We start from the raw sequence: 144,179 nt of genomic DNA, 5'->3' as shown, positions 1-144,179 counted from the left end.
CTCTCACAAGGAGGATCCTCGACACCCCTTTCAAGTGAAGACAAAACAAAAGCTTAGTTTACAACTATATACTGGAAGGGAGGACCCAATTGAACAACTTAACCTCTTTGAGTCCACCATGGCATATCGAATGCACACCGACGAAGATCGATGTCTTCTCTTCCCCTCCACCATTTCTGGTGGAGCTCTAAACTAGTATTGCCGTCTTCCACCTGAGACAGTAGACTCATTTGAGGAACTAAGGAAACTGTTTGTTTCTCAACATATCTTCCAGACCGATCGCTTGCATTCTACAGATGACTTGTACATTATTTGCCAGAAGTCGAACGAGTTACTACGAGGGTATGCCGGTCACTTCAGCCATGAATATTCTCGCTGAGCTGAGGCAGATGAGAAGACCACCTTCAAGGCCTTCACAGCAAGCCTACGTGATTGTTTCTTCAAGTACATGATCAATGCCAACATTTGGAAGACTTACTCCAAGGTGATAGCACAGGCTTACAACCATGCCTCCGCCGAAGCAATGACATACCAAGGGAACCCCCATATGGTTAACCCCTATCAACAAGTGGGAAGTGGAAGTCAAGTTCTACCAAGTGAGGAGATCTTGGCCATTCAGACACCCATTACATCATCTCTTGCCTCATTTAGCTACTCGCTAAGTCACCAAACGTATCTGTCTCTTGGTAAGAGGAAGGATTTTTACTCTCAGCAAGCCCATTACAACAAGAGGGATAAAAGTTCATATCAAAACAACCAGGGGTGAACGTACCGTTGACTATTATGACTATGGGGCCAAGCCTCACTCTTTCAAAGTGGAAGACTAGGTACTGAAGGAAATGCTATTATAAGAAGGCATACACATTACAAATGTTTTGACTCTCAACCGCTTGAGATATTTTATCACACAAGCTATTCGGCAAATATTTAAAGAAGAGGGAATTCAAACAACTTTTTCTGAGTCTTTTGCGTTCCTAGCACTGGAACACTTGGTCTACGTTGACCTACCCTTATACTCTAACTCAGAGCTTCAACACGCATACTTTGACACAAAGTATGTGATACTAAGTGTTACAACTAACATGGTTTACATATCAAAAGCATGGATCCCTTCATGCATAGCAAAACATTCATAAGCATCACTCATATCAATCAACATAAACATCATACATTCTAACACATTCATACATAAACATTATACATTCCAACACATTCATACATAAACATCATACATTCCAATACATCCATACATAAGCCAACTGTGCTTCGAAATGGTTCAACATACTTTGTGTCTTCAACACTTGCTATAATGTGCCTCGACACCTTGCCCTTATTCTCACCAACCAGGTGATGAAATGTGAAGAAAGAACTCATCTTCATGCCACTAACTAGGTGATGAAATGTACAACCCGTACTCTCCTTCATGCCACTAACCAGGTGATGAAATGTACAACCCGTACTCTAATATCATTTGGCAACTTGCCACTCATGCTACAAACCAGGTGATAAAATGTACAACCCATACTCTCATTCATGCCACCAACCAGGTGATGAAATGTACAACCCGTACTCTATTATCATTTGGCAGCTTGCCACTCATGCCACCAACCAGGTGAAGAAGGAACTCATCTTCGTACCACCAACCAAGTGATGAATGCAACTCACCATTCATTCCACCTAAAAGAAGACGAGTGGTACAACTTGTACATGTGAACTCCTAGCATTCACAAATAATCGAAAACCCTCAAGCTTGACAACTCAACTAGGGGAGCACTTATGCCCAACAAGACTTATAGTCACCAACAAAGTCTTATTGCAAGCCAACAACAACTTCAGTGCATGGCATACGAAGATCAAGCTATTCAGCCCTCTTGCATCTGCTTCAGATATTTCCCTTCTGTAACAATGCAAACATTACAATTCTCAAAAGCTTCACACACTCTTGATCAAGACAGTGTGAAGAAAACCAATTTATGGTGCCAACAAGAGCTTCATCAATGGAGAGCAACCACAATTCTCAAAAGCTTCACACACTCTTGATCAAGACAGTGTGAAGCAAAACCAATTTATGGTGCCAACAAAAGCTTCATCAAAGAAGTTCAACCATAATTCTCAAAAGCTTCACACACTCTTGATCAAGACAGTGTGAAGCAAAACCAATTTATGGTGCCAACAAAAGCTTCATCAATGGAGAGTAACTACAATTCTCAAACCTTCGAAGCAAATTCCAAACTGTTCGAAGCAAATTCAATTTATATGGTTCATCCAAACCTTCGACTACTACAAGGTGTGACTTGCATCACAATCTCTTGCTCAACAGTGTGGAAGCAAAATTTGTATATGTTGTCTCTCCCACATTTTCAAATTTCTAGTTTCCCAAAAAAAAAAAAGGAAATTCAACAAAGCATCATCAATGGAGGACAACTACAAATTCTCAAAAGCTTCACACTATCTTGATCAAGATAGTGTGAAGCAAAATCAATTCATGGTACCCAACAAAGCTTCACAAACAAAAGCTTCACACTATCTTGATCAAGATAGTGTGAAGCAAAATCAATTCATGGTACCCAACAAAAGCTTCAACTCAAAAGCTTCACCAACAAAAGCTTCATCAATGGAGGACAACTACAAATTCTCAAAAGCTTCACACTATCTTGATCAAGATAGTGTGAAGCAAAATCAATTCATGGTACCCAACAAAAGCTTTAACTCCAAAGCATCACCTACAAAGCTTCAACTCCAAAGCTTCACCCACAATAGCTTCACTACAAAAGCTTCACCCATAAAAGCTTCACCCATAAAAGCTTCACCAACAAAAGCTTCACCCATAAAAGCTTCACCCACAAAAGCTTCACCCACCACAAAAGCTTCCCCCACCACAAAAGCTTCACCCATAAAAGCTTCACCAACAAAAGCTTCACCCACAAAAGCTTCACCCACAAAAGCTTCCCCCACCACAAAAGCTTCACCCACAAAAGCTTCACCCATAAAAGTTTCATCAATAAAAGCTTCACCCACCACAAAAGCTTCACCCACAAAAGCTTCACCTACAAAGCTTCAACACAAAAGCCTCACACTATCTTGATCAAGATAGTGTGAAGCAAATTCAATTCATGGTACCCAACAAAGCTTCAACCTCAAAGCTTCACCTACAAAGCTTCAACACCAAAGCTTCACCTACAAAGCTTTAAAATATATTTTCTGAAATTCGAAAATTCAAAAATTCGAAAATTTGGAAATTCAAAAATTCAAAAAAAAATCGAAAAAAAAATTGCCTAGGCCTCATCTTCTTTGGGCCTAATAACTTTCATAACAAATATATATGAAGAAGGATTTTTGGGCTACCACTTAGAAAGGAAATGCGTCATTCGTCAACTCCCTCGACCGGAGACTTGGGGGACTCCTACCATATGCTACTGCACCTTGATACTTGGAAGTCTCACGACCACTCAGTGACTTGGATTTTTCAAGTCTCCAAATGAGAAGTTTTCCTCACTCGGGAAATTAAGGGAGCACTACCTCAACCTACATGCTTCACTCACAAAGCTTCAACATACAAGCTTCAACAAAAGGAAAAATTCAAAGAACTTAGTGAAGAATGCCTTGGTGTATTTAACACAATACGTTGAAATGAAGTAAAGCTTGTTTATTGATATCTCCGATAAGTTACAAATATGTACATATACATGAATCAAAATAAACAAACAAGAGGGAGCTTTCACAAAGGTTGCTTAGGAGAAGTCTCAGCAGTCAGCAGAGCCCCAGGAAGAAGAGGCACCAAAGGGTGATTATTCGGAGCCTCAGTACTAGGCAGAACCCCAGAAGGAGAAGGCACCGAAGGTTGATCATTTGGAGCTTCATTACGCGGTACAACCCCAGAAGACGAAGGCAAAAAATGCCTTTGGAACAAACCCACAAAAATCTGATGATCAAGTAAAATATGACCATCAGATTCCTGCAGCTGGTCGAGCTTCCTCTTCATGTTTGTAGCATAGTCATGTGCGAGCATGTGCAACTGTTTATTTTTATGCTTAAGCCTTCTGATCTCCTGTTTGAGACTTATCACTTCAGCCGCTAATGATTCAACTTGGCGGGTTCGAGCAAATAGGCGTTGGGCCATATTAGACACAGAACCTACACTCTGAACACTGAGAGCCAGAAAATCTTTAACACCCGACTCATCACACCGTTTGGAAGGTTCCTGGCCACCACAGCAGCAGTCATATCATTCTTCATCACAGAGTCCCAACTGTAGGAGGACTAGTAGGGGATAAGAAGGATGGGCACCATACGTTGTCTTGAGAAGGCATGGCTGCCTCTTCACCAAAGTTCAAGTCAAAACGACAGTCAGATAGGCCATACATTCTCAGAAATGATGAAAGAGAAATGAGGTGCAATAATCTCTAAAGTAAGGGGAAAATTCCTACAAGCAATAACTCTCTGAATGTACTTCTTGCACACAATTGGTGCCCTTATAAAAGAAAGGGCAACATGGTCGTTGGTTCAAAAATCAAAGAGGAACCACTCTTCGAATTTCGAAGAGGCACCACTTTCCACACGCAATATCAGCTCCTCGGGTACCACATATAACTTTGCCAAAGATCTCTGACAAAGGTTAGACACATAAATTTTGAAGGTCTAGCTACCCTACTATTACCCATAAGGGTAAAGGAACAACACCAATGCTTGATAACTAAAAAGTCCCAATATGTGTCAACCTCCGCACTCCGTGGCAAGGCAGACTGGTAAAAATCCCCAACCTTTACTCTCATTCGAGAAAACACTCCAACAAGATTGCTTGCTCAAAAATCGAAGAGGCACCACTGTCTGAATCTCGAGAGCCAGACTCCCAATAGGATTACGTGCTCAAAAATCGAAGAGGCACCGCCCTCCGAATCTCTAGAGCCAGACTCCCAACATAATTACTTTCTCAAAAATCGAAGAGACACTGCTCTCCGAATCTCAAGAGTCAGACTCCCAACAAGATTACTTTCTCAAAAATCGAAGAAACATTGCTCTCCGAATCTGAAGAGTCAGACTCCCAACATGATTGCTTTCTCAAAAATCGAAGAGGCACCGCTCTCCGAATCTCGAGAGCCAGACTCCTGATGTGAAAATTAACTTAACACTCAAATTTAACCCTGTTTTGACAACTGTAGTATAAGTAGGGATTGTTCTGGACCGGGGATTAGGAGGGCTTGCTAATAACCTCTAAACTGACTCAAAAACATAAAACTAAACTTAAAAAAAACTTAACAAAACTCACAAGACTCAAAGCAAACTTAAAATGCTCAAAACAGCTTAGAACAACTAAATAAACTTAAACTAGACACTAGGAATGACTTTGGACGAAAATTGACTTTTACTTGAATCAAAACATTTAAAAACACAAATTAAAACAGATTCTAACTAATTAGACACACTAAAGTATGAAAAACTAGACAGATTGTAAAACAAATTTGAGAAATAAGATGATGGATGAGATAACTAGAGGCTTTTCCTCCACACATGACATGTATGCAAATTACTCGATTTCCAGTTACTACTAAATTGAATTATGAACGACAATACTCCAAATTAACCGTGACATCACTAGTTAACTCTCAGATTTTCCTTGTTTTATTGGATTGGATGACATCATTCGACAACCCAAAACATTCTTCTAAAGTTCCCTACATGACATCATAATAGAGATACAATCAAAGATCATTACGTTTAATGAAAATCATAACCATTGACAAAGCACTTGCAACTATGACATCATGTCACTCATGCTAGGAATTGAACTTAACGCGATCGTTTATAAACGACCTTCACTACATGTGAATATAAGTTTGTAACGATTATGTGAAACTTCCTTATATTCTAGCAACGGATTTATGCATGCCAATTAAGCGTCGACCCTTAATTAACAAATACAAATAAGTTATCAATCAAATAGTTAAGCCAATTGCATTCACGATTCAAGAGTTCATAACTGGAATTTATCAAATTATATTGCACACATAATCATGGCTTTGAAATCACCCTTAGCCAAGAGGGGTTTAGCCACACATATTTACAACAAAACGAAAGGAAATGAATTTAAACATTAGAAACAAAAGAAAGAAAACACATAAACGCTCAAACGATCCAAGTTGGACAGCAAGCACATCTAAGCACTTCCCTTCCCTTCCTTTGCTACGGCACAACGTGTTGGTGAGTGTTTGAAGGCTTGTTTGTATGGAGGAATAGATGTGAAGATGAATGGATGTGTTTGGATGAAGGTTGTGTTAAAATGGGAGTGAATGATCTGACAAAGTATGAACTCAATTTATGTTACACACACTTCCTTTTATAGATAAAGTGCATGGCAATGGAGGGGAACATGGAGTGGTGTAGCAATTGAGTGCAATGATTCAATGTAATGATGCATGAATCTGAAATGATGGAAGGAACAAGGAATGGTGTAGCAATTGAGTGCAATGATTCAATGTAATGATGCATGAAATCTGAAATGATGGAGGGAACAAGGAATGGTGTAGCAATTGAGTGCAATGAGTGGTGTTTGAAATGATTCAAAGGTGAAAGTGAAGTGATGATGCAAAGCATGGGGGTAAAATGGAGTGGTGTTGCAGCTAGGGAACATGAATGATTGTGCACATGGTAGAGAAAGGAAAGTGAGGTGGAATGATGCAACAAATAAGTCAATTGAGGGAACATGGATGATGATGCACGGCATAGGAATCCAAAGGGAGTGCAATGGTGGTGCACGGCAATGATGGAAAGGTGAATGGTGGAGTGACATCCCTTTGTGGCTGAGCTCTTTGTCCTTTTTACATTAATTCTTCTTTCTCTTTAACACATTCCTAGCCTCTTTAGTCTTCAATTTCGTCCATCCACCTTGCTCCATGCATGTGCTATTCATTCCAAGCCCAAAACTGCTCCAAAATGCACCAAAATGCATCTTATTACTTCATAAAGCCTGTGGACCTACAAACACACGGAAATAGCTTAAAATACATAATTAACTAAGAAATAACAACATAAATGCATGAGAACAAGCTAACTCAGTCGCATAAATATGCTCCTATCAAATTCCCCCACACTTAGCTTTTGCTAGTCCTCGAGCAAAATAAAACAAACGAAACAAACAAAACACAACCTAGACCTTCCAACATTTGCCTCAGGGATTTTTAATGAAACATGACATGTTAAAAATCATCATTCCCACAGATTTTGGTCATCTTTACACTTGAGCACATACTTAATCACAGTCACCACTTACTAGTTCACAATTAACCAATTAAAACGATGTTTTGAATGTAGTAACATGCCTTAGAGAATTTGCTTAATTCCTTACAAGATACTCTCTATTTTCACACACATTTTCTGACTACACACCCTACACTAGTATATGTGAGAAGATTGATGTAAACACGAAAGACTAGGACTCACATATGTTATAACAAAGAAAGCAATTTTCTGGAGTTATTAAGCATGTTTAGATATGATCTCATGAATGGAATGCTACTACTTAGATGCGAGAACCAGTAACACCATATGCTCATACCAATTTTGAACTCCACAAATTGAAACACACAACACTCAAGATTGAAGTCAAGGGTTGTAACAGGGCTTGGGGGTAATGGCTAACAAAGAAAGGATAGGGATAACAAACGTTCTTAAAGCGATAGCAAGCAAAGCAATGAAATAGACACTTGGAAATCACTTTAGAATGCATAATCAACTTTTAAATGCAAATGGGAAGATTCATGCAACACTTTAGCAAACAACACTTTAGAGCTCTTTTTCATACTTTTTTTTTTCAATTCTTTTTTTTTCAATTCTTTTTTTTTTCTTTTCTACCCGTGCCTTATTAAGGACTTTGGCGTACACACACACACACACAAGAATCACTTCCCCCACACTTGCTTTCTGCAATATATTGATAAAAAAAGGAGTTCATTTTAAGTCATGCTTTACTATGCTTCAAGAACAAGGGTATGGATGGTCCTAAAACTAGGCTAGGTAAGGATAGTGTGGATTAACAAAGAACATAGGCTTAACAAGACTCAACGGGGTTAAACTTAAACACATAATGAAATAGGGGCACGACAATTTGGCTTTGGTGGTCACCACACAACTTCATCTTGAATATGTGTTATGCAAATCAATAGCATGCTTTGAATGAAATAGGCATGAGTTCTAGCATTTGGAACTAAATGGTGAAACACCTTCTAAGTAGCAACCAAGCAAAGAATAATGAGATCATGCAAGGACTTTAGAAAACAATGATGCACAGATTATTAACTCTCCAAATAAACGTTTAGGCTCAAGTCCCACAAGGTTGTAGCATTCATTTGAGTTCCTTCCTTCAAGCATGTTACAAAAACTTATTTTTCCTTTATGATTGCATGTGAATTCATAAATTATAACCACAACCAAGCATACACCAAAGAGTAAATCAAATTTTCATCCATGTTTATAACTCTCTTTAACAGTCAAGTAATTAAAAACCAAATCCTCATCATTGTGTTGGAAGGTACCCTAAGACACAAATAAACACACAAAAACAACTCTTTTTGGTTTTTTTTTTTCAAAACAATTTTTCAAATTTTTATGAGATTTTCGGATTTTTATTTTAAAACACACTAAAACACTCCAAAACAGCTTAAAAACACTTAGCAAGGAACAACACTGGAAGTAATTGGTGATAAACTCCTACGAATTTCATGCAAAACAATGGTTACCCCCCCCCCCCCACACTTAAATCAAACATTGTCATCAATGTTTCAAGCATAAACTCACACAAAAACAAGCAAACAAACAAACAACGAATAAACATGACAAGTATAGCAAAGTAAAAACCAGACAGAGTAGAGTTTAAGAACGCAAATCTAGTTTTGGAGATAGATGATCTTGTTGACTTTCCACAGCTTTGATCTCGAACTGGTTTGGAATTCTGAGTAAGGAATATTAGAGTTCCTTGGTTGTGCAGTCTGCATTCTTCTCTGCTTGTTTTTTCTGCATCGCAGGCAGGCACGAGGTAGAGGTGAAGGTCTGTTTCTTTCTTCAATCTTTCTAAGTGCCAACCATTTGCTTTCTTTCTCCTTGTCCCTAGTTGAGGATGAATTCGCACATTGTCTCCACATGTTCGAGGTATCATTTTCACTTCCCTTATCTATTCCCCAGGCAGATGTGGTAGCTTGAAGAAGCATAAGATGTTGAAAATGAGTACTCGGGAGCAAGGCTAGGTAAGCAATCAGGAAGGGGTTCCAGGCAGTCGGTTCCAGATCGGAAGATTGATACCAAGTGCTGGCTGATTGCTCTCTTTCTCCTTGTCTCGCAAGTGAAAAACAACGACAAGGAGAAGGACAAGGAGAAAGCATGATATGAGATACTCTTGCTTTCAACCTTCATGATATGAAATACTTTTACTTTTGATGGGTTGTTTGCAAAGGTATCCCAGGGAATAAGGAACACTGAGTGACTCGTGAGGCTTTGTTGGGAAGGCATTCTCGGAGATGAAGAAAGATTATGTATGTCTGCCTTGCAATGGAGGGTGAAGGTCGACATTTATATGAATTAATAACCGGTACTATTCTTTCACTCTTGTTGGCAACCGTTGGATGATTGAATAGTAATCTTCACGTGCTTTCTACGTCACCAGAAATCTTCGACAGATTGTCCGTAGTTTTCGCAAGGCTGAGTGTGCATGTGACAGATGCTGACACGTCTGGAAAAGTAAATGCCTTTTCGATATCTGAAATCGGCTCTTCGACAAATTGCCCGTGATTTCGGCAAGCTGAGTGTGCATGTGACAGATACTAACACGTCTAGAAAAGCAAATGCCTCTCCGATATCTGAAATTAGTGCTTCGACAAATTGCCCGTGATTTCCGCAAGTTGAGTGTGCATGTGACAGATGCTGACACGTCTGGAAAAGCAAATGCCTCTCCGATTTCTAAGCTTGCCTCTTCGATTTCTGAGCTCCGTCGAGTGCAGAGGTTGCATGTGACAAGTGCGGACAAATCTGGAATAGAGGATGGCCCGTGGTTTCTGAGCAAGCCCAGCTTTTGAGAAAGCTAGCGCCTCTTCGATTTTTGAATTGGCCTCTTCGATTTCTAAGCTCGCCTCTTCGATCTCTGAAATCCCATTGAGTGCTAATTTTTATAGAGGATAAGCACTTCATTTCTAAGCACACTTGAATTTCTGCCAGTAGAAACTCCCTTCATTGCACTTCTAAAATCTCGATTTGTCCGACCTCTTCTTTCTTGAACACCTTTGAAAATGTCTGGCCCCTCCGACTGTCGTTTTGACTTGAACCTTGGTGAAGAGGCATCCATGCCTTCTCCAGACAATATATGGCGCCCATCCTTCATATCCCATACTGGTCCTCTTACCGTTAGGGATTCAGTGATGAAGAATGATATAACCGTTGCGGTGGTGGCCCATAACCTTGTCACTCCCAAAGATAACAGACTACTTTCCAAACGGTCTGATGAGTTGGCTGTTAAGGATTCTCTGGCTCTCAGTGTGCAGTGTGCAGGTTCTGTGTCTAAATGGCCCAACATCTATTTGCTCGAACCCGTCAAGTTGAATCATTGGCAGCTGAAGTGATGAGTCTCAAATAGGAGATTAAAGGGCTCAAGCATGAGAATAAACAGTTACACAAGCTTGCACATAACTATGCTACAAACATGAAGAGGAAGATTGACCAGATGCAGGAATCTGATGATCAGATTTTACTTGATCATCAGAGGTTTGTGGGTTTGTTCCAACAGCATTTGCCTTCGTCTTCTGGGGCTGTACCGCGTAGTGAAGCTCTAAATGATTAACCTCCGATACCTCCTCCTTCTGTGGCTCCGCCGACTGCTGATGCTCCTCCGACTACTGAGACTTCTCCTAAGCAGCCTTTGTGAAGGCTCCCTCTTGTATTTTTCTGCCTCCTGTTCATTTTCAAAGAATTTTAATGTAAAATACCTTGCATATATGTCAATGTTTCAAAAATAAACCCACACCAAAAATAATTAAACAAGCGACAAATAAAAATAACAATCATGGCAAAATAAAATTGCAGAAAATAGAAGGTTTTTAGGAACGCAAAACATGGGTTGCCTCCCAAGAAGCCCTTACTTTAACGTTTTGCAGCCGGACGAAACTTCCTTCTAAGCTTGGATAGGGCCCACGGCACTGAGTGGGATTTCTTCCACAATCTGCCCCACATCACTCTCATAGTATAGCTTCAGGCGATGCCCGTTCACTTTGAATTCATCACCGTTCCTTAAGCTTTTAACTTGGACTGCACCATGGGGAAAAACATTAGTGACAACAAATGGCCCAATCCACTTAGACTGTAACTTACCAGGGAACAATCGTAGACGGGAATTGAATAGTAGCACTTTCTGTCCAATTGAGAATGTTTTTCCCCGAATCATTTTGTCATGAAACGCCTTTGTTTTCTCCTTGTAAATTCGTGCATTCTTATAGGCTTCGTTCCGTATCTCCTCAAGTTCATTCAGTTAGAGCTTCCTATTCATTCCAGCAGCATCTAAGTCCAAATTGAATGTTTTCACAGCCCAGTGCGCTTTGTGCTCCAGTTTCACAAGTAGGTGACACGGCTTGCCGTAGATTAGTCGAAATGGAGACATCCCTAGAGGTGTTTTGTAGGCAGTGCGATATGCCCACAGTGTATCATCTAAACGCAAGCTCCAATCCTTCCGGTTTGGCCCAACGGTCTTCTCCAAGATTTGCTTGATTTCTCTATTCGAGACTTCGGCTTGGCCACTTGTTTGAGGGTTGTATGGCGTGGAAACCCGATGCTTCACATTGTACTTTTTAAACAGCGCCTCAATGGTGCGATTGCAAAAGTGGGAGCCTCCATCGCTTATGAACACCCTCGGCATGCCAAATCTGGAAAAGATGTTAGCCTTGATAAAATCTGCCACCACTCTAGAATCGTTAGTATGAGTAGCTTTGGCTTCCACCCATTTCGACACATAATCAACGGCTAGCAAAATATAAATAAAATCATATGAGGGCAGAAAGGGTCCTATGAAATCCATACCCCATACATCAAATATCTCCACATTAAAGATGGGGGTTTGTGGCATTTGGTCTTTGGCACCGATTATACCTGTTCTTTAGCATCTATCACAAGTTATACAAAATGTTCTAGCATCCTTAAACAATGTAGGCCAATAGAAACCACTCTCTAAAACCTTAAGGGCTGTCCTTTGGGTGCCAAAATGACCCCCACATGCATAACTATGGCAAATGCAAGAATTGAATTCAACTCGGAATGTGCACACATCTACGAATAATCTGGTCAGGACAATACTTCCACAAATATGGATCATCCCACACATAAAATCGTGCATCATTTCTGAGTTTATCACGCTTGTATTTATCTAGAGTGCTAGGAACTTGTTTTGTGACCAAATCAGCATACCAGGGCTCACTTACCTCTAGGGACAGCAATTACTCGTCAGGGAAGGTCTCTAGAATAGGTAAGGAGTCCTCCTCGTGCACCAAATGGCTGAGGTGGTCAGCCACCACGTTTTCACTCCCCTTTTTGTCTCTTATTTCAATGTTGAACTCTTGAAGTAGGAGCATCCAATGAATCAGCCTTGGTTTGGCCTCTTTCTTGGTGAGAAGATACTTCAATGCTGCATGGTCAGAATATACAATCACTTTAGTGCCAAGTAAGTATGAACGAAATTTATCTAAAGCAAATACAATTGCAAGAAGTTCTTTCTCAGTGGTAGAATAATTCAATTAAGCATCGTTTAGGGTCTGGGAAGCGTAGTGGATGACGTGGGGCTGTTTGTTCCTCCTTTGGCCTAAAACAGCACCAATGGCATAATCGGATGCATCACACATTAGCTCAAATGGAAGGCTCCAATCTGGTGGCATGATAATGGGGGCTGAAGTCAACATGTCCTTGAGCATTTTGAAAGCGGTCTCACACTCCTTGTTGAACTCGAAGGCTAGTTCCTTTTGGAGTAAACGGCAAAGGGGTTGGGCAATTTTTGAGAAATTCTTTATGAATCTCCTATAAAATCCTGCATGGCCAAGAAAAGAAAGAACCTCCCTCACCGAAGTGGGAGAGGGTAAGTGACGTACAAGATCTATTTTAGATTTATCAACCTCAATCCCTTTTTCTGATATGATATGCCCCAAAACTATACCTTGTTTTACCATAAAATGGCACTTTTCCCAATTCAAGACAAGATTAGTTTCGATGCATCGTTGTAAGATCAGAGTAAGATTATTCAAGCATGCATCAAATGAGTCACCAAAAACACTAAAGTCATCCATAAACACTTCAATGATCTTTTCCACAAATTTTGAGAAAATACTTACCATACACCTTTGGAATGTGGCTGTTGCGTTGCATAGGCCAAATGGCATGCATCGATAAGCAAAGGTACCAAATGGACATGTGAAGGTAGTCTTTTCTTGATCATCGAGAGCTATCACAATCTAATTATAACCTGAATAGCCATCAAGAAAATAATAAAATGAATGACCGGCTAACCTTTCCAGCATTTGATCAATAAAGGGCAGCGGGAAGTGATCTTTTCTTGTCGTAGCGTTCAGCTTCCGATAGTCAATACAAACTCTCCATCCGATTTGGATTTGGGTGGGCACAAGCTCATTATCTTCATTTTTTACCATAGTGACTCCGGACTTCTTAGCAACAACTTGGACTGGCGAGACTCAATAGCTATCAGAAATTGGGTAAATCACTCCACAATCTAGTAGCTTGATGATTTCCTTCTTCACAACGTCCATCATGGGTGGATTGAGCCGACGTTGTGCTTCTCTAGATGGTTTGGCTCCTTCTTCCAAGAGTATTCGATGCATGCAAGTGGTAGGGCTAATTCCCTTGATATCGGCCAATGTCCACCCAATGGCAGTTCTATATTCCCGAAGCACCCTCACCAACTTGTCCTCCTCTTGTGCAGTGAGTGAAGAAGAGATGATGACGGACAGCGTCTCTTGTTCTCCCAAAAACACATATTTCAAATGGCTCGGCAATGGTTTACGCTCTTAGGAGGGGGGCTGGATTACAAAAGGAATCAACTTGTTAGTCGAATTGGGAATTGAAATTAGGTTAGGAGACTTACCAATATGCCTTGGATTTAACTCTAGGGTAGCAACCATCTTCACCAATTCTTCTTGAATAGGCACGGCAAGATGTTCCTTGTTGTTGCCGTGTGCATGCCTAAGTGCTAACCGTTCATTTTTTAGTCCAATGCTTTGCGTGAGAGTCTTTTGAAGTGCATCCTTACTCAAATCATCAAGGAATTCCTGCGCCCAAGAGTCAATCACATCAATAGAGAAACAAGAGTGACCATCATGAGGATATCTCATAGCATCAGAAATATTGAAATCAATAACTTCCCCATCAAATTCCATGGTCAATGTTCCCTTGAATACATCTATCTTTGTACGGGCAGTCTTCATGAATGGTCGACCAAGTAAGATTGGTAATTTAGGGGAATGGTACGAGTCTTCCATTTTAAGCACGTAGAAGTCCGTCGGAAAGACTAGGTGATTCACCTGCACTAAAACATCCTCCAAAACACCTTTTGGATACGCATTAGATCTATCGGCCAGTTGAATGATCACTCCATCATTTTTTTAATTCTCCCAAGTTCATAGATGCATATATTGAATAAGGCATGACATTTATTGACGCACCTAGATCTAACATGGCAGATTCAAAACGAGTATTTCCTATAACACAAGGAATTGTAAAACTGCCTGGATCTTTGCACTTAGGAGGTAATTTTCATTGCAACACAGCTGAGACATTCTCACATACCCTTACCACCTCTTTGTTCTAAACCTCTTCCTTGTAGTGCACAGCTCCTTCAGGAACTTAGCATACTTGGGGACTTGTTTAATTGCATCTAGAAGTGGAATGTTAACTTGCACCTTTCTGAATGTGTCAAGGATGTCTTTGTCACTCTCATCCTTCTTTGATTGCATAAACCTGCGAGGAAAGGGTGCATTGGTTGGAATGGAATTAGAAGTCATAGAATTTGAACCCAACTTACCTTTGGTGGTCGACTTAGGGTGTGTAGGTGGCTGCGGCAAAGATTGCTCAATCCTTGCTGAGGGCAGGCCTTGTTCCTTCTCCTCAGATTGCATCTTTTTGTCCTCCTTTTGATTGGATTTAGATGGGCTGGGATCAGATCCAGCTTCTTTTCCATTTCGCAAGGTGATGGCTTTGGCAGATTCGAAGCCTCCCTTTGGATTCACATCCATCGAACTAGGTAACTTACCTGGTTCTCTACTAAATTGCCCCATGAACTCTGCCATTTGTCCCATTTGTCTCTTCAATTCAGTCACCTCTCGAGCTTGATTTTACACTTCCTTAGCGTAATTGTGCATATCTTTGGCTTGATTTTCCTGACCCTTCGCCAACGTAGTTTGTAACTAAATAACTTGAGCATTATCAAAGGACAAACCTGAGTTATTTTAGGCAGGTTGTGTTTGAGGTTGTGCGGGTACATACGGCCTTTGATAGAATCTCAGAGGTTGCTGTCTGAATGCACTTTGTTGTTGGGTTTGTTGGGGCTCCCTCCATTTGAAATTTGGATGATCTCTCTAACCTGAATTGTATGTATTCGAGAACGGATTATTCCTTAGTTGGTTTTGACTCCCAAAACCCACGGCGTTGGCAGATTCCCACCCTCCGTTCTCGATCAATTGAGGGCACTTATCCGTGAGATGTTCATTAATTGAGCACACACCACAAGCGGCTACACTTTGTTCTTTTGGTTTTTCAACCACCTGTGAAAGAAGAGTAGTTAGATTAGCCATTTGATTTTGAAGTTCGGAAATAGCACTTACCTCATTAACTTGTTGCTGCCGTGGGTTGTCTCTTTGACCAACACCTTCATATTGTTGGGCATTCAATGCTCGATTAGCAATTAAGGTCTTGGCAGCCATGGGTGTTTTGTCCACCAAAGCTTCTCCCGCTGAGGCGTCTAACATTTGGCATTCAATTGGTAGAAGCCCTTCGTAGAAATATTGAAGAAGAAGCTCCTCCTTCATCTGGTGTTGTGGACATGAAGCAACAAGGGTTTTAAAATGCTCATAGTAAGTGGGAAAGGATTCACCTTGGTTTTGCTGAATGCCACTAATCATTTTGCGTAGTAGAATGACTCGAGAAGTTGGGAAAAACTTCTCCAAAAATGCCCGTTTCATACTCTCCCATGATGTGACAGTTCCGGGGGCTAGCTCGTACAACCAATCTTTAGCCTTTTCCAATAGAGAAAAGGGAAAAGCCTTCATTTTCAGAATGCTCCCATCAACATTCACAGGGGTCATACTCGAACAAACAACCTCGAACTCCTTCAAATGTTTATTAGGATCTTCCATGGACAACCCATGGAACTTAGGAATATGATGCAATAAACTGGACTTTAATTCGAACTCGTCGGTCTTGTTTTGGGCCGCCCTTGGATATTGAATGCATAAAGGCAGAGCATTGTCCAATCCCGAAGCGGAAAGCTCCTTGATTGTTCGATTGTCTACTGCCATATCTTGGACTTCTTCAAAAGTCCTTGTCGTGGCCTCCTCTTGCTCTTCTACTTTGTCTTCTTCAAGATCTAGTGCAGGTTGAGATGGTTGGGGATCTTGTTGATTCCTTGCTCGTCTCAAAGTTCGTTCAAAACCGTCGTCAAAGTCAAAGATGTGCTTATGAACAGGTTGAGAACTTCGAGTCATAAACCACCTAAAACAAGAAAACAAGTAAAATCAGCAACTAGGAACAAAAACACATGAAAATAAACAAAACGAAATAACAAGGGATTAGCAAAGTTGCAAATCCCCGGCAACAGCGCCAAAAACTTGATGCAAAAATTAACTTAACACACAAATTTAACCCTCTTTTAACAACTGTATTATAAGTATAAGTAGGGATCGTTCTAAACCGGGGATTAGGAGGGCTTGCTAATAACCTCTAAACTGACTCAAAAACATAAAACTAAACTTAAAAAAACTTAACAAGACTCACAAGACTCAAAGCAAACTTAAAATACTCAAAACAGCTTAGAACAACTAAATAAACTTAAACTAGACACTAGGAATGACTTTGGACGAAAATTGACTTTTACTTGAATCAAAACATTTAAAAACACAAATTAAAACAGATTCTAACTAATTAGACACACTAAAGTAAAGGGGGATTGAGTTTTGGACGAAGTTGAAACAAACAAACAAGTATGAAAAACTAGACAGATTGTAAAACAAATTTGAGAAATAAGATGATGGATGGGATAGCTAGAGGCTTTTTCTCCACACATGACATGTATGCAAATTACTCGATTTCCAATTACTACTTCATTGAATTATGAACGACAATGCTCCAAATTAACCGTGACATCACTAGTTAACTCTCAGATTTTCCTTGTTTTATTGGATTGGATGACATCATTCGACAACCCAAAACATTCTTCTAAAGTTCCCTACATGACATCATAATAGAGATACAATCAAAGATCATTACGTTTAATGAAAATCATAAGCATTGACAAAGCACTTGCAACTATGACATCATGTCACTCATGCTAGGAATTGAACTTAACGCGATCGTTTATAAGCGACCTTCACTACATGTGAATATAAGTTTGTAACGATTATGTGAAACTTCCTTATATTCTAGCAACGGATTTATGCATGCCAATTAAGTGTCGACCCTTAATTAACAAATACAAATAAGTTATCAATCAAATAGTTAAGCCAATTGCATTCACGATTCAAGAGTTCATAACTGGAATTTATCAAATTATATTGCACACATAATCATGGCTTTGAAATCACCCCTAGCCAAGAGGGGTTTAGCCACTCATATTTACAACAAAACGAAAGGAAATGAATTTAAACATTAGAAACAAAAGAAAGAAAACACCTAAACGCTCCAACGATCCAAGTTGGACAGCAAGCACGTCCAAGCACTTTCCTTCCCTTCCTTTGCTACGACACAAGGTGTTGGTGAGTGTTTGAACGTTTGTTTGTATGGAGGAATGGATGTGAAGATGAATGGATGTGTTTGGATGAAGGTTGTGTTGAAATGGGAGTGAATGATCTAACAAAGTATGAACTCAATTTATGTTACACACACTTCCTTTTATAGATGAAATGCATGGCAATGGTGGGGAACATGGAGTGATGTAGCAATTGAGTGCAATGATTCAATCTAATGATGCATGAATCTGAAATGATAGAGGGAACAAGGAATGGTGTAGCAATTGAGTGCAATGATTCAATGTAATGATGCATGAAATCTGAAATTATGGAGGGAACAAAGAATGGTGTAGCAATTGAGTGCAATGATTCAATGTAATGATGCATGAAATCTGAAATGATGGAGGGAACAAGGAATGGTGTAGCAATTGAGTGCAATGAGTGGTGTTTGAAATGATTCAAAGGTGAAAGTGAAGTGATGATGCAAAGCATGGGGGTAAAATGGAGTGGTGTTGCAGCTAGGGAATATGAATGATTGTGCACATGGTAGAGAAAGGAAAGGGAGGTGGAATGATGCAACAAATGAGTCAATGGAGGGAACATGGATGATGATGCACGGCATAGGAATCCAAAGGGAGTGCAATGGTGGTGCACGGCAATGATGGAAAGGTGAATGGTTGAGTGACACCCCTTTGTGGCTGAGCTCTTTGTCCTTTTTACATTAATTCTTCTTTCTCTTTAACACATTCCTAGACTCTTTAGTCTTCAATTTTGTCCATCCACCTTGCTCCATGCATGTGCTATTCATTCCAAGCCCAAAACTGCTCCAAAATGCACCAAAATGCATCATATTGCTTCATAAGGCCTATGGACCTACAAACACACGAAAATAGCTTAAAATACATAATTAACTAAGAAATAACAACATAAATGCATGAGAACAAGCTAACTCAGTCGCATAAATATGCTCCTATCAACTCCCAACCGGATTACGTGCTCAAAAATCGACGAGGCACCGCCCTCTGAATCTCGAAAGCCAGACTCCCAACAAGATTACTTTCTCAAAAATCGAAGAGACACTGCTCTCCGAATCTCAAGAGTCAGACTCCCAACAAGATTGCTTTCTCAAAAATCGAAGAGGCACCATTCTCTGAATCTTAAAAGCCAGATCCCCGACAAGATTGCATGTTCGAAAACCGAAGAGGCACTGCTCTTCGAACTTCGAGAGCCAGATTTCCTTGGATAAAGCTTGTCTGCAATCTTTCACATGCAACATCATCTTTTCAGATACCACATACCACTTTTTCAAAGTGCTCTGACAAAGTTAAAACATGTGAAGCTTGCAACTCCTACTACATTGCTATGACCAAGAAGGGTAAAGGAATAGCACTACTATTTGTTGTTAGGGAGACTCATATATATGTCGACCTCCATCCTCCACAGCCAGGTAGACCTGCAAATAAAAAAAATGCTCAACTTTTCTTCACATCCGAGAGGGCACTCTCAGCAGAGTCTCTCGAAATACTCAGCTTGTTTTCCTTCCTATAATACCTCTGCAAACAAGCCACACCAGAGCAAGAGTATCTCATATCATCAGGGTCAAAAGCAAGAGTATCCCATATCATGTTTTTTCCCTGTTTTTTCCTTTAGCCTTGTTCTTACCTGTAAGACAAGGAGAAATAGAGCAATCAGTCAGCACTTAGAATCAAGCTTCCAGTCAGGAACTAACTGCCTGGAACCCCTTGCCTAATTACTTACCTGGCATTGCTCTCAAGTACTCATCTTCAACATCTTATGCTTCCAGAGAAGATACCACATCTGCCTGAGGAACAGATAAGGCAAGTGAGAAGGATACAAGGAAGCATGTGGAGACAAGCGTAACAGAACATGTGGTGATACATCCACTACTTTGTCAACAGCAAAAGTATCCCATATCATCAGGGTCGAACGTACTCTAGATTTGATGGACTTGTTTTGACCCTCAAATTCTTGAGTCGGCTTTATACTCTGGAGGAAACCAGAAAACCCTCCAGCATAGTTCAAGAATAAGCCTGTAGAAAGTTACTTGTTCAAAAGCAAAAGTATCTCATATCATCTCTTCTCCATTTGCTTCTCCTTATCCTTGTTGCTGTTTACGACACAAGGAGAAGGAGAACAATCAACCGGAAGCCGAAGTCGAACCTCCGATCCAGGTTGCTTGCTTGGAAGTCTGATTGCTTACCTTGTCTGTTACCGCCTTCGGCAAATCTCCTAGCTCAGCAACTTGGGGGATTCCTACTATAGGGTTTGTATCGCACTTGACCAAGCCCGAAACTACAAGTAAGCTTCAAGTAAAATTGATACATTACCTTGTGCATCTTAAAGATACCACTCCTAGATGGAGGAAAAGTACTTCCAGAGAAGATGCCACATCTACATATGAGACACATAAGGCAAGTGAAAATGATACCACACTTCGGTACTTAGAAGTTTCGTGATTACTCAATGGCTTAGATCTTGCAAGTCCCCAACCGATAAGCTTCCCTCACTCGGGAACTTAGGGGAGCACTGTTTGTACCATACTTGACCAATCCCGAAACTACTAAGCACCGATCAACGTTATACCGTCAAGGACCCATAAGAGTTTCCCTCCAACCAAGAGGCCAATAACAGCGCGACACGTGTCGACATCAGAAGCCAATCATAGCGTGACACGTGTCAACATCAGAAACCAATCATAACACGACACATGTCAATGTCAGAATGAAACTAGAAACTCTCTTCTATAAATAGAGATCATTCTCTCACAATATTTCCTAATGTCATTTGTACTAAATCATTCACTAGTACTCATTAAAGGAGAGCTTGAACCTATGTACTTGTGTAAACCCTTCACAATTAATGAGAACTCCTCTACTCCGTGGACGTAGCCAATCTGGGTGAACCACGTACATCTTGTGTTTGCTTCCCTGTCTCTATCCATTTACATACTTATCCACACTAGCGACTGGAGCAATCTAGCGAAGGTCACAAACTTAACACTTTCTGTTGTACCAAAGTCCTCACTGATTTTGTGCATCAACAACATATATAAAATAAATGGGTAAACGGTTACCCGTTTATAACCGAGGTTAATACCCATAACCACCTATTTAAATTTCATGGGTAAACGGTTATATCCATAACCGTTTATTTATCTAAACGGTTACCCATAACCGTAACCATACAGTTTAAATGGGCGGGTAACCACAGGTATGTTGCCCATCCCTAGGTAAACCCTTCCAAAAGACATGGATTATTAGTCTGGTTCTCTTTCGTCTATCTCAAACTTCGTTCTCCACTACACCTCCTTACGTCATCGTCCCTCTCGCCGTCATCGTCTCCTATAGCTGTCATCGTTCTTCTTGTCGATGTCGATCTGCCCATCACATTCTCTCGTCGTCGCTACTCTCCTCGTCGTTGCTTTCCTCATTGCGCCAAGCACCATACAAAGAGAGTTTCATTCTCATACATAATAGTCGAATTCGAATTGGGTTTTTCTGATTTGGTCTGGGTTTATTTTGGAACAAATGGCGGTTGACGTTGATCCATTCCTTTCGGCAACAGTTGGCATAATAGACGCCCATTTTCCCAAGAGCAAAGGGAAAGGGAAAACCGAGTTTATCCCAATACAATGTTGGAAATGTACCCTAAAGCCAATCATATGATGATACTTTACGGACATTTCACATGTTAAACTAATCTAGTTTACATATAAAGGGCATAGATTATTGTTTGAGCTGTCTCATATAAATGTTATATGCTTAAACGATAAAGTCCAAGGAATATGTGATTGGGAGAATGTAATCTAATGAAGTTAGATTCATGAGACCATTCTTTCATAGACACATCCTAAATGTTCCTGATCATAGGATTGCCAATTAGGCATTGACAGTCCGTCAAGATCGGTACGTGCTATGTCTTCTCTCAGGGAGAGTGACTAGTCTCGAGTCATTGGTGTGTGTGACATCAAGACAAGTACGTAGGTGCTCAGTAGAGAATGAGTTCACTGAACGTGATCAACGATGAGTTCTCATACTCATGTCACATGAGAACTCATGGTTGGGATAATGCAAAGTAGTCCTTTGACCTGAGGCATCACAGTTGTCTTGTGGTTAAGTCCTTGATCTTTGATTATGTCAAAGTCACCCCATCGGGGTGTCCATGGCATCATTGGGGTTAAGCCACTTAGCCATGGAGGCAAGTGAATGCGCAACAAGGGATCTCTAACCTTCAAACTGTTTGAGGGAGAATACTTTATGATATGATTTAGAATCTCTGGCCAGAGTATGAATGAGATTTAGAAAAGTCGTTCTAAATCACATTCAAGGTAATCATATAAGCACACGAATCACATTGGATAGTAGACATGAATAAATAAACTATCAAACCAAACAATGTGGTCAAGAGTATTGTATTAGAGAAAGACCGTATTGCATTTGTAATCCCAAACTGAATAGGTTTTCTCTACCTCTTCTGATTAGCTTGGGTAACCATGATATGCTGCAAGGTGTCACTCATGGTTTGTGGAAGCCCTAAACGTGTGTAATCACTAAAGGGAGAATTGAAAGTAAGTTTCAATTCACAATCGATATAAAATGGTTTTAATCGCCCACTGCCTCGCTAAAAGGAACCTAATGGATCGCACACCGTGTAAGGTGGAGATTGAAGAAACAATGGAGATGAGTAAGAATGATTAAATGGTTTAATCATTTATTTATGGCAAGGATTAATTAATATGTTAATTAATCAAACGAATAAGTTCGTTAAAGACCTCGGGATAGTTTTGGACATTAAGGCCCAATAGGCTTCGAACGTCAAGCCCATTGACTTAAGTTGTATGACAACTTAATGAATAATGATTCACAAAGGCCTAATTAGCCCAAAAATACCCTAGGGCCGGCCATGATGCTAAGGGTAGTGAACTTGGACTTATTTACAAGTTTGCCACTCAAATGAATAAAGGTATAAATATGACTTTATAGCCTAAAATTCATTAGGGTTTGTTTTGGAGAAAATTGGAGAGAACATGTCTCTCCATTTCTCTCTAAAGAGGCCGGCCACCTTGGGGGTGCATCTTGCAATCCCACTACTCCAAGGTCACTCATTTCTTCTCCAATCTCTCCTTGGTGAAGAGACTTAGAGGTTCCCTATTTTGGGAACTTGGAGAAACCTATTCATCTATCCAAATCCATAGATTTAAGATGCAAGGAATGAAGGCCCTCTCTTTGGGTGATTAGCCTTTGCTTATGCAAAGAGGAATCTACAAAGGTACAATTTCAACTCACTTTGTTTTGAGTTGAGTTTTGGTTCACCAATCTACTAGGCTTTGAATTTCTTGGTTAATGTTTTGTTTTTAAGTGCATGTTAGCATGATTCCGCCTTTAATTGTTAATTGCATGCTATATGATGTTGCTTAAATGAACATGTTTTAACAAAATATTCCTTCATACAACACGTCCTAAAGCAAAACTCTCGGCTACGACTCAAAATTGATCTATTTTCCAATGAACCACCCACCAAGTTTTCAGGACCAGTCGTAGTCAAATCTATGTCAGACTCCAGTGCAGAAGAAACTGATCGGCCGATGGTTTTGTGCAATAATTGTAAGGCACGCATCGTATTAACCGAACCAAATGAGAGTCCAACACCACGGTAACCATCCAAGGCCGCGGCAACATCTCCAAAAGAACTTGGCGGAGGCCAGCGCTACAAAGTGTTCGATAAGCTCGGCCCTTAGGAACGGACAGACGACCCTACCTCGACCAGACGGCGTTTTGATTTCGACGTGTTGTTTTATAACGAGGATTATTACTTGCGTAATTCCAGTAGTTCAAGTTCATCGATGAATCAAAAAACTTTCAAGCCGCCTGAGCCACGTGACCAACATTGGTACAGTTACAACTCTCCCACTGGTATGTATACTGCACTATCTAAATCTCAAACACGTCAACGCCAGCGAATAGATTGCATGGCTCAATGACAGGCAACCCAGACTGTTTCGGCCACCAAATGGCAACCGAAAGAAGTGATAAGAAGCGGAGATAATCGACAAACACCAACAATCATGGCTAAATTACAAGGGCGAAAAGGAATCGATCGCGACTTCAAAACCACCATTGAAGAGTCCAAGAAGCGCATTAAACTCTTCCTTCGGCCTGGGGAGATGAAAGTTCGTTTCAAGCAGTTTGGGGAAGACGCCGAAATCAAACTTCCCCTGTTACCCACGCAAGAGCCTTTAGTAAGAGTTCAATGGAATCTACACCCTCAATTCCTCGACGAATCCTTGGAATACATGAGAGAGTTTCATAAGAAATATTTTTCCAACAATTTGTATAGCCTACCAAATGCGTGTCAAGAAACTCTCGACCTGGCACTAACTTGTCCTGATGCTGAACAAATTATCCAAAAAATCACCGATCCAGCAATGAAGGCTAGGTTCCAGTACATACGAGAAGCTAGGGTATTTAGCTTCGAGGTCGATCCATACACGGACATTGATATGACCGAGCTCCCTTTTTCTCTTGAAGACCTTCAATACTTACGACACCACTTTGAAGTCTTCTCGATCATATCTCTCTTCGATCTTACGGTCGATGAAAAAGATCGGGTACCATGCTTGGACGCCTACCCAGACACCAGGGACACCCAGATCGCCTATGAAGAAGGAGCCCGTAAAGCACTACAAGGGCAAAGTCAGACACCAAAAACGAACGGGTTCGAAGACGATAATCAAAAAGAAGCAAGGTCGGGTTACATGTCACAAGAGAAAGTACCTGTTGAGGCACACGATGATCAAGCCAAGGATGCTCTAACGCACGATGCTACAGTCCTCGATAACTCGGAAGACAACGATCAGGATCCGATAGGCCCTTCAGTCCTTGAGAACATGAAAATCAGCATGGTTCATGTTCTACTTGCTGAATTCCAGTCAACTGCACACCAACCAAATTTCTTAGATGATGATATGGTCGCCGAGAAAGCAACACAAGTCGATTTCGTCGCCACCGTCGAAGATGGGCAAGCAAATAACGACAACAAGCTTAAAGCAAGCCATATTGTTTCCCCACTCATCCTCGGTTAACATTCAACATTTAAAGCTGTTGTATGTCACAGCTCACATTGAAGGTTATCCAATCTCTCAAATTTTCGTCGATTGTGGGGCGACAGTCAATATCATGCCCATATCCGTCATGAAAGCATTACGACGATCCAACGACGAACTCATCCCATCAAGAATAACCATGAGCAACTTCTTCAATGACAAATCCCAAACCAAATGAGTGCTCCCCTTAGAGGTAAACATTTCATGTCACAATCACATGACCACATTTTTCATCATCAACTCCAAGACCAAGTACAATACATTGCTCGGTCGGGATTGGATTCATCAAACAAATTGCATTCCCTCTTCTTTATATCAAGTTCTCATCTTTTGGGGCTTGAAAATCAGTTGTGGTTCATCCGGCCAACAGTCAACCGTTCGAAGCCAATATGATTTAGGCACGGTATTATGATGACCATGTAGTTATATTACCCTACAGGGGTTGAACGAGGAAGGGCGACCTACTCAAATTTCAGTCCAGAAAGCGATCAAGGTAAGCGCCGAGATTGTCCATCAGGATTCGACGAGACTCGGGTTAGCCGACATGATCGCCAACATTGATGCTTAAAGACAGACAGGACAGATGCCGAGCCATGATTTCATCTACCATGGAACGAATACTGGCCCACTAGTACGCTATTTCCAAACACCCAAATTCGGGCGTCAACTTAGTCGAATTTTTGGCCGAATAAGACAACGGCCCTATACTATCACTAGACAAAGTTCAGGTTGCACTGGCCGAGCTCTAGGATAGTTAACCTCAAGTTAAAGATTCATTAGAGGAAATAAATGTTGGAACGGCCGAAGAGCCACAGCCTTTGTTCATTAGTGCTTTGTTACCCCAACATGTAAAAATTGAGCTTTGTAATTTTCTTAGAAAATTTAAGGATTGTTTTGCTTAGAGTTACCATGAGATACCTGGCCTAGATCGCACACTAGTTGAACATGAATTGCGCATCAAACCCGGGTGTAAACCATTTTGCTAACCACCTCGACAATTCTTGACCTAAGTACAACTCGGCATAAAAGACGAACTCGTTCGACTTTTAAAAGCTGGGTCTATTCGGACAACTCGATACATCAAATAGCTAGCGAACATCGTCCCTGTTTTAAAGAAAAATGGCGCTCTACGCATCTGTATTGATTTTCGAAATTTGAACTTGGCAACGCCTGAAGACGAGTATCCAATGCCAATTTCAGATTTGTTAATCAACGCAGCGGCAAACCACGAGATCTTATCTTTTATGGATGGACATGCCGGTTATAACCAAATTTTCATCGTCGAAGCTAATGTCCATAAAATTGCTTTTCGTTACCCCGGGGCATTCGGTACGTACGAATGGGTCGTCATGCTATTCGGCCTCAAGAACGTCGGTGCCACATACCAATGAGCCATGAACTCTATTTTCCATGATTTGATTGGTACAATCATCGAAGTCTACATCAACGACGTTGTAATCAAATTAGAACGTCGGATGACCTCCGTCGGGCTTTCCTACGTATGCACTGGCATAATCTTAAAATGAATCCCGCCAAATGTGCTTTTGGCTTATCAGCCGGTAATTTTTTAGGATTCATCGTACATCATCGTGGTATTGAGGTAGACGACAACAAGGCTCGCGTAATAATCAACGCTCCATCCCAAGGACTAAGAAACAACTACAATCGCTGCTCGGCAAGATTAACTTTCTCCGTCAATTTATTGCTAATTCGGCTGGGAAAATGAAAGCCTTCTCCACGCTTTTGAAACTTAAGGATTCTGACATCTTCGAATGGCGTGCAGAACACCAAGAGGCATTTACACAAATCAAGGTCTCCCTAACAACTCCACCCGTCCTTGTCCCACCACGACGTGGCAGACCTCTTAAGCTATATTTCTCGGCGGTCGAAGAATCCATCGGATGCCTTCTTGCACAAAATAATGACGCTAGGCGAGAATAGTGATAGGAGCATATTTATGCGACTTAGTTGGCTTGTTCTTGTGCATTTATGTCGTGTTTCCTTAGTTATTTTAATGTTTAAAGTCATTTTCGTGTGTTTTCAGACTCTAAGTACAAAGTATGCAAGAATATGCATTTTGGAGGCCTTTGGAGCATGTTTCGGGCTTGGAATGGATAGCAAATGCATGGGCCAAGTGGATGGACGAATTTGAGAACTAAAGAGGCCAAGAATATGAAGAATTATGGTCCAAAAGATGAAGAAAACAGCCCAAAAATCTGTCACCCCAACTTGCATTCCTTGCCATGCAAACCACATAGAATTCCCTTTGGATTCCATGCCATGCTTGATCACTCTTGTCCCCTACATAATTTCTAATTTCATGCTTCAATTCATTTAATTATTACACTCAATTGCTTGATACCTCTTGTTCCCTTCACTCATTAGATTTTAGACAACATTTACATCCATTACATGCACCAATTGATGCTTCATCATTCACATTTGGAATCCCATGCCTTGTGTACCACATGTTGCTGCACCTTTGACCCATTTATTGACACATTTTCACCTCCCTTTCCATCTCTATGCAATGTACACAATCATTCATGCTCCCTAGCTTCAAGACCACTCCATTTTACCCTTCACACTTTGCATCATCACTTCATTTTCACCCTTGGACCATTGCACACCACACACACAAATTACCATGCATTTCATCCTTAACCTAACCTGATTTTCTAAGGTTTTTGGGGGCCTATAAATACATGTTTACACCCCTTGGCCAAAGAACAATCCCCCATATTCATCATTTTATCACAGAAATTCGTCCATACACACCCTAGGAAGCAAAACACCCCAAAAACACCATTCTAGTGCCTAGAAAACATAATCGCCACTCCACCTTCTTCCACCCTCTTTGCCTAGTTCTCCACCACCTTCCAACCATCAAACACTCTTCCACACTCACCCTAAACCCCTCCATATCATTCCCCATCCATTCTACACCATAAATCCACCCAAAAATCTGTCCACAAGCTTCATGCCGCAACAAGGAGGAAGGGAGATCCATTGATGCACTTGCTTTCCAAGTTGGAGCATTTTAGGTGTTTTCTTACCTTTGATTTTAATGTCTAATTTTATGTATCTTTGTATTGCAAGAATGAGGAACTAAACCCCCTTAGTTGGGGGGTGATTCGAAACCATGTACATGCTTGCAATATGATTTGATTACATTCAGTTGTTATTTCATAAGTTGCGGATTCAATTCGTTCATCTACTTGATTGATAACTTATTTGTGTATGTTGATTGAGAGTGCACGCTTAGTTTTCATGCATGAATATGATGCTAGATTATGAGGGAGTTTCACCTAATAGTTACAATCTTATAATTACAAGTAGTGAAGGTCGCTTGAAAACGATCGCGTTGAATGAATTCTTGGCACTAGTTTCATGCTCATCATAGTAACGAATGCCTCGTCAACACTTATAGTTCTCATTGTGCTTCATGATTCTTGATTGTATCTTTATTGTGCTCATCACGTAAGGAACCTTTGAGGAATGCTTTGAATTGTTGTATGCGCTTTTCCATCCAATTCATTAACTTAAGGAGAACTTGAAGGTTAATTTAAGCGTATCTAATTAACTTGGGGTGTTGAGTTTCATAATTTATTGAAAGAACAACTGAAAATCATTTTGTTTGCAAGTGTGTCATGTGTGGAGAAGAACCTCCTAACTAGCCTTTTATCCATCCTTTTCATCCAAAAACGTTTTACAATCTGTTTTGTTTTAAAGTTTCTGTTTTGTTTTCAATTTTCGTCCAAAACAAATCCCCCTTTATTTTGAAGTCTTAGATTAGTTAGAAAGTGTTTTGATTTGTGTTTCTAAGTGTTTTGATTCAAGTTTTCATCCAACTTCGTCCAAGTTCTTGTTAGGTTCTCAAAACTACCCAGAAAGTGGTTTTTAGGCAGTTTTGAGTCATTAGGTTGCTGTTTTGAGTTTTATGTTTGTTTAAGTATTTTAAAGTATAGTTTTGCATTCTTTGAGTCTAGTTTAGTGTTTTAAATTTTGTTTTTATGTTTTTAAGTCAGTTTTCAAGTGTTTAGCAATCCCTCCTAATCCCCGGCCTAGAACGATCCCTACTTACATACTTTACTACATTTGATAAAAAGAGGGTTTAATTTTGTGTGTTAACTTATTTTACGCATCAAATAGGCCATTTTTTACCGTAACTGAAATCTCAACCCGCTAGAGATTAATTACTTCGTTGTCGATAAGCTTTGTCTTGCCCTATTTTTTGCTGCATCAAAACTCAGACATTACATGCTCCCATCAATCACTCAGGTCATCGCCTAGACTGATGTCATTCGTTACATTCGCACTCGGCCAAAACAACAAATGGACAATGGCCCTCTCTGAGTTCAGCTTGCAATATGTGCCCCAGAAAGCTGTCAAAGGCCAAGCGTTGGCCGATTTCTTGGCCCAACACCTTTCCCCGTATGAGTTCGGGGGCAATGGCGTTGAAATCAGCATGGTAGAAACATGTGATAATTACTGGATGATGTACTTTGACGGTTCTTGTACTTTAGTCTCGGCTAGCGTTGGGATTGTTATTCAATCCCCCACTCATAACCGCTGGTACTTTTTTCTTAAGCTCGACTTAGATTGTACGAATAATCAGGCTAGATACGAAGCCCTTGTCATCGGCCTCGATGTACTACACGATTTGCAGACGTCTCGGGTCCTTGTTCTTTGTGACTCCGAACTTGTAATTAATCAACTTAATGGGACTTTTCGTTGCATGAGTTGTACTCTGGCACCCTACCACATGGTTGCCAGCTATTTGGCCGAGTCTTTTGGCGACGTGATAAGCTCATGTTTATATATATTTTACATCAAATTCACTTGTCTTTTCTTAGTTAGTTCCTTATATTTTTGAGCTATTTACTTTGTTTTTGTGTTTTGTGGGATTTGTCAAGCAAATAAAAGAAAAATAGCACAAGTGGGATTTTAAGTAACGAATTCGTAAAAAATGCCTGTGCAGATCAGCTGACTTTGGAAGCAAGTTGCGAACAGCTCAGAATGAATTAGAGAATGAGCCTTATATGCTTGGAAAGCTACGGATGTCTATTTTCTGAAGCATTTCACGGATTGTTAATATCATTTGTCTAGAAAAGGTTATGGCCATTTTAACACTGAAAGGTTCACAAGAGACTGAGCAGTTTGTAACTGCAATGAAAGCAATAAACCCAATAAATCTAGCAGCCAAAACTGATGCAGCCAAGAACAAGTCAGCTGACACTTATTCAAATATGAAAGGGAATGAAATTGAAGATGAGGATTAAGAGGGAGTAATTGGCATAAAGGCTACCTAAAGAGTTAAAATTGTTTTACAATTTCCTCTCACTTATTGTCATCACTAAATGGCTATTAGTGGGAGAGTTAAGGAGAAGAAAATGATGCAGCAAGAATTGGTTTAAAAGCAGCGTTGGGGAAGGAAGGAAAAGAGGAGGAGGCCTCGGTCGATTTCTTTTGTTTTAACTTAAGGATTGTGTGCAACTAAATTTTTAGTAGTTAGGGGCTGTTTTGAAGCCCCGAATATGATTGCAAGTTTGTTATGACATTTCGTTTGAATTACTTTTATGAATGGATGAAAGTTAGTTCACTACTTGTCTCATTGATGAATTCTTTATTTGTTTTCTATGGATACATACGTAGTAAGCATATCTAGGATTCTAATGCTATGAATATGTGTGTGCCTGCCCTTGTCGAATGAGGACCTACATATGTTCTAGAGTAGTACTTGTTAATTGCGATTAACATGTGAACCAATTTCTAGGATAAGTAAGACAACGCCAGTACTTACGATGCCTTATGATGACTCAAACTCTTTTTGTTCTTAATGATTTCTACTTGTTAAATCTATGAAAACGCCATTCTAGATTGCATGCTAGGGACTAAGTTAAGTTGAAAACGCCATTCTCTTAACATACTACATAAGAAAGAGTAATAGGTTGAGTTCTAACATTGAGCCAACTTGAGCATCTTCATCCGGAAATAAAAGGAATTTGAATGAAACATAACATGTTTGCATGATTATTTGGTGGTGGATAGCAATTCCCCTAAATCGTTTTTCTTAATTTGTGAACTACCTAAAATCTATTTTTGTCCTGTTTTTGTTCGATTTAATTTAAATAGCAAATCAACTCCAAAAATTCTAAAAATTTGTGTAAGTGTAGTTCTGTGGGTCTAGTATCTTCATATAAAATTTTGTAGACTTTAGATTAGTGTAAGTTGATCTAATAATTATTTTTTGATGGCTGGTCAGTAGGGACAGCAACCAGTTTTTGTGACATTTTAAGTAGTTAGATAAAACAATCTTCTGTAGGAAAGACCCTTATTTTCATATGCTACAATTGGCAAATCTTAGTGTTAATAAGAAAAATCAATAGGATATTTGTGTGCTACTTTGTGGTGTGCAGTTAATCCTATCACGACGTTACTTTCAAACACATTTCATGAGTTCATAACACCGATGCCGATGAATTAGCTCAAATAGCCTCCAGAGCACAATTCCTGGGGGGCAAATTAGGCCGAGAAATACCTGTGTCATGACAAGCGCACTCGGCCTTGATTAATCAGCAAGTTCTCCAATGCAATCGTGTGATCCGTACACGGGTCATGTCCTTACCTTCGTTTTTAGAACGAAAAGACACTATTGAGGTTTGTGTTGTCAAGGCATTACCAGACAATTGGAGAATGGCGATATATTGATAACCCCAGCGAAAAACACGACTGGCGGACAAAGGTCCATGCCACAAACTACATATTATACAAAAATGAATAATACCGAAAATGTGAGGACGGTTTATTACTGTTATGCCTTGGACCGCAAGAGGCTACCCAAGCAATCGTAGAAGTTTATAAAGGAATTTGCGGGGCTCATCAGTCTGGCCTAAAGATGCGATGGTTGCTTCGCCGACACAGCTATTTCTAGCCAAGTATACTGAAGGATTGTATTGAGTTCGCATGAAGATGTGTATAATGCCAAATTCATGGTCCTATACAAAGGGTCCTAGTCGAATCACTACATTCGGTCACTAAACCATGGTCGTTCAGAGGATGGGCCATGAATGTAATTGACAAAATTACACCATCTTCCGGGTCCACAAAGCATGCATGGATACTTGTTGCGACAGACTACTTCACCAAATGGGTCGAAGTGAAGTCATATGCCGAGTTAACGTCTAAAGAAGTTTGTAATTTCGTAGATGAAAACATCGTGACTAGATTCGGTGTACCATAAATAATCATAACAGACAATGGTACGATCTTCACATCCGACAGGTTTAAGGGGTATACGGCGAATTTGAAAATTTAACTTGAGCAGTCTACGCCATATTACCCGCAGGCAAATGGGCAGGCCAAAGCAAGTAATAAAGTTTTGATTGGTATTCTTGAAAGAATGGTGAGAGAGAGGCCTAGTATATGGCATCTAAAGCTAAACAAAGCATTATGGGCCTATCGAACTTCTTTTCGATCAGCCACTAGAACGACTCCATACGCGTTGACTTATGGACACGATGCAATGTTGCCGGTCGAGCTAAGTATAAACTCATTGCGAGTAATCGAATAAAGTAGTTTGTTCAGTGTCGAGTACAGTCGGGCCATGAGACAAGAGTTAGAGGATTTAGAAGAAGCTCGGCTTGATGCTTATAACTTATTAGTGGCACAAAAGAAGATCGTCGAGTGAGCTTATAATCAACAAGTCAAACAAAAAACGTTCAGCGAATGGGAGTTGGCTTGGCCAATCGTACTACCCGTAGGAATTAAAGACCCCAAGTTCGGCAAGTGGTATCCAAATTGGGAAGGGCCATTCGTTATTCATAAAGTTCTCGGCAAGGGGGCATACCATCTTAGGGATCGAACTGGTGTAATTCACAAATTGCCAATCAATGGGAAGTTTTTAAAGAAATATTATCTAGTCATGTTTATACCATACTTAAGACCTCCGTATTTAGACCTCGTATAAATACTCGGAGGACTCAAATGTAATTATGTAATAAAGGAAAGGGAAATATGTAAAAAATAGAGGAGCCCTTATTCTATAAAAAGGCCTCCTCACCCTCACAAACCCTAAGGCTCACAAGCCTCCTCACATCCTTTAAGCTCTAAGCTCTCTCAAATCTCTCACTCTCATATTCAAAGCTCTCTCTCCCTCAAAAATACAATATCAGTGTGGACGTAGCCCAAACCTTGGGGTGAACCACGATACATCTTGTGTTATTTACTTTCTTGCAGATTCACGGTCGAATTTACGTTGTTCCGAGACCTCCGGTTTCGTGCATCAACATTTGGCGCCGTCTGTGAGAATCGATACGAAAAGTTGTGTCGGTTCTCTTTCATTTTTCACCTCCACCGTGAATCTGCAAAATCTGCAAAAATCCAACAACCCAAAGCTTTCCCAAAAAAACCCGAGGAACCAGTCCCATCTCTCTCTCCTCTATATCTCTATACAACACAAGAAAAGTGGAGCAACAGCAGCACCTACAAGCATTCACAAACAAAAATCCTATAGCCAGAGCTAGAGCTAGGACTACACTCCACTGTGGTTTTAGGGTTTGCACAGAGCTATCAATCCCTCCGAAACGACTGCTAGTCCTGGGTAAGTCGATTTGACACTCACCACCGCCCAATTTCAAAAAAAAAAGCATTTTGAGCACAAATTTCGAAAATGAAACCCGAACAGACCATGTCGCAGCTCGACCGATCTTACCATTCTTCCGGCAACCGGCGCAGCACGCGTTCGCAAGCAGCACCGAACTGGAATCCGACTGATGAGCTCATCCTCGTGAACGAGGTCGCCGCCATAGAGGGCAACTGCCTGAAAGCACTGTCGTCGTTTCAGAAATGGAAGATCATAGCTCATAATTGTTCTGCTCTAGGCGTGTCGCGGACTTTGAACCAGTATCGCGAGCTTCCGATTCAAGCAGTGGGAGGTGAAGTCCCGAGCTTCCGATTCATACTAGGTTTTAGGAACTGAAAAAAGGAAGCGGAATGGGCTGTCGGGGAATTTTGACCAGGAGTTGTTTAGAGGGATTGATCAGCTTATGAGAGTGAGGGGGAACCAATCGGATACAAACCCAGATAGCGATCCGGAGGATGAGGCAGAGGCCGAGCCGGAGAAGGAGCCTGATGTTGATTCAAAGCAAATGCATGACGAGAAAAATAGGAAGATCATGAAAGACAGAAAAAAGAATCTCCTTCTCCTTTCTCACTCTCTCATCCACCAAAATGCGTGAGATTTTCCACATCCAGGGAGACCAGTGCCGGACCCCTTCCGGCGCCGGAAATAACTAAGCTAAGGGTCATTATACTGAAAGCGCCGAGGTGATCAACTCGGTCCTTGACGTCACCAAGTGGAAGCCAGATCTCTGGCAATGCAGAGATAGAGACAGAGAGAGGTGCAGTGGAAAGAGATCAAGAAAAGCAAAAGATGAGATCACTGTCTGCTGCCAATAATGAAAGTAGAGATACAGATAAGCTGTCCTACAACAATACCATTATTATTCCACTTTGGCATTGTCTGCCATCTGCCAAAAGAGAAAAGAGAAAGAACAGGAATGGAAAAAACAAAAGTAGAAAAGAAAAGAGAAAGCAAAAGCAAGGAATAAACACCCCACCAGAATGATGTGATTTACTTTTCTTATATGATGTGATTTATTTTTCTTATCTTTTGGAGACATCTGTATAAACCCCATCAGATGGTAATAAAAAAACGACAAAACCCAAAATAAATGGGCTAGAATGTTGTGTGGAGGGCGAAGGCCCATAAGCCCAAAATAGCACCAACCAGGTGACCAAAAGTACGCCCAGTACTACAAAAAATTATTCGGCAACCTACCACTATTATCACCAACCAGGTGATCAAAAGTACGTCCAGTACTCTAAATTTACTCAGCACCCTACTGCTATTACCACCAACCAGGTGATCAAAAGTACGTCCAGTACTCCACAATTATACATGAAGATCACTCATGTCAAATCATACATAAACATTCATGACCATCATTCATGTCAACATTCATGAGTATCACTCATGTCAACAATCATGAGCATCACTCATGTTAACATCCATGAACATCACTCATGTCAATCAACATAAACATTCATGAGCATCACTCATGTCAATTAGCTTCAAAAGCTTCATTTACAGAGCTCTAGCTTCAAAAGCTTCATTTACAGAGCTCTAGTTTCAAAAGCTTCATTTACAGAGCTCTAGCTTCAAAAGCTTCATTTACAAAAGCTTCAGCTTCGAAAGCTTCATTTACAGAACTCTAGTTTCAAAAGCTTCATTTACAAAAGCTCCAGCTTCGAAAGCTTCATTTACAGAGCTCTAGCCTCAAAAGCTTCATTTACAAAAGCTTCAGCTTCAAAAGCTTCATTTACAGAGCTCCAACTTCGAGAGCTTCAGCTCCAAAAGCTTCATTTACAGAGCTCTAGCTTCAAAGCTTCAACTTGCAAACATTCACCTACAAAGCTTCAATGCAGGGTATACAAATATCGTCTCCGAACAACCGCCACTTCGACCCATACATGGATTCAATTTGAAGTCTCCAACCAACAGACCCTATTGACTGAAGACTTGGGGGACTACATTATGTACCATATATTGGGCCTCAACTGGGCCTCATGAAAAATACTTGGGGGACTTAGCCCATTATTTATGTACTAAGGAACGAGCCCTTATTCTATAAAAGGGACTCTCTCACTTTCATTAAAGAGCACCCAGTATTCATGTACTAAGGAGTGAACCCTTATTTTATAAAAGAGACTCCCTCACCTTCATTAGAGACCATCACCGCCAGCTGAGCAACCGCCTCGCCACGAGCATCACTCCTAATTCATGTACTCAGAAGCGAGCCCTTATTTTATAAAAATGACTCCCTCACCATCATTAGAGAGCATCGCCACCTACTGAGCAACCGCCTCGTCGCGACCATCACTCCTAACCCATCACTTATGTATTGAGGAGCGAACCCTTATTTTATAAAAGGGACTCCCTCACCTTCATTAGATAGCATCGCCGCCTACTGAGCAACCGTCTCGCCGCGAGCATCAACTCTATCCCATCATTTATGTATTGAGGAGTGAGCCCTTATCCTATAAAAATGACTCCCTCACCTTCAAACGCCACAAGATGAGCCAACCAAGGCAACATAAGCCAAGCAAAGCAGCCTCGCAACATGTGCTAATTCTGGTTGAGCATCATTTCAGATTGGGCACCGCCTCATATCGAGTATCAGTTCTAGATGACATCTAGTTACTTTGGCCCACACATGGACTAAATTTCAAGTCTCCGGCCAAAAGACTCTCCTGACTAAAGACTTGGGGGACTACTGTTTATACCATACTTAGGGCCTCCGTATTTAGACCTCGTATAAATACTCGGGGGACTCAAATGTAATTATGTAATAAATGAAGGGGCAAATATGTAAAAAATGGAGGAGCCCTTATTCTATAAAAGGGCCTCATCACCCTCACAAACCCTAAGGCTCACAAGCCTCCTCACAACCCTTAAGCTCTAAGCTCACTCAAAGCTCTCACTCTCATATTAAGAGCTTTCTCTCCCTCAGAAATACAATATCAGTGTGGACGTAGCCCAAACCTTGGGGTGAACCATGATACATCTTGTGTTATTTACTTTCTTGCAGATTCACGGTCGGATTTACGTTGTTCCAAGACCTTCGATTTTGTGCATCAACAAGTCACATGGGAAATGCGGGAATAAAAGTTCATTTCATTAAGTTTGCAAAAGGGTGTACAAATAAAGTTGGTCGATCAGTTTACAACTAAATAATTCTAAGGTGATGAAAGAATAAGAGATTTAAGAATGGCCTTCAACTCCAACCACCTCACCTCGCCCATAGTGACCTCAGCTTATCGATTCCTCTTATCCATCTTCAGCTGTTTGACCCGCTTCACGCTAGCTGCGTATTCGGTTAAGCAAGATTTGCCACTCAACTCAAAATCCTTTGCAAGCTCGGAAGCAACTGCCGACCTTCGATTTTAGAGTTCGGCAATTTGACAGTCAAGGTCAGCCAATGTTTCTTTTTTTGCCTTCAAAACTTTAACCTTTGGACGAAGAGCTTCTCGAACAGCCGTTGTAGCTTTCAAGTTGTATTCAGCCCGAAGAGCTTTCTCGAAAATATCAAAATTTTCTCAAGTTTGTTCTAGGGAAGAAGACACTCGAGTGATAGCTTCAACGCTCAATTGACCATCAGCTACGAGATCGTTCAGACATGCACCTACTGAGTCGAGGCCCTGACGTTCGAGAACTTGCGAAGCTGAGAGAGACAAAAGCTCATGCAGCTTAACAAGAGCATTCGATTCGGCCGTTGATATGAAGGACCCAGTTGTAGCTACTGAAGTGCCAGCCACATGAAAAGAATTTAGGCAAAGGGAAAAAGTAAAAGAATATAGTAGAGAGAATTTGTTTTTAGACCTGCCGAGATGAGACTTTGGCCATGTCTCCTGGTTCATTGCTCGAACCTAGAGAGCTTAATGGCCGAGCCCAATGTTTTAGATTACTTCTCATTTCACGTGGTCGATGAAGGTTATCTACGTTCGACGGCTACTGAGGTGGCCAGGAAATATAAATAACGTTTTTCGGCGCATAAAATTTTCGGTGAAATGAATAATTGGGCACCTGACATGTAATATTTTTCTCGGTTTAGACTCGTTATAAGTTAACAAGAGAAAGTAATCGAGTCTTACAAAAGCTGAAGTCGCTTTTTGAAGGGGAATGTCGAGGTCTTGATCTGCGGGTGAATTGGTGTTTCTGCCATCACTTCAAGCTCAACATGAGGCATTTTTTCACGATTGGCTGCAGGAGAATCGACCTGGTCAGTCGCCTCAACCACAGGGGGAGGCTCAATGGAATGAGGTTTGGTTAGTCGAGGGCGACTCGCCAGCGGAATCTCGTCGTTCTCATCATCCTGAAATAAAAAGCTGTTAATACTTTTGAATTTAATGAGAGAAGGGAGTTACCAAGAACATAATCATACCTCTTCCAAGATGATCGCTGATTGTTTTTTATTTTTAAGGAGACTTTTCCCTACCAAAGGGGTTACCTCTTCCAAGACGAATGCAACGGTCGGCCCCGGAGCTGCAAGCTTTTCGACCAGCGATGCATCAACCCGTTCGACCACGACCTCAAGAACATCAAGGAAGAGTTAAATTTGGGGTGCTGGGCTAGTCGGAGTTAGCTGCTTCTCCGTCGAGGCTTGGACAACTGGAGCAGGAGGAGAGACGCTAAGAGTTGTCGCTCCCGTGGTCTGGCTGGAGATAACTTGAATTTCTCGTTCCCCTTTCTTCGCCAATTTCTTGACGTGTTTTGTGGGACAAAGAGCTTCACATGTCGTCTCAGTTTCCTGGTGAAGCTCAACGGGGTTTGCGCAATAGTTTTAGTTTTCTTGGAGGAAGGGGGTAACTTTTTCCTGGCCACAACCGTGATTATCATATCTGCTTGCTTCAGTACTCGATCGCCTGAGAAAGCGAAGTCAAGTTAGCAAAATCGAGTAAATGTTTGAAGAATAAAGGTAGAGATAGCCATATACCTTAGGTTGTCTCTTTGGATTGAGTGGCAGGGGTTTTTTTAGGTTGGTCGCCAAAAATTTTGTTGACCACTTCTTCGACCGAAGCGCCAAAAAAGTCATGAGTGTATCTTTCCCACCAGTCGCCGAAGGTGTCAGTGCCAAGAGATTCAGGAACAGTTGGTCGGAGATGAAATTTTTTACACCGTTCCTAAAACTCTTTCTCAGTATCTCTGCACTCCCTCTCTAATAAGCCATAGAGGTGTCCTCGGTTTAGGAGGGAGCGGGAAGTAAGTAGAGGCACCGGGCAACCTTGAAGGTAGCCGAGCTATCAGACAGCGAAGTAGAGGCGGTAAACCTCCCAACTCTCTCGGCGAGTGTCGCAGCCAATGGGAAAGTCGGGTGTTATCACGAACGACCCCCAGCTTTAACAAAGACCAGCATCCTCACTTTCACTCCATGTTGATGTTGGAAGCCTGATGGAAAAATGGGTACTCTTGACGACAACATATCAAAAATTCATCATTTGAGAGGACATCTAGGCTGAAGAAGTATTTGAAGACTTCTTCAACCCGGTGATGAAGCGCTGGTCGAGAGGCCAATTGAAGGTCAAGCGCTACAGTAGACTAGAAGTTGTGGATCTTTGGTCAAAGTGTGGAAAATAGACCTGCAGCCAGAGTTAGAATACCAGATAAGTCTGTTCTAAAACAGGTTGATCTTATTGATGGTCGTTTCAGCCAGACAGGGCATAAGGTTGGCGATGATAGCTAAACTAAGTGTTATGGAGTGACCACTAGCCAGGGCTTCAGCCACCGGCATATTTTTGACCAAGCACTTATTTGACTTAGTACAACAGATAAACTTGTTGTATCAGTAAAATAGGAAGGTTTCGTGCTCCCCCTTCCGCAGACTCTCCCCCTCTCGGCCAGCAAAATGAAGGATGAAGGTGTTGTAGTTGAAGAAGTTTTTATGCAACTTTTGAACTTCTTCTTTTGAAGGCTCTTCACCTTCTTGGCCTAGCGTCTCGATGGCCTGTTTGTCGAATAGTGCTTTAAGGTTAAGATTCAATGGGCACCCAAAAAGGGCGGCATCTACCAGGATGCCAGAGGGATAAGTCCCAATGACAGCTGAGATGTCAAGGATAGTGGGGGTCATAGGGCTGAAGGGAAGGATCATGGTGTTGGTGGTCGAGCACCAGAAGCTCAGAGCTGCCATAAGGAGTTTTTTATCCATGGTAATCTCCATGGTCAAAACTTTAATGGCGTCGTGGATGCCAAAAGCCTTCCATTCTATTTTTCCATCCGTTAAACCCATGCCGCCCAGGTCACGTTGGTCGAAGCCCAGGCTCCTTGGGGCTTCGTCCGGCACCACTTCAACCAATCAAACCTTTACAGCAAGGGTGTCATGCAGTGGTTTTTGAAGAGGTTGGTGATGGACGATGGCATTGCATCATTGAAAAGTGGTCCCAGGATTTGATGAGTGGCGCTTAAATCACTTTCGAAGTGCAGAGTCTTGACGACGCTCCGGTCAATGAAGTCCTTGCACTTGTTGCATTCGTCAGAAAGCTTAGAGATGAAGAAGGCCATTGATGAAGACTCGAGTGAAGGAAAAATTTTGTCCTAGCTAAGAACATGTGAGAATATTTGAACACATATGCAAACTATTAACACATTAAAGTAGGCATGCATTCAAAAACAATTCTAAAACCCATGACTTTCAAAGCCTAGTTAATGGTGAACCAAAAGACTCTTTAACAACATTAAAGAGAAGGAAGGATTTAGAGATTTATTACCCTTGAAGGTCATCCTTGTTTACACAAGAGATTCACCCAAGTGGAGGGCCTTCAAGTCACCTCCTTGCTCCTTGGATCTTGCTTGTGATTTCCTTCCCCTTTTGTGCTCCTTTGGTCCTTGAGGATGTGAGGAAAGGATCTCCAAAAACACCAAAGGTTTGGTGTCTCTAAGTCTCCACACCAAGGATGAAGTGTAAAGATGAAATGGATGACATAGAGAAGAAACGATTGCTAGCTAAATCTTCCCTATGTGGCCGGCCTCTTTGTAGAGAGAAAGAGAGAAAAAATTTCACCTCTTTGCCTCAAAGAAAACCCTTAAATGAAAATAAAGCTATAAAGTTGAATTTATACTTCATCACATGTGAGTGGCAAACTTGTAATTAATCCAAGTTTGCATCCACTCACCCTATGGCCGGCCATGTTGATTTTATTGGGCTAATTGCCCATTTTGTTTTTGTTGTCATACAACTTAAACATAATGGGCCTTGTGGACCAAAACGCTTTTGGGCCCCAAAGCCTAAAACCAACTTAAAAGCCCAATACGAACATTTCGTATAATTAATTAACTTTGACCATTCTTCAATTAAACCATTTAATTGCATATCCATTTCATTTAATTTCTTCACTTTCATCCTTACTCGGTGTACGATCCATTAGGTTCCATTTAGCGAGGTAGTGAGCGATTGTTACTCTTAACGATCGATTGTGAATTGAAACCACATTTCAATTCTCCCCTTAAAATTAGTGTTTGCTAATCATTAGGGCTTCCACAAACCATGAGTGACACCTAGCAGCATGTCATGGTTACCCAAGCTAAGTAGAATTGGTTGGAGAACCTATCCAGTTACAACTACAATGCAATACAGTCCTTCTCTAATACAATACTCTTAATCACATTGTTTAAGTGATAGTTTGTTTCATGTCTACTATCCAATGTGATACTTCTCCATATGATTCTATTGAATAAGATTTGGAACAAACTTCCTAAGTCATATTCATATGTTTTGGCCAAAGACTCTCGAATCATATCTTAGAGTATTCTCCTTCCACCATGGAAGGTTAGAGATCCCTTGTTGTGCATTCATATGCCTACATGACTAGATAGCTTGACCCCAACAATGTCATGGACACTCCAATGGAATGCCTTTGACATGATCAAAGGTCAAGGACCTAACCATTAGACATCTATAATGTCTCAAGTCAAAGGACTACTTTGCATATTGCAACTATCGAGTTCTTACATGACATGTATGTTCGAACTCTCTTTTGATCATTGTTCAGTGTACTCGATTACTCTTTCGAGCACCTATGTGTTTGTCTTAGTGTCCAACACCAAATGACTTGAGACTAGTCATACTCACGCTTGAGTCGACATAACACATACTAACCTTAGCGGATTGTCAATGCCCAATTGGCAATCCTATGGCTAGGAACGTTTTAGGAATGAACATAAGAGAAAGGTCTCGTTAATCTAACTTACTTAAATCACTTGTCTCTTAGATCCAATACATTCTTTGGATTCCCTTATTGCTTAAACACATGATACAATAAATAGTGATTAACAATAAGCTTTGCCCTTCATTAAACATATAAAAGTTTAATACAATAAGTATTCCAAAAGCTATTACATCAAATGATTGGCTTTGTGGGCATACTTCCAACATCGAGGATTTCTGGGTTAAGAGCTTGGGGGTTTCTAGGATTTTGAAAGCAAAATGGCAAGAAGGTTTCAAGGGTTTTGGAAAGTGTAAAGTATAAATGGAAAGGATTCAGGTATTTATAGGTATTTTGAAAAGAAGGTTAAATGTTTGATTTTCAAAATTGGGGATAGAATCGAGCGGGAAAGTTGCTAATCATTGTGGATATTCAGAGAATCTAGGCGAAAGGATCGAGGTTTTCGCGGTTTGAGGATGCACGATTGCGTGTTATGGCGGGTTTAATGTAAAAGAGATGTTTCAGCTGTCCATGTTTTCGAGGGTCATGATTAAGGGCTACTAGGTTAACCAAAAGACCGACACGTGGCAAGACGGTTGGGAGAATCGAGATCGTGAGATCATGTCTCATAAATATGCATGGTGGTATTTCTTGAGATGGTTCAATGTTTGTTTTAGGTCAGTTTCGCTTCTTCAAGGTCGAAGCTCAAACAAAGGAATGTAGGTCGACGACCTCAGAAGCGAGGGGGTAATGTTTGGGCCCAAAATACTGGTTTGGGCCGAGTTTAGAATTGTTCTCGGCCCGGAAGCATTACTCAGGGGCCGATCGTGTCCTATCAGGATGGGGTAGTTGAATCCTGATACAATAAGGGGTGGTTTGGGAGTGAGGTGCTTAAAAAAAAACACCCATGAAAAAAAGTTGTGAAGGTTTTAGGTGTTTGGTAAATTGAAAAAAAAAAGGCTTATTTTGGAAGTTGTTGTGAGAATAAGCTGAAATCAAAGGAAAAAGCTGAAGCTGCTATTTGCAGCTTTGGAAAACTGGCTTTTTTTCAAAACACACGGAGCTACAGTGCTCTTTTAATGAAAAGACCCACTATCAGACTGCTTTTTTTTCCAAAAACACTTTTACAAAAAAGTTTACCAAACGCTCTGCTAATTTATTTCACAGCCACTTATTCTCACAGCAGCTTTTTTTCAAAGTACAGCAATACCAAACTAGCCCTAAAGAGTCTCAACAGGATGAGGATGCTGAAATTTGGGAATGAATGCGGCCTAATAAAGGGTTGAGTTCAAAGTCTTAATAGGAGTAGGACTGGTCGAGATAAGATTGGACTGGGGTAAGGAGTCTTAATCCAAGTATAGTTTTGATTCGATCAGAAGCAGGTTTGCAACTATAAATAGAGCAAGGAGTGTATCATTCAAAGCCTTTCCAATTCAACACACAAACTGCCATGCGCAAATTCTCGCTCTACGCGAAACCTCTCAACAACCTTGAGATTTTTATTTTCTTTTTCGCCGACATATCTTCACTTTGGATAAAGAGCATTGTGAAGGCAACTGGCGAACATCTTCAGTTTGTATAAACAGCACTGTCGCCGTAGAATCAGCCGATCGTGAAGCACCTTCAGTTTGGATAAACAGCACTGCGTCAAGGTCGACTGGTTATCTATCCAAGTCTCGGTCGATAAAGACTTTCGGGTCTTTATTGGCAGCATCTCATTAGCCTTTTCAGCGAGATGAGGTGTTACAGTTTACTAGGGCTTGGCACATTGAACGCCTAGTTGTTTTATGATTAGATACTCACAAGTTGGATTTAGAGTTCGGCATTCTGACGGTCAAACCACATTTACAATTAAAACGTTCATCTGCTTTGAATACTTGTGTCCATATAGTCTGGCGTCGATTCGGCGTGCTTATACTCTTACAAATATAATCACCATGACCAAATCCGACGCCAACGAATTGTGAACTTTGTAGAACTAGCAGCCTTGTCTTCAAGCTTTAGAACCCAAAAGTCAAGACGTGTTCCTTCCTCGGCCGCAGTCGCAAGATCGAAAAGTCAAATGCGCGCTCAACACAATATCAACACATTTTACTCCTCGGTCGAGCTCAGCCAAACAGTTAGCACGCCCCGCATCAACCGAAAGACATAGTTAGCTCATTAGTTATTCGGCCTACGCGCTACATAGGCTTGGTAGTTTTTAGGGTCAACACATGTAAACTCTTACATAAATGAAAACTTCTCTACCTTCATGAATGTAGCCCAACTTAAGGTGAACTGCTTATGCCTTGTGTTTGTTTTCTTATCCCTTATTTCTTTGCCAACTATCTTCACTAGGTGACCGAAGCAATCTTACAAAGATCACTCCTTAACACTTTACGTTGATTCGAAGTTAACTTTTACCTAGAAAAACTTGTGTAGGGCTTTGCTTGCCATTGGATTTTGCTGAGTGGCACTACAATCCAATCAAAACTCGCCACGTGGCAAGTCTTAAATATTATCTTTTATTATTTTTCTTTAATATTTAAAACTCCCATAATTATATTTCCTATTAATTGATATACACCATAAGATTAATTTAAGATTTCATTTTTACTCTGATCTCCTCTGTCTCCCCTTTTTCTTCCTAAATTCTCTCTCTGCCGGCTTTTTCCCCACTCTATGCCTTTCCTTCCTTCATAAGAATAATGGGAAAAAAAAAACTATCTTCTCCATCTATAATGAAATAAAAATATGATATATATATATATATATATATATATTCTAACACTGACTTGATGTTTAACAAAATTTGTCTGTTCCTTTTTTTCATTTTTTTTCCTCTTCTCATTCTCTCTTATTTTTCTTCCCCAGTTTTCTCTGCCGTGTGCATTCTTTCCCCCCCCCCCCCTCTTTATTTCCTTTCTTCATAAGAATATGGGGCAAAAACAAAGTCATCTTCTCCAACAACTCGTCATGTTTTATATAACTCTGAATTGTAATTTGCGTATTTATGTTTCTCCTATAAAGGATTAGAATATTTTGTAGCAAACTCTAAAAACAATCTTGTAGACTCACTCCATACTATCGAGTTGATCTTTTCACAATTTATTGGTTATCCTTCACTTTATTTTGGTTGAAGTACAACTATTTTGGTTGATTATCCATCTTTAACATGATGGTAGAAGTGGGAGAGAGAAGAAATTGAAGACTCCTACGGCAAAACATAAACATACCAGAGGGAAAATTTGGGAAGAAAAAGAGGGGAGGGGGAGAAGAAAAAATAGACATCAAATTAATCTCATGTTGTATATTAATTAGTAGGAAAAATAATTATGAGAATTTTAAATATAAAATAATGATAAAAGGCAATATTTAAGACTTGCCAAGTGGCAAGTTTTGATTCGAATGTAGTGCCACTCAGCAAAATCTAATAGCAAGTAAAGCCCCACACAAGTTTTTCTCCAACTTAAGGTGAACTGCTTATGCCTTGTGTTTGTTTCCTTATCCCTTATTTCTCTGCCGACTATCTTCACTAGGTGATCGAAGCAACCTTGCAAAGATCACTACTTAACACTTTACGTTGATTCAAAGTTAACTTTTACCTAAAAAAATATTTCATTTAAAGGAAGATGACAAAGTAAAAATAAAAGGTTAGTGGTGATAGAAAATATTAAAGTACAATTTTGCCTCGTCTATTTGAGTGATAAATACGAGACAATTAAATGAGCAACATACCACGTTAGCTATAATGGTACCATTTTGTCATTTGAGTAAACTGTCGGTTTACCCCCTGAACTTTCACCTCACTTTCGATTTCCCCCCTGAACTTTTCCATTGGAAAATTAAGGACTCAAACTAATTTTTTTAGCCAATTTGCCCCCTACCGTTAGTTTTTCATATATTCCATCCATATTTCCGTTAAGTGAGACCATGTGCACAACATGTGAGGGTAGTTAAGTTATTTCACTCTTAAAAATGATTAAAAAACTGAAAATAATAAAAAAAGCAAAATTTTCCCTCTATTTTTTCCCGCTAATTCCTATCCTCGATTTTATTTTTCCCTCTCATTCCTATGCATGAGAAATGACATATGGTGTTATTGTCTACCATTTTTATTTTCTCTAACAAATTAATAATTTGACAAATGCTAATGGTGCTATTGTCTCCAAAGCAGTGCATTAATATAAGAAACCCTAGTCTTTTTTATGGACATGTTTCTTATATTAATGCACTGCTTTGGAGACAATAACACTATGAGCATTTGTCAAATTATTAATTTGTTAGAGAAAATAAAAATGGTAGTACATGCTTCAAAAAAAAGATTAACTTAGCTACTTATGAAGACAATAACACCATATGTTATTTCTCATGCATAGGAATGAGAGGGAAAATTAAAATTGAGGATAGGAATTAGCGGGAAAAAATAGAGGGAAAATTATTATTATTATTTATTTTCAGTTTTTAATCATTTTTAAATTGAAATGACTTAACTATCCTCACATGTTATGCACATGGTCTCACTTAACGGAAATATGGATGTAATATATGAAAAACTAACGGTAGGGGGCAAATTGGCTAAAAAAATTAGTTTGAGTCCTTAATTTTCCAATAGAAAAGTTCAGGGGGGAAATCGAAAGTGAGGTGAAAGTTCAGGGGGTAAACCGACAGTTTACCCTTTGTCATTTTGTATACGCATACAATTTAAGATGCTTTTAGTAGTTTGGAACCAATCATTGATAAAAATTATTTTAAAAGTACTTTATAACAAATAAAAACGGTTTTGGTCAAAATGTTTTGGAACCAATCATTTATCTTTTAGTTGAGTGGTAATCAAGTCTTTTTGCATCACTTTTTTCTTGAATAATGAAATACAATAAATTCAATTTAATTCATAAAATTTAAAATCAATTCAATCATCCTCAATTTATGTGTTGATTTATTTATTTATTTTTCTTTTGACAATATGTGTTGATTTATTCATTTCAGTAAATTTCTCATTTCCTTCGTTCCGCTCCCCCCCCCCCTCTCTCTCTCTCTCTCTCGCTCTCTCTCAACTCAACCTTCATTTTGTTCATGCTCCACTTCCGAACAAAACCCTAAGAATTCAACACATACACACACACAGCGACGCGGTGAACAACTCAGTTGTCAATGGCATGCGAATCGTTGACTTGAATCGGAGAGAGAGGATCTGAGTCGTCGGCGATATAATTTAGATTGTGTATTGACTCGGTCTGATGGGTGCTGCGGGCTCCAAACTCGAGAAGGCTCTCGGCGACCAGTTTCCGGAAGGCGAGCGATATTTCGGACTCGAGAATTTCGGCAATACTTGCTATTGTAACAGCGTTTTGCAGGTTTCTCTTCCGCATCCTTCAAATTCAATCGTTTTATTAGTAAAATTTAAAATTAGGGTTTTGATTTTATAGAAGTTGTGTAATATTTGTTGTAGAACGAGAATTACGTGAAGCATACGCAAATTTTGAGCTGTGGTTGTTTCGAAATTGAGTAATGGCGCAAGTTAAGTAAATCGGATTGGATATTGTAGTTCAGCTTGGAGAGTTGCCCAATTAGGTGTCGTTTTGTGGCTGTTTATGTTCGTTTAGCTTTGACTTGTTAGCTAGTTTAGCAAGTGCTTGGTTTGGGGTTGAGATTGTTGTAGCATTCTTTAGTAACATTAACCGTCTGCTTCCCAATGTTATCATCAATTTCACAATGCGAGCATTTTCTGTTTTTCTATTCAGTTTTCCGGTGGTGCTGAAAATTTTATTTCTGGGTTCCGGGTGAACTTGTTGAAATGCTAGTGCATCGTGCAATAACCAGCTTCTATTTTGTTTGTCTGAATGGATGAGCACTGGGTGGAATGCCTTTTAGACACTGATATATTTCCAATTTACTGCAATTGGGATTCTTTGTCTTGAAACTGAATATTTTATAAATGAAACCGCGTACCTTTTGAGGAAGATGATGTACTGGGAGTGACGGTGGACACGTGGTAGAGATGGAAATCTTGAAGTCTGATGTTTGGTTGGGTATGCGACCGGATTTTTGAAGTGCGGGTTCTGGTGGTTGTTGAAGTGGCGAGGGAGTTTCTGGTTGTTTAAGTGGCGAGTGACATTCTGGTGATGAATGTGGTGGTGATTGCGTGTCTTGTGAGGTGGCAGTTTGGTCGAGTTCTGGGGCTTCTTGTGGAAGGTCTCGTGGTACAGTATCAGGTGCAGTCATTGGTGGGGGTGTAGGTGGTGTGGCCATGGTGATGGTTTGGTTAGTGATGTTGGTGTGAGGCTGATCAGACTCTGTGAGTTGTGGTGTGGGAAGGACTGCCTCATCTTAGTGGTGATGAGTTGTTTGATTTTGAAAAGCAGAGGTATTTTCATAGGGGATAGCCGTCAAAAATGCACCCTATAACCCTTTTGACCTAGAGGATAGCCGATAAAAATGCAACTGCGTGCTCGCGATATTCCAACTAAATATGCCTATTTTACAATTGGATTCTATGAAACATTATTTAAAGTATAAATCAATGCTTTAAATCCTATTTAGATTGTTGGAAACCATTTTTTCTCAAGTAATCATCACCTGCTTATCCTTTTTTTTTTTTAACGCAGGCACTTTATTTTTGTGTTCCATTTCGTGAGCAGTTGCTAGAATATTATTCCAGCAACAAAAGTGCTGGGGATGCAGAAGAAAATCTGTTGACATGCTTGGCGGATTTGTTTACACAGGTAACAACTATACTAGATACATATGGCATTTGTACCTTTATCTAATCAGCAAAGGTGGGATTTGCCATATCAGGGCTGCTCTCCATTTGTTTTTGAACTATTTTTTTTGTTACCTCCTTTCCTTTTCTGGGATGTTACTGTAACTGTATGGCCCTCCCTACTCTGCTGTTCTGCCATGTTTTTGTTATTGGAAAGATTTATCGTTTGCCAAATACATGAAGGTGTATCATGGGAATAACAGATTTTTCTTTCCCGTGTGTCATTATCAAATCCTTTTATCTCATATACACGAATGAAGATTGAAGCCAGGAGTACATATGGCTCTTGAATATTGTGCAACAAAGTCTCCAAAGATGTATTGCTAGTTTCTAATTGGTGTTCATGCCATGGAACATATTTCCTTGCCCATTGTTTTAGTCATGGTGCTGGGATCAACAGTTGGTTATTCATTTGTTGTAGATAAGTTCACAAAAGAAGAAAACGGGTGTCATTGCTCCAAAGCGTTTTGTACAAAGATTGAAGAAACAAAATGAGCTTTTCCGTAGCTATATGCACCAGGTATGTCTTTCCTCCTAACAACGAAATGTGTTCTTCTCCTGTGGCATGCAACTTCCTAGAAATTTATATCTGAAACATTGATAATTTTTTTATTTAATAATTGTAAAATAGTATTAATAAGGATATTGATTAGAAAAAATAGCGTTATTATCTATTGAAGGCTTGAGCACAAGCCTTGTGAGATAGGCCCTAATAGTATATCCAGAGTGATGGCTGCCCTTTGGAAGTTAAACGTATGTAATTTAACCTTCTTATCCTCGTAAGTTTTGAAGTGGTTGTGTAGAATTGAATTGTGATGAAAATTAAATGAAAGAATTGTAAATCGTTGTGTACAGCAGAGCTGGAACTCTTTGTAAAGGCTAAACTTTTGCGACAATCAGAAAATAGTTGAAAACTCGCAGTTTTGAAGTCTTATAATTGTTGGAGTTTGCTCACGACCTTTTTTTAAATGTTGTTGACATGGATGGCCAAATTTTGCATCTGGGGTTTTTACAGAAGTTTCTTTATAATGTGCAAGGTTTGTGAATGTAGTTGTAAATGCCTTTTCTATTATGCAAATTTATATATGTTATGTTCCTCCTGGTCGTTGTTACAATGGTCTCAAAATCTTTCTTTGAATAGTTGAACAGAATGTTACTTACATATTTCCTGACTTGTTACTAAAATATTTTCAGTTCTTATTTAATTATTACACAAAAATGATGTTACATAAGTGTAAATGTTTTCTATCTTTTTCATTCTGGTTTTGTAGGATGCTCATGAATTCTTAAACTTTTTGTTAAATGAACTTGTGGACATACTGGAGAAAGAAGCCCAAGCTGCAAAAAGTGATCAAGAAACTTCTTCACCTCCTGAAAAAATGGGAAATGGTCCGAAGAATGTTCAGGCCAATGGTACTCATAAAGATCCCTTAGTTACCTGGGTGCACAAAAATTTTCAGGTGATCTAGCTCTTAAAAGTCATATAAATATACCAGTTTCCTTGTGTTTAATTTTTAAGTTTATGTGATAAGATCACCACGTTCCTTTCATTTGCATGCATGTATTTATACTTTGTTGAATTGCTTGCTCGTTTTTGTATAAGACATTTTGCCGAGATTCTGTGTCATCTGTAATCGATGAATTAAGGGACACTTTGGAAGCGGTCCGTAGTCAACTCACCTCTTCTGTAGTCAACTCAAACTTTAGACCAAAACCTTATGTGTTCTAATTTTTTTATTCAAGTCCTCAACTCTTAGGACACCATGCCATTTGTCTTTTTTCATTTCAAAACTGTTTTTGATATCATTTGAAGCAATTTAATCTAGCAAAATTTGTTTTGAAAAATATCTAACAAAGCAATTTAAAGCAATTTAATTCCACAATTTAAGGGGATTTAAAGTCCCACATTTTGTGGCATGTAAAAAGCCTCCCAAGAGCCAAAAATGTTAGAAGCAATGTATAGTTGCATTTTAAAAGAATGTATCCATCCATAGATTTCATACATATATAATATGGGTACAATTCCAATAATCATGGGTACATATAATGAATTAATATACCCATGTTAGTATGGGTAGATTCTGAATGATCGATCAAAAGGCTTATGGATACATAACCTACAAATGAAAAAAATATTGTACCCATTACATAGTACTCTGAATCTGTGTGTTTTGTATATATACAATTGGTTGTTTTCCAAATGAGTAGTGCATGAAGAACATTGAGAGAGGGCAAAGGAGAGAGAGATGAATACCCAGCTTTGAATAACAGTTGTTTTTCAACAAAGAAATTTGAAAATAAATTAGTTATTTATTTGAATTTAAAATTACAATTTTTAAGTTATAAAATAAAATAACTGACATGAAAATACTTATGTGTACAAAATCCAGGGACTTTGATAAAAAAAAAACTGAAAACTAAGGCTTCAATCATAGAGCATTGGTAACTAAGGACCGAAACCTAATTTTTCCTTGAATTAACCATGTTACCAGGTTGCACACTTTATCTTTACTGCTCCTTTGTCTTATTAAAACAATCAGTAGGGTATCTTTACCTTTACCTTTACCAGTTTGCAAATGCCTTATCTATTCCACAAATTTATAAATGTGATGTTCCTCCTGGTAAATTTATATAAGCACAATGGTATCTATGGTAATGCTTAATGCTGTGGCCGATGTTTATCTGCTTAGTAACTCATTACCTTTGTATTTTACATTGTCATACAATAACCGAAATATTGCTCCATGATTCTGCTGCTAAGAATCTCATAATATTCCATGGCTATTTGAGTCAGGGTATACTCACCAATGAAACAAGGTGTTTACGGTGTGAGACAGTGACTGCAAGAGATGAAACATTTTTTGACTTGAGCCTGGATATTGAACAGAACAGTTCAATAACGAGCTGTTTGAAAAACTTCAGTTCCACAGAGACATTAAATGCCGAGGACAAATTTTTTTGCGACAAGTGCTGCAGGTGGATCTCCTCTCTCAAATTTTCTTCATATTCTTTCTTTTGTTAATATATGATTCACACTTTTCTGTTTTCATCAATGTTTTAGAAGGCTCGCCTAAGGGCGCCTAGGCGTCCTCTGAGGCTGGGCATGAGGGTTGCTGCCTCTGTTTTGAGGAAGTGGGCGGAAGGTGTCCCCAAAGCTGCCTAGGCGCGCCTTAGGGTTTTTTTTTTTTTTTTCAAACTCCCAAACCCAAATTTTGGGTAGGTTTTAAAATGCCTCATATACCTCTTCCTTGCACTATAGTGTCTTTGCCTTTTTTGTCTGATTTTTTTTTTTTTTAATATAATGGATGTGTGTGTTGTCTGCGTGCATTGTTATATGTGTGTTCATTGTGTTTTTCATCCTCTATATTTTATATATATATATATATATATATATAATATGTATATGTATGTGTATATATTTATAATATATGTGTGCTCAGGGTGATTATTGATTAATAATCTTCTTATTTTTAATATAATATATGCGTGCGCTTAGTGTGTATATTAAAAAATTTAGGTCCCGTAAGGCTTCGTCTCATGCCTAGGCCGGGCTATCCCTCGTACACCTCGCTCACATCTCACACTTTTAATACATTGGTTTTCATTGATAAACTGGGGATGGGTTATTACCATAGTACCATTGTGGTTATGCTGGTTTACATAAAGCTCTAAGCATATACTCTAGATAATGTTCTGTAATTTCAAGAGTATTTTGGAAATCAATATCACTCACTACGAAAATTTGAGGTTAACTGTCCATTCTCAAAAGAACAAAACTAAGCAATTGGTAATTCCTAAAATAATAGGGGTCGGTTGCCATGCGTGCATGTATGATAAAATTGGGGGGAAAACTGTTACTTCCATTATTTATATAGTAAGGATTCCCTTGGCCAGCCTGATAGCGGACAAGTTATGCTTTTCATGATATGCAGCTTGCAAGAAGCGCAGAAGAGGATGAAGATAAAAAAGCCGCCTCACATCCTTGTCATCCATCTTAAACGGTTTAAGTACATCGAGCAGCTAGGCCGTTACAAGAAGCTATCTTACCGGGTTGTATTCCCGCTAGAGCTGAAGCTGAGTAACACAGTTGAGGATGTAGAATCTGAGTACTCTCTATTTGCGGTGGTTGTCCATGTTGGTAGTGGGCCAAACCATGGACATTATGTTAGCCTTGTGAAAAGCCATAACCACTGGCTATTTTTTGATGACGAGAATGTGGAGATGATTGATGAGTCTGCTGTGCAAACTTTCTTTGGGTCGGCACAGGAGTATTCGAGTAATACAGATCATGGATACATCTTGTTCTATGAGAGCCTCGGCACCAGTAACAAGAGTTAAGACAACGGCTCGGGATTTAAGATGGTTGGGTATTTCTAATCATTTGGACCTTTACGCTTCTGTTTTTTTGTTTACCATCTCTCTTTTCTTCTTTTTCTTCCCTTTTCAACCTGTGGCCAGAGCTGTCGAGATGATGATATGGGTTGTGAAAAATGTATACTTAGGCGGTTCGCGTGTACAGCGGATGGTGGAAGCACACCATTCTTTTTTTCCTTTCTTTTTCTTTTTAACAATAAGGAAAAGAGTAGTGTATATGGTGAGAAATTTCAGACAGTATTCGTCACGGTTGAGAACATTAAACACTAGAAATGCCATGAAATCGGAATTTGCTCATCGCCATTTTCTCCTGGTGTACATTTCTTCTTTTTCACGGGTTCAATTGTGCAGGTGTTTTGTTATTGTAGTTTATAGCTTAGTACTTGGTTCTCTTTGCTGTTGGTCGATGAATTGATTTTGACCTGAATCCGATGTTACAGGATATGGCTGTGCAATTTGAATTCGTTAATCAGTTTATGATCTAAATCCGATAATCAAATTTGATTTCGACCTGAATCCGATGTAACAGGATATGGCTTTGCAAATTTCAATTTGTTAATTGGTCTTATGATCTGAATCCAGTAATTAGTCTATATATCATTTTCTATTGTATGTATAATTTACTGAACTATAATAAGAACAGAGGGGGTGCGGCAATAGTCGAGAAAAAGAGAGAGATGTGTAATTATGAGGGTTGTGTTATTCTACCTCATTGTGCCTTTATTTATAGTAATAGGGAAGGTTTAGTCTTTACCCTAATAAGATTACAACTCTAATAGGATAATATCTAACCCTAGAGAACATTCTAAGATATTCCTAGATATATTAAGATTTACACAATCACATTCCTAATGTAATAGGACTGCAACCATTTTCCCTTGAGTGTGTGAATACTCAAACAAATGGCGCATTAGGTCTTCAACGATGAAGTAAGTACAATCGATGAAGTCATCGGCATAATGAGCGAATGCGAATTTCAAATCAACGAAAGCATGCATAAAAGGTAAAACTCACAAAACCTCGCTATGGTGAAACCCAAGGTGGGATACAAACCCATAGACTAAGGAGAAAAGTGAGAAGTTGCATTGAGTCAAAACTAAACGTCTTCTGGACACAAGTAGAAGAGCTCACAGTGGTATGATCAGCCCAGGATAGGTGCCTCGTCCAAACCTAGTTAGGTAGCAAAAACCCAGTGCGAAAAAATGCTCCTAATCATAGGGAAAAAGAGTAGGTTAAAATCAAGGGAGTATACTTCTAGATATTCCTCCTGAGTTTGACAAAACTTCCAAATGAGAACTATAAGCATTGCATATGAATAGTTAGGCATACCAATTCCTCGGACAAGCTTCTGGAAGGTTGACTTCAGCAGTGACGTCGTGTAGAGGTCGGCAAGGTTGTCTGGGATCGGCTTGCATGACTTCAATCTCTTGATGCTTTGCTGATGTGAATGTAGACGCAATATGTCTTGGCGTTGACTTCGTTGATGTATTATGTCTCGGTCAGGTTGATACATGTGGCATAGTTTTCATGGATCGTCGTTAGGACTCAACGATAGATGAAAACAACAAGTACTTCGAATATGCTCAACATGAGCTCTTAATCGTGTCTCAAGTGTGGCGTAGTGAAGTAAGGTGAGTTTTGGAACAATTCAAAGATTTAGCAACTAAGGTCATATCATGGACCTCCAAGATATTGCGATATCCCTAACGGTAAAGACATAACCATTTGGGGATGTGCCTTGTGCGAGTTTGATAAGTAACCAGCGTCAGCATAACAAACAAGGCAAGCATCATTCCGAGGATCAAAGGGGTCAAATCCGCTCGGGATGCATTGGGATTAGCCCAAATCCGTAGTACCCTTCAGGGTAGCAGAAAAACATCTTTAATACCAATTCAGCGGTTGCGAGTAGGCGCGATGCTGCATCCTTACCAATAGATTAACAACGAAGAAGATGTCCTATCTAATGCAATGAGCTAGGTACAACAAAGCACAAAGTTGAACTCAGATATGGAACTTCATATTCCATAACCTCTTCAAGGGTCTCATTTGCATATAGCTTATGGAAGATCATAAGTATACTCAAAGGTAACGCTTTCGGGGTGTAGCTCGACTAGTAGACCAAAGTACCGTCAGAACAACGCTTGAACTTCAGGTCAAGGTATAAAAAAGTTATCCCAAGATCCGTCATCTCAAATTCCATCTTCAGGTGCGAGGCAAGTTTCTCAAGCTCTTCTACTGTCTTAGTGAGATCCATGTCGTGAACATAAATTGTAACTCTAGCAATTCGGAATAAGGCTTCATAGTTTAACACGCAAGGACGTAATTCATATCCCTGACTGATCAAATAATCACTTAGACATGTATACCACATCCGTCGAATTGCTTCAATCTGTAGGTGAACGCCTTCAAACGAGTTAAGAGTGTGTTCCGTGGTTTAGAACTATTTGAACCAGTCCATGTAATTCTTCGAGAACTTACATATAAATCTTCATAGCAATATCCCCATGGAGAAACACTAACCACATTTCATAATGCTGTTGTCAATCATAGGGCGTTTGAGAGAAACCTTGTGTTGTAAGGCGTGCATCATATCGCACTATTTCATTTATCTCAGTACCTTGGGCAATGTAGGAATGATAAGTCCAAACACACTTTGGTAAGGAATTTAATCTGGATTGTAATTTCGATTGTCCAATCAGTTATACGTTGTCACTAATCAACAGAACACGGTTCGATATCATCGCTTTTCATTTATGTCGGTAGCTACCATATAAGTGAAAACATCATCATTGATAATCTCAGTCCAATTCCATTATCTCATCCAAACTAGTATACTGGACTAAGAACTTTATTAATCTTATGAGATGAAAATGATTTGAGACAGCGATCGAGTATGGATTCATTGTGTGTCGTGACTTTCCTCTTCTAAGGAAGTGAATCCTATGAACCGAGTGATCTGTCACGCTTCAAGCCGAGACATATTGATTGGTTATCCGCTTGTGTATCGAACCCTCCAACAAGGGCAGCCAAACCGTCCAATAGAAGCGGCACACCCTTCGGGGATGTTGACTCAACATCCGTTAAGTATGTCTATCATTGCAAGCATGTTTGTAGTTGGTATATGATCTCGTCATTTTAGCTAGATCAGAGAAATGCGTCTGGAGAAACATTCAGAAAGCTAGAATTCATCGCACTTGTGCGGTACGGGGATCGAGATGAGACATAGTGGGCAACGTCCACACAGATTTGCATCGTTCTACAGGAACGTTGACGTTCTTATCTCCCCCTAACGGCAAAAAGACTATCTCATTGAAGTGACAATCCGAAAATGAGTGGTAATGAGATCGCATGCAAGGCCTCTAAAGAGCTAGTATGAAGGAAAATCATGATCGACAAAGATTCTCTTCCTTATGTGAGGACCTATATTGGTACGTTGCGGTGGCGCAACTTGGCACATGGAATGCAAACCCAAAACGTGTAAATTGAAGCACCAAGTTCATACCTAGCAACAAACTGTAATGTCAAAAATGGTTGGGTGGCAATGGGCCTCAAGGCAGACCAACATAGCTACATACAAGATTGCATAACACTAGGTAGAATCCGAAAGCTTGGTGTGTTTACCAATGTTCAGGCAATTAATGAAATTGCGCTTTATGATTGCTCTGCGAGCCTATATTAGGGTGAATATGGGAATTCAATGTCTAATTACAATCCCAAAAGAAATGCAATATTTATCGAAACATCTTCGATATAAACTCTCTGGCATTATCCAATCTTCTAGAATTTATGGGATAAGTAGGGTGGCGAACCCTTAAAATTGGTCAGGCGGTTTAGTAGCAATGTGTGGAAAAACATGTGATCAGTTTGTCGATTCATCAGCCAAAACCATAAGTATTTATATGGTCTGCATTTTGGTTAGATTAGTCCACATATATTCTATCCACTGTGAAAAGAGGGTCGTTTCATATCTTTGCTAGGGATGATTTAGAAATCAACTTCCTAACGAGTATGCTTAGGAAAGTGTACTTTTAGGCACAAGATCCTTACTTCAGGTAAAAAGATGCGATGTGGCATCATTGTTCGACCTAAGTGTCCCAAAAGGTCGTTTCAAGACAAGTAAACTGCTCAATCACCAAGTTCTAGGCCGGCCACATGTGGCGTGTTCCCAGTTGGGAGGCAGCCCATTGGCCCTAAAATAAAGCTTCAGGCTCATTTTTGGAGGGGTACAAAGATATTCTACTCTATTTTCCATCAGTGGTTTCATTCATGATCATTGTCATCTCGAATATCATTAAAACTCAACGACATTCTTTCAGAACGGGGAGAATATAAGGTCTTTAAATGGTAATTTAGTATTATTCATACAACGAGGAGCGTGCCAATGATCTTAATCAAATTGGATAGACTTGAAGTCGTTGCTAGAGATGTGATTTTAGGTATAAAGTTAGTGTGCGTAGTATCTCATTCATCTAGACTACTAACTTTCCCATATTCGAGGACAATATCGATAAGATTATCCATAACTAAAACAAACACCAAACGTGAATCCAAGAACATAGAAAAATGTTCACAAAGTAAACCAAGGTTACTAAGGTGGATTCAGCCAACATGGTCATTCATGTCAAAATTCTGCTTTTCCAACGGTGTTTGCTGGAGAAAAATTAGTCTCGCACATTGACTACTAAAATGGTACTCCTCAACAACATTGGTAGAGCCATAAACAGGTGCATAACCAACGATCGATTCCATCGAGATGGAAGTAGATTCTACAGGGTTGAGGTTCGAGAACAATATCCCTTATTCTTGAAGTTTTAGATCTTAGGTGCCAAGGATCACGCTTCGGGCATGATGCCACACCTTGGCAAGCCTTGAATCTGACAAAGATAGACCTATGCTTGGATTCGGTAAGCTCTAGCCGAAGCTGGAGGGGTCTATTCAGTAGGCCTCTGCTGAAGCATAGCACTACCGTTCGGTGCACCTCTGCCGAAGCAGAGCATGTCTTTCAATGCATCCCTGCTGAAGCAGGGCATCACCATTCGGTAAACTCCAGCCAAAGCTGAGTCTATACCGTTTTCTCACATTTATGGTAGTAATCAAATTCGAGAATTTGGTAAACTTCCACTCTCTACACTACTGCTTCAGAAGTAAGTTAGAAACATAGAAGGATGAGAAAAAATATTCTCCAGTCAAATTCGATCAAATTTATAAACTTCAAAGTTGTATTCATTCATAAACGTAATCATGGTATGCTTTAGGCAATATCTTTCATGATTAAATGGCCCGTGGAGGCGAGCCAAAGAGCAATGGAATCCTCGTCCGAGAGGTATTTTCGTTTGTAACTTCCGGCATAAGTCTTCGTATGAAGATTATGGCAAAGGCTTATTTAGCTTTTCCATTTGTTGGCTACAATGGTTCTTAGCTTTTTGATAGTCAGGTGGAGATTCACGTCTTGTAACCACATAAAGTGGTTTGTGTCAAGAAACGTCCAAATCAGTGAAATCGAACTTGTTACGGTTCGATAATCCACTGAATGGAGGGAACAAGATTGTGATTGGTGCTATGAAAATAAGATCTCCATAAACATGAAAGTTAGAACATTCGGGTTCTAAGACATGGTTTACATGAAAAACGTCGAGTTTCCATGAGTGTATTATTTTATAAAAACTTCGGGTTTCAAATGCACTAAATTCAAAACTACAGGTTTGAGTTTAGTTATGAACTTCTGATTCATAAAAAGAGGTACCTGTAAGAACACATAATACAATATACAACTAAGTGTAGTGGATTTGGGTTGCTTTAAGAACTCAAGTGTGTGCTTTGGGACTACGAAAGAGAGTTAGCAGTTCAAAGAAAAGAAATAAAATATTGAATCATTAATGTCCAAAAGTGGGCTTCAAGCCAATAATTTTGGATGTCATGTCAGATTAGTGGACTGCTAGTCACTTTAATTAATTCAATAGATCGGGACCATTTGGGGTCCATCATATAAGCAAAATAATATAAATATTCAGGCCTATGCACAGAAGTCATGTTGGTTGCAAGCCAATTAGGAGGTAGTGTAACGACCCGAATTTTCTCATTTGGAAGCCAAACACACAGGTAGGCCACAATAAAATAATGGTTAATTATAATTCTAACTAACCACACTAAAAAAATAATCATTTTGTTTAGTTTATGGCTGCCTCTAACATTCTGGTTAAACTGCCTACGTACCCTAAAAGAAGGGATCAAGCCATTCGTAGTTCACCTTATGCTTCTAGAACAACATACTAAAATTTCATTCCAATCCAACTGTCGGATCTCCGCCAATCACGAAATCAAGTGGCGGTCAACGTTTTATTTTACAAACTTGCAAATCCAATTCGGGAAGATCCATAGGTCGGATTCCCAATCCGTAAGTTCCTAAGGTCCTCAAATATTACGTACGATAAGGTCTCAAAGTTTGGTGAAGATCCAACGATCGGATCATCGATTCACAAATTGATCAAGTAAGGTATTGTAGTAAATTTAGGTTCAAACGATCAACCTACGTCATACGAATATCAAAATTGAAATCAAGGCATCTAATTTACCCTAAAAATTACATCGACAGCCATCTGGCCACGGGCTGCCATGGTGGAGACTCGCCGGAAAATTTCAAATATTTCCAAAAATTTCCAAATTTCACAAAAATGTAGAACAAGTCAAGGGGAACAAACTTTATACTTGTGGCCAACTCCAATTTGGTTGGGAAAAGCCTCAAATTTCCATAAACCCGCCGGAACCCTAGAATTTGGGTAGTTGTCGATTCGCCACCAAAATGAACTCTGACGCCTCATCCAGGACTTGGGCCTTGCTCCTGGGGTTGAGGGAAGCTTTTTGGTGGTGGATATTGACAGTATTCATTGACGGGTTCACCGAAAAAAAACATAAAGCCGTCGGGACACCCATAGTTTTTGTGGCTTCGATTTGTCCTTCCCCTCCTCCTTTCCTCTCCCACATCCCTCATTTCCTCTCTCTTGCTACCACCTGGCAGCGTCCAACCCAATTTCTCTTTTTTTTTTTTTTTTTTCCAACAATGAAAACATCTCCAATTTCTTCGTTATAACTCTGTTTCACGAACGGTTTACGCCTACGCGTTCGTGAGATCGAGCTCTATCCAAATATGTCAATAAACATGACAAATATATGAGGATAAAATACGTCCTCATAACATTACATTTAGCCACCTAGGGCATTTTAGTCATTTCACTTTCCGATAAAAAAATTCCACATAATCATATATGTTAAATTTTTCAGGGTATTACAAGCAACCCCAATTGGACTTGGTCCTTGAAAAGAAGCAACCCATGCTGCTGGTTGTCTAACCAGCATGAGCTGGTGTAGGCTTTGGGAAAAAAAATAGCACAATTGTAGGTAAGAGAGCCGAATAAATGAAAGAAAAAATTGCAAGCCATTGGGCTCTTGGGGACACGGGCTGCGTAGCAACCTAGATAGCTGCAGGTGGCAGTGGGCTGAGATAAAGCAAGGCCAGGAGCGCAAGGCTGTTGGCGATGGGCCAATGCACGCAACGAAGCCCAGCAGCTGTTGGCTTTGATTTTGGACCAAAACACAGAAGCCTAGCGAAGCTAGAGCGAGAAGCCCAACAAAGTTTGTTGGTTTTTGGAACGGATCAAGGGCTTGAAGCCTATGCACCAGGGACCCAAGCAACAAGCCTGGTCCAATTTGAGCAATAAGCCTAAAAATGTTATCTTGTCACTAACCCAAGCTTCAGGCTTGGAGTAGTTCGAGGCCGGGCTCAGCAGCAAAAAACAAAAAATAATAATAATAATAATAATTTTTTTCAAAAATTTCTAGGGTTTTAAATACACTAATTGCTTCTAATTTCTTTTGATTCTTTGACTCAAAAATTCCACATAGCAATTTATAAATGCACAATGCATGAACGTATATATATTAACAAATATATGAAAATATACAATATATACATATATATATATATATATATATATATCGGAAGGAAAATATAAATATAGGGGGTTCATGCATTATGAGGATTGTTTTCATGTTTCAAGGTCATTTCAAATATCTTAATTTATTTTTAAAAAACCTAATTGGCAGAAAACAACTGAGGCCCTTGAATTTGTAGAAGATCCTTCTCTGAAAACCGGAATTGCATCTCCAATACGTTGTATCACGTTCAACAAAGAAAAATTAAATTGAATCAATAGCATGTAGATCAATTTAATAAAATAATAAATTAATTATAAAAAGAATGATTAAAACGTAATACTCCTCTAATTAAAGAACAAACTCTCTTTAGCGCAACATCATGAGCATGCTGATAACGTGTTGTAAGCCTAATTTATTGACTATAATAGGAACAAAGAGAGGGGGTGCGGCAACAGTAGAGAGAAAGAGAGATGTCTAATGTGAGGTATGTGTTATTTCATCCCATTGTGCCTTTATTTATAGTCGTTGGGAAGGTTAAATCGTTACCATAATAGGATTACAACTCTAATAAGATAATATCTAACCCTAGAGAATATTCCAAGATATCCCTAGATACACTAGGATTTACACAATCAAATTCCTAATCTAATAGGACAACAACATTTTCTACAATTTTGAAGAATTATTACAATAAGAGTATCTCGAATCTTTTCCAGATTGAAGCTTAAAAAATTTAAATAATTCCACGTAGAGTGTAACTAATCCAATAACAAAAGTTTCAATTATGATGAATTATTATAATAAGAGTATCTCGAATCTTTGTCAGATTAAAGCTTAAAAAATTTAAATAATTTTATGTAGAGTAACTAATCCAATAACAAAAGTTTCTTAAGAGAACCATAGAAGGCTATCGCGAGACAAAAAAAAATTTTTAAAGAGGATTACATTGGGAACTATTGTATGTCGTCCAAGGTTTAGTATTGACGAGTTTCAGAAGTTTTTCTTGACTTTGCCTGCGTCAACAAACAATTGGTTATATAAAAAAAAAAAAAAGCTAAGGTGATCAAACATTGAGTATTTATTGCTAATCGGTCGGTAGTCCTCCTTTGTAATCCGATCGGCAATCAAATTATATGGTTTTATTCTTTTTCCACTGACAATTATATTTTTCCAAAATCAGTTTAACATGAACAAACTCAAACATTTATAACTAAAAAAATGAGGCTGCACTGCTGCATCCACCACCGGGGCAACCCTGTAAATTTACACAAATTTATGTTAAAAAATAAATAATGCCCTACAGATTTTACAAGAGGATACGTACGGTGAACTAGAGATGGATCACTCTGGAGCTTCTGTAGGCATGTAAATGTCTTCTTCGTCCAACAATGCTGCAATATCTATGAGGTTGTGATCCATATCGACTCTCCCTTCTGAACTAGTCGTACCACTATCATATACCACCTGCATAACATCAGTTCAAGTTCAACGAAAAACCAGTCACCCTTATAAAGTGGATACAAAACTCAAACCAACCACCAACGCATATATGCTTTACCTTGGTTTCCTGTATCTCAGTGACAACATTCAGCAGCCGACAGTATTGATCTCTTGCTTCAGGATATTGAACCATGGATTTCACCCTGGCAAGCGCCTTTTGCAACCTTTGCTCTGTTTGCTTCCTTCCTTCTTTCAGTACATCATAATCATCATCCTTCGATGATGAAGCTTGCATGCTGGGGGCTTCAGTAAGCGGTTCTGGCTTGAACCCACGCAAACCACTTCCTTTTCTTCTCCAACGCAAAATTATCTTCTCTACAATTCCTACGGACCAGACTATCTTTCTGTAGTTTTTCCTCACCTGGTGGCCTCTTACATGAGCCTGTTATCAAGAAGGTAGAAGTTCAACTTCAAGAATGGGTTTGAGCACAGAACAATGTTTATGGGAGAATACGGAGAACATTAAATGCCTCAAAAATCGAATCAACCCACAAATCATATTAACAAAGAGAATCATGGTAACATACCTGAATTTTGACAATACGTTGTCGGATTATCAAATAATCTTTTCTACCCTTCCAACTACGGAACTTATTTTGTATTCGAATTGCAGCAGCATCCACATGCTCATCACGTTTCCCTGGCTTATGTGACTTGACTGCAATCATTGATAGAGCATCTTCATCTGAAATTCCAAAGTTATCACTACCATATTCTTTCAACTGCTTCAGCTGGAAAGATTTTACCCTGAACACTTGATGAATACGAGCAGCAGCTTGGGTAGCATTACAGACAGCAGTTAAAGAATCCCTCAGGGAAAGCCCATCCGTTAAATCCCCATTCCCGATAGGAGTTGCAATTTGTTCTGAAACTGTTCGTACTGCATTGGCCCCTGAAATATCAGCATTATTGTCTTCCTTGATATCCAAATTAAGAAATGAAAGTTGGTCACTCAAAGCAGATTCTGCAAGATAACCAGCAATTCCCTTGTGGCCCTGTGCAGAAGCTAGGTCTGCAGGTGTTCTTCCATTAGGATATTTGGTTTTTGGATCTGTTAATAGTCCGGGAGCTGCACCAAGAGAGATGAGGGAAGCAACTGTGCGCTCTCTGATATTAATTACATGAACAGAAGAAAATGAAAACAGAAAACAAGTTAAAATTAGATAAAACTAAATTAACAAGTCAAGAATGGAGATAATATCTAATGCAAGATTCTGAGAGCTGTCCTATATGAGAAAATCCTGGCACAATGATCTGAACCAGATACATAGAAGTAAATGCATTCTCTTGATCTACGGTCTAGCTTTTCATACAAAGGATAGTGTTTTTCTCTTCTGATTTCTTCATATTTTGAGAATAACATTCTCCTTTTGTCTCTCTGGTGTATTAACTGCAAGTTTACGTAACTTTTAATATCCATCTCGGGCCTCTTCGTCCTACAATAGCTCTGCAAGTTCCCCTTTTTTTCTTTCTTTTATGCCCATGAGCGGTAGGTCTCGGGTTCGAGACTTGGGAGCAGCCTCTCCATAAATGGGGGTAAGGCTAGCCGACATTCACCTCTCCCAGACCCTGCGTAAAGCGGGAGCCTTGTGCACTGGGTACGACCTTATGCTTTCTTTTCATTCATCAGTTTGTTTTTAAGCAAGTTGTTGATGGTTATAGTGAAATAGTAGATCGTAGCTGGTGGCTCGCATGCTGAAAGAAGAATACTACAGAAGAATAGAAAGGAATGCATAGCAGCACGGAAGTTCAAAAAAGGAAAGAAACTTTTTCTATGGTGCTCACCTGCCACAAAAAGCTGCCCAGTGAAGAGCTGTCCATCCATTAATGTCACGAAAATTGACACTGACTCCGGCAGTTATTGTGGGCAGTAAGACCCAATCATAGCCAAGAGCAGCTCCAAAATGTAATACACCTTGGCCACCCTCGTCTAGTACACTAGGGCCTTTTCCACCAGCAGCCAGCTTTTGCAAGAGCCATGCAAGCAACTTCTCTTTAAGTAGCTGTTGAAGCAACTGGTCCTCTACTCTCTCCAAGGAAAAGTCCTCATCTGACGTAAGTTGTAGCATCTTGTCCCACTCACCATTGTCATTTTTCAGCAACAAATCAATTTTACTGATTATCTCAGAATTCTCTGCTACGCTGGTGGGATCAAAAGTTGGAGAGCTAGAGCTTAAAGACAGTAATTTTCCAAAGTGCATATTTAATATTTCATTTGTGCAGCCACTGTAATCATCTTTAACATCATAATCTGGTATTTGCCCGACTCGGTATTCAAATTCCCTGATTTCACTACAAGCCAGCCTATTGGAACATGTCACGTAGAAAGGAATTCTCCCAGCCTTATGGATGGGAGAATAACAACGAAGAACACCATCAGCTATAACCTCAGCAGGAACTTCAACTTCGCCAAACATGCATGACCACTTACAACTTTCTGCTTGTTGACTCTTCAAAAATCTTCCTGTGATCAGAACCTGCATAAATCGAGTTCACAATGAGACAATTTATGATACATGAGAAACTTGAAGATAACTTTTACGCAAAAGTATAGCAAGGAATATGGAAGACTAAGTCACTCTTTACCTTGATTACAGAGTTTTCATATGCCCAGTTTGGTGAGAAATCAATAATGCTAAAGAGCTGGACCTGGGAAAGAGAAGGCCCCAGCATATAGCTATCCAAGCGTACTTGAAGAGGAATACTGGACTCATCGACCCCATTGTCACTTTCAACAGTATCCCAGTACGTCTCTGAATTGGACTGTGTGTGTGTCTCGTCCACGTCTCCAAGTTCTTTGCTCATCCATCGGTTGAAACTGTCAAGCTTCTTCAAGCCTTCATCTAACAAAGGCTTTGTAGCAAAAGTGTGATTGTATTTTCCCTCTATGGTTTCATTTCTCTTTGAAATAGACTTCAGATGATATTCTTGCTCAGTGTTTGAAGGCTGTATTTGAAGGTCATTTGGCATAGAAAAATTATTTGTCTTCTCAGAATCCACACGGCACACCGGAGAATTGAGTAAATTAGAATCATCGACTCCTCCATGGAACCTTGTGGTGACATCATATGCTGTGTCTGAATGCAAGTTCTGATCCACAGGCCAGCTGGATGAACCAGAAGAGTTGGCTTCCAAAGTCTGTTGGAAAGTCAAACCGAAGGGTGAACAAACAGAAGAATTGAAAAAGCAGAAAACAATCCATTAAGAAGAACCGTACTCATGCTCCCCACTAAACCTGCCGCAGGGGTGCCAAAGTAATGGAAGGGGAACCCAAATAGCTCCCCTCCGTAAACTTGTATTCTGAGTATGCTTAAATAACCAATAATCGCATACATTTATTTTATTTATTTAATTTACCATTAACAAACTACAAATTTATAAATAATTAAGCAGGATTTTAGGACTTTGTAAGCATATGGCAATGATAACCATCACTAGAAAGTTTTCAAGTGCAGAAAACAGGATATTGAAAACTTCAAACAGACTAGACCATCGCATTAGCCAACTATATGATTAAATGACTCACAATAAAGGATGATGACTGGAAAGCCCATATATACAGATAACTTATGCAGAAGTACCACATAACCTAATTACATTGATAATTTTCATTAAAAATTAAAATCTCATCATAATAAGTTCTAGAAACTTGGAAATATCAGAAATAATTTAAGAACTGACATCTCAAATATTTGTTTGAGTAGTTGGAAACCATTAGACTAATTTCTTGTCAAACTCCATGTTTAATTAGGTTTGACCATGTGTATAGTTTTCTCACACATAAACAGAATCAGTATATGCTTCAAGGATCTTTGATATTGTCAGTGTAAATGAATTCTAAAAATCCAAACAATAAATCTGATGGAAAAAAATATCTTCTATGGTAGATCCAAGTATATTAAACTGATGAAAAAAATATCTTTTATGCATGCTTCACCAGTTTTCACTTGTGAATGTCCGTCATCAGATTCCAAAACAGATATACCATCCTTAATAGTTATTACACGAGCTTGTAGCCATAGCCCTAGAATAAAAAATTTGTCATGAGCAGCATTAAATGTGCAAGTAAACTTCCCCTTACCTGCCAGCTTTGTTGGACCCTTGGTTTATCCTCGTACATCTGCTTTTTACCAAAGTTGTCTGTGAAAAGGTGCCCAAGCGTCTCATTCTCTTGCTGAGAGATAATTCCCATTGAATCAGAATGTGTTGCTGAAATTGATGGCTGGAAAGGCAAAGATTGAAGGCCAGTAGTAATATTCCCCAAGGCACCATCCCATACTGTGGAGTTAGGATTTTTCCTGGGATCATAGGTAACGCCAGCATCATTACCATCTTCCTTCCTATATGCTTGAGTATGTGAGCTAAAATTCACCCCAGGAACGGCTGACAATTTTTCTTGATATTCTTCTGTTTTCAATGATTTTATCATGAACTTGGTATTCCATTTAATTAAACAAATAGTCTAGCTATTTAAAAGCACCAATGCATTTACAAAGACAATTTATAGAAAATACAAGGAAAAAGTTTACTTGAAAATGACATCGGATAGAATGCATTAGAGAATCCAGCATTGATCTTCTCAGCCTTAGGCTGTAGTAATTCGAGAAAAGGTTGTAACTGGGAACTTGCTTGGTGATTATATGCTGCATCATGTACCATGTTAAGTTAAATTAAAGATAACTGCATGAAAGATATATATATATGGTAAAACTGGAAAATGATCAAACAAGTTTAGTTCTACCAAAATATTTATAAGAGAGAGGAAATTATTGACAAATGTGGTAACAGAAATGGACAACACACCTGACTCAGCATCTTCGAACTCTGATGCTTGAGCGCTACTCAAGCTTGTTGTACCAGCAGCTTGGGAATGCATTTGGAAATTATTTGGATTGAAACTAGAAGAAACAGAATTGTCCATCTCAGAATTGATTGCAATTTCTTCAGTTTCATGGGAATAAGGAACAGCTTCTTCAGTGCCTTTAAAATGGTTATAGTTTGTCCTATTTCCCTGAACAAGCAATAAAAATAAATGAGGAAACCCAGAATATAAATAAATATCCATAAGATAAATAAAAAGTTGGATCACACAAATGACAACAAGATGCACAAATATCCTATGGTAAAACACTAGGTAGCATGAGAATAAGAACTAATCGATGAACAGTTATTTCATATTAATTGGGAAGTGGACCAAAAGCCGAGCACAAACTCCTCTTCTTTCTCTGGTACTCCTTTTACACTAAGTGACTAATTTACTAACAAGTTTTCGACATTGATTCAAACATGAATCACAGGTTCAATTCAAGTATTCAAAAATACATGAGTGATATAACATGAGCAGTTGCTTTTAAATGACATGCACTTTTACCTTGAAATGGAATAACAGTAACTCTTATGATATTTTGGGTCCAAAAATATTTTAAAATGATGATAACGAAAGGCTGGAAGAATCACATAAACAAAGACGGCAAACAACAAGAATGAAATGAATAGAATAAAGCATAACCTTAACTTCCCGGTAGTGGACAAGAACTATGTGTTGCAGATCCCTGCAGCAATGACCAAGTAGGTCAGACGTGGGTATTCAAATGAGCAGGCAGCCATGGGTGCCTGCTTGTACTTGCAAACACATCCACAAACACTGCTAAGGCTGAGAATCAAAATCTTTGATAGATTTGTTGCATATAAGCAATTATAAAATACAAACTCACTCCTCAAGCATCCAATAACTGCGTCTTTGGAAATTTTCATTTTCTTCTCCATGTGCATAATAGCAGTGCAAGACATCAACACTTCCAGCCTGAAAGGATGTTCAATTATTATTCAACCAATTTGATTAAAAAAACGAAGGATTTATTAACGAATTAACTCTTGACACAAGCCACAAAAACTTGAGAAATCTTTAGTATCTAATTGTTACCGCCTACTTAATGAAATCTTAAACCAATTTTGTTTCCCCCTCTGTTAAGCTGCAATTTTATTCAATGAATTTTTTTCCTTGACATTGGTACTTCCTAAACTCCGCCGGTGTAAGTTTATCTTACATTGCCGGTCCCAAGCCCGGATAAAGGAGGAAGGGGAGGGCGTCAGGTAGTCGACAGCCGGCACTCCTAGTTTACGTCGAATCCTTATGAAAATGAATCCAGAACGAAATCGCGCAAAAGCTAGGGCGTCACCCGTAAGTGGCGCGCTGTGTGGCTCGAGCACAGTAATAAGTGAGCAAGGGTCGCTGTATCTCCATCGGCACCCGGATGCAGTGTTAAATGAGCAAGGGGGCCATAAAAACTTCTTTTCGAACGACTCCACTCAAAGTTGTTTGGGAGCATATGCTCCTATCAACTTTACACAGGACACACAAAAGAAGTACTTTGATCCTATTAGATGGGGGAGGTTGAAGAAGCTAGGACAGAAGGGTAGAGTTCAAGAGAGTAGAATGCGTTTAGGAACGTGGAATATAGGAACCCTAACGGAAAAATCTATGGAAGTAGTGGAAGTTATGGTGAGGAGAAGGATAAATATTATGTGCCTACAAGAAACTAAGTGGGTTGGTCTTAAGGCAAAGGATCTAGAAAACTCAGGGTTTAAACTCTGGTATTCGGGCACAAATAGAACGAGAAACGGTGTTGGCATCATCGTGGACAAGACCTTGACACAAGATGTTGTAGATGTCAAGAGGGTAGGAGATAGAATCATGGCAATCAAGATTGTAATAGGACAAGAACTCATCAATGTGATTAGTGCGTACGCACCTCAAGTAGGGTTGGATACGAGTTCGAAGGAGAAATTTTGAGAAGACCTTGGAGACTTGGTGCAAGGAATTGCTCAGACGGAGAAGTTATTTATAGGAGGAGATTTAAATGGACATGTGGGCAAGGAAACAGGCAATTATGGAGGTTTTCATGGTGGCCATGGTTTTGGGGAGAGAAACGAGGATGGGGAAGCTATCTTGGATTTTGCAATGGCATATGATCTCTTCTTAGCCAACACCTTCTTTAAGAAGAGAGAAGAACATGTGATCACCTACAAGAGTGGGTCATCAAAAACACAAATAGATTTTCTTCTAATGAGGAAAGGGGATCGTATAACTTGTAAGGATTGCAAAGTTATACCGGGAGACAGCTTGGCTAATCAACATCGCTTGGTGATGGATGTACATATCAAAAGAGTGAGAAAAAAGAACAAGACTTGGAAGTGCCCAAGGACTAGATGGTGGAATCTAAAAGGAGAAAAACAAGCCATTTTCAAAGAGAAAGAATCACCCAGTGTGTGTGGGATAGAGAGGGGGAAGCTAGCCAAAGGTGGGATTCCATGGCTAGTCGTATCCGAAAAGTAGCAAAGGAGGTATTAGGAGAGTCCAAGGGCTTTGCTCCACACCAAAAGGAATCTTGGTGGTGGAATAAGGAGGTACAAACAAAGGTGAAGGCTAAGAAGGAATGTTGTAAAGCCATATACAAGGATAGGACCGATGAAAATGGTGAAAGGTATAGAAGAGCGAAGCAAACAGCGAAGAAAGCTGTGAGAGAAGCTAAGTTAGTGGCTTATGACGATATGTATAAGCGACTAGATACCAAAGAATGAGAGTTGGATATCTATAAACTAGCTAGAGTAAGGGAAAAGAAGACAAGGGACCTAAACCAAGTGAGGTGCATCAAGGATGAGGATGGAAAGGTTCTTGCTACAGAGAACGCGGTCAAAGACAGATGGAGAGGTTATTTTCATAATGTTTTCAATGAAGGACATGAAAGGAGTACTTCTTTAGGGGAGTTGAGTAACTCAGAAGAGTGTAGAAACTACTCCTTTTATCGTCGAATCAGGAAGGAAGAAGTGGTTGCAGCTTTGAAGAAGATGAAGCATAGAAAAGCAGTGGGCCCAGATGATATACCGATCGAAGTGTGGAAAGTCTTGGAAGAGACAGGTATAGCATGGCTCACTGACCTTTTCAATAGGATTTTGAAAACGAAGAAGATGCCAAATGAGTGGCGAAAGAGCACTTTGATGCCTATCTACAAGAATAAGGGCAACATACAAAATTGCTTGAACTATAGGGGTATTAAGCTAATGAGTCATATAATGAAGCTCTGAGAGAGTCATTGAGCAGAGATTGAGGCAAGAGACACGGGTTTCAGACAACCAATTCGGGTTCATGCCAGGGCGCTCAACCATGGAGGCAATCTATCTCTTACGAAGATTGATGGAAAGATATGGAGAGGGGACAAAGGATTTACACATGGTCTTTATAGATTTGGAAAAAACGTATGATAGGGTCCCAAGAGACATTCTCTGGAGGATTTTGGAGAAGAAAGGAGTACGAGTAGCATATATCCAAGCTATAAAGGATATGTATGAAGGAGCAAAAACTGCCGTAAGAACTCATGAAGGACAAACCGAAAGCTTCCCCATAACTGTAGGATTACATCAAGGCTCATCCTTAAATCCTTACCTTTTTGCGTTGGTAATGGATGAGTTAACAGGACATATTCAAGATGATATTCCTTGGTGTATGCTTTTCGCAAACGATATAGTGTTGATAGATGAAACTCAGGAAGGGGTAAATGTAAAGCTTAACCTTTGGAAAGAAGTGTTGGAATCTAAAGGTCTTCGCCTAAGCCGATCAAAGACAGAATATATGGAGTGCAAGTTCAGTGCAAATGGAGGCCAAAATGAGTTAGGGGTGAGGATCGGAGATCAGGAAATACCAAAGAGCGACTGCTTTCGCTACCTAGGATCTATCTTGCAAAAGAACGAAGAATTAGATGGAAATCTCAACCATAGAATACAAGCTGGATGGATGAAGTGGAAGAGTGCATCCGGCGTGTTATGCGACCGCCGTATGCCATTGAAGCTCAAGGGAAAATTTTATAGGACGGCAATAAGGCCGGCGATGCTGTATGGCACAGAATATTGGGCAGTGAAGCATCAACACGTACACAAAATGGGTGTAGCGGAGATGAGGATGCTTCGTTGGACGTGTGGGCACACGAGAAAGGATAAGATTAGGAATGAGGATATCCGAGGTAAAGTAGGAGTAGCCGAAATTGTAGGAAAGCTGAGAGAAAATCGGTTACGGTGGTTTGGACATGTGCAAAGAAGGCCTACTGACGCTCCGGTTAGACGATGCGACTACGGGATAGAGGTTCAGGGTCGAAAGGGTAGAGGAAGACCTAGGAAAACTTTGGAAGAGACTTGAAGAAAAGACTTAGAGTACTTGGATCTAATGGAGGACATGTCACAGGACCGAGCACAATGGCGTTCTAAGATTCATATAGCCGACCCCACTCAGTGACTTGGATTTTTCAAGTCTCCAACCGAGAAGTTTTCCTCACTCGAGAAATTAAGGAAACACTACCTCAACCTACATGGTTCACTCACAAAGCTTCAACATACAAGCTTCAACAAAAGAAAATTTCAAAGAACTTAGTAAAGAAGGCTTTGGTGTATTTAACATAATACATTGAAATGAAGCAAAGCTTATTTATTGATATATCCGATAAGTTACAAATATGTATATACATGAGTCAAAATAAACAAACAAGAGGGGGCCTTCACAAAGATTGCTTAGGAGAAGTCTCAGCAGTCAGTAGAGCCCTAGAAAGAGAAAGCATCGGAGGGTGATCACTCGAAGCCTCAGTACTGGACAAAACCCTAGAAGGAAGAGGCATCGGAGACTGATCATTTGAAGCTTCATTACGCGGTACAACCCCAGAAGACGAAGGCAATAAATGCCTTTGGAACAAACCCACAAACCTCTGATGATCAAGTAAAATCTGACCATCTGATTCCTTCATCTGGTCAAGCTTCCTCTTCATGTTTGTAGCATAGTCATGTGCGAGCATGTGCAACTGTTTATTCTCATGCTTGAGCCCTCCAATCTCCTGCTTGAGACTCATCACTTCAGCCGGCAATGATTCAACTTGGCGGGTTCGAGCAAATAGGCGTTGGGCCATATTCGACACAGAACCTGCACACTGAACACTGAGAGCCAGAGAATCCTTAACGGCCAACTCATCAGATCATTTGGAAAGAAGTCTGTTATCTTTGGGAGTGAGAATGTTCCTGGCCACCACTGCAGCGGTCATATCATTCTTCATCACAGAATCCCCAACGGTAAGAGGACCAGTAGGGGATAAGAAGGATGGGCGCCATATGTTGTCTGGAGAAGGCGCGTCTGCCTCTTCACCAAGGTTCAAGTCAAAACGACGGTCGGAAGGGCCAGACATTTTCAAAGGTGTTGAAGAGAGAAGAGGTCGGACAAATCAAGATCTTAGAAGTGCAAGAAGGGAGCTTCTGCTGGTGGAGATTCAAGTGTGCTTTGGAACTTAATGCCAGCGTCTATAAAAATCTGCACTCGACGGAGCTTCAGAAATCGAAGAGGCGTTTGCTTTCTCAAAAGCTGGGCTGCTCAGAGACCATGAGGGCCGATCTCAGAGATCGAAGAAGCGTTTGCTTTCTCAAAAGCTGGGCTGCTCAAAGACCACGAGGGCCGATCACAAAAATCAAAGACGCGCTTGCTTTCTCAAAAGCTGGGCTGCTTAGAGACCACGATGGCCGATCTCAGAGATCGAAGAAGCGTTTGCTTTCTCAAAAGCTAGGCTGCTCAAAGACCACGAGGGCCAATCTTAAAAATCGAAGAGGCGCTTGCTTTCTCAAAAGCTAGGCTGCTCAGAGACCACGAGGGCCGATCTCAGAAATCGAAGAGGCACCTGCTTTCTCAGCCTTGTCAGTACCTGTCACATGCACACTCAGTTTTGCGGAAATTACAGGCAATCTGTCGAAGATTTCTGGTGAAGTAGAAAGCACGTGAATCTTGCTGTTCAATCATCCACTTTCCACACGCAACATCAGCTCATGGGTACCACAGATAACTTTGCCAAAGATCTCTGACAAAGTTTAGACACGTGAAGCTTGCAGCTCCCACTACATCGCTATGACCAAGAAGGGTAAAAGAATAGCAAAGAAACAGCACTAACAAAGTTTAGACATATAAATTTGAAGGTTTAGCTACCATATTATTACCCACAAGGGTAAAAGAACAGCACCACTGCTGGATAATTGGAAAGTCCCTGTGTGTCAACCTCTATACTCCATGGCAAGGTAGACTAGCAAAAATGCCCAACCTGTACTCACATTCAAGAAAACACTTCCAACAAGATTGTTTGCTCCAAAATCGAAGAGGCACCGCCCTCCGAATCTCGAGAGCCAAACTCCCAACAGGATTACTTTCTTAAAAATCGAAGAGACACCGCTCTCCAAATTTCAAGAGCCAGACTCCCAGCAGGATTGCTTTCTTAAAGATCGAAGAGGCACCGTTCTCCGAATCTTGAGAGTCAGATCCCCGACAGGATCCCTTGTTCGAAAACCGAAAAGGCATCGCTTTCTCAACTTCGAGAGCCAGATCCCCTTGGATAAAACTTGTTTGTAATCTTCACACGCAACATCAGCTTTCGAGATACCACAGACTTTTTCAAAGTACTCTGACAGAGTTAAAACACGTGAAGCTGGCAGCTCCCACTACAGTGCTATGACCAAGAAGGGTAAAGAAATAGCATTACTACTTGTTGTTAGGGAGACTCCTATATATGTCGACCTCCATCCTCAACGGACAGGCAGACCTGCAAAAATGCTCAACCCTTCCTCATATCTGAGAGGGCACTCCCAACGAAGCCTCTCGAAATACTCAGCTTTCTTTCCCCCCGATAATACCTCTGCAAACAAGCTACACCAGAGCAAGAATATCTCATATCATCAGGGTTAAAAGCAAGAGTATCCCATATCATGCTTTTTCCCTGTCTTTTCCTTTGGCCTTGTTCTTACCTACAAGATAAGGAGAAAGAGAGCAATCAGTCAGCACTTGGAATCAAGCTTCCAGTTAGGAACCGACTGCCTGGAACCCCTTACCTGATTACTTACCTGGCATTGCTCTCAAGTACTCATCTTCAACATCTTATGCTTCCAGAGAAGATACCACATCTACCTGAGGAACAGATAGGGTAAGTGAGAAGGATGCAAGGAAGCATGTGGAGACAAGCATAACAGAACACGTGCCGATACTTCCACTTGTTTTGTCAACAGCAAAAGTATCCCATATCAGCAGGGTCGAACGTACTCTAGATTTGATGGATTTGTTTTGACCTTCAAATTCTTCAGTCGGCCTTATACTCTGGAGGTAACCAGAAAACCCTCCAGCCCAGTTCAAGAATAAGTCTGTGGAAAGTTACTTCTTCAAAAGCAAAAGTATCTCATATCATCTCTTCTCCTTTTCTTCTCTTTATCCTTCATGTTGCCTGCAGGATAAGGAGAATGAGAACAATCAGCCGGAACTCGAAATCAAACTTCTGATCTGGGACTGATTGCTTGAAGCTCTGATTGCTTACCTTGTCTGTCATCTCTTTCAGCAGATCCCCTAGCTCGGTGACTTGGGGGACTCCTACTACATGGTTTGTATCGCGCTTAACCAAGCCTGAAACTACAAGTAAGCTTCAAGTGAAATTGATACATTACCTTATGCATCTCCACCAGTTAAAGATACCACCCCTGGACGGAGGAAGAGTACTTCCAGAGAAGATGTCACATCTACCTATGAGACAGATAAGGCAAGTGAAGACGATACCACACTTCGGTACTTAGAATTTTCGTGATTACTCAGCGGTTTGGATCTTGCAAGTCCCCAACCGAGGAGCTTCCCTTCCAACCAAGAGGCCAATCACAGAGCGACACGTGTCGACATAAGAAGCCAATCATAGCGCGACACGTGTCAACATCGGAAGCCAATCACAACACGACACGTGTCAATGTCAGAACAAGGCTAGAAACTCTCTTCTATAAAAGGAAATCATTCTCCCAAAATATTTCCTAATGCCATTTGTACTAAATCATTCACTTGTACCCACTAAATGAGAGCTTGAACCTATGCACTTGTGTAAACCCTTCACAATTAATGAGAACTCTTCTACTCCGTGGACGTAGCCAATCTGGGTGAACCACGTACATCTTGTGTTTGCTCTCATGTCTCTATCCTTTTACATACTTATCCACACTAATGACCGGAGCAATCTAGCGAAGGTCACAAACTTAATACTTTCTGTAGTACTAAAGTCCTCACTGATTTTGTGCATCAACAATCCTTAAGTCCTTACCTTTTTGCATTGGTAATGGATGAGTTAACATGACATATTCAAGATGTTATTCCTTGGTGTATGCTTTTCGCAGACGATATAGGGTTGATAGATGAAATTCAGGAAGGGGTAAATGCGAAGCTTAACCTTTGGAGAGAAGTGTTGGAATCTAAAGGTCTTCGCCTAAGCCGATCAAAGACAGAATATATGGAATACAAGCGGGATGGATGAAGTGGAAGAGTGCATCCGGCGTGTTATGTGACCGTCGTATGCCACTGAAGCTCAAGGGAAAATTTTATAGGACGGCAATAAGGTCGGCGATGCTGTATGGCACAGAATGTTGGGCGGTGAAGCATCAACATGTACACAAAATGGGTGTAGCGGAGATGAGGATGCTTCGTTGGAGATGTGGGCTCACGAGAAAAGATAAGATTAGGAATGAGTGGGTTGGACATGTGCAAAGAAGGCCTACTGACGCTCCAGTTCGAAAATGTGACTACGGGACAGAGGTTCGGGGCCGAAGGGGTAGAGGAAAACCTAGGAAAACTTTGGAATAGACCCTAAGAAAAAACTTAAAGTACTTGGATCTAACGGAGGACATGACACAAAACCGAGCGCAATGGCGTTCTAGGATTCACATAGCCGACCCCACTTAGTGGGAAAAGGCTTTGTTGTTGTTGTTGTTGACATTGGTACTTCCTAACATTTAATTTTGGGATAAAATAAGGTGCAGACTAGCCGCAACAAGTTGAGCTTTGGACTACACAGACTTGGCAGGCTAGAACTTTTTTGAGCTCAAGCGAAATACCAGCCTTGAAATTTCCACCAAGCTATATCACAGCCCGGATACAGACCAAACTAAATTCGTGAGTGTGAGCTATAAAATAGATTGAATATAAATCTATAAAGGAGGGACCTAAATCGTAAGTTCACCAAGGCCTTCATGAATACTCACAAGTGGATCGTTCATTTGCATCCCTAACATGAAAGTTTTTCAATTTAAAAAGAATTTGTAATGAATGCAATTGCATAACCATTATATAATTTAAAGCCACAACTGTGATTTCCTAAGCCTTAGCGCCCACAACACCAAATTGGAGCTATTGACATTCGACATGTCAGAATCTCCCACATCAATCTTATACCAGAGTTCTACCCCTCTATTTAATTAAGTTTGGTATTTAGGTTACTTATTTTTTTCAAAATCCTGGGCCAAAAAATAATTTTCAGGATATAGTTATAACATAATGTAGCTCCTAAAAATTATTCAATCAAATTTGATGTGAAAACTTGTCATAATATATTTATATGTGCTTTGTAAAATCTATTACAGCATTCTTTGATGATTACCTTAAGTCTCTCATGAGCTTCCCTCACTGTCTTTCCATCTTTTTTCTTCCTCCAGTTATGGCCATCTTTCCTGAAATATCTAAGCACCTTCCGATCAAATAGAAAAAGTGATCCACCTAATACAAATGGCGTGTGTCAACCCACAGTAGGTATCCAAAGGTAAATGCAACAATACAACAAAGCAAGCTGCAAATCAAATTTCCGCAAACATCTCAAAAAATTTAAAATTTGTGTAAATGCATTTACAACTTCATGTGATGCTATTATATACGACTTTAAAAAGGAAAATCGTGAGCCCTTACATGCAAAAGTAAATGCATTAGTGCCTACTAAAAACAAACCAAAGACAATACAAGACTCAACTATCATGTCAGACGGCAATGAAAAACAAAGATGGTTAAACTGATTTTACTGCTTCTTAACACAAGCACCAATTGACAGATAATCCCTAGACACAACGTTATGAGAAGAAGTTTCGATACATATCCCAAAAGGAAGATTTAGAGAATGATGCACAAAGCAAAACCAAACATAAAAAAGGTGTCCTGATGTGCCTTAAAATGTTTCAGAGTTAAGCTTTTTAAAAAAGAAAACTACCAGGCCTACCCTCATATTAAATCATTGTGCAAGCAGAGGGAGTACCATGTTCTACAAAATAATCCGCCATGTTTGTTGACAACTGTACAGATTACTATCACACATACCCATTGAAAGACAAGCTTCATTACAATTACTTTAGGGGATGAGACCAAGAACGCATCTTCCATGTAACTTTTGAGTAGATGGAAATAATAAGAGAAATACTCAAAGCTGGGAAAGCGCTTTCTTAGGCTCCAAGAGAATTGAGAAATTTGCTTAGAAAACCAAAGTTAAGAAATCTTACAAATTAATGATTTACTATGTGATAGAAAGTAGGGACTTCAATAACAATATTTATTGCTACATCCAATGCAGCTGAAAATTCATACCGGGTGGCATATTTGCAGGCTCTGAAGAAATGTCAAATTTTTGAAAATTTCGAAGAATTTCACATATTTCAGCCGGGCGTAGCCAGCGATGTTTAGCTTCTAAGAGTATCTGCGCAATATCTGCATTCAATTATTATATCACATTAGTAAATATCCATATTCCATATATAAAATAGATAATAGTGCATTATAATGCTTGAGCCTTTGTCATGATTATAGACAGATTTAAAGCTAAAAGAGAAAAGATAATTTACAGGATGGACTCCTCTTGACCTAGTGGTAGACTTGTTGACAACAACTTCAAAGATAATCATCTGATTCAGGAGGAGTTCCTCCTAAATTTACTTCATGTATCAAGGAATAGAACTAACTAATCCTAAGGCAAAGGGTTGAGAAACTCAAGGCCACAATTCTTGAAAATCTGATTAAGGAGAGTTCCTCCTAAATTTACTTCATGTATCAAGGAATAGAACTGACTAATCCTAAGGCAAAGGGTTGAGAAACTCAAGGCCACAATTCTTGAACAACTTGGAATTGGGCCTTCTTTTCCCACTATTACGAATACGAAAATAATGGGAAAAATAGGATTGACTATGGATTTGAGCCATAGCACATGGTTTCAGAAAACCGTACATTTTCCCAATCTAAATAGATTCATATAACTTCTTATTTATAATCAAAACTATTTATATTATAAATCACTTTGTAAAAATCATCTCTATAAAAAATGAATTAAAACTAAGGTCGTTTAGTCAATTAACGATAGCAAACAGATTGACAGTTCATAATGTTTTTACCGAATTTGTCCATCTGTTTTTGTATAGTTTGATGACCAAATGATCTCATATTTTTTTGCAGAGTTGATCTTTATAAAGTGATTTATAATATCGAAGGTTCTAATAATAAGCTTGAAGTTCCATGAATCGGCCACAAAGTGAATTGAGGAGGAGTTCCTCCTCAACAATTGAGGAGCCAAGTTAACCCCTTATTTAATTTTTAGCTTCCTTGGAGACCTTAAGAGAGAAATAAGGAACATGGACGAGACAATTTACCATGTCATACTCTCTCAAGCAATCAAATTGGCCAAAATGAAAGAAACCACATCAAGCCACAACCTTAACAACGGAGCACATTTATCATAGCTAGACATCCCAGCCTCATCTTGCCAGCTAATTTGACGTCCAACAATTCAAGGAACCAAAAGAAAACCCACTAAGAAGGCCTTCAACCAGTTTAAAGAAAGTCTTATGCAAGAATCAACATCTACATCTTTTTGTAGCAGACCATGAGGAAGATGAACCGCCTGCATACTAGAAGAATTAGACAACTTCTTGGAAACATAGAGAAGTGGCTTTAGAGATTTTTGTCCATCCCTTATGTGGACATGTAGCCCACAAAAGTTAACCAGGATCATCAAGAAATGTCATTGATCATCATGGTGAACAGTGGGAGCACCCACAGATTCCTGGTTCTTTAAGGCGCAGAACAAGGAGGCTAAATTTAAGAGCCCACAGCAAGTGTGGCAGATTGAAGTTTAGTAATTAACACTAAAGATCCAGATTTCTAACAGGCAGTGCGGATCAAAACAATATGAGGCAGAAATGAGAATTCTGCCATTGGTAGCTTGCGACAAGGTACCAAGGATGGAGAGACAATAAGGGATCCATCTAGGCTTTCATGTCTCCAGCTTAAGAAGAAAACTGGGAAACCTATCCCTCCAGGGACTCAACTACCATTAGCAGGAAAGGAAGGTCGACTATTAGCAGATTCTATAGCCATTAGAGGGAGAAACTGCCTGGCACTTAAGTGCTATTCCAAGGGTCAGAAATAATACTAGAAAATGCTACTTGAGAACATAGATTATGCATTGCAACCTAATTTCCTCGTTTTTGTTCTCGAGGACACAGTATGGAGGGATGAGGTCCATTGTCATTTTCTAAAGAAGTAAAGAAGAGTTAACAATAGTTGGCTGGTATTCTTGATGCTGATGTCATGCTAAAGCTAGCTGCACAACTAAGCCTACGCTTTGACTGGTAAGTGCCAAAGTGGTGAGTGGCTACTTCTGCTGCTTCACAAGAAGAACGCTGAAAACGGATCTACGGACCTATGCTTTGACTAGGAAGCTCTTGTCTTAATTCTTTAGTTGATGCTATTCTGCGTTCATGGACATAAATTTGAATGTTTGATTCGAAGTTGTATTATTCCACCGCAACACCATATAATCAGAGTAGGCTAGAGTTTTTGATATGGGCAGTTGGGAGAAGTTGGTTTAGTACTTGATTGATTACTTTGCTGGCAGCGTATGATTTCCAATGAAGATTGAGAAGTTCTTCTCCTTACCTAAGAAAATAATACCCAGCCAGTAGCTCCAGACCGGACTAGACTAAGTGTGACGCTGATTGGATAATCAAAAAGGGTAGGCTGGCTGGAATTGAAGACTGTTTCAGTTCTCAATAGCATTTCCATCGTTTGGCAAAAGATATAATTTTTTTTCAAAAAATAAATCACAAGATTACCAATAAATCTCAGAAAACAACAGAAAATCCAAAATTCAACTTGGATAAACAAGTAACACAAGAAAATGATAAATGAATTACACAAAGTTATATATAAAAGCAAAGAAAAACACTAAACAAACTTACCCAATTGATTACCAAGACCGTAGCGCTTGATCTCCGCCATGAACTCAATATGGGTTGCAATCACTGTAACCAGAAGCAGCAGAACCAAGTTGAACTTGTATAAAATTCACTCAAACACAGACACCAAAAAGTTGAGCCTCCATTGAAATGTAAAAGCGTGTGATGAAGACTGCAAATAAAGGGGGAAACTTTTAGGGTGAGGAGGGAAATAAGGGAAGGTTCTGTGAGAAAAATTCAGCAGAAATGGAATGGAATTAAGGAGGACAGTAACTTTTTTTTGTTTGACTCGTCCTCACTCGTGTGTTTGTGTGTAGTGTATGAATGAGGATACTGTTCATACTTTTCGTATATAAAACTTGGGCCACTTTTTTTGACGTAAAAATTTGGGATCGTCTTCGCCTATCGGGGATTTAGGTACGCAGAAGGGACGGAACGGGACGCACGGGACAGAATAGGACGGGACGGGACGGGACAGGACGGGACGGGACAGAACAGGACAGAACGGATAATGTAAATATTGAAAAAGATAAGGAGAAATCTTGTCATAAAATGTTATAAATTTGTGTTCTACAGATGTGGAACGGGTTGTTCCAGGAGGAAGAGGTGGAACGAAAAATCAGCCAAATTTCGTCCCATGGGACAACCCATTCCATAGTTTTTAGACGCACCAAAAGTGGGACGGAACGGCTCGTCCCGTTTTGTTCCGTCCCTTTCCCACGTACCAAACGGTACCTTACTTCCTTTCTTCCTATGTCTTGTCCCTTTTAGTATTTTCAAAATTGGTTTCAAATTTAGGGAGTTTTAGTTTTAAACTTTTTTATTTGTTTTTTAATTTGTATTTTATTAAGAATGTATATGAGAGAGAAGTTTGAGAGAAACATGAAAAAGAGAGAGTGATAGAGAGAGAACGTGGAGTGGAGAGAGGTGTCCTACTAAATTTTATTTAGATTCTACAATATCTTTTAGATAGTTTTTAAACTATAATGTATAACTTGAAAGTCAAGTAGTCTTCATTCCATACTACAATAAGTAAAAGGCATAATGAGATAATACACATCATATAATTCACTAAATTCTCTCATTTTTCTTTGTTTGCCGCACTCTTCCTCTCTATTATAATTCTTCAGTTAAATATACCGACAACACGTTATCATCACATTTTTTACGTTGCATTAAAGAGAATAAGTCCATCTTTAATGAGGGAAGTGTTACGTTTCTACCATTCTTATTATGGTTCGCTTATTATAACAGAGGTTCTGGATTTTTTCATAGACTCACCTTCACAAGTTGGGGTTTCTTCAAAGGTTCTAAATGAACCAACCTTATCAACTCCAATCCAAGCACATCTTTAATCCACATGAAATCGAGCGCTCACACCCTTCACCACCTCCCTCTCTCTGCCTCTCTTTCCCCACTCATTCAACCCTCAATCTTCGACAAAAACACACCCACTGAATTGAAAAAAATAAAGGTACATGATTTACCAACTCCCAATTAATCCACACTGAAATCAACCCTCCCGCCCTTTACCAGCTCTCTCGACCTTTCTTTCCAAGTGAAGGCAACCCTAATCTCTCCCTCCCTCGCCAACAAAAACACACTCACTGAACAAACAAAAAAAAAGGTATAAGATTACCAAGTCACAGTCGCAATGCAGCTTCAATCCACCTCAAGTCCATTCCTCACCACAGCTCCCCCTCTTTGCCTTTCTTTTCCCATCTCCAACGAAAGATACCCACTGAGTAAAAAAAATTCTAATTACACCGGGTCACAACAACCTAGTTCTACTCGTGAGCTCGTCCCTTCTCAGCCTTTAGATTGTCATTCGTATGGATGGTCTACACTCTTCGTCCGCACATTAGACACGCCCTTATAGAGATAGTTTCTAGATTGTGATGTATAACTTGAAAGTCAAGTAGTGTTTCTTCTTTACTACAATAAGTAAGGGCATAATGAGGTGAGATAATACAAACCACATAATTCACTAAATTCTTTCATTTCTCTTTGTTTGCTGCCCTCTCCCTCTCTATTATTATTCTTCAGTTAAATATACCGACAACACGTTATTAACACACTTTTGACGTTGCGTTAAAGAGAGTATGTCCATCTTTAATAAGGGAAGTGTTACGCTTCAACCATTCTTATTATGGTTCACTTATTATAACAAAGGTTCTAGATTTCTTCATAGACTCATATTCCCAAGTTGGGGTTTCTTCAGAGGTTCTAGATGAACCAGCCTTATCAACTCCAATCCAAGCACATCTTTAATCCACATGAAATTGAGCGCTTACACCCTTCACCACCTCCTTCTCTGTGCCTCTCTTTCCCCGCCCATACAACCCTCAATCTTCTACAAAAACACACCCACTGAATTGAAAAAATTAAAGGTACATGATTTACCAACTCCCAATTAATCCACATTGAAATCGAACCCTTCTGCCCTTCACCAGCTCTTTTTCTGCCTTTCTTTCCGTGCGAAGGAAACCCTTTATCCCCTCCCTCACCAACAAAAACACACTCACTGAACAAAAAATAAAGGGTAAATTACATAATACCCCCTCAGGTTTGAGGTCTATTACAACCTCATACAACATCTTTAAAATGTTTCACTTTCATACCTCACCTACTATTTTATTTAAATATAGTACCTCTGTTACATTTTCCATTCATTGATCCGTTAAAAGCTGACGTACCTGCCACATTTATGCCACGTGGCTACCAAATTTATGCCACGTGAAAAAAAAATTAATTAAAGAAAAGTAAAAAAAAACAAAAACGCAAAAAACCATCCATTCCCCTCCCCTTCCCTGCAACCCCCACCCCTCTCCTCCACTCTGTTCACCTCCCCCAACCGATCCTTCACCAAACCCATTTCGTCCCTCTCGCCGTCCTCCACCATCAACTTGCCTCTGTTGCCTGCACCCGTCCACCATAACTCCCGCAAGCAAAATTTGGAAGCCACCATTGAAACCGCATCCGCACCTTCGCACACCTCCGCCTCTTCAAGTGGGTCGAGCGATTTGGGTTGTTCAAGCACGACCGGGAGAAGGGGAATTTTTTGGGTGGGTAATGGGGTATGGGAGAAGAGGGTGAGTGATGGGTGGGGAAGACCAAAGGGGTGGGCGATGGGTGGGGAAGACGGATGCGACGTGTGGATCAACGAGAATCGGTTCAAGATCGTGAGGCAGCTCGGGGAAGGTAGGTTCACCTATGTATTTTTTATTAAGGAGGTGGTCGCCGATTCCTCCGCCTCTAGTGGTGGCGGCCTCACCAATAAATTTAAGGATCCCTCTCACGTCTCAGGTGATTCAATTTATGGGGTTTGTTGATTTTTTTGATGTGTTTGTGAGAATTTGGGATTTGGGTAGTGATCTGTTTTGGAATTTTGTGATTTGGGTTGCACTAATTTGAATTGAAAATGGTTGAAGTTTGTATCTTTGAGGAATTAGTGATCTGGGTCATTTGGATATAAGAATCTGAAATTATTGGTTTTGATTCTCTGAGATGGGGAGCAATGGGTAATGAGGATGGGAGAAGGGTTGGGCTCGGGTCGGGAAGACGATGGGGATTTCTGGGTTTATTTTTTATTTTTTATAATTTTTCTTTAATTATTTATTTTAATATTTTAAATTTTTTGTTATGTGTTTAGCCACGTGGCACAAATGTGGCAGCCACATCAACACAAATAGGGACCCTATATTTGCCACATCATCATTTAACAGTTTACTTAACGGATTTTCTAACGGATGTATGAAATTGAAATAAAATGATAAGTAAATGTATGAAAGTGAAATGTTTTGAAGATGTTGTATGCGATTGTAATAGACCCCAATCCTGAGTGGGTACAGTGTAATTTACCCAAAAATAAAGGTATAAGATCACCAAGTCACAGTCGTAGCGCATCTTTAATCCACCTCAAGTCCATTCCTCACCCCAACTCCTCCTCTCTGCCTCTCGTTCCCTGTCTCCAATGAAAGATACCCACTGAGTAAAAAAAATTCAAATTTTTTTAATTACACTGGGTCACAGCAACCCAGTTCTACTCGTGAGCTCGTCCCTTCTCAGCCTTTAGATCATCGTCCGTACGGATAGTCTGCACGCTTTGTCTGCACATTAGACACGCCCTTAAAGAGATTGTGATCTCTAATTGGGTATCATCTACAATTTTATTACAATAAAGCCCACCTTTAATTAAGGGGTGTGCTATCCACACACCCCTTTTTACTTCTCCCACATCTCTTGTTAATTTTTGTCCTTTGATCTTCTTTAATTCATGCGATTCGACAGCCGAAAATTAAAAGGGTGTGAGAGAATTAAAAGGGTGTGAGAGAAGTAAAAAGGGGTGTGTGGATATCACACTCCTTAATTAATTGCAAAAACCTTCCTCAGAGCCTCAGATCCTCAGATCCTTGTGTGTTGACAATCATCTACCACAATGTGTATGCCCCATCATTATTCATGATTTTAAGGATTAATTAGATAAAAACAAAATCCTTGATTAAAAATAAAAGGATAAAAACAAATTCCAAGCATCTGTAAGTTCGCTAATTTATCTCAAAAAATACTAATCAAATACAAAACAATTACAACAACAAAATATTTTTCCATTAAGTGAAGTTGGCAGAGTCAAATACAAAACAATTAATCTCAAAATTATAACACGCCCGGGTCAAGTACAATCATACAAAATTATAGTCCTCATTTAGCTACTCAAATGACATTAAAAATCCCAAGAAAAATTACAGCAAACTTTCTGTTAGTCAACAGAAAACATCGGAAACACTGTGCCTTGTTTCTTCTCTTTTTCCCAAGTATATATTGAAAACACAAAACAAGAAAAGAAACACAACCAAACTATTCATTCTCGACAAGAACTTTTGGACCTTGATCTGGATTGAAAACTATTACGTCAACTCTACTCTGAGAAAAATCTTCATGAACTCGTATACAAGATAACTTATAGCAGCTGACGGTAAAACCTGATGAGCACATGAGAAAAAGGTCAAGAAACTTCACCGTAAACCTGATAGAATGACAAAAGGGCTCGACATAAGATGTGTTCTCATCTAAACAATCGTCAGAGTACCATACCTGCAATAGGCTTGGTGTTAATCCTGCATAAAGAGCAGGTACACCTCCTTGCTCAACAATTTTCACACAAGTTGCAAAAGCACTTAACTTAGTTGCCCGAACTTGCATTTGAAGGTGTCTCCTCACAACTTCAAATGGATATGTAGCAGCTTCAGAACAAGCACCGGCAATTGCCCCATATAGTAATGTTCGAACGGGATCCAACTCCAGTTGTTCCATAGCATTCAGTTTATCACCTTCTTGTTTCATGTGTTGGATCCTTTTCCTCCCTTCAGGTGAATGCAGATAAGCTGATTTCAGTATATCATAAACACCGTAGAAAACTGCACCTGAAGGTGCCATGCTCACAATCGAGGGTAGTAAACCCTTGTAAAGCGAAAAGAACCCTTCAGTTTGGATCATGTGGCGGAAAGCACCAATTACACCACCCAAGGCTTCTCCACCAGGTGCTACCATCTTTGTCCTGATCTGAAAGAATTGACATTTTAGAATAGGACTTGGGCCAATTTTTAAGTGCAAGCAATAGAATTCAGCCTATGCACACTCTTACAGTGTGACCTATAAAAGTGTGGGTCATGGACGATCAATCCTATTCTGCACATTGAACTACAAAGTTGAAGAAGAAATAATTTGAACACAAATTAAGAGAGAAACCAGGAAAAAAGTGCTTACGAGATGAAATCAGCTGAACCAAATAACAGTAGAAGGTTGCAACATACCGTGTCCATAGGTAAGCAGAGCAAAGTGGCTGTAATTCCAGCCGCAGCACCAGCAAGAAACCTCTCGTAATTTGTGGACTCCTCATTCCGAGACAATTTCATCAGATGATTTCTGTAAGTATCGTAAGCGTAGAAATTGATAGCCTTAAAGGGTGCCGTGCGAAGAATATTGACAAAATTTCCTTTCCAAAATCCCTTCAGCCCTTGAGAAGCTGCAATCGTCCTGATGAGCTCAAAAAGGTTCTTCTGTTCACCTCGAACTATATATTCCAGCTTTAGCCTCTCAAGAGGAGCAACAAACGTCCTAAGAAAAAAGAAAACACCAAGAAGTTTCTTTTGAGTCCTGGAGAAGCATATGATGTACCATTAATCAAATTAAAGCATAACAAATGATTCAGAACCAAAATCAATCGAAAAGAGAAATGGACGATCCATCTTTAGTTGCTTCAAAATCACAAGATAAGAGAAACTGACAATTGGGTTTTTGTTTTCCATTTATAGACCAACTCCAATGGAGTCATATAAATTCAGTTTTTAGTCCAAAGTTTGCCCACAATGCATGTATCTCTAACGGTCGAGAATATCCAACAAAGGGTCATACAAATTTTGTTTTTAGTGCAAAGTTTTTGTTCAAATATCCACACAAAATCCAAACCACATCACAAAAATTTATTTGATCGGAATTTGTAATCAAATCAAAAAATTTCTCTTTATTTGGAGGATCAAAAACTTCAAAATCACCATTCATTTGTAAAAAAAAAAAAAAAGAAGCTTGTTTTCATATGACAATGTCTTAGAGTTTTAGTCAAAATAGATTGTAAAAGAAAATTTGCGTGATGGCAAAGAGTTTGAGTACTTGACATGGATTTATTGATAAATTTTAGTTTTGATGTTAATTTCATTTGTGTTTAATGATAATTATATGAAAGGGCTAAAAAAATAATTCATATTTAAAATTTAAGTGAAGTTATAATGATTCAAATAAAATTTTCCTAAAAGTTTTTTGAGTCCATTTGAGTAAGCTTAAAAATACAAAAATCATGATCTAAGGCCATCTCCAACCGAAGGGTCTAGAGGGCCAGAGGGCTAAAAATACAACGAAAATCGTCTCCAATCGAGAGCTAGGCCAGAGGACTCGTGAAATCTGAGAGGGCCCCATAGAATCTGAAAGGGCCAAAGGGCTGGCCAGAAAAACCATTAATCTTGTCGGTTATAACCGACAGGAATGCTTCAAAAGAAATTTGAATCCAACGGCTAGCTGGCGCCAGTTACTGTTGGATTCAATTTTTTTTTTTGGCCTTTTTTTTTTAAATTCTCAAAAATTCTGATTTTTTTTCCTATAAATACCTAAACCATTCATTCACCATTCCTCACAAAGTTTTCACCATTCCTACACCATTTCAATTCTCATAATTTCTTTCCTCTTTCAAAAATCTATCCTTCAATTTTTTCAATAATTTTCAAATGACCTCGTTGTTTTTAAATTTAAGTTAATGTTGTTTTTAAATTTAATTTGTAGTTTTTAAATTCAAGTTAATGTTGTTGTTAAATTTAATTTGTAGTTTTTAAATTTAATTCGTCGTTTTTAAATTTAAGTTGTAGTTTTTAAATTTAAGTTGTTGTTGAATTTGAATTTAAGTTGTTGTAGTTTTTAAATTTAAATAATAAATTATGTTTGGTCCTTTGGCCCTCGGTTGGAGACGGTTTTTTGTGACAAGATTAAAACGAGCCCTATGACCCTTTGGCTCTCGGTTGAAGACAGAGACAAATATAACCTTATACTGTTCATTAAAATATTAAGGGAAATTTTATTTAAACCCAATTATCTTATCTTCAAACCAAACTTAAATATTTTTGCCATTAAATTCTCCATTTTGCCCCGACGTTATTTAGAAAGTAAAAATAAATTAAAAGAACATGAACCCACATATATGCCCACCACTTTTCAGCATCTTCTTCACTGATGCCGGCGTGAATCTTTTGTTGCCGGCGTCTTTTAACCACCTCCTCCTTCGTATTATCTCCCTCCTTATTTGTCCTTCTCCCTCCTCTATTTCTCACACTCTTCAATCATAATGCCGATATCGGAGGCCTACAAGCATAGTCGAAGCTACGTGAGGGCGAGGAGTGGTAGCGGCCCCTCCCTTCGTCGGAAAACATGCCTAGGACCGCTTCGATTGAAACTTGCACATGTGATGTGTCGTGGTAGTCCTTGGCTGAGAAGGAGCTCCTTCTTGCAACTTCCATGTCAGGGCGTTTGGCATACGTCGTCGAGTCCGTACAAATGGAGACCAAAAGCCGTACGTCGACTAGTGTGGTGCTTTTCCTGCCGTTCAATTACTTGAAGCTACTTTTGCCGCAACTCATTCAAATAGTCGGAGACGTGAAGATCAAGAGCAAGAAGCTGAAGCACAATGCTTGATAATGCAAAGGATACCCAGATTGAGAAAACCCAAGGGTAGAACCTCCTCTCTAGTTACAAGTTTCCGAGTGGTATAGAGCCGGCAATGCGGAGAACCACAAATGTCTATGGCCGAGAAGGGATGGCGGAGTCTTTGACGAGGAAGGTGTTGAGCTGAAGAGGGATCATTTATCTCGTATGAATAGTTCGAAGTCAAAACTTGTGGAAACTAAATGATATGCCATATAAGGTGGTTGTGACGCTAAAAGAATTTGACTTGAAGTTGCCACGGAGAATTGTCGCTGAATCTTCAGTGGGGTTTGAGGTGGAAAAGAACGACTGGTTGTGGAAAGAGATTTCAATTTTGTTTATTTCTTTTTTTCAGTTTTAATCAAAGGGTAAATTAGGAATTTTAAGAAAATATTTTTTGTATTAGATGTGGAAAGAGGTTGAATGGGCTCTAATAAAATTTCCTAAATATTAATATCTAAAACGATCATGTGACTAGCCCTTGAATGGGCTCTAATAAAATTTCCTAAATATTAAACACGGGAATGGGAGAAAGCATAATGTAATTCTATTGTCAATCTAAAAGCGTCAAGTAATTCACAAACAAATACAACTCATTCGGGTTTTAGAGTGATCGAACCTTGAAACCATAGCAGCAACAGCTCCAGACCAAAGATGCTTGGTGGTGTTCATAGCACCCGATCCCTTCCGTGCAGTCTCACCCTCACCCTCGAACACCGCCACAATGGCGGCCTCCTCCTCCGAGGACGAAAAGCTTTTATCCCCATTTTGCCCCAGGACTTGTCCTGATTCCCGAACATACCTTTCCTCACCACCATCCCCTTCACTCCCCCTTATCGACAAGCTTACAGACAAAAACAACCCGCCGCCACCACCTCCTCCTCTTAAACCTTCAAAACGCAGTGTCTTGTGGCAGTGGCGCCTTAAACAACAGGCCGAACCCGAACCGGAAAGCAAACGGGTACGGTGAGAAATCAAAGAAAGGAAGGACGGAGGGATGGTGTTGCTGGGGTGCAGGAACAGTCCTCCGAGGGAGATCGGATCGGGATCGGACGGGTAGGAATTGATGAAACGGGTGAGGAGGTTGAAGCTGGAGTGGTCGGGTGGGAGCATTTCCGGGGACGTGAAAACGGCGTCGTAGAAGGGTGGAGGAGCGTGGGAACTAACGACATTTAGGGGTTAATAAGAGAGTGGGGAAGAGAAGAGGGGGAAGAAGGAAGCTTGAAGAGGACGAGAGAGAGAGAATGTTTGTAATTGTTGTGGGAAATGAAGGCGACGGGTGGGAATTTTGAATTGGTGAGGGGTGAAGGGTGAAGGGTGAAGGGTGATGGTGGATTTGGTGCTTGGTTTCCATCGCCTTCACTTCATTTCAGTATCTCTGGTTTGGATGATTGCTTGATTGAACCCTTTCTGTTTGGATTCCACCAACCTCCAAACCTCCAAATACTTGCTCCCTTTCCTTCCAAACGATCAAATAATTGGCCTTATGCGGTGGAGTGTGGACCTTGCGTGCGGACCAAAATCTGACGGCTGAGATTGGGCGAGCTCACGCGTAGAACCGGGTAATCTGCTACATCGAACTGGTCAAAATCAGTCTCCTCTCCGTTGTCCTTCCTTTCCTTTTTCTGCAGATCACTCCATCAACAAATTCTTTGTCAAATTCCCCCCCCAGCGAGTCGGGAGTGCTGAGCGTGAAGAGCAGCGGCACTTTTTCAAGGAGAAAGATAGGATATTTTGTCACTAAGAAGAAGATTGAGAGCTCTTCAAGCAAGCAGCAGATTAATTTTTCACCCATGTCAAATATTTGATTATTTTTTTGAATTTTTTAACTTTTTGACCTTAAAGTTCTGTTCTTTGGATTGGTTTTTCAATTGGGTGACTTGGGTTTGAGGGGTTGTGAATTGATTTAGCTGTTTTTGATGGACTATGAGATGTTTTACTGACTCGCTATAGAGCCTAAGCTAAAGTCCCAAGAGCAACATTCTGGCCACCACCTCCTGGGACAACCAGGTATGTATGTATGTAGCCTTACCTTCTGTTTGGTTGCTAAGAAAGTTTTTCTATAGGATTGGATCGGATTCAATTTCTGTCATCAGACTACCAGGCAATGTAATATATGATTAGGATTCACGTATAATTATTTACTACAGTATGCTTATTGCTTATGTATATGTATGTATGATTCATAGGAACTGAAGTATATACACCATTGGATTGAATTTATAATTTCTTTTCTTATCTGTGCAACCAAACAGAGATTATTGGTAGGATTAAGTAATGAATGCTGGGAGATACACCAGAGTGGACAAAATCTTGCTAGTGTGGCTAAAGCATCAATACCCCATGACCAACCGGTAATGTCTCTCTCTCTCTCTCTCTCTCTCTCTCTCTCTCTCTCTCATGAAACTAGTTTGGTAGTCAAATTATTTTGTTTCGCAACTCTGAATTCCAACATATTGTGGAATTAAGGATACATCCATACGCAACAATGTGTTAACCATAGTTTTTAATTATAACTAGGGTATGAATTAGAAATATCCGTTGAGTTTATAAATGCTAGATGGCCTGCCTTTGCTTATAGAATTTGAACTTGGACTTTTTACCACTCTACTGGGCCCTGGCAGAGCTAGGGGAGTTTACATCCAGCCGTGGCCCTCTGATATGATTCATAACTTCTGCTCTTCATAGCGACTTAGCGTTATTCTGGTTGAATATTAAACAAACAATAGTTTTGCTGTTTGTTTCTAGATATATTACTCAGGAATCGAGATAAGAGTAGTTTTACGCAATACTCAATATAACAAAAAAAAAAAAAAAACAGTGAGAAATAGATTGGACGCAAAATGTTTTTACGGTTACAATTGGATGCACAATTTTGTTTAGATATAAAACAGTACAATCTCTGTGTAGAAGCACAATTGCTTTTAGAATTGTTATATGTTGTTGATTTTAAGCAAGTAATTTTTGTATTGTTATTCTACGATCTCGTTTAAAAAGATAAGAGTCCTTTCAATGAGGATCACCACTATTTCAAAGTTTTACTATACACATACATATGTTTGTGCATGCACAAGTATGTGATTTAATTTGAGATCACATTAGATCAATGTATGTCAATTAGGGACATTCTGTGATATAACTGGGTAGGATATATGTCTATCTATATAGGTTTTGTGCTCAACTTGGAAGGATGATGGATCTACTGTGTTCTCTGGTGGCTGTGACGAGCAAGTTAAGAGTGGCCTTTGGCTGGTAACCAACCAGTGACCGTTACATACATGATGCACCCATAAAAGAGGTTGCTTGGGATCCCGGAGGAAATGAACTACTTAGTCACAGGAAACTGGGACAAGACTACGAAGTAAGTAAAACATACATGTTTTTATCTAGTTTGAGCTATCTGACTTTGTACACCAGAAATTTTAGTGGGAGTCCTGTTGTGTAAATTTCAGCAAGCTATGGTTGTGTAAATTTCCATACACACTTGCTTAACTTTCTTATAAGGATTGGACTTTCTATTTTGCAGATTAGAGACACTCAGTAATTGATCTTGGATATTGGATGTTTGTTTTGAATAGAGCTAATAAACTACCATAGTTTTGTCTAGTGTTACAGGACTTGTGTAAAGTTGTACGTGGGCGAATGAGACATGTGAAATGTTTGTTACTTTGGCGTAAAACAAGTGATACATTTTTCTGATAGTTTATGCAAGCCTTCAATGACATCTGAGGAAGAAGGATGGAAGAGAGAGGAGGCACGACACAGGTGTAAGCTATTAAAATTACAGGGTATACTCCCAGGTAGTTCGATCGCAAGCCTTATCTACATTAATTTTGATGAGTGGTCTTTGAGGGGCTTTGCAAGTGATGGTTCTCTGTCCTGCAGGCCTATGGAGAGATAGGAAGATTGATTGTACTGATGCAATGTCCTATACAAGCTTGGTGCCCTATCGTTGAAAATAGCCGAGCATTGCTCTTTCGACATTAATTCGGGAAGGTTAGATGCTACCGGTTAATTAGCCAAAGAAGAAGCCAGCAGTCTAGAGACACCATAGTTGGAGTTGGCCCAGGAATAATCATCAAAGGCAGAGGGTGAGTGCGATCGGTGACGAGCAAATAATTGCTGGGAATTTGAAGCATGTCATAGGGTAAGTGGGCACCGCCAACGCCATCAATTTGAAGCAAATAGAACGAAATTACGTACCATGTAATTATTCTCGATATTCCGATGTCAAGACACAACTCACAAGTCGGACGAGTCACTGAAATAGTTAGAAAAACCCGTCACCCTCCTTCTCTCATGTTTCAACTACTTTTTTGTCTCATTGTCCGTGCCAAGCCTCTTTTATTTCTGCTTTAAGCTGCACGAGCACCACAATGCTAAGTGAGGACAAATATCTAGCAAATAGTTAAGGGCTTGTTATGTGCTTCTACCAGGAAGCACTTTAAGTGTTTTTTTCAGGATTTACTTACATTTCTACTGAGGAGGATTGGTTTCCAAAACATTTTCACCAAAAGCACTTTAAGTCACTTTAAAAGCACATCCAAACAAGTTCTAAAACCTCACACAAGATATTCACCTTTTGCTCAAGGTTTAAATATTAAAATGCCCTCCATCTTTTTTGATATGTCCTTACATGTATGCCTACATGTTTTCGCTTTTGTGGTTGCATCTCGGAATTAAAATTTAAACGACGTGAATTAGTTCAATTGCTCACACCAGTAAAGTGGTTACTCAATAAGTTAGACAAATCGTTGATTAATTAGCGACCGAAAGCGACAAATTGATTGGCCATTTGTAAAAAAAGTGGGGAACTTGCACTTAGTTTAGGTATATGTTGAACAAGATGGTAGTGATATTGTTCTTTGTTCGGAAGAAAGAAGATGAGTGAGTGATTGGTGAAGAGAAGATTGTTTATTCAAAAACTATCTTGGATGTGCAGCAATATATTCTCAAGTTCTTTCTACGTAATTAAAAATTTACAAATGGTAAATTCTTTTGATATATACATTTGACTTGAATTTGGTCATTTAATAAATGTAATCAATATAATCACTATCTTTAGGCCTAGTCCAACCCTCGACCTAAAATTCAAATTTTAGGTTCTAAACTTATTCCAACTCGCTCCAATTCCTTGTGCCAAATATGAATTTTAACAAAAAACTCATTTCTAAAGCAAATTTAGGCCAAAATTCCCTCAGGGTTAATAGGCTGGCTCATCATATATATGTGTCGATGCATAAAATCAGTGGGGACTTTGGTACAATATAAAATGTTAAGTTTATGACCTTCACTAGATTGCTCTGGTCACTAATGTGAATAAGTATGTAAATGGATAGAGATAGGGAAGCAAACACAAGATGTACGTGGTTCATCCAGATTGGCTACGTCCACGGAGTAGAGGAGTTCTCATTAATTGCGAAGGGTTTACACAAGTACTTAGGTTCAAGCTCTCCTTTAGTGAGTACAAGTGAATGATTTAGTACAAATGACATTAGGAAATATTGTGAGAGAATGATCTCTATTTATAGAAGAGAGTTTCTAGTTTCATTCTGACATTGACACGTGTCGTGTTGTGATTGGCTTCTGATGTTGACACATGTCGCGCTATGATTGACTTCTGATGTCGACACGTGTCGCGCTGTGATTGGCCTTCTAGTTGGAGGGAAACTCTTCTGGGTTCTTGACGGTATAACGTTGACCGGTGATCAGTAGTTTCGGGATTGGTCAAGTATGGTACAAACAGTGCTCCCCTAAGTTCCTGAGTGAGGGAAGCTCCTCGGTTGGGGACTTGCAATATCCAAGCCATTAAGTAATTACGAAACTTCTAAGTATCGAAGTGTGGTATCATTTTCACTTGCCTTATCTGTCTCATATGTAGATGTGACATCTTTTCTGGAAGTACTTTTCCTCCATCCAGGGGTGGTATCTTTAACTGATGAAGATGCACAAGGTAATGTATCAATTTCACTTGAAACTTACTTGTAGTTTCGCGCTTGGTCAAGTGCGATACAAACCCTATAGTAGGAGTTCCCCAAGTCGTCGAGTTAGGAGATTTGCCGAATGAGGTAACAGACAAGGTAAGCAATCAGACTTTCAAGCAAGCAACCTGGATCGAAGGTTCGACTTCGGCTTCCGGTTGATTGTTCTCATTCTCCTTGTGTCGTAAACAGCAACAAGGATAATGAGAAGCAAATGGAGAAGAGATGATATGAGATACTTTTGCTTTTGAAGAAATAACTTTCCACAGGCTTATTCTTGAACTGGGCTGGAGGGTTTTCTAGTTTCCTCCAGAGTATAAGGCCGACTCAAGAATTTGAGGGTCAAAACAAGTCCATCAAATCTAGAGTACGTTCGACTCTGATGATATGGGATACTTTTGCTGTTGACAAAGTAGTGGATGTATCGGCACATGTTCTGTTACGCTTGTCTCCACATGCTTCCTTGTATCCTTCTCACTTGCCTTATATGTTCCTCAGGCAGATGTGGTATCTTCTCTGGAAGCATAAGATGTTGAAGATGAGTACTCGAGAGCAACTAATTTATGGTAAAGCTTTTGTTGGCAACATAAGATGTGGTATCTGCTTTGGGTCCTTAACAGTATAACGTTGACTAGTGATCAGTAGTTTCGGAATTGGTCAAGTATGGTACAAACAATATGTATTTTTTTTTAGTTTTGTTTGTACCATACTTGACCAATCCCGAAACTACTGAGCACCGGTCAACGTTATACCGTCAAGGACCCAGAAGAGTTTCCCTCTAACCAGAAGGCCAATCATAGCACGACACGTGTCGACATCAGAAGCCAATCATAGTGCGACACGTGTCAACATCAGAAGCCAATCACAACACGACACGTGTCAATGTCAGAATGAAACTAGAAACTCTCTTCTATAAATAAAGATCATTCTCTCATAATATTTCCTAATGTCATTTGTACTAAATCATTCACTAGTACTCACTAAAGGAGAGCTTGAACCTATGTACTTGTGTAAACCCTTCACAATTAATGAGAACTCCTCTACTCCGTGGACATAGCCAATCTGGGTGAACCACGTACATCTTGTGTTTGCTTTCCTGTCTCTATCCATTTACTTACTTATCCACACTAGTGACCGGAGCAATCTAGCGAAGGTCACAAACTTAACACTTTATGTTGTACCAAAGTCCTCGCTGATTTTGTGCATCAACATTTGGCCCCGTTTGTGGGGGCCCCATCTGTGGTAATCGATATGAAAAGTTGTGTCGGTTCTTTTTCATTTTTTCACCTCCGCCGTGAATCTACAGAAACCCCCACCAAAACATAGCAGATCTTAGCAGGCTGTTCCCATGGCAGCTCCAAAATCATAAACAAAAATCAAAATAACAAAAATCTTCAGATATGGTTCTGCTTCACCTCCCAAGAACCCACATATCCCTCTCCACTTATTTCTCTCTTTCGCTTGAAGCCCGCCACTGTTCCGAAGCAAAAAAGAAAGGCAAATGCAAAGGCTAAGCCCAAGGAAGTAGGTTTTCGACCAAGCCCAAGCCCAATTTTCCCAGAGTTCTCCCCAATAAGCAGAGCCTGCTGATGGGTACACGGACTCGGGATGGTAACATCAGGCCGCTTGAACACCAGCCTCACTGAGCACCTGCTGCAAAAGGGTTACATAGTCCATGCTGCCCTTCAGAAACATGGGGAATCGCAGTTGGGTAAGATTTCCTGTGACAAAAAGAAGCTCAAAGTTTTTAATCTGGATATGTTCGACTACCAGAGCATTCTCTACACTCTCAAAGGGTTGGTGGGTCAGAGGGTTGGGAATGGTTCTGGGTTTAGTTATGATGGGGGGAATAATCTTGCGGCGAACCTGGATCCAGGTCCGTTTGGCTTTGGCGCTTTGGATCCGAGGGTTCAAAGTGGGACTATGTGCGAGACCTCGAGAGCCAACCTGCCTCCGCCGAACAAGCCTCCGACCCAGACTCCGAATCTGACCGCTACAACCATGTCGGGTCCTTCCGCGCTGATTGTTGTCGATTATCGTTGATCCCGTGCTCGGAAAACAAGCGTCGTAAGAGCGAGGAGCAGGAGAGTGATCAAGAAGAGGAGGAAGCTGAGGTGCTACTTCAGAAGCCATGGAATTTGAGGCCCAGAAGACCTCTGGCGTGAAGGAAATTTTGTGAAAAAACATGTTCATTTGAGCAACATCTATGGCATGCAATTAACAATTAAAGGCGGAATCATGCTTGTATGCACTCAAAAACAAAACATTACCCATGAAATTCAAAGCCTAGTAGAAAGGTGAACCAAGACTCAACTCAAGAATAAAGTGAGTTGAGAGATTTTATACCTTTGTTGATTCCTCTTTGCATAAGCAAAGGCTAATCACCCAAGGAGAGGGCCTTCATTCCTTGCTTCTTAGATCCATGGATATCTTGGATGAGGATGATTGAAAGGATTCTCCAAGTTCCCAAAATTGAGAACCTCTAATTTTTCCACACCAAGGTAGGACTTGAAGAAAAGATGAGTGACCTTGGAGGATGAGAGATTGCTAGCTAATCTCCTCAAAGGGGGCCGGCCTCTTAGAGAGAAAGGGAGAGACATTGTGTTCACATCTTTTCTCTAAAAGAAACCCCTAATGAAGAAAAGGCTATAAAGTCATATTTATACCTACCTTCATTGGAGTGGCAAACTTGTAATAAGTCCAAAACCCACTCCTTTATGAATATGGCCGGCCATAGGGTGTTATTGGGCTGTTTAGGCCTTTGTGAATATTTAGTCATTAAGTTGTCATACAACTTAAGTCAATGGGCTTGACGTTCGAAGCCCATTGGGCCTTGAGGCCCAAAACTAACCCGAGGTCTTTAACGAACTTTATTCGTTTGATTAATTAACATATTAATTAATCATTGCCATAAATAATTAAACCATTTAATTATCCCTACTCATCTCCGTTGTTTTTTCAATCTCTACCTTACACGGTGTACGATCCATTAGGTTCCTTTTAGCGAGGCAGTGGGCGATTAGAACTCTTTCAAATCGATTGTGAATTGAAACTTACTTTCAATTCTCCCTTTAGTGTTTATATACGTTTAGGGCTTCCACAAACCATGAGTGACACCTAGCAGTATGTCATGGTTACCCAAGCTAATCAGAAGAGGTGGAGAACCTATTCAGTTTAAGATTACAATGCAATACGGTCTTTCTCTAATACAATACTCTTGACCACATTGTTTGGTTTGATAGTTTATTCATGTCTACTATCCACTGTGATTCATTTACTTATATGATTACTTTGAATGTGATTTGGAACGACTTCCTAAATCTCATTCATATTCTGGCTAGAGATTCTTAATCATATCATAGAGTATTCTCCCTCAAACGGTTTGAAGGTTAGAGATCCCTTGTTGCGCATTCATTTGCCTCCATGGCTAAGTGGCTTAACCCCAACTATGCCGTGAACACCTCTGACAGAGTGACTTTGACATAGTCAAAGATCAAAGACTTAACCACAAGACAACTATGATGCCTCAGGTCAAATGACTACTTTGCATTATCCCAACCATGAGTTCTCATGTGACATGAGTATGTGAACTCCTCGTTGATCGTGTTCAGTGGAGTAATTCTCTATTGAGCACCTACATGCTTGTCTTGGTGTCAATCACACCAATGACTCGAGACCAGTCACTCTCCCTTAGAGAAGACACAACACGTACTGATCTTAACGGACTGTCAATGCCCAATTGGCAATCCTATGATCAGGAACGTTTAGGATATGTATACGACAGAGAATGGTCTCATGAATCTAACTTCTTTAAATTACATTCTCCTAATTACATATTCCTTGGACTTATCGTTTTAGCATATAACATTTATATAAGACGACTTAAAACAATAATCTTTGCCCTTGATATTAAACTAGATTAGTTTAACATGTGAAATGTCCGTGAAGTATCATCATATGATTGGTTTTAGGGCACATTTCCAACAATCTCCCACTTGTACTAGAGCCAATCAGCTTGGTCATCAATGATGATACCTCTTCTGTAGTCATTTCAAAAATGGCTGAGTAGTAGGCCTAGACAATGAATATCTATATGTTATCCATAGAAGCAACCTTGAGAATAATGACGTCACCATTATACATGATTCTTAATCATGTGGTTTAGTCTCTCATTTGAGTTCGGATCATGATGAGACCTTGATTCCCTGTCTTGAGCTATCGCCCCATTAGTGTCGTAGTGTCGGTACACTAGAGACACTTTCTGGTTGGAATCGAATAGAGAGTTCATAAATGAACTTTCTCATCCAAACAAAATTGTTGTAAGCTTCTTTATGGCAATATATTTTGCATGCAGAATGGAACACACTAAAGTCATTACTTTTAATGTTTCCATCCAAATATCTCTTTAGTCATAATAAAGAGATATCTAATTATCTCTTCATTCATAATGAAGAAACATCCAATGATGGACTAGATTCATAATCTAATACATTTATGTTTCCATTACGTTACTCTAATTCTTCCTCATTCTTAAGGAATCCATCCTTTATTATTTCTCAAATACTTAAGGATTCACTTGACAGTTGCCATGGTTCTGATCCTGGGCTTTCATTGATATCGTCTTGTATCGATCTTGGTACAACTCATATCAATGTTTTTCATACAATATGAAATACGTAAATCACCTTTCTGCGTATGCATAAAGGATTCTATTTACGCATTATTTCTTTGGGAGTCAAAGGGTACGTTCCCTTTGAGAAGAGCTACCTCCTAGTCTCACTAGAGTTGTTCTTCTGATTGAAGTTTATCATCACATGAGAAACTTCCTAGCATCTTTTGTCCATTATTAGGGATTGATATAATCCAATTATATCTTGAAATCTATCATTGTAGATTTCCATCCCATGTATATAGACTATGTCTCCCATATCCATTCTATCTTTATAGAATGTTTAAAGTCATAACTTTAACGAAGAAGTATTCTTTTCATTTCCAAAATTAATATATCATATATGTGTGTGTGTATATATATATATATATTCAAATTTAGGAACATGATTAACTCTCACTAATCTTTTGTAAACCTAGTAAACAAAAGATTCATTTACATCTTTATGAGAAATCAAACGATTTGATCTTTTCTCTCATAAGACGCTTATAGCTCCCACTAGCTTGCTAAGATTCATGATGGATGGATCTCTACAACTTACATGTCTTGTGATTCATAGTTTTAGACTATCTTAATAATGGTTTCGGAAACCCATTTTATGTCCAAACATTGAATCATGATGCGAAATAGATAAGCACACAAATTAAACCCTCTTTTTGTCAAATTGTAGCAAAGATGTAAGTAGGGATAGTTCTAGACCGGGGATTAGGAGGGATTGCTAAACGCTTGGAAACTGACTTAAACACTCAAAAACAAAGTTAAAAACACTAAACTAGACTCAAAGAATGCAAAACTAAAAGTTAAAACACTTAAACAAACCTAAAAACCAAAACAGCAACTAGAAGGCTCAAAACTGCCTAAAAACCACTTTCTGGGCAGTTTTGAGCACCTACACTAATTTGGACGAAATTGGATGAAAACTTGAATCAAAACACTTAGAAACACAAATCAAAACACTTTCTAACTAATCTAGGACTCTAAAATAAAGGGGGATTTTGTTTTGACGAAAATTAAAATAAAACAGAAACTTTAACTAGCACAGATTGTAAAAACGATTTTGGTGAAATAGATGGTTAAAAGGCTAGTTAGGAGGTTCTTCTCCACACATGTCACACTTGCAAACAAAACGATTTTCAGTTGTTCTTCCGATAAACTATGAATACTCAATGCCCCAAGTTAACCGTGAATTGCACTAATTAACCCTCAGTTTTTCCACAAGTTATTAAGTTGGATGATTGCATACGACAACCCAAAACATTCCCTACAAGTTCCCTACATGAATTGCATAATAGAGATACAAGCAAGAATCATTACGTTCTATGAAAAACATAAGCATTGACGAAGCATTTGTTACTATGAATTGCATGAAACTTATGCTAAGAATTCATTCAACGCGATCGTTTTCAAGCGATCTTCACTACTTGTGATTATAAGATTGTAACTATTAGGTGAAACTCCCTTATAATCTAGCATCATATTCATGCATGAAAACTAAGCGTGCACTCTCAATCAACATACACAAATAAGTTATCAATCAAATAGATGAACGAATTGAATCCATAACTTATGAAATAACAACTGAATGTAATCGAATCAAATTGCAAGCATGTACATGGTTTCGAATCACCCCCCAACTAAGGGGGTTTAGTTCCTCATACTCACAACACCAAGTTTATTGAATTGAAACATCGAAGACATAAGAAAGATTACACCTAAAATGCCAAAGAATTCCACTTTGAATTCTGCACAGCAAGCTCCTCTTTCTTCTTCTCCTTGCTGCGGCAGAGAGGGTTTAAGGGATTTTTGGGTAGTTTTGGATGATTTTGGACGAGGGAGAATGGTGGAAAAATGTCTAGGATGGGTGTAGGGCACGGCTAGGAAGGTTTGGGGTCAGAAAATATGGAGTTGGGTGAAGGTTGGGCTCGGCAAAGGTGAGGGACAGGTTCTGGCGTGAATGGAGTTTTCTGGATGTGTTTTTGGGTTTTGAAAGGTAGATAGGATAGTATGGTGGTGCGGCAAGGTGTGGGAATGGTTTATAGAGGTGGAGAATGGTGTATGGATGTGTGGAATGGTGCTGGAATGGATGGAAGCTGCGGCAAAAGGTGGGAAAGGTTGCTGCAATGGGTGGTGGCGATTTCTGATTTTTAGAATGGGAGGTGAATGGAGCGGCTAAGGGGTAAAACATATATATATAGGCACCTAAAACCCTAAGAAATCAGATTGGGCTAGGGTTAGGTGCGGCTACCTTAATGGACTAGGCTTAGGGTTTATAATCAGATTTTTGCATGTGAACAAGGCCTAGGTGCGGCATAGGTCCAAGAAGTGAAGATGGGTCATCCAAAAGCCCAAAGCCAAGAATAGAAACTCACGAAAATGGAAACCTCCAAGAATAGAAACTTCCAACTTTAGAAACTTTAGTTGCCAATTCCGATTTAGGAAAGATCAACCCAAAATGGAAACTTTTAGGCTTAGCTTTCCTACTTCGAGTAGGAAACCTCGAATTTTCAACTCTTCAATTCCATCCCAACCTTGTGTTCCAAGCATGTCCTTTTCAATCCAAGCTCACATTTTGCTCCAAAAGCTCCAACTTGCATCATTTCATGTAATATGTCCCTTAAACCTGAAAACACATGAAAGTAGCTTAAAAGACTACTTTAACGAAGAAAACATAACGAAAATGCGTAAGAACTAGCTAACTAAGGCGCATAAATATGCTCCTATCAAATTCCCCCACACTTAGCTTTTGCTAGTCCTCGAGCAAAACAAACAAAAGAAAGAAAACAAAACGAAACAAACTAACCAAAACAAAACCTAAACCTTCCAACGTTTGCCTCAGGGATTTCCAATGCACATGACATGTTAAAGGTTGTTATCCCCACAGATTTGAGTCATCTTTACACAAGCATATACTTAATTAAAGCCACTACTCACTAGTTCACAAGTAATCAATTAAAACAATGCTTTGAATGTAGTAACATGCCTTAGAGAGTTCCCTCAATTTCTTACAAGATATACACTCTATTTTCACTCAGATTTTCTAACTCCACACCCTACACTAGTCATATGTGAGAAGATTGATGTAAATATGGAAACGAATGCTCACATATATGTATCACAAAGAACGCAATTTCTAGAGTTAAGAAGCATGTTTAGATATGATCTCATGAATGGAATGCTACTACTTAGATGCGAGAACCAGTGACACCATATGCTCATACCAAATTCAAACTCCACCAATTGAAACACCTAACACTCAAGATAGAAGTTAAGGGTTGTAATGAGGCTTGGGGTGTTGGTTAACAAGAAAGGATAGGGAAAACAAACGTTCTTCAAGCAATAGTAAGCACAGCAATGAAATTGAGACTTAGAATTCACTTAGATTGCAGAAATTAACTTTAAAACACAAGGGGGGGACTTAAACAACTCCTTAGGGTCAAATTCATTGTTTTGGACCCTTACTTCAACAAACAATACTTTGGAACTCTTTTTCTCAACTTTTCAACTTTTTTTTTTTCATTCTTCTCATATTTTTTTTTCTTCAATTTTTCTTTTCTTTGCCGTGCCTATGGCACACAATTCCTTATGAAAAACACTTCCCCCACACTTATTTTCTGCTAACATAGATAACAAGGAATTCAATTCGAATCATGCTTTACTATGCTTTAAGAACAAGGGTATGGATAGTCCTAATCTAAGCTAGGTGAGGGTAATGTGGGTTAACAAAGAAAAAAACTAAACAAGGCTCAACGGGGTTAAACTTAAACATATAATGGGGTAGGGCACACGGCTTTTTGGCTAAGGTGGTGGTCACTACACAACTTCATCTTGAATATGTGTTATGCAATTCAATGACATGCTTTGAATGAAATGGGCATGAGTTCTAGCATTTGGAACTAAATGATGAAACGCCTTCTAAGTAGTAACCAAGCAAAGAATAATGAGATCATGCAACGACTTAAAAAAAACAAAGAATGCACAGATTTTAACTCTCCAAATAAACGTTTAGGCTCAAGTCTCACAAGGTTGTAGCGTTAGTTTGAGTTCCTTCCTTCAAGCATGTTACAAAAACTGATTTTTTTCTTTTATGATTGCATGTGAATTCATAAGTTATAACCACAACTAAGCATACACAAAGAGTAAATCAAACTTTCATCCATGTTAATCACTCTCTTTAACAGCCATGTAATTACCAACCGAATCCTCATCATTGTGTTGGAAGGTACCCTAAGACACAAACAAACACACAAAAACAACTCTTTTTGGGTTTTTAAAACAAATTTTTCAAATTTTTATGTAATTTTCGGATTTTTACTTCAAAACACACTAAAACACATCAAAACTGCTCAAAAACACTTAAAAACAGCAAGGAACAAGTCGTCAAGTTTAGGGTGATAAAATCCCACGAATTTGCATCTAAAACACTTAGTTACCCTCCCACACTTAAATCAAACATTGTCCTCAATGTTTCAAGCATAAAATCACACTAAACAAAAAGAAACACACAAACAGCAACTAAAACAACTAAATAGGCAGATTCGAAATAAATAACAAAGGGAAGAGTTTAGGAACGCAAATATGGAATTGGAGTGATTCCTTGGTCTTCCTTTGTTGAATTGCATGGGTTGCCTCCCAAGTAGCGCTTTCTTTTACGTCTTGCAGCCGGACGTAAAGCCCATTCACTCGCCATTTGTGCCCACGGCACCCAAAGAAATATCCTCCACGGTTTGTTCAACAAAGTTCTCAAAATATGGCTTCAAACGGTGTCCGTTCACTTGGAATTCATGACCTGTTTTGAGACTTTGAATCTGGATGGCACCATAAGAAGATATGTTAGTAATAACAAATGGTCCAATCCACTTAGAACGTAACTTACCGGGAAACAAACGTAAACGGGAATTGAACAATAGCACTTTCTGCCCAATTGAGAATGATTTCCCACGGATCATGTTGTCATGGAAAGCTTTGGTCTTTTGCTTGTAAATGCTTGCATTATCGTACACCTCGCGCCGTATCTCATCAAGCTCATTCAATTGCAATCGCCTTTGACTTCCTGCTTCCTCGAGGTTCATGTTAAACTTCTTGATGGCCCAAAGTGCTTTGTGCTCCAATTCAACAGGAAGATGGCACGCCTTGCCATAGACAAGTCGGAAGGGGGACATCCCAATGGGTGTTTTGTACGCCGTACGATACGCCCAAAGTGCATCATCCAACCGTAAACTCCAATCCTTCCTCGTTGGCCCAACGGTCTTCTCTAGGATTTGCTTGATCTCACGGTTGGAAACCTCGGCTTGCCCATTAGTTTGAGGATGGTAAGGTGTAGAAACCTTATGGGTGACACTGTATTTCCTCAATAACGCTTCAATGGTCCGATTGCAAAAGTGTGACCCTCCGTCACTAATGACCACTCGTGGCATTCCGAACCTTGCAAAAATGTTAGTTCTAATAAAATCTGCAACCACCTTAGAATCATTAGTCCGGGTGGCCTTTGCTTCCACCCACTTCGACACATAATCAACCGCAAGCAAAATATATGTAAAACCATACGACGAAGGAAAAGGACCCATAAAATCAATACCCCAAACATCAAAAATTTCAACATTTAGGATAGAAACCTGCGGCATTTGGTCCCTAGCACTAATACCACCCATTCGTTGGCATTTATCACATGTTAAGCAAAAAGTTTTAGCATCTTTAAAAATACTAGGCCAATAGAATCCACATTGTAACACTTTGAGGGCAGTGCGTTGTGTGCCAAAGTGCCCTCCACATGCATATGTGTGACAAAAACTCAAAATTGAATAACATTCAGAATCGTGCACACAACGACGTATAATCTGATCGGGGCAAAATTTCCATAAGTACGGATCATCCCACACATAAAACCGTGCATCATGCCTAAGTTTATCACGTTGGTGCCTAGTGAACTCACTTGGAATACGTTTTGACACCAAATAATTAACAATATCGGCATACCAAGGTGCACTAACCTTAATGGACAGCAATTGTTCATCGGGGAATGTCTCCAAAATCGGCAAAGACTCCTCATTATGCACCATTCGGCTTAGGTGGTCAGCCACCACGTTCTCACTTCCCTTCTTGTCCCGAATCTCAATGTCGAACTCTTGAAGTAGCAATATCCATCGAATTAGCCGTGGCTTGGCCTCCTTTTTGGTGAGCAAGTACTTCAGAGCTGCATGATCAGTGAAAACAATTACTTTAGTTCCAATTAAATATGATCGAAATTTATCTAAAGCAAAGACAACGGCAAGGAGTTCTTTTTCCGTAGTGGAGTAGTTCAATTGTGCATCGCTCAACGTCCGTGAGGCGTAGTAAACGACATGCGGCCTCTTGTCCTTTCTTTGTCCTAAAACAGCTCCTAAATCATAGTCGGACGCATCACACATGAGCTCGAAAGGTAGACTCCAATCCGGTGGAACAATGATGGGTGCCGTGGTCAACAACTCCTTGAGTTGGTTGAATGATGCCGTGCACTCCTTTGTGAATTCAAACGCCACTTCTTTTTGTAGGAGTCGGCAAAGAGGTTGTGCTATCTTCGAGAAATCTTTGATGAACCTACGATAGAATCCTGCATGGCCAAGAAACGAACGAACCTCTCTAACCGAAGTCGGAGAGGGTAAGTGACGTACAAGATCTATTTTCGACTTATCAACCTCAATACCTTTTGCAGAGATTATATGACCTAAAACGATGCCTTGTTTAACCATAAAATGACACTTTTCCCAATTAAGTACAAGGTTAGTTTCAACACAACGTTTTAGGATCAAACTTAGATTATGCAAGCAACTATCAAACGCATCACCAAATACACTAAAATCATCCATAAACACTTCAATTATCTTTTCTACGTAATCAGAAAATATGCTCATCATGCATCTTTGAAATGTAGCAGGTGCATTACATAAACCAAAAGGCATGCGACGATATGCAAATGTTCCAAACGGGCATGTAAAAGTGGTTTTTTCTTGGTCCTCGGGTGAAATAACAATTTGATTATAACCAGAATAACCATCAAGAAAACAATAGAAAGCATAACCCGCTAACTTCTCAAGCATTTGGTCAATGAACGGCAATGGGAAGTGGTCCTTCCTCGTGGTGGTGTTTAGCTTCCTATAGTCAATGCACACCATCCAACCGGTTTGAATACGTTGAGGGACAAGCTCATTCTCGGCATTAGCTACCACCGTCACTCCGGACTTCTTTGGCACGCATTGAACAGGCGAAACCCACTTACTATCTGAGATTGGATAGATAACCCCACAATCTAGAAGCTTTATGATCTCCTTTTTCACTACTTCCATCATCGGAGGGTTAAGACGGCGTTGAGCCTCTCTAGTTGGTTTGGCCCCCTCCTCAAGAAATATGTGATGCATACAAGTTGTAGGGCTTATACCTTTAATATCGGCCAATGTCCAACCTAGGGCAGATTTGAACTCCTTCAAAACTCGAAGCAATTTCTCCTCCTCTTGTGCCGTGAGGGAGGAGGAAATGATGGCAAGTAGTGTTTCATTTTCTCCCAAGAAAATGTACTTCAAATGGCTCGGCAAAGGCTTGAGTTCAAGGATAGGTGCCTGAATTATGGATGGAAGCAATTTGTTAGTCGAAATGGGAATGGACTCACGGTTAGTATACTTACCATCAAGCTTAGGTGAGGACTCAAGGGCAGCCACAACTTCAAGTAATTCCTCACTAGGGGGCACGACATGGGATGATTCATGTATGCTGTGGGTATGCATGCAATCTGCCCCCTTTGTTTTGAGTTCCATGCCTCGTGTAATGACTTTTTCAAGCGCATCGTCATTTAAATCGTCGAGATATTCCTGCGCCAAAAAGTCAATTATATCAATAGAAAAGCATGAATGGTCCTCACTAGGGTATTTAATGGAATCAGAAAGATTAAAATTAACAACTTCCCCATCGAATTCCATGGACAGAGTTCCACTATACACGTCAATCTTCGTCCGGGCCGTCTTCATGAATGGCCTTCCAAGTAGAATGGGCAGCGAAGGAGCATGGTCCGATTCATCCATCTCGAGGACATAGAAATCCGCCGGGAAAACTAAATGATTAACCTGCACAAGAACATCTTCCAAAACTCCCTTTGGATAGGCGTTAGATCTATCGGCTAATTGTATTATTACCCCATCATTTTTCAACGCTCCTAAGTTCATAGATGCATAAATGGAATATGGCATAACATTTATAGAGGCACCTAAATCAAGCATGGCAGATTCAAATCTAGTGTTCCCAATGACACAAGGAATGCTAAAGCTACCTGGATCTTTGCATTTGGGAGCTAGTTTGCGTTGCAAGATGGCGGACACATTCTCACCTACCTTTACCACTTCCTTAGTCGACATCCTCTTCCTAGTGGTACACAACTCTTTCAAGAACTTAGCATACCTTGGAACTTGCTTGATTGCATCTAACAAAGGTATGTTAACTTGAACTTTCCGAAAGGTTTCAAGGATATCCTTTTCTGCCTCTTCTTTCTTCGTTTGCATGAACCTACTAGGAAAAGGCACAATTGAAGGGAAAACATTAGTATGAACCGAATTTGACACATTCTTACCTTTGTGGGACAAATTGGGCAGATTTGGGACATTAGGAGCTTGCGGCAAAGGTGGAACCACCTTTGCCGTGGGCAACCTTGCTTCCTCCTCTTCCAATTGCAAAAGTTCATCCTCATTATGACCTGATTTTGATGTAGGACCTGCCCCAACTTCCTTACCACTTCTTAGGGTGATTGCTTTGGCACTTTCGAACCCTCCCTTCGGATTTGGAATGGTTGAACTAGGGAGTTGTCCGGGATCTCGAAACTTACCTACAAACTCGGCAATCTGCCCAATTTGTTTCTCAAGTTGATCCACCCTTTTATCTTGGTTTTGCATAGCCTTAGCTTGATCTTCCTGCCCATTAGACAACTTAGTTAGTATCTTAAGAAGTGCATCATTGTCAAGAGACGTACCTGAGGCACTTGGGCCGGATTGGGCTTGATTTTGGGGTGGGCCGTAGGTTTTGGGAAAGAATCCCGGGGGTTGTTGCCTAAAGCCTCCTTGGTTTTGAGGTTGTTGGGGATCCCTCCACTTGAAATTTGGGTGGTCTCGCCACCCCGGATTATATGTGTTGGAGTATGGATCGTGTCTTGACTGATTTTGGCTTTGAAACCCAATGGCATTCGCACTCTCCCATCCGCCATTCTCGATGAGTTGAGGACATTTTTCGGAGACATGTCCTTGGATAGAACATACGCCACATATCACAGGTCCTTGCATCTTCATTCCCTCGGCCATCTGCGAAACAATAGAAGTAAGATTAGCCAATTGTGAATGAAGATCGGAAGTTGCACTTACCTCATGTACTTGGTGCCGTGGGGGTCCTCTTTGGCCTACACCCTCGTACTGTTGAGCGTTCAACGCTCTATTAGCAATCAAGACCTTGGCAGCCATGGGTGTTTTATCCACCAATGCTCCCCCCGCCGAAGCATCAAGCATTTGACGTTCTAGAGGTAGGAGACCCTCGTAGAAGTATTGCAAAAGCAACTCCTCCTTCATCTGATGCTGTGGACAAGAAGCAACAAGTGATTTAAATCGTTCATAATATGTAGGAAAAGACTCACCTTCTTCTTGCTGAATTCCGCTTATCTTTTTGCGTAGGAGGATGATGCGAGAAGTTGGAAAGAACTTCTCCAAGAACGCTCTCTTCATACTCTCCCAAGAAGTGACAGTGCCGGGAGCTAACTCATATAACCAATCCTTGGCTTTATCCATCAAAGAGAATGGAAAAGCCTTCATCTTCAATATATTTCCGTCAACATTGACGGGAGTCATACTAGAGCAAACTACTTCAAATTCTTTCAAATGTTTGTTAGGATCTTCCATGGACAAGCCATGGTATTTAGGAATATGATGAAGTAAACTTGACTTTAATTCAAACTCATCCGTCTTACCTTGGGCAGCCATGGGGTATTGAATGCACAAGGGTGCGGCATTATCCAAACCCGAGGCGGAAAGCTCCTTGAGTGTACGATTGTCCATGGCCATGCCTTGGACTTCTTCAAATATCCCTGCCGTGGCTTCCTCCTCCTCTTCTTGTATGTTTTCTTCAAGGTCAGATTCGGAACTGGGTGGATGATGCTCTTGCTGGTTTCTAGCTCTTCTCAACTTCCTCTCAAAATCGTCGTCAAAATCCAAGATGTTCGCACGAATCGGTTGAGAGCTTCTAGTCATACATTAGTACCTAATAAACAAGAAACAAAATTAGGTCAGAAACTTAAACAAAGTCAGAAACAAAGTGAAATAAAAGAAACAAAAACAATCCAAGGGATTAGCAATTTTGCTAATCCCCGGCAACGGCGCCAAAAATTTGATGCGAAATAGATAAGCACACAAATTAAACCCTCTTTTTGTCAAATTGTAGCAAAGATGTAAGTAGGGATCGTTCTAGACCGGGGATTAGGAGGGATTGCTAAACGCTTGGAAACTGACTTAAACACTCAAAAACAAAGTTAAAAACACTAAACTAGACTCAAAGAATGCAAAACTAAAAGTTAAAACACTTAAACAAACCTAAAAACCAAAACAGCAACTAGAAGGCTCAAAACTGCCTAAAAACCACTTTCTGGGTAGTTTTGAGCACCTACACTAATTTGGACGAAATTGGATGAAAACTTGAATCAAAACACTTAGAAACACAAATCAAAACACTTTCTAACTAATCTAGGACTCTAAAATAAAGGGGGATTTTGTTTTGACGAAAATTAAAATAAAACAGAAACTTTAACTAGCACAGATTGTAAAAACGATTTTGGTGAAATAGATGGTTAAAAGGCTAGTTAGGAGGTTCTTCTCCACACATGTCACACTTGCAAACAAAACGATTTTCAGTTGTTCTTCCGATAAACTATGAATACTCAACGCCCCAAGTTAACCGTGAATTGCACTAATTAACCCTCAGTTTTTCCACAAGTTATTAAGTTGGATGATTGCATACGACAACCCAAAACATTCCCTACAAGTTCCCTACATGAATTGCATAATAGAGATACAAGCAAGAATCATTACGTTCTATGAAAAACATAAGCATTGACGAAGCATTTGTTACTATGAATTGCATGAAACTTATGCTAAGAATTCATTCAACGCGATCGTTTTCAAGCGATCTTCACTACTTGTGATTATAAGATTGTAACTATTAGGTGAAACTCCCTTATAATCTAGCATCATATTCATGCATGAAAACTAAGCGTGCACTCTCAATCAACATACACAAATAAGTTATCAATCAAATAGATGAACGAATTGAATCCATAACTTATGAAATAACAACTGAATGTAATCGAATCAAATTGCAAGCATGTACATGGTTTCGAATCACCCCCCAACTAAGGGGGTTTAATTCCTCATACTCACAACACCAAGTTTATTGAATTGAAACATCGAAGACATAAGAAAGATTACACCTAAAATGCCAAAGAATTCCACTTTGAATTCTGCACAGCAAGCTCCTCTTTCTTCTTCTCCTTGCTGCGGCAGAGAGGGTTTAAGGGATTTTTGGGTAGTTTTGGATGATTTTGGACGAGGGAGAATGGTGGAAAAATGTCTAGGATGGGTGTAGGGCACGGCTAGGAAGGTTTGGGGTCAGAAAATATGGAGTTGGGTGAAGGTTGGGCTCGGCAAAGGTGAGGGACAGGTTCTGGCGTGAATGGAGTTTTCTGGATGTGTTTTTGGGTTTTGAAAGGTAGATAGGATAGTATGGTGGTGCGGCAAGGTGTGGGAATGGTTTATGGAGGTGGAGAATGGTGTATGGATGTGTGGAATGGTGCTGGAATGGATGGAAGCTGCGGCAAAAGGTGGGAAAGGTTGCTGCAATGGGTGGTGGCGATTTCTGATTTTTAGAATGGGAGGTGAATGGAGCGGCTAAGGGGTAAAACATATATATATAGGCACCTAAAACCCTAAGAAATCAGATTGGGCTAGGGTTAGGTGCGGCTACCTTAATGGACTAGGCTTAGGGTTTATAATCAGATTTTTGCATGTGAACAAGGCCTAGGTGCGGCATAGGTCCAAGAAGTGAAGATGGGTCATCCAAAAGCCCAAAGCCAAGAATAGAAACTTCCAACTTTAGAAACTTTAGTTGCCAATTCCGATTTAGGAAAGATCAACCCAAAATGGAAACTTTTAGGCTTAGCTTTCCTATTTCGAGTAGGAAACCTCGAATTTTCAACTCTTCAATTCCATCCCAACCTTGTGTTCCAAGCATGTCCTTTTCAATCCAAGCTCACATTTTGCTCCAAAAGCTCCAACTTGCATCATTTCATGTAATATGTCCCTTAAACCTGAAAACACATGAAAGTAGCTTAAAAGACTACTTTAACGAAGAAAACATAACGAAAATGCGTAAGAACTAGCTAACTAAGGCGCATAAATATGCTCCTATCAAATCACCATTTAGTTGTAGCTAGCAATCTTCGAATTAATTGAAACCAAGACTACGTTAAAGATGGTTTCTTCAAAGTCAACCAATCTCTTTGATTGTAGTCACTTTAAGCTACCAATTAGCTATAAAGGTTTCATTATTTCGGGTCAAATGGTACTTTACCATTTCCTTGAGTATATGTCGTATATACACTCAATGTAGTCATAAGGATTTTCATTCTTATTTCTTTCGAATTAAGAGGTGTAACTCTATGACATAATCATAAAGTTCAAACCATTCAACTGAGACAGTTTATAAATCCTTCTCGACTACCTTGGAGCTTGTGGTATAGGAACTAGGTGTTATATTTGTTGATCACTATCTTGTCTCTCAAAGAACCCATTCTTTGAGTTCTATCCCTCATTCATTTGCTCTATCTTAGGCAAATCCTAGTGTAGGATTACAATGAACTACGCAACAAACAACATTTGTTAGTTGGTTTATAGAAGTGATATCCAAATGTTAATTTAAGGCTACCCACAAGATAATTCTTTAAACAAATATTGCTTATTAGCACACAACCCCAAATCTTAACATGATTAAGATTTGTCTTTCTTTCCAACTACATCCTATGGAGTCATGAAAATTTTGGAAGATCTTCTAATTGACAATCATATTGTCTTAGAAGTGTATATCTTATATATGGGTAATTGATAACATCCAACGAACTAAATCTTATTTGAGTTCGTTCTTCTCTTAATGGAGAAATCCATTATCTTGTGATGCTTCTCTCCTTGATATCTTTCTAGGAAACTGTTCTAAAGTGTTACCTTTCCTTGGATCAAATCTAAGGAGGTAAATACTTTAGACATCTTACTTATCAACTTACATTTCTTGAATTCTTTGAAACCTTTTGCAAAGTATTCGGACTTGTGTTTATTCAAAATAAATGATAGTCCAACCGAGAGTGATCTTCGGTGAATGTCATATAACATGAGTAGTATTATGTTGTGGACAAGTGCCACTAACATCTAAGTGAATTTACCTCAACAACTTTGTGATTCTTTCTTCCTTTCCAAAAGAATAAAGATTCAAACATTTTGCCTCTATACAATTTTAACAAGAAGGCATTGGATCCGGATCTAACGATCCAAAGCATCCATCTATGACCAACTCGTAATTTATGTTTTAGAGGTATCACAACTCAGTTGGGATTAGTCACTACCTTGCAACCTTTTGGGTTTTAAGCATCATTATATTCTAAACAGTTAATACTACCATATCATCTCTACTATAAAGATAATCAATTAGATTACAATAATCTAATCATTCATTAATAAAGAACAATGTTTTATCAAACAAAACATTCATCCATCTCTCATAGTGACGGAATTAAGTTCCTTAAAATTGGAATGTAAAGACAATCTTTGGTTTTTCCAATTTCTTTGGTAGTTCATATGAGGAAGTAAGTATAATCTGCTTTCGCAGAGATCTACATTTGATTCACGTTCCGAATGTGAAGTACTTTCTTTTCTCTCATTAATCTTCTACTTCTTATTAGCCACACTTTTACAACGATTGTAAAACATAGTTACTAATACGGAATCAAGCATTCAAGTAGAAGAACCAACTGTTTTGAACTTTTCAAGAACAATTTACAACACCTTTGAAAGGTGTGTTCTTGACACTTGCAAGACATTTCTTGCAAATACCCCTTCCAATGTCCATCCTTTCATAAAGAAAGTTTGTTCCCTTGGAGTTATTTCCCCTTCTTCATTTGACTTCTCCTTTGACTACAATAGTCATGGTCCCTAAACTCCCACTATCTCTCTTGAAACTTATTTCAATTGTGTTATACAATAGCTAAGGGTTGTTCAAAGCAACTCTTATTTCTTCATACAACAATTTGTAATTGAAGAATTATGACATTAAAAGTGTTGTCCTCTTTATGATAGACTTATCTAACATGTTTTTCCAATGATACATTATCAATAGGAAGATTGTGAGGATGAGACTACTTAGGTACATATACAAGCCATTATAGACAATCTATGGGATTGTAGTACCAAGTCCGAAAACTAAAGCTTTCGGCTTTTTCTTTGTCAAGTTTTGGATAGCATTTGCAAATATATTGGTAAATAAATACATAACGAATATAAATTGATTGATTTTAAGCCATTTGATCCGGGTCTTTAAATCAAATAGCACCACCCACTATTTTTGGCAAATTCCATATCCCGAGTTTTAGAGGAAACTCTTAGTAGGGTATGGGAGACTCATCATTACCAAGCCCACCTCACAATGATATGATGTTGGCTAGCATCAATAATAATGAGAGAGTACGCTTACTCATTTGCATCTCTTGCAAGTACCCATCTTATTTGGCCTCTAGAGAATGAAGCCTCACAATGATATGATGTTGGCTCCATTGCACTTAGTTAAGTCATTCCCACCATGCAAGTTCGAGTAGGGGTTCAAGAACAACCTCACAATGATATGATGTTGGCTCTATTGCACTTAGTTAAGTCATTCCCACCATGCAAGTTCGAGTAGGGGTTCAAGAACAACCTCACAATGATATGATGTTGATCATTCTCGTTGCCTACCTTCACAACATCATGTATGCATATAGAACTCTTCCTGAGTGTAAGCACGCATTTTGTACTCCCCCATGATAGGGTGAAGTCGGTGTACGAGTCACAAACGATCGGAGCCTACCACGGTGGAAGGCCACGAAAGAGTGTTCAAAGCACTCTCACGCTTATCAACTTAATAATGGTTTGGTTGAGGGTTTTAGGTCTCATCACATATAAGCATGCATTTTAATCTTATTAAAACAATTTGGTCCTATTACAACTATTGGTCCATGTGATTGATTTAGTTGTATATAATACTCCCACTATGCTTGTAAAACGGTTTTTAAAGCAAGAGTATATGGTACTACTAACATAAGGTTTGCATTCATTGATGGACTATATAGTTGCCTTAGGGCCTTAGGATGACTATGAACCTTTGATTCGATCCAACACGAGCCTAGTGTTGAATCTCGGTCTAGGGATGGTGATTGATTTTAGTTACGCGTTTAATCATATTAAGGCGTCTTTTTCCTATTGGGCGTTGGACCCAACTACTCCAATTTCATGCATATCAAATAAAACAAGAAATGAGTACTTCAAAGTATAGAAGAGCTTATGCTCTTTTACAATATTTGATCATATCAAATTACAACCAAAATCTAATCTACACATTCCCATGGTTCAAACAAATTTGAGACGGCCTTTCACATAGCTCAACTATCGTAGGCTTAGGTTCATAATCACCCTTTCTTTAATTAATTAATGCTTTAACTAATTAAACTTGAATGCAACATTTTCATTTGGTTTTTGTTTCCATAGAATTGATTTAAATGGAGCTAAATGAAATGAAAATCCAATTCTCATTTAAAGATACAAAACTATTTTGTTCTCAACTAATTTGGGCCAAATGCAATAACCTCAACTTTTTTAGGCTATGTTGCAAAACACAAACTTTTGAGGTCAGTTTGTAAGAACACAAAAGTCCACTATTTCATGTAATTACAACTAGAACCCAAAAATTTCATCAAATACAAAAACTTCATGAAAGGAGCAAAACAATTTGTCCTTTAGTAATTTTGGGCCTTTATGTAAAAAAGTAAACTTTCGGGTCAAAGTACAAATACACAAAAGTATCAAAACTTTATGTAATTACATAAAAGCCCCAAAAGCACCCTATTTTAATAGGGTGGCTGGTTGGTGAGAGTGATGGTGTCATAAAAACTTTTGAATTTTTCAACAAAGTGAAAGGTGATGGGTTGAAAAGGTGATGGGTTGGTTTGAAAAAGTAGGTTTCCATAAAACATGGTTCCTTGTAACAAGTAAAATGTGTAAGTGATTGGTATGAGTATTTATTGAAAATTCAAACCATCCATCACAAACAAAAAACTTTATTCAACAACCAAAACTTTTGAATCAAAATACCCAACCTTTTTGTTCTTGTCAAAAACATAACAAGAACATTGAAGAACATCCATGAAAACCCATAAGAGCTCCATGAACATTTTTCACCCAAAGACACCCCAAAAACTCTCAAACTTAAGGGAAATAAGATATTACCATACTAGGGTACTTAGGGGTTCCTAATGTCACTTTAAAACACTTTTAACAAGACAAACATGAACCCAAAAATCCACCCTTTGGATTTGGCCGAATTTCCCCCAAAACATGGCGCCAAATTTTAGCTCCAAAATTCATGCTCATATGAACTACATCTACAACGTTTGAGATGGCACATTTTCTAACAAAATTTACATTCAAAGAAGCAAGAATAAAGCTTGTAACAATTACAACATTCAAATCAAAGACTATGAACTACAAAACCCAAAAGGACTCACCAACTACTAGACCTAGGCTCTGATACCACTTGAAGGAAATTTTGTGAAAAGACATGTTCATTTGAGCAACATCTATGGCATGCAATTAACAATTAAAGGCGGAATCATGCTTGTATGCACTAAAAAATAAAACATTACCCATGAAATTCAAAGCCTAGTAGAAAGGTGAACCAAGACTCAACTCAAGAACAAAGTGAGTTGAGAGATTTTATACCTTTGTTGATTCCTCTTTGCATAAGCAAAGGCTAATCACCCAAGGAGAGGGCCTTCATTCCTTGCTTCTTAGATCCATGGATTTCTTGGATGAGGATGATTGAAAGGATTCTCCAAGTTCCCAAAATTGAGAACCTCTAATTTTTCCACACCAAGGTAGGACTTGAAGAAGAGATGAGTGACCTTGGAGGATGAGAAATTGCTAGCTAATCTCCTCAAAGGGAGCCAGCCTCTTAGAGAGAAAGGGAGAGACATTGTGTTCACATCTTTTCTCTAAAAGAAACCCCTAATGAAGAAAAGGCTATAAAGTCATATTTATACCTACCTTCATTGGAGTGGCAAACTTGTAATAAGTCCAAAACCCACTCCTTTATGAATATGGCCGGCCATAGGGTGTTATTGGGCTGTTTAGGCCTTTGTGAATATTTAGTCATTAAGTTGTACTACAACTTAAGTCAATAGGCTTAACGTTCGAAGCCCATTGGGCCTTGAGGCCCAAAACTAACCCGAGGTCTTTAACGAACTTCATTCGTTTAATTAATTAACATATTAATTAATCATTGCCATAAATAATTAAACCATTTAATTATCCGTACTCATCTCCGTTGTTTCTTCAATCTTTACCTTACACGGTGTACAATCCATTAGATTCCTTTTAGTGAGGCAGTGGGCGATTAGAACTCTTTCAAATCGATTGTGAATTGAAACTTACTTTCAATTCTCCCTTTAGTGTTTATACACGTTTAGGGCTTCCACAAACCATGAGTGACACCTAGCAGTATGTCATGGTTATCCAAGCTAATCAGAAGAGGTGGAGAACCTATTCAGTTTAGGATTACAATGCAATACGGTCTTTCTCTAATACAATACTCTTGATCACATTGTTTGGTTTGACAGTTTATTCATGTCTACTATCCACTGTGATTCATTTACTTATATGATTACTTTGAAAGTGATTTGGAACGACTTCCTAAATCTCATTCATACTCTGGCCAGAGATTCTTAATCATATCATAGAGTATTCTCCCTCAAACGGTTTGAAGGTTAGAGATCCCTTGTTGCGCATTCACTTGCCTCCATGGCTAAGTGGCTTAACCCCAACTATGCCGTGGACACCTTTGACAGAGTGACTTTGACATAGTCAAAGATCAAAGACTTAACCACAAGACAACTATGATGCCTCAGGTCAAATGACTACTTTGCATTATCTCAACCATGAGTTCTCATGTGACATGAGTATGAGAACTCTTCGTTGATCATGTTCAGTAGACTAATTCTCTATTGAGCACCTACATGCTTGTCTTGGTGTCAATCACACCAATGACTCGAGACCAGTCACTCTCCCTGAGAGAAGACACAGCACGTATTGATCTTGACTGACTGTCAATGCCCAATTGGCAATCCTATGATCAGGAACGTTTAGGATATGTATACGAAAGAGAATGGTCTCATGAATCTAACATTTAAATTACATTCTCCTAATTACATATTCCTTGGACTTTCGTTTAAGCATACAAAATTTATATGAGACGGCTTAAAACAATAATCTTTGCCCTTGATATTAAACTAGATTAGTTTAACATGTGAAATGTCCGTAAAGTATCATCATATGATTGGTTTTAGGGCACATTTCCAACATGGCGACGGCGTCGTTTCAAAGTAGTGAGGCATGGAGCATTGTCAGTGTACCAGTTACAATGGCGCTAGACATCTCCCAACCAGCGAGGCGGAGCGAGGAACTGCTAAGGGGAAGTCCATGGTTGCTACACTCAAACAGTGCGCACGCTACTTACATCCTCTTTCCAAGTTCTGCAGGGAGAAGGAATCCAGTGCAGTGCGCCTCCTCACATGTTACGCTAATCTGGAATGATCAAAAGCAGAAAGAAAAAAAACAAAAGCAACCAGTAAAGCTACAGGAAACGAAAGAAAAGCACTATGATGAGATTTTTTACAGTTGGAGTACACCAGCTTGTGTTCAAATAGTAGAAAAAGAAAAAGGAGGAAGCATATATACCAAAGCTGCTTATGTCATTACAAATCTTGTCGACAAGGCTGAAAGAAATATTCTCGAGGATGACCCAAGAAACCCAGCTATAATAGCTGATAATTGCCTGCGCACTTCCTCAACCAATACGGAAGCATTGTTTGCCATCTGCCAAAAGGGAAAAGAGAAAGCAAAAGCAAGGAATAAACACCCCATCAGAATGATGTGATTTACTTTTCTTATTTTTGAATGATGTAATTTATCTTTCTTATCTCTCGGAGACATCTATATAAACCCCATCAGAGGGTAATAATACCACAAAAAAAAAAGGGCAAAGCCCAAAGTAAATGGGCTGGAATGTTGTGTAGAGGACAAATGCCCATAAGCCCATAATAGCTCCAACCATGCGATTAAAAGTACGCCCATTACTCCACAATTATTCGACAACCTGCCGCTATTATCACCAACTAGGCGATCAAAAGTACATCCAGTACTCCCAAATTATACATGAGCATTACTCATGTCAATCATACATAAACATTCATGAGCATTACTCATATCAATCATACATAAACATTCATGAGCATCACTCATGTCAACATCCATGAGCATCACTCATGTTAATCAACATAAACATTCATGAGCATCACTCATGTCAATCAGCTTCAAAAGCTTCATTTACAGAGCTCTAGCTTCAAAAGCTTCATGTACAGAGCTCTAGCTTCAAAAGCTTCATTTACAGAGCTCTAGCTTCAAAAGCTTCATTTACAGAGCTCTAGTTTCAAAAGCGTCATTTACAGAACTCTAGCTTCAAAGCTTCACTTGCAAAGCTTCACCTACAAAGCTTCAGTGCAGGGTATACAAATACTGCCTCCGGACAACCGCCACTCCGACACTAGGGGCTGGAAACCGTACTTTCGAAATAAGGGTCGTAGCTTGCCCAAATGTCTATCCTCTTTGGGCATCTTCAACACCTTCTCTATGTCAGCTAGCTCCCGTCCAGACAGCTTGATGGTCCATCGCGTCACTGCACGAAGAAAAAATGTTAGAAGCAAGAGAAAATCACAACAAATAGCAAATAATGCAAACAATGGATACATTACAACCTACAGTCTGGAAGTGAGTAGGAACACGTCGCTTAGGCGTGACACCTCTAGCATACTCCCAATCATTATAAAGAAAGCACCAATGGTTTTTCCAAGTGCAGTACGCCTTTTTCTTACTAAAGAAAATACGTTATCTCTCACTCCGACATGCACACTCGGCATACCTAGTGCATGCTTTCACCTGGCGCATTTTATAGCAGCAGCATCATTGATGAAAGGAAGGCTCACCTAACCCACATTCCATCCAAATAATATAAAACCCGATCAAGGTAACCCAAAACCAGGGTAGAGTTGCTTAGGCGCATATCCAATGAAAGACAGCATCCGTTGCAACCACGGGTGCAAAGGCAGCTTCACCCCTAAAGTCAATAATATCTGGGTATAGAACATAACATGACCCTTGGGTGGTTCAGAGGACAATTCTTCATGATGCACCAAACACATTCCTACACTACGGCGGATACTACATGATTGCCTTAGGGCCTCAAGCTGCTTTTTGCTATCTAATAAGTTTTGCACTAAATGGTCTGCTGTGAACTCAGAGCGAAATATGGGTATGGCGTCACAAACAACCCCCTCACCCACTGACATTAAGGAGGAAGAACCAATATTGGCTAAGGCTTGGCAATTGCGAGGAACACCCAATCTTAAATTTTTTGTACAAGACTCCAACAAAGGCCCTGAAGACTCCAACATTGCAAGCTCAAACCTAGAGTTAAAGTTAGGGGAGCCCCCATCACTAGGACTTCCAAACTTTGGCATCTACAACAAACAGAAACAAACTTTACACCACATGAAAGATCGAAACATAAGGAAGTTCCTAGGGCGTGGAGAAAAGCTTAATCAGTTCATTATGTTCTCAACCAAATACATGAACACTCAAACAATTCAACAAGAATGAAAGCATGTGATCTAGTGGAGAAGATTACCAACCTAAAGATGGTGCAAAGCAATGCTGGAATCCCTCTCAACTATAAGAGCATTCTATCTCCAAAAATCACTACAAAATGAGCAAATGAAGACAATGAAAAGAATGGAAACTTCTCATTCTTATAGGGTTCAACATGGCCAAAGAAATTCGAAATTCAAAATTCAAACCATGAGAAAACCCCACATGGAAAGTCTTCAAACTTCCACACAAGCTAGGAAGTTTTCAAATTTCAAACTTGCAGCACCCCCTCTCACCCTTAAAAAAAAAAAAAAAAAAGGGAGGAGGTCAACACATTAGCTTCATCAATTTATGGTGCCAACAAAAACTTCATCAAAGGAGTTCAACCACAATTCTCAAAAGCTTCACACACTCTTGATCAAGACAGTGTGAAGCAAAACCAATTTATGGTGCCAACAAGAGCTTCATCAATGGAGGGCAACCACAATTTTCAAAAGCTTCACACACTCTTGATCAAGACAGTATGAAGCAAAACCAATTTATGGTGCCAACAAGAGCTTCATCAATGGAGGGCAACCACAATTCTCAAAAGCTTCACACACTCTTGATCAAGACAGTGCGAAGCAAAACCAATTTATGGTGCCAACAAGAGCTTCATCAATGGAGGGCAACCATAATTCTCAAAAGCTTCACACACTCTTGATCAAAACAGTGTGAAGGAAAACCAATTTATGGTGCCAACAAGAGCTTCATCAAGGGAGTTCAACCACAACTTTCAAAAGCTTCACACACTCTTGATCAAGATAGTGTGAAGCAAAACCAATTTATGGTGCCAACAAAAGCTTTATCAATGAATGGCAACTACAATTCTCAAAAGCTTCACACACTCTTCATCAAGACAGTGTGAAGTAAAACCAATTTATGGTGCCAACAAGAGTTTCATCAATGGAGGACAAGTACAACTCTCAAAAGCTTCACACACTCTTGATCAAGACAGTGTGAAGCAAAACCAATTTATGGTGCCAACAAGAGCTTCATCAATGGAGGACAAGCACAACTCTCAAAAGCTTCACACACTCTTGATCAAGATAGTATGAAGCAAAACCAATTTACGGTGCCAACAAGAGCTTCATCAAATGAGTTCAACCACAACTCTCAAAAGCTTCACACTATTTTGATCAAGATAGTGTGAAGCAAAATCAATTCATGGTGCCCAACAAAGCTTCAACCTTAAAGCTTCACCTACAAAGCTTCAACACAAAAGCATCAACACAAAAACTTCATCAATGGAGGACAACTACAAATTCTCAAAAGCTTCACACTATCTTGATCAAGATAGTGTGAAGCAAAATCAATTCATGGTACCCAACAAAAGCTTCAACTCCAAAGCTTCACCTACAAAGCTTCAACATAAAAGCTTCACCCACAAAACCTTCAACACAAAAGCTTCATCAATGGAGGACAACTACAAATTCTCAAAAGCTTCACACTATCTTGATCAAGATAGTGTGAAGCAAAATCAATTCATGGTACCTAACAAAAGCTTCAACTCCAAAGCTTCACCTACAAAGCTTCAACTCCAAAGCTTCACCTACAAAAGCTTCACCCACAAAAGTTTCAACACAAAAGTTTCACCTACAAAAGCTTGACCTACAAAAGCTTGACCTACAAAAGCTTCACCCACAAAAGCTTGACCTATAAAAGCTTCACCCACAAAAGCTTGACCTATAAAAGCTTGACCCACAAAAGCTTGACCCACAAAAGCTTGACCTACAAAAGCTTCACCCACAAAAGCTTGACCCATAAAAGCTTGACCCACAAAAGCTTCACCTACAAAAGCTTAACCTACAAAAACTTGACCCACAAAAGCTTCACCTACAAAAGCTTGACCCACAAAAGCTTCACCTATAAAACTTCAACACAAAAGCTTCACACTATCTTGATCAAGATAGTGTGAAGAAAAATCAATTCATGGAGCCCAACAAAGTTTCAACCTCGAAGCTTCACCTACAAAGCTTCAACACCAAAGCTTCACCTACAAAGCTTTAATATATATATATTTAAATTATTTTTTTCGGAAATTCGAAAATTCAAAAATTCGGAAATTTGAAAATTCAAAAATTCGGAAATTCAAAAATTCGAAAAAAAAAAAATCGAAAAAAAAAAAATTGCCTAGGCTTCCTTTTCTTTGGGCCTAATAACTTTCATAACAAATATATATGAAGAAGGAGTTTTGGGCTACCACTTAGAAAGGAAATGCCTCATTTGTCAACTCCCTCGACCCGAGACTTGGGGGACTCCTACCATATGCTACTGCACCTTAATACTCGGAAGTCTCACGATCACTCAGTGACTTGGATTTTTCAAGTCTCCAAACGAGAAGTTTTCCTCACTCGGGAAATTAAGGGAGCACTACCTCAACCTACATGCTTCACTCACAAAGCTTCAACATACAAGCTTCAACAAAAGGAAAAATTCAAAGAACTTAGTGAAGAAGGCCTTGGTGTATTTAACACAATACGTTGAAATGAAGCAAAGCTTGTTTATTGATGTCTCCGATAAGTTACAAATATGTACATATACATGAATCAAAATAAACAAACAATAGGGAGCCTTCACAAAGGTTGCTCAGGAGAAGTCTCAGCAGTCAGGCAGAGCCCCAGAAAGAGGAGGCACCAGAGGGTGATTATTCGGAGCCTTAGTACTAGGCAGAACCCCAGAAGGAGGAGGCACCGAAGGTTGATCATTTGAAGCTTCATTACGCGGTACAGCCCGAGAAGACGAAGGCAATAAATGCCTTTGGAACAAACCCACAAACCTCTAATGATTAAGTAAAATTTGACCAGCTAGTCGAGCTTCATCTTCTTGTTTGTAGCATAGTCATGTGCGAGCCTGTGCAATTGTTTATTCTCATGCTTGAGCCCTCTGATCTCCTGTTTGAGACTTATCACTTCAGCCGCCAATGATTCAACTTGGCGGGTTCGAGCAAATAAGCGTTGGGCCATATTAGACACAGAACCTGCACACGGAACACTGAGAGCCAGAGAATCCTTAACAGCCAACTCATCATACCGTTTGAAAAGTAGTCTGTTATCTTTGGGAGTGAGAAGGTTCCTGGCCACCACCGCAGCGGTCATATCATTCTTCATCACAGAGTCCCCAACGGTAAGAGGACCAGTAGGAGATAAGAAGGATGGGTGCCATATGCTGTCTTGATAAGGCATTGCTGCCTCTTCACCAAAGTTCAAGTCAAAACGACGGTCGGATGGGCCAGACATTCTCAGAAATGATGAAGGAGAAATGAGGTGCAATAAATCTTTGAAGTAAAGGGAGAATTCCTACAAGCAATAACTCTCTGAATGTACTTTTTGCACATAATTGGTGCCCTTATAAAAGAAAGGGCAACAATGCCGTTGGTTCAAAAATCAAAGAGGCACCACTTTCTGGATTTCGAAGAGGCACCACTTTCCACACGCAACATCAGCTCCTCGGGTACCACAGATAACTTTGCCAAAGATATCTGACAAAGTTTAGACACAAAAATTTTGAAGATCCAGCTACCCTACTATTACCCACAAGGGTAAAGGAACAGCACCACTGCTTGATAACTAGAAAGTCCCAATGTGTATCAACCTCTGTGCTCCGTGGCAAGGTAGATTGGCAAAAATGCCTAACCTTTACTCACATTCGAGAAAACACTCCCAATAGGATTGCTTTCTCAAAAATCGAAGAGGCACCGTTATCTGAATCTCGAGAGCCAGACTCCCAACAAGATTAGTTTCTCAAAAATCGAAGAGACACTGCTCTTCGAATCTCAAGAGTCAGACTCCCAACAGGATTGCTTTCTCAAAAATCGAAGAGGCACTGTTATCTGAATCTCGAGAGCCAGATCCCCGACAGGATTGCTTGTTTGAAAACCAAAGAGGCACCGCTCTCCGAACTTCGAGAGCCAGATTTCCTTGGATAAAGCTTGTCTGCAATCTTTACACACAACATCAGCTTTCCAGATACCACAGACCACTTTTTCAAAGCGTTCTGACAAAGTTAAAACATGTGAAGCTTGCAGCTCCCACTACATTGCTATGACCAAGAAGGGTAAAGGAATTACATTATTACTTGCTCAAAAATCGAAAAGGCATCGCCTTTCAAATCTCGAGAGCCAGACTCCCAACATGATTACTTTTTCAAAAATCAAAGGGGCACCGCTTTTTGAATCTCAAGAGCCAGACTCCCAATAGGATTGCTTTCTCAAAACTCGAAGAGGCACCGTTCTTTGAATCTCGAGAGCCAGATCCCTGATAGGATTGCTTGCTCGAAAACCGAAGAGGCACTGCTCTCCGAACTTCGAGAGCCAGATTTCCTGGATAAAGCTTGTCTGCAATCTTCACACGCAACATCAGCTTTCTAGATACCACAGACCACTTTTTCAAAGCGCTCTGACAAAGTTAAAACATGTGAAGCTTGCAGTTCCCACTAAATTGCTATGACTAAGAAGGGTAAAGGAATAACATTATTACTTGCTCAAAAATCGAAGAGGCACCGCCTTTTGAATCTCGAAAGCCAGACTCCCAACATGATTACTTTCTCAAAAATCGAAGAGGCACCGCTCTTCGAATCTCAAGAGCCAGACTCCCAACAGGATTGCTTTCTCAAAAGTTGAAGAGGCACCGTTCTTCGAATCTCGAGAGCCAGATCCCCGACAAGATTGCTTGTTCAAAAACCGAAGAGGCATCGCTCTCTGAACTTTGAGAATCAGATTTCCTTGGATAAAGCTTGTCTGCAATCTTCACACGCAACATCAGCTTTCCAGATACCGCATACCACTTTTTCAAAGTGCTATGACAAAGTTAAAACATATGAAGCTTGCAGCTCCCACTACATTGCTACGACCAAGAAGGGTAAAGGAATAACATTACTACTTGTTGTTAGGGAGACTCCTATATACGTCGACCTCCATCCACCACGTATAGGCAAACGTGCAAAAATGCTCAACCTTTCCTTATATCTGAGAGGGCACTCCCAACGAAGCCTCACGAAATACTCAGCTTTCTTCCCCCCAATAATACCTATGCAAACTAGCCACACCAGAGCAAGAGTATCTCATATCATCAGGGTCAAAAGCAAGAGTATCCCATATCATGCTTTTTCCCTATCTTTTCCTTTACCCTTGTTCTTACCTACAAGACAAGGAGAAAGAGAACAATCAGTCAGCACTTGGAATCAAGCTTCCAGTTAGGAACTGACTGCCTGGAACCCCTTGCCTGACTACTTACTTGGCATTGCTCTCGAGTACTTATCTTCAACATCTTACGCTTCCAGAAAAGATACTACATCTGCCTGAGGAACATATAGGGCAAGTGAGAAGGATACAAGGAAGCATGTGGAGACAAGCGCAACAGAACATGTGCCGATTCATCCACTACTTTGTCAACAACAAAAGTATCCCATATCATCAAGGTCGAACACACTCTTGATTTGATGGACTTGTTTTGACCCTACTATAGGGTTTTGTATCGCACTTGACCAAGCCCGAAACTACAAGTAAGCTTCAAGTGAAATTGATACATTACCTTGTGCATCTTCATCTACGTATGTGACAGATAAGGCAAGTGAAAATGATACCACACTGCGGTACTTAGAAGTTTGGTGATTACTCAATGGCTTGGATCTTGCAAGTCCCCAACCGAGGAGCTTCCCTCACTCGGGAACTTAGGGGAGCACTGTTTGTACCATACTTGACCAATCCCGAAACTACTAAGCACCGGTCAATGTTATACCGTTAAGGACCCAGAAGAGTTTCCCTCTAACCAGGAGGCCAATCACAATGCGACACGTGTTGACATCAGAAGCCAATCATAGCGCGACACATGTCAACATCAGAAGCCAATCACAACACGACACGTGTCAATGTCAGAATGAAACTAGAAACTTTCTTCTATAAATAGAGATCATTCTCTCACAATATTTCCTAATGTCATTTGTACTAAATCATTCACTAGTACTCACTAAAGGAGAGCTTGAACCTATGTACTTGTGTAAACCCTTCACAATTAATGAGAACTCCTCTACTCCGTGGACGTAGCCAATCTGGGTGAACCACGTACATCTTGTGTTTGTTTCCTTGTCTCTATCCATTTACTTACTAATCCACACTAGTGACCGGAGCAATCTAGCGAATGTCACAAACTTAACACTTTCTGTTGTACCAAAGTCCTCGCTGATTTTGTGCATCAACAAGTTTTATTTTTAAAAATTCGTTGAATCGAACGACAAAAAAAATTAAATGGTTCAAATTTAAATCCAACAACTAAAATAATTTTTAAAAATTCTTTCATGTGTAGTGTTCTTCGAGTTTCATGGTGTCGGTATAATGATTTTTCAATATTTATCGGAGTCAAAATATTTTTTTTGGTTAAAGTGTTCATAAAATTAAATTAGGATAGTCTACATAATTTATTATTTTTTAAAAATTTACTTTAAAAAAATGATCATAAATTTATTTTTTAATAATCTTTGGCTAAAAATGTAATTCAAAAGGCTGGGATAAAAAAACTGGGCTAAAAATTTTAAGTTTCAATGTAAAAATAAATAAATAAATATATAAAATTTAATTTCAAATATATAGTAGTTGCAGAAAAAGAGGCAGGGGCAAAATGGTTAGTAGGTAGATACAATTGGATTGGATGGAACTTGTCGAGTGAGTGGGGGATGATGTCACAGTCAGTAGCCTTTCTTGCGAATCGCGCCATTTACAAAAGAATAAAGCTAAAAAGCAAAGCCCTCATTCTCCTTCATCCCATTTAACGTTAACTCCCCTCTCTCTCTAAGACGATGGATTCTTGAAATTGCTGAAACTTGAAAAGCAAGCAGTAGCGGGTGACTCATAATGGTGGGACGGAGACCTAATCTCTTTGCAATTACAAACTTGCTGCAATGGCGGCTGTTAATACCTCCGATTCCGATACGGTATCATTTCCAATCACATTTTCTCTCTCTCTCTCTCTCTCTACTTTTTAGTTTTAGGTAGCATTTTTTAATTTCTCTACTCTCTCAACTTGTCAGAAATTTAAATTTCCAAGTTGAAACAACAAATCATCTTTCACCTAACAATCTGCCTAGAATTTTGGAGACACCCAACAATTTTAAAAAGCTGGTTTTCTTATGGCTACAATGGTAGCTTATCTGGATATTTTTATGTTTAGTATTTTCTGGGTTAGTTTCTTGGCTCTGACTTCCATACTCCATCATTAAATGATACACAAATCATCATTAAATGATACGGAGTATGGAAGATAAATCTGAGTTTTTCATAGATAACGCATATCCAAAGGCCATGTTAAATCCTAGGTGGAATGTGTGCATATTTGAAATCAAAAGTCTATCCAACCGAAGTCTTATTTGCTAATTGGATTTGAAGGCTTTGTGATTAGGAGTCAAATTTGACATCAATTTCAAAAAAAAAATTAATTCATTTTCGGCTGGAGAAGTACAAAATTTGACATAAAACTTCAGATTGCTGCCTCGGCCATCAATTGTAATTTTTTTTAAACAAACGATATTATCTACTTGGAGGAGGGGGTGGGCTTAGTCTCACAAAGGGCTAGCAATAATGTGATTCAAATTTGCCTTTGGCGAAAATCGAACTTAAAACCTCTCACTTGCAAGTGAAGAGAAATACCACTAGACCATAGTACTAAGTAGCGCAATCATTTGTAATTTGACTCTTATAATTTGACATTTCCTTTGGGGATGGTCTTAGAACCTAGCTATTTTGTTTTTGTGGATCAAAACATTAACATACAGCTAGCTGGTTGATAGAGATTTTCATTTTACCGTTGGTGGGTGGGTGGACTAGGACAATCATTTTGGAATGAAGGGAATATCAAAGGGAAGGTTAGTAGAATTAGAGCACTCTTTTACAATTCTTGGTGTTGATAGTGATTGCATTCATGGAATCTTACCGACATCAAAGATTTCTACGCTAGTCGGTGAGAATCAGAGAACAAGAAAGGGTTTTTGTGAATTGAGGTCTTGAGATAACACGGAAATCCCAATGAATTTTATTCAACTGAACTTGATTAATTACCACTGAATCAGTGTTAAGGTTTAGACTTAAATGACCGAGCCTAACTAAATTGCAACTAACAGTACACATCCGCACATGATCATGCTGATGTGGCACATCAAGGTTGCCCAGTGCTTTCCAACCGAATTTTATTTTGCTGGTGATTGTAATATGCTTGTTCAACTTTCGAATGGCAAGTCTACGTCACCTTTACTAATATTAAGCTTGTTTCAGATTATTCTTCAGTAACTATCCAACTTTCGAAAGGCTTTGTTGTTGTTGTTGTAACTATCCGTATATTAGATATATTGTTGGAGGTATATGTGATGCTTTGACGTTGCCGAAATGATTTAAGACAAAAGATGGATTCAGGTGCTGAATGTTGCATCTTGCTTGTTCAGTGCAAGAATGAAACTTTGAGTGTTATGGGATGAATAGCCCCAATCCTCAAAAACGTTGTCTAATACCAAGTATCTTACCCTTTGGTGACCAAAAGGGGAGAGGGCAACCAGGAAAAAACAGAACTAACTTATCTCCTTTTTTTTTGAATTCTGGGAATTCTCTTGGGCCTGTAAATCATTTGTATGACACTGGTTTTGTTCCAGTCATGATATCTATTCCAACCAAATATCATACGTTGGATGCTAAATTTTATTTGAGGTACAGTTTTATGCAGGCATTGATCCAAGGAACTGTGGATGGAGGTTGCAGCTTACCTGCTAGCTATTCAAGTTTTAAGTTGCTAAAGCAAACTATTGATGAGGTCGACCAGCATTGCTCTCTAGGTCTCTCTCTCCGTCTCTCCGAACTAAGGAAAAAAGACAGCTGTAGCAATTAGTTCGATTCAATGGCTATGTACGCTCTGTTAAATTCTTCAACATTTCTGGCATTTTGTTTCAGATATTCTTCCTATTCTGTTAGAGAAGGCTCCACTTCAAGCAAGGCTAAGATGTCCCTTTCATAGCTCACATGTAAGTCCTCCTAACAATTAAAATTTTGCTGAATAGTATTATGCTATTTGTGGGTTTGTGTTGGTTTCATTGCTAATTTAATAAAGCATAGTCCCCTTCTTAAGAGGGGTTCTGTTTTCTAAGTATAAGGGAGAGCATTATTGGGTCCATCCTGCAATGTGATCCAATGATCCAAACCATCTAAATTTTGAAGTTTTCTGTTTGTGAAGGCCACAGATGTCTATAGCATTTCAATGTTAGCCACAGAAAGCAACCGTCTACCATGCGCTTCAGTGGTCGGATTTTTGAACTTTTCAGAAGTTTCTAGTTCATCTAAAGGTCAGATGTGCACGGATGCTCAGCTGAGTTGCCAGAACTGCAATGATTTACAAGCAAATAGGGCAGATTCTCATCCCCATGCATCATTGAGATAGATCTGGAGAAGGGATATATTCAAGCACCAGAGTCGAAAGAGGAAGCTGTTGAAAGTTTAAAACGCGAGGGCTTACTAGCTGTAAGTTACAATCGCTTATGCTATATCCTTGATATTGTCTAGAATAAACTTGAAACTCGGGGTGGTCGAAAAATATCATACTACTATACATTGATTGCTATTGATTTTGACATTTTCTGTTTACCCTTGTATATTTAATGTCATTGGCATAACACTGTCAGAGAGTGTTTCGGAGACAGGCAAGCCTAAAAGTTGGTGGGAAACTTTTGCGGCTTCTATTCAACCATGGCACTTCAAGAGGTATGTAAAAATTTCTATACCTTCAAATTTGTACTGTTTATTTTCTAAATGATTAATCGGTGAGTCATTATTTTTCCATACATCGTTGCAAGTAAAAAGGCTAGGATATCCTGCTGGTGAGAAAGCCCTTATAGAGTCTTAACGATGTTTTCTAATTGGATGTGGTGGGTTGAATATTGCACATCTATTTTAATGGAAGGGACACATATATTGGACATATCTTCTAGGGTCTCCTGCATAAGATGCATTTTGCATCGATACAATCAATTTCTCTAGCAGCACTAGTTTTAAATTAGTACTTGACTCGTCGTAGGTCGTACCCAGTGCACAAGGCTCCCGCTTTACGCAGGGTCTGGGAGAGATGAATGTCGGCTAGCCTTACCCCCATTTATGGAGAGGCTGCTCCTAATAGTAGGATGGAGAGGCATTTTGTCTTAGGGTTTGATTAATCTGAATATCCAAGCTTTCAATTATTTTGCATTAACATAGATCGTTGAGTGCTCAGATTCCATTTCATGCTCAATGTTATAAGAGGCCAAAGTAGGACCTCAGGTCTTCCTTCTAACCTTTCTTCTTTAGATGTGTACCATTATATATATTTGAGTGTAATATTATTGAATGAGAAGTAAAATCATAAAGTTATTATTGATTCAATGATTTAGAGTTTCTTTGGAATTAACCCCTTTTAAACTCCATCAATCCAAGGTATGATTTACATAAAAAATAAAAAAATATCCAAGGTATGATTCAATCATTTTGTTAGTGCATGAATTTTTTTTTGCAGCAAATTAGATTGTACTTCTTGGCGCACCTCTTTTTTAGATTAAATTCTGGTAGGTGTGATGGGTAAGCTACAGTTCAATCTGTGCTATTTTGCATGACTAGATTGCCCCTTTCATATCTAGACATCCATCTAACAACCACAACTTTTTTGATCTTTTAATTCTCCTTTGATTTTTGGAAATAAAATCCGACAGAATGTTTGCACTATCTAACCTTCCAATAGAAATGGATGCAACAGAATAATATCACTATCTACATATGCAATCAAAACCTCATATCCTTCAGTTGGGGAATATGCATAACCAATCAAGGGCGTAAACTGCAGTGTCTCCCTAGTTCTTCTACCAAGGTTGGTCCCTAGAAAGAAGAAAGAGGCTGCATGGTCGCCTACTATGGAAAAGCTTAGCTCCAGAAACAGGATGCTGACTACAAAAAATGTAATGTCGAACCTTCACCATTTATAATTCAGCAAGCAGGGGAAAATTGCTTCAAACAGAGGAAGATAATGTTTTCTGAGTGAAAGAGTTAAGGGATAGTGAAGATTCTTGGCCAATACTGGGATGAAAGAGTCACACATTGTTGTTTTACTCATCCTTCTTGGTCTAGTGTGTTTGCTTTTGATATTGAGCTTCAGAGTTCAAACAATTATGAAATAGATGAGATGTAATATGTGGCTGGATTTGTAGACAAATTTGAAAACACCATTCTAGTTTTTAAGATGAACACGAGAGATATGGGTAGTGAGTATCAGTCATAGTGTGTAAAGTGCTAGGAAAATACATGGTTTCTAGTCCGCGCACAGCCAGTTCAATCAGGGAGGTCATATTTTGTAGTGGATATAGAAAATTATAGATATAAAAAATATGTGGTGTGTTGCTAATTGGTGCTTTCTAAGTAAGGCACCAACAGAATCTGTGGCCCTTCTCTTGCCTACTGTTCCATAGCCAGGAGTTATGGACCTTCATATTCTGAATGGCCTGCTATTTGCACGAAGAGGTGGGTCTAAAAGCTAGTGAAAAGTTATCCCTCTTTGCATGTTTTAGTGCTTACGGTTTGGGTGGAATAGCAGAGCTATTGATGATGCAGGGAGTTCTTTAATGGACGTGAAGTTCAACTTGCAACCTGGTTGAATGGACTAGGAAGACACCTGCAACTTAATTCTTTCATCGGTTAGGTTCTATTTTTCTTTTGGTCCTATTCTTTTGTATACAGCTTTGTTCTGGGCTGGCATCCTTTGTCAGAGAAGAAAAACAGAGGAAAAATCAGGATATTGGATCTGAAATAGAATGGGGAACTGCAGATAGTAATGGTGTAGGCTTCAAAGGACTACATGCAAAATTGCAAATCTAAGTATATTAATCTATCGATACTATTTTGTATAATCGTATTATACTTTCTATTCGTGTATTATGAAGTTTGTTTTGAATCATGTCGGTGTGACTTGTAGTGTTTAATCTTTTTTTATCTTTGTGGTTATTCTACTGCTCTACACCAATGTGTGCTCTGTTGATTGGAACTTAGGTAGCGAGTTTCTTTTTTCGGTCTGTTTTGCATCTCTGTAGTGAAATGAGTTCTATTTTGATTGAAAATTTGCAAAAAGTTGTGTATTTTTCCCTAAAAAAAGGTGTCCTCAATCTTTACTGGTGCTGATGCGCTGTTGAAAGTTTGAAATGACCTGTACAAGTATTGATGTGCGTAAGTATTTGGTCTTAACATATAGGAATCTGGTTTCACTTTTCTTGTCCGTTCTTATCAATGACGATCAGCAATCTCTGTTTTGCAGGTCAAGTTTGGGGACAATGATCTTGATATATCTAACATTGAGAGTTAGGCAGAATGCAGACGGTTTCTTTCACGATGCCATCTGATTCGCGACGCTTACTTTGCTGCTCGGCTGTTGCTGCGTCTCATGCACTAGTGTTGAAGTAACCTTGTTCATAATGTAAATATTGATACTTTACGGTGTCTTATTGCAATATTTTTAGTTTGGATAATCTCCTTGACTCTTCATAAGATATTATTAATAGGCAATGCTTCTTTCCTTATCAAGTCGTCTATTCTCTATTGCGCAAGAGGCCTTTTGAGTGATGAATAGGAGTGTTGCTCTTACATTACGGTGTGGATTTAAATCCATCGGCTCACTAATCTAACAAATCTATCCTTTAGAAAAAGAAAAAAGAAAAAAGTCGTCTAGTGGAATTGGAGGCTTCTCTCATCTTTGTTTGGTGTTCAAAGCTGAAAAAAATACGTTCTAACCTACTCTGGTTTTTGAAAAGAAACAACCATTTGAATTTTTGGTTGTAAAAAATTATTCTATTTCCAATAAACAACTTGGAGTAGAAACCAGACACTCACAATCTAGGTTATTAATGTGGTTTTTCGTTAAAGTGCACAGTAATAGGAGTTTTTCGTTAAAGTTCCCTATTAATATCTATAAGATCTATGTCCGGCCAAGTTGGCTAGGGCGGTGTGAGTCTTCTTTTGCATCTAAGTCTAAATCTACTTTCACATAGTTGAGATTCATTTAGTTTAGAATATCACTTGTGTGTATATAGAGGAGCGTTGAAGCTTTAATCAGTTAGTAATTTGATATGATGTTGACCACACATTGGCCACACTTCACATTCTTTTTTTTCTTCATGATATGAACAGTACATATTTTAAATCTTCATTCATAGGTTATCTTTATAAAATTTCATCTAAATCGGAAAATGTTTCATTATCTAATTATGACAAAGAAAATAAAATTGGCAGTGTTGCCGAAAAAACAATTAAGTTTTCACTTTAATAATCAAATGACTAAATGATTTCTAATTTGGAATAAATTTTGTATATATCAAAAGCCATACAAAATCCAAACATGACTATTAGGAACAAAAGTGGTGTATTTTAAAAAGGCAAGACGTCCCTTGAATAACTATTTGGAGAAAAAAAAGAGTTAACTACATTTACACCCTTTAGGTTAGGGGTGCAATTTGGGTTGGGCCAATCTGAACCCGTCCATACCCAACATGACTTTAAACCTGAACAAGTGGGTTTTTTTTTTTTTTTTTGTTTTTTTTTTTTCTAGTTATAACATACCCGAACCCAACCCTATTTCAACTCGTTCATTGATTGTGTTGAGTTGGGTTGATCATTTGCCCATTCCTCCCCAACCCAACCCAACCCAACCCGACTAACCAAACCCAATCTAAATGGATTGTAACCCATATTCAATTAATACTCATACTATACCCCAAGTGAGCCAAGTCCAAAAACCAATGCGCTTTCTAATATATTTTTTAATAAATTACCCTTTATAATTACTTAAGCTTTTAGGAAATAAGAGACTTTGATAAGTCAGCCCATATTTGTAGTCTCTAAATCCTAAAGCAAGCTTTATAGTAAATGGATGTATGAAGTTAAAGTTAGCTAGCTTTGATGCTACTTGGCTTAATTTTTTTAGGAATTCTTGGAAACTAAGTTGTTATAAAATTAAACTTGAAAAAGTTGGGCAGCCCAAACCCAACCCAAGTAAACCCTAACCCAATTAAACCTGAGCCCAAATGAACCTGAATGAAACCCAACCCGAAACCGAGCCCGAATTGTAAAAGTTAAGTTAGGATTGAGTTGACCTTTCAACCTGCCCAACCTGCTTGAGTTGCACCCCTACTTTAGGTTGGGAGTGATTTTCAAATTTGGCCATTGTGTTATATCTTTTTCACATTCGACCCTGATGTTTTAAAATTGTATCAATTTATGTCTTTTGTCTAACAAATTATTTGAATCTTTATTAAATAGATGACATAGTGAGCATGGAACTCGTAATTGGGTTGACACGTAGGTCACCCTTGTACCAAATTGACTACAAAACTTATCAATTTAATAGAGAATTAGATGTTCAAATACACAAGACGTGTAACTTGGTACAATTACAAAACTTTAGAGTAATGTGAGAAAATTGAAACCTCAAGCCCATTTTAACAGTCCAAAACCCCTCTAATCTAAAACTGCCAACACTCGTACAAATGACCATTTACCTTTTGATTAAGTTCGAACGATGAGTCTTTTCCATTTAGAGAACAAGTCTGTTCCATTTATGCTACTCGTACAAATGACCACCATCTAGAGAACAAGTCTGTTCCATTTATACTATGTTTAATCTGTACTTAGTAAAACCTGTAGCACCATTTATCCCTATCAAGATATTGCCAAGTCAATTGTCTAATCATTCTTTTAATTTTTTTTTTCTTCTGAAAATCATAAATTAGCGTTTGTCTTTGACCTTTTAGGAATCCGACTACTAATTCGGTTTTAATGATCATTCATTTCTCGTACTATTGAGTAGTTTGGATTATTGAAGAAAAATTGTATTGCTTTAGTCTAAAGTAGGGGGAGGATGACATTGTGCAATTTTGCCTCAATTTCACTTTATTTACGAGTTTGCCACCGACCTGATTTCAGCCCAAATATCGCTTCATTTACAAGATTGCCACTGGGCTTCAGAACGGGTTTTCACTCTTTGGGCTGGATCTGGGCTTTGACTTGAGGAGAGAAAGGGAAGGGTGACAGAAGGGTTGAGAGGGTGATGTTCGCCGAGATTTCGGGGCAGACATGCGGGTGGGTGCCCTGTGGTTGATGCATCGGTCAGAGGGTTGTTAGGGGGAGGAGAGGAGGGGGACAGAGGGACTGACAGATTGGAGAGAGATGGGAGCTACGAGTTTGGAGCGAGTGAGAGAGAGATTTAGGTAGGTTAGGGCCTATGCTATTTTCTCCGATTTTAGAGAGAGAGAGAGAGAGAGAGGAGAAAGCATGGCTGTGTGCATTTCTTGGGGTTAATTAATGGGTTAGTACATAGGGTCGGTGAAGAGAGAATGATAGAGGGATGTATGGGAGGGTATAGGTTTTCAGTTTTTTTTCCTCTGATTCATCAGGTAATGCACTGTTTTAAATTCATAGTTTATTGTTTTGTTTGCCATTTGCTTTGTTAAAACCATCATTCGAATTTTGTTGTTTCACTGTGCTCATTTTGATGCTTCTTCATAATATCCTGCTGTCTGCTTCTCATCCCTTTGTTGGTAGATTTTTTTTCTTCCATTTCTTGGTTCCTTATGTATTCCTTGGTACAAATATGTTTACTATGTTTGAATGCAAAGTCTTATTGTCTCTAATTTTTGGCTGTGTGATGATCCTTGCAGGTGAACCATATGAACGTTTTTTTAGAAATAGAGAGCTTCATCCACTCGAATCTGCAATTGATAGTAGTAGGCTTATCCTGACCCTTTCACTATTATCTGCTTAAAGTGAAGCATTTTAATTATGGCCTTGGTTGATTGACATTTTTAGGTATATAATTTGCTACACTTTTGTTTTAGTTTCTTCAGTTAGATGTAATGTCACCCATTTGAGTAAAAAAATATCTCTTGTGTTGGGTTTCATTGTAAAAACTGATTCCACAATGTTTAAATAGGAGCTAAAGGTTGTTGGTTGAGATTTTAATAAGCTTTTCTAATATCTGGTTTTAGGTTTTGAATTTTGCTCGAACAAACTGAAGTTTGTTTCACCTGCTTGATTCAGTACAATTTTAGTGGAAAGAAATCAAATTCTGTATGCTTATTCTATGGTTGCTTTCTTGCATTTAAAATTACTATCATCTTAAGCAATAAAGTATTTATTTGGTATGAATTACCTGTGGTGGTAGATAAAAAAATGGTGCTTAGACTTCATAGGAGTGATTCTTTTTTGCATTGGGTGTGAATTTTGAAATGGGTTTGTAGTGGGTGAACTGAAGTTGTACAAGCTTTCATTGCCTAACTTCAACTGCCTATGTAAGTACTGGTTTGGTACCTAGGTGCTTTTTAAAAAAACGGGTATAAAAAAAAACTGGGAGCTTTTTTGTGTTTGGTAAACATTCAACTTCAGCTTTTTTTTTTCACCCGCTTTTTTTTCTTCACAGTTTTGGGTGAAAAATGCTGAAAGTTCAAAGTAGCAAAAGCTAGCTTTGAAAAACCGGCTTTTTTTGCTTAACTTCTCCGTAAACCTAATTTGCAAGAGGCACTGAGCCCTTTAATGAAACTTTCAAACACCCAAAATGACCTTAAACAATTAAATAATTACACATAATACCAACTGGAAAACGTCGTCGACTTCAATTGGGAGGTCATCCTCGTCGATCTCGCCACAACGCCGTTCACTCCCAGCTTCAACAATCACCGTTATTGACCTTAGATTCCATACCCTAGGACGTTGTTTCTGCCTCTATCCTTCCCCTCATCTCTTTTCTGCCCTTTCTCACTCCCATGCCGACAAAATCGCGTCGAGAAATAACGCCATCTTTTCCGACGAGGACCAGATTCGATTTTGGCATCGTAGATTTCCCCAGATTTCCTAGATTGCACCACTTACAAGCGAATGATCTTCGTATGTCTGCAAATTAAGAGAGCCCATATTGCCCAGACGGACACCAAAACTTAATTATTCCAAATACCCAAAATTAAATACAGGAAACTACTTCATATGATCAAATTCACACTATATAGTTTCAAAAAGAAAAAATGATTAGTCTTGGAAGAAGAAAGAAAGTAGCATCCTGGAGCATTGGCCTTGCCCGATATATATAATGAACTCCTCGAGTAGATAGACCATGTATGTACTGCAAATCAGATGACAGGTGAGAGAGATTGAGGAACGGAGCAGAAAATAAAAAAGAAGAAGACGGAGCAAAAAATAAAATAAAAACAGAGAAAATTAGGGTTGTGGGGGAGACTTCTAGAGAGATGTTTTTGGTTTTTGGAAAGTCTGGTTCAGTAATGGGGTAGTGGGAGAGACTTCTTGATGCAAATGGAGAAAATAAAGGGGGAAGACTTAAGAAAATTAAATTAATGACACATCTAGTATTATACATTTTTTGGTCATTTCACACAGTCACAACTGTTTTTGAAGAAACCAAAAGAAACAGAAGAATGATTTTACTGAATAATCCTCTTCTCATTTAATGACTTGATAATTACACTTGCATTCGGGGTATATATATAGTCAAGGCCATGTACAAAACTTCCTCTAACAAATTGTAACAAATATAACATCCTAACCAAAACTATACAGGTGTAACAAAAATAATTGGCTACCTAAACTATATGAACTGTCATGAGTTGGCATCTTTATCTTTACACCCCCTCAAGCTGAGCTTGGAAAGACTTGGATTTCCAAGAGAAATCTTGGATTGAAGAAAGAGAAACTGATTCTTTGACAAAGATTTAGTGTGAATATCAGCTATTTGGTCTTGGTTGCAAACATACTGAATGCTAACCAGATTTGCAAGAACCAGTTCCCTTATATAGTGGTAATCAATTTCCACATGTTTGGTTCTCGCATGAAAAACAGGGTTTAATGCAAGAGAGATGGCAAAAATGTTATCACACCAAATGATAGGTTTAACAGAGAAAGAGAATCCAAAATCTTTGAAAACTTTACAGATCCATGTAATTTCAGCGGCAGTTTGAGACAGGGATCGATATTCAGCCTCAGTAGAAGAACGAGCTAATGTAGGCTGCTTTTTAGCACTCCAGCTGACTAAGTTGGAACCAAGAAACACATAAAATCCACTCGTGGATCTCCTATCAAAAGTGCAGCCAGCCTAGTCTGCATCAAAGTAGGCTGAGTGAGAGGACTTTTATGAAACCATATACCATGTGAAGATGTTCCTTTGAGAAATCTGAGTATTCTCTTGGCTGCTTGCAGATGTAATTCAGTAGGAGTATGCATGAATTGGCATACTTGATTAACTGCAAATGAGATATTAGGCAGAGTCTAAATGAAATACTGTAGACCTCCCACAATGGATCGATATTCTATTGGATTTTGCAAAGGTGTACCACTGTGATCCAATTTGGTAGTGCCAAGAGGTGTAGAACAAGGCTTAGCACCTTCCATTTTTATCTTTTGTAAATCCATCAGATATTTGCCCTGATGTAGGAATAGTCCCTCTTTGGTTCGGTGAACTTCAAGATCCAAGAAATAATGTAAGGGACCTAAGTTCTTTACAGGGAACAAAGAGCTTAGTTTCTTGATGAAAAGATTACACACTGATGAATTTGGACCACCGACCAATATGTCATCCACATATACAAGAACAATAACAAGAACTGGATCCTTGAGAACAAAGAGAGAGGCATCAGATGAGGATTGAGTGAAACCAAGAGAATTGAGAGCTTGAAACAATTTATCAAACCATGCCCTTGGAGCCTGTTTGAGTCCATACAAGGACTTTTTGAGTTGACACACATGATTTGGAAAGTTTGGATCACTGAAACCAGGTGGTTGATGCATGAATACTTCTTTTTTTAAATCACCATGAAGGAAGACATTACTAATATCAAGTTGATGCAAAAACCAATTGAATTGCACATCAAAGGTTAATAAAATTTTGATAGTAACAGGCTTTGCCACATGACTAAAAGTTTCTTGATAGTCGAGACCCTATTTTTGATGAAAATCCTTGGCAACAAGTTGGCATTATACCTGTCAATGGTTCCATCAGACTTCTTCTTGATCCTAAATACCCATTTACAACCGACAATATTCTAGGATGAAGAAGAAGGAACCAAAATCCATGTTCCAGTTGATTGGAGGGCATTGAATTCAGCCTGCATGGCGTATCTCTACTCAACAAATTTAGAGGCCTGATTATAGGTTGTTGGTACAAAATCAAGAGATGATGTTAAAGGGTGATTGGTAGCAATGTAAGCTTTAGGCTTAAAAATGCCATTCTTTGATCTAGTAACCATATGATGAATGTTTTGAATTGGTAAAGATGGAGAAGATAAGGGAGGGCTGAAATTGATTGATGATACAACTTCACTTGAGGTAGGAGCATTGAAAGTAGGATTGATGAAGTGAGCACTTGGTAAGACAGATTGTGAGTTGGAAATGGGAAATTGCAGGTCAAAAATAGGAGAAATAGTAAGGGTAGAAGCAAAAGTTGAAGCTGACTTGGCAATAAAGGGAAAAGACTTCTCATCAAATAAGACATGTCGAGAGATGTAGACTCTATCAGTGGCCATGTCTAAACACATATAACCCTTATGTTGTAAACTATACCCAAGGAAAACACACTGCTTGCTTTTGCCATCAAGTTTAGAGGGAACATAAGGTTTTAACCATGGGTAACAACTACACCCAAAAACCTTTAGCTGAGTATAATCTGGTAATGTATGTAATAATAACTCCCATGGAGTTTTGTAAGACCAGAAATGGGCAACTTGTTAATCAAGTAAGTAGCAGTGGATATAGCTTCAACCCAATAGAATTTAGGAACATTATAAGCTACTAACAATGTTCTGGCCGTTTATACAAGATGCCTATGCTTGCGTTCTACACATCCATTCTGTTCAGGCGTATGTGGGCAACTGAACTGATGAGAAATGCCATGCAAATTAAGATAAGACTGAAAAGAAGCACTAGTAAATTCACCCCCTGAGTCAGAACGTATAGCCTTTATTTGATTACCAACATATTTTTCCACATAGTTCTTGAACATTACAAAGGTAGAACGCACCTCAGATTTTCTTCACAAAGGAAAGAACCAGCTATATCTTGTGTAATCATCTACTAACAACAGATAATACTGAAAACCACTCACAGAAGTCACAGAGGCAGGTCCCCATACATCACAATGAAGTAAAGAAAGACTATGGGAAGTAGATGAACCAGTAGAGTGAAAGGGCAGTTTATGGTTTTTAGATATAGCACAATCCGAACAGAAGAAGTCAACTGAGGGTTTACCTTGCAATGCAAGCTTATTACCAGAAATTACTTTCCGAAAGACATTAGAGGAGGGATGACCCAATCTACTATGCCAAATCTTCACTAGAGCTTTAATACTGACAAATGCATATGAAGAAATTGAAGAAGAGGTACCATTTGAAGTAGAGCTTTGCAAAGGATAGGAGCCATCTCTAACTGGTCCTCGCAAAAACATATTCCCTGTAGAATCCTTTACAAGGGATCCATCAGAATCAAGTGTCAATGAACATGAATTGTCTTTGAAAAATTGAAAAGCTGATAACAAGTTGTGCTTCATTTGAGGAACATGAAGTACGTTGTTCAATTTAAAAGAAGTACTAGGAGTATGTAACAAAGAGGAACCAATATGATTGACGGACAGACCTTTACCATCACCAATATAGACTTTATCTTCACCGGTGTAAGGAGATGGAGAAGAGATATTGGAGATGTCATTGGTGATGTGAGAAGTTGCGCCAGAGTCAATGAGCCAGGAGGGATGAGAGGGCTTTGATGTATAATGCACACACATTACAGCAAGCTTTGCTGGAGGGATTTTACCAGAAATATCTGGATTCATGCGATCAAAGCAGGCTATGGCTTCATGACTTGTATTTCCACAGATCTGGCAATGAGTACGAAGACCAGAGGAAAAGGAACCATGGGAGTTGTAATTATGACCACGATTGGAACCATAATTGTGACCAAAATTGTAGTTGCCTTGATTATTGCCTTTATTGCCCCGATTGTTGGAAAATCGATTGTTCCTGCCACAATTGGAATTATATCGAAGAGAGTTGTGAAGTGGTGTATGTTGAGCAGCAAATGCCTGATGTGGTGTAGGAAGAAGAGGTGGTGAAGCTTGAACAGAGAGAGCATGAAATGGTTTAGTGGTTGCAGAGGAGACAATCTTCTTTCTTCGATTCATGGAAAGCTCATTTGTGAGTAACAGCCATGTAATTCATTAAGAGATGTTGAAGAGAGACGAAGCATGATAGAATCAATGAATGATTCAAACTCATCAGGAAGAACAACCAGTGTAGCAGCAATAAGATCACGGTCAGAAATCGAATCTCCAGCCGCAGTGAGGGAATCAGAAATTTCCTTGATCTGTTGCAGATAATCAGCCATTGATTGAGAACCTTTCTGAATACACTGAAGACGAGAACGAAGCTGATGAATGTGAGCATTAGAAACACCACCAAAACGCTGCTCAAGTTTAAGCCACATATCTCTGGATGAAGAAACACTAACAGTAAATGGAATGACTTCCTTAGAGAGTGTTGAATTGAACCAGATGAGAAGATTCTGATCTTTCTCATGCCAACTCTCGAAGGCAGGATTGATTGATCGATTTGGTAAAAATGGCGACGGACAAGGCTCAATTCCATCAATGAGTCCAAGAAGCTTGTAGTGACGAAGAATAGGGGCAAAAAGAGCACACCATGGCAAATAATTCGAACGCTTGAGCTTGATCGGCACCATGCTACCGATGTTTTGAATCGTAAGAGAAGTGTAGGATTGGGATGAATTAGGGTTTGAAGAGGAAGAAGTGGGATTTGGAGTCGGAATCAGAGAAGATGATTCAGTCGGTGACGCTATCAGAGATCAAGATTAAGAAGACAAAATTGAAGATCGGAGAACAACACGGTGAATTTCTTACAAATCAGAGATCAAATGAGAGATTGGAGAAGAAAGCACGGTGGAAGAGACTAGGATCGAAGAGTGCCATGAGGCGGTGGCGATGGATACCATGAAGAAACCAAAAGAAACAGAAGAATGATTTTACTGAATAATCCTCTTCTCATTTACTGACTTGATAATTACACTTGCATTCGGGGTATATATATAGTCAAAGCCATGTACAAAACTTCCTCTAACAAACTGTAACAAATATAACAGCCTTACCAAAACTATACAGGTGTAACAAAAATAATTGGCTACCTAAACTATATGAATTGTCATGAGTTGGCATCTTTATCTTTAGTTTTACATAAAAGTTTACCAAATACTATAATACTGTTTTTTTTTTTTTTTTTCAAAAGCACTTTTACAAAAAAGTTTATCAAACATTCTGCTGCTTTATTTCATAGCTGTTTATTCTCATAGCACAACAGAATCAGTTTTTTTTCAAAGCACGACAATACCAAACCAGCCCTAAATCTTAATGATAACATCCTCATGGTGGGGATGGAGTTGGAGGACTGAGAATGCTATCTATATTTCTTACGTTATTCATTTGACATGCATTTGGTTGACAATTATTCGTTAGTTGATATCTAATAGATTAATAGGTTAAGATGTTGAATTTGTCTTCTCTTAGTTCGTTTATTTTTATTTCCGGGTTTGCTTTACTTTCGTTGTTATGACTTAGGATGCCTTCCGTGCAAGTTTTGATGGTGGTATAATTTTCCAATTTCCCCTTTGCAACATTTTCTTTTTGGTTTTTGGAGTATGTATGTGATTTATGTTTCATCAGAGAAGAAAAAGTAATCAAACACAAGAAGCAATTGGAAACATAGCTGCAAGTGATAAGCCAGAGTCCGTTTTTCAAATAACTGTATTACTTTTGTAGTGTATGCATGCTTAAGAAAAATCCAAATTGTACTACAGGATCTTAGGGCTGTGTGTTTTGTATTTGGCAAATCAATGCATTGAGAGAATATGAATGGTTGCGTCTGGTTTGGATATGTGTCTGTGGTGCTACCCCCATTTCAATGCAAATGGCAGCCCTTGAATATGGTAACCCAATGGCTTTCTTTGTTGTTTTTTTCGACTGTCTTGGCTTAAGTGGTAATAGGATTAGGTGGTGTTTAGAGCAACCTCTAAATTGATTGGTAAATCAAGTATTGGATGCTAGCGTTAGTTAAATCCTCTCAAAAATTGGTTTAGTTAGTACATATTTGTATAATATTTTGATAGAAAATGTGTTATATTCTCTTTGTATTTGGTTCGCAAAAGGAGGGCAACATTTTTCGGGCTTTGGATATTAAAGACTAAAGATGGTTTTACTTTGTTAATTAATTTAATTAGCATGTGGTTTGGTGGGGTTTGGTACGTACGATGGAACTAAAGTGTGTGACAGATGAATCACAGTTGGTATAATAGTTGACAGTGGATCTTTGCACGATAGACATCTTGTTGGATGGATTGTGCTTTTACCAACCCTAATAAAATTATATTTGAATCATGCTGTCTTTTGCCTATATATGCAAAAATCATTTCCAACTGGGTAAGTGTTTTTTGTTTGGTGTGTGTGTGTGTGTTTATTTTAGGAAATCTATTAACAAAACTGAATTATATGTTCGATGCTTTTCATTTTCATTTTAGATTAAAAAGTTGGAGCTTTGGATCGGGATTTTCTTTATTCAACTATAATTTTGTACTTAGGAGACTATCTTAAACTGCTTAAATTTGTTTGCATAGGAACTTTTTTTTTTCTTTTCGCTATAATCTGTTTTGTTAA

The 144,179-nt window shown here is 39.3% G+C and overlaps 3 protein-coding genes, 2 long non-coding RNA genes and 1 pseudogene across 11 annotated transcripts; 4 read left to right on the top strand and 2 right to left on the bottom strand.

The window, feature by feature from the left end:
* The first annotated feature begins 46,822 nt into the window (after positions 1 to 46,822).
* Positions 46,823 to 53,266, top strand: LOC126626847 (ubiquitin carboxyl-terminal hydrolase 4). The gene is made up of 6 exons (XM_050296251.1): positions 46,823 to 47,183; positions 48,435 to 48,551; positions 49,011 to 49,109; positions 49,861 to 50,049; positions 51,384 to 51,565; positions 52,522 to 53,266. The coding sequence occupies exons 1-6, from the start codon at positions 47,067 to 47,069 to the stop codon at positions 52,925 to 52,927; spliced, it is 1,110 nt and encodes a 369-aa protein (XP_050152208.1). The 5' UTR covers positions 46,823 to 47,066; the 3' UTR covers positions 52,928 to 53,266.
* An 8,557-nt stretch (positions 53,267 to 61,823) lies between these two features.
* On the bottom strand, positions 61,824 to 80,779 carry LOC126626806 (calmodulin-binding transcription activator 3-like). Of its 4 annotated transcripts, none has more exons than XM_050296220.1 (14): positions 80,471 to 80,779; positions 77,829 to 77,948; positions 76,861 to 76,976; positions 68,110 to 68,198; positions 67,905 to 67,947; positions 67,199 to 67,406; positions 66,925 to 67,038; positions 66,477 to 66,802; positions 64,982 to 65,533; positions 64,181 to 64,872; positions 62,923 to 63,502; positions 62,454 to 62,777; positions 62,220 to 62,359; positions 61,824 to 61,908 (listed from the first exon to the last, which is right to left on the bottom strand). In XM_050296220.1, exons 1-13 carry the CDS (start codon positions 80,508 to 80,510, stop codon positions 62,237 to 62,239), a joined length of 3,327 nt encoding a protein of 1,108 aa, XP_050152177.1. In that variant the 5' UTR covers positions 80,511 to 80,779; the 3' UTR covers positions 61,824 to 61,908; positions 62,220 to 62,236. The 4 variants fall into 4 exon arrangements, with proteins under 4 accessions (XP_050152177.1, XP_050152172.1, XP_050152163.1 ...); XM_050296215.1 differs by lacking the exon at positions 61,824 to 61,908 and adding an exon at positions 62,015 to 62,150; XM_050296206.1 differs by lacking the exon at positions 61,824 to 61,908 and having other exon boundaries at positions 62,015 to 62,359.
* Positions 80,780 to 85,053: 4,274 nt separating this feature from the next.
* Positions 85,054 to 90,377, bottom strand: LOC126626840 (probable mitochondrial adenine nucleotide transporter BTL3). Its single transcript, XM_050296245.1, has 4 exons — positions 89,331 to 90,377; positions 86,281 to 86,584; positions 85,562 to 86,029; positions 85,054 to 85,449 (listed from the first exon to the last, which is right to left on the bottom strand). The coding sequence occupies exons 1-4, from the start codon at positions 89,822 to 89,824 to the stop codon at positions 85,375 to 85,377; spliced, it is 1,341 nt and encodes a 446-aa protein (XP_050152202.1). The 5' UTR covers positions 89,825 to 90,377; the 3' UTR covers positions 85,054 to 85,374.
* Positions 90,144 to 93,002, top strand: LOC126626885 (uncharacterized). 4 transcript variants are annotated; one of them, XR_007624805.1, is made up of 6 exons: positions 90,144 to 90,273; positions 90,384 to 90,721; positions 90,967 to 91,065; positions 91,880 to 92,072; positions 92,309 to 92,511; positions 92,597 to 93,002. It is a non-coding gene; the product is annotated as an uncharacterized LOC126626885 (long non-coding RNA). The 4 variants fall into 4 exon arrangements; XR_007624803.1 differs by lacking the exon at positions 90,144 to 90,273 and having other exon boundaries at positions 90,442 to 90,721; positions 92,327 to 92,511; XR_007624804.1 differs by lacking the exon at positions 90,144 to 90,273 and having other exon boundaries at positions 90,442 to 90,721; positions 92,319 to 92,511.
* Positions 93,003 to 127,332: 34,330 nt separating this feature from the next.
* LOC126607445 (uncharacterized) lies at positions 127,333 to 129,970 on the top strand (annotated as a pseudogene).
* Positions 129,971 to 130,052: 82 nt separating this feature from the next.
* On the top strand, positions 130,053 to 132,996 carry LOC126633632 (uncharacterized). Its single transcript, XR_007627118.1, has 2 exons — positions 130,053 to 130,168; positions 132,735 to 132,996. It is a non-coding gene; the product is annotated as an uncharacterized LOC126633632 (long non-coding RNA).
* Positions 132,997 to 144,179: the final 11,183 nt, after the last annotated feature.

The sequence above is a fragment of the Malus sylvestris genome, chromosome 1 (genome assembly GCF_916048215.2).
Source record: "Malus sylvestris chromosome 1, drMalSylv7.2, whole genome shotgun sequence".
NCBI lineage: Eukaryota > Viridiplantae > Streptophyta > Magnoliopsida > Rosales > Rosaceae > Malus > Malus sylvestris.
The sequence above is the reverse complement of the archived record's forward strand: the minus strand, read 5'-3'. Positions and strand labels throughout refer to the sequence as shown.

Bases quoted from the DNA above. Each gene is read 5' to 3' on its own strand.
- LOC126626847 (XM_050296251.1), top strand. From the start codon at position 47,067: ATGGGTGCTGCGGGCTCCAAACTCGAGAAGGCTCTCGGCGACCAGTTT. The intron at 50,050-51,383 runs GTGATCTAGCTC...TATTTGAGTCAG, and splicing joins GGGTGCACAAAAATTTTCAG to GGTATACTCACCAATGAAAC. The intron at 51,566-52,521 runs GTGGATCTCCTC...CATGATATGCAG, and splicing joins TTTTGCGACAAGTGCTGCAG to CTTGCAAGAAGCGCAGAAGA.
- LOC126626840 (XM_050296245.1), bottom strand. From the start codon at position 89,824: ATGCTCCCACCCGACCACTCCAGCTTCAACCTCCTCACCCGTTTCATC. The intron at 86,585-89,330 runs GTTCGATCACTC...CTTTTTTCTTAG, and splicing joins GTTGCTGCTATGGTTTCAAG to GACGTTTGTTGCTCCTCTTG. The intron at 86,030-86,280 runs GTATGTTGCAAC...CAATTCTTTCAG, and splicing joins TCTGCTTACCTATGGACACG to ATCAGGACAAAGATGGTAGC.
- LOC126626806 (XM_050296220.1), bottom strand. From the start codon at position 80,510: ATGGCGGAGATCAAGCGCTACGGTCTTGGTAATCAATTGG. The intron at 67,407-67,904 runs GTTATGCTTTAT...TTGCTTGTTCAG, and splicing joins TCCACTACCGGGAAGTTAAG to GGAAATAGGACAAACTATAA. The intron at 64,873-64,981 runs GTAAAGAGTGAC...CGATTTATGCAG, and splicing joins ATGAAAACTCTGTAATCAAG to GTTCTGATCACAGGAAGATT.